Here is a 127,308-nt window from a genome sequence, read left to right on the forward strand (position 1 = left end):
TACGCCACTAAGCGAGATAGCAGAGCTTTAAACTGGATAAGAGATAGCTTGTCACTAAAAAAGGACTGAATCTGGGTTGATTTCAGCTTTTGGATGTAAATCTGGCTTAAGAGCAAAGTTTGTATATTTGTTTGTTTGATTGGTTGAGTATCCTTGTCTCTAGGGTCTCTTCCTCATTTTATAAGCAAATTAGCCCAACTGCTGTAACTTTATTCTTGCCTGAAAGCACTTGAAGGGTAGTGAGTCATCAATTTTTTAATTGGAATGCCACTAGAAAGTGTTCTTTGGATGGTAATAGGTTAGTCTTCATCACTTATCACTTTAATGGTAAGCACATAGCCTATATCTTGGCTAAGAAGGCTTCAATCTGCCATTGGGCTTGATGCTAGGCTTCGGGAAGATCCCCTTTAATTAGGCACTCTTAGGGTTTTCTTCATCTAAGCCCAATGTTCAAATATTAACCCAAACAGTGCCCTCTTTAATCATTGTTGAGTCTGCAACCCAAGACGCTAATGATTAAATAGTCGTCGCATGCCTTTACTCGGGACTTGCTAAAACAGCCATGATGAACTAAACCTTTGCACTAACCCACGAATTCCATTGTCAATTAACTGCTCACTATATAATTCTCACTTAGACCCTTTGGCTAAATACCTTAGTAACTTCAAACTTTCGAATTCCCAAAACTTCCCAGAATTCTCAGAGCCTTCAGACTTTCCAAAAACTTCTCTCATTCTTTCTCAGTCTTTACTTCTAATTCCAACTTTTCTTCCCATCTTCTCCTTAAAATCATCCAATGGCACCCAAAGTTGCTCGAACTCAATCTTCCTGCGAATCTGGTGCAGGCATTTCCACCATCCGCCGTTTACTCAATGGTCTGCATCGCCATCAGGTAAGCTTGCACACTGAACTTTTCTTCAAGGAAGGATGAGTACACTCCTTGGGACCTGCATGGACTTATCCAATCCTAATTTCGATTAAAAACAACATGACTAGGGAGAATTGGTATACCCCTAACCCATTTCAGGCTAAGTCGGGCATTTCTTCTTCTAAATGGTCAAACCACCATCGCGGCTTCCCACTTATGAAGGATGAGGCATGGACATAATCGATAAACGAGCTCAAGCCCATCTTTAAAAGGAAATGGATGAACAGCAAAACTTATGAGCTGATAATGTTGTCCAAGTCAATTGTGATTGCTAAGCCCGAGTTGCTGACAACTGTACTCATTTTCTGTAACTCGAGCGCCAATACCTTTGACTTTAGGATGGGTCCAATGACCTTGATTATCCTAGATATGGTGCAGGTTTTCGGGCTTGGGCTCTCGGGCAGGGTTATAAGCGTCACTCATGATTGGGCACCTCATTCTCTCCTAACTGCTGAGAGCTCAGGCAACTTTGGTCCTATAATTCAATTGGAGTATAACTCTACGACATTCAAGAGTTATGGCACTTTTTTCACGGGTTTTATCCCGTTTGTGAAAAAAGAATTTGGCCCCTCATCCTCCAACACCAACAAAGATCAGAAGCATATGTATTTTCTACTATACTGGCTCAACAAGCATGTTTTCCCCAACAAGTTCAATGGAGTAAAAGTCCAGTAGATCCTTTTAGTAAATGTTCTGCATAATTTTGATGATATGGCAATGGGCCCCTTCCTCCTTACTCATCTCTATCATCTCCTGTATGAGATTACTAAGGGTGAACTATTTGAAACCAACTTTAATGGTCCTACTTGGACGATTCAGCTTTGGCTTCAATGGTATTTCCTCGAGCTTCGGGCTCCCAACTTTGAATTCCCCAAAGGAGTTGCTCTTGCCCAAATTATAACTGAAGGTTCTCCAACCAATCACTGTACATTCGCTCGTCTCTATTTCTTTAGAGTTTACAGGACTCGGGCAGACTTGGTGTGGAGAGCTTCAGTTCTTATAAGGTATCCTTGGTTTTCTGACTAAGCTTTTCAAGACGGATTTGGAGAAGACACCAGCCCCTTATGTAGGGAGAAATTTATCAGCTGCATCCAGTCGAGGGACCTGGCTTAGGGTGTGAGAAGCGACCTTTACGAGCGCGGGCTAGAAGTTTATCATCCAAACTTCTGTAACAGGTTGCTGGGCTTCAGACAAGCTATTCCAATCCCATTCTTTGACTCTGTTCAATGTGGCACCTCATATCGTCTTCACTCCCCACCAAAAGTCATTTTCTAAGCTGCCTGACACAGCCTTGAGGTCATGAGCAAGGTTGCCAGAAAACCTATAGCCCTCAATTTCGAATGTACTTCAAGCTTCGCTTCTTGGTGGGCAGCAAGGTGGACTAAGAAGTATGGAGGAAACTTACGCGAAGCACATAACTGCATTTTCAAGCATCTGTCCATCAAGTCTTATCCTAAGCCGAGTGAGCTTAAAAGTTGGAAGGAAATGATTCATCAGAAGAACCAACTCCTTATGATAGGTACCTCTTACATTTTTAACTTGTAATTTTATGAAATTTTATAAATCTACCTTCTTCTAATACTTTTCTTGGTTTCTGTACACTTGCAGCTCAAGGCAACCTCGCCGAGATGGATGTCGGGCAAGATGAAGAGGTTGGGGATGCCTTTGTTCTTCAAAAAGCCATGGCTGAAGCAGAAAGACAAAATGATGGAGCAAGTGGGGATGTTTCAGAGTTACTTGGAGACTCTGAGGGTAAGACAGAACTTGTAGTGGAGCATCAGGCAATGCGTCGGACTCGGGCAACAGTAGTAGAAACTTCTGAGTCTGAGCCTAAAGAGCGATATTGAGCTCAACTCTCCACCCCTAGTCAGCGGGAAACCCCTTTAAAGAAAAGAGCAAGGGCACAGGCCGTTAAATCCTCCAAGTCTTCTGCTTCTATGGTTGAGGCGGGCGTGGGTAAGAAGAAACAGAAAGCTTCCAGTAAGTGAATTTTGTTTCAACCTTCCCTTCTTACTTGCATTTTTGTGTTTAAGAGCTAATAACTTCATTTTCGTCGAATCTAGGGCCTCAAGTAACCAAGAAGCCTAACATTATTTCAAGGGAGGATCCACTAGGGGCCGAGATGTATCAAAAGGCCAAGGATATGCAAGATTCCACCCTTGCAGCACTAGAGGTATGGCTTGCTTCTCAAGATTATTCCCTTAATCTCTTTCTTTTCTTAACTCTTTGCCCGAACACCTGAAATAAGCCATGGGAAGAAATGATCTCTCCACCTAAGGCCCCGAATAGTGCAAAATTCTCTTCCTCGGGCTAAGTCTTCAAAGGTATGTTTCTTTTTCATTCTTTAGACTTGTATCTTTACCAATCTTGGAGCTTTAACACTTATCTTTCACTTTTGTAGGCTAAGGTTTGAGAATCTGCTTCTCAAGTCGGGCACGGTTCTTCTTCTATTCCTTCAACTTCTCATCCCTTAGTGGTGGCTCCTACTTCTCAATTTGACCAGTCCAATGGGGAGATGTTGCACTTTGTGGAAAAGGACAGCAATCCGGTGAGTACTTCTAGTCTGAATTTTTCTATCTTAACTCTTAACCACCCCTTTTTATTTATACTTATTTTCTGTCTTATTTCTCCTAGCCATCACCTGCGCAGGAATTCCAACCAGCATCAACAACCTTCGAGGAACCCATATTCCCTAAGATCCTTGTGGTCTCAGAGGTAATTAGCTACGGGTTTCTCCTTATCAAACAACCATTACAAAAAAGCTTCCTCCTTCTACTCAAGACCCTGCTTAGGTATAAAAGTACCTTCACTTATATCTTCTTTTCCATAACTTAGTTACTGACATTTACTCTTTATCTTTGATATTCATAGGCCTTTGGTGAGGGCTTAGGCATAATTCCTCCTTCCCCAGTCAGTGGGAGTGATCCCCCCCAGCAACCAGGAGTCACTACCCCTCCTTCCAAGGCCTTGGGCTCTATTCAGGTATATTACTTCCCTCATCTTACCTTTCTTTATTTTGAATTATAGTCATTTTCCTAACTTTGTTTTTCTTGGTTTGCAATAGGGCCCTGGAGATGACTTGGGCCAATCTCTTCCATGCCTAATGTAACTTCCTCAGCCTCCTCTAGCTTCTAGGGTTACAGAGACCCCTATCCCTAAGCCTAAGAAGAAGATCAAAACTACTGCTACCACTTCCATTTCTGCTCTTGTTCTAAAAATCTTATCCTCTCTGCCAACTGAAGCTGCCCTTTCTGCTACTGCTAAAGGTGTTGGAGAAATGTCTCAACCTCTATCATCTACTCCTTTAGCAATGTCTTTATCCCAACTGGTCAAGAAGTTTGGGCAGATCAAGACCAAGCTGCAATCTCCTTCACCTTCATTTGAATCTCTTCTTCTTCAAAATATTCGTCAAATTTTCAAGGATTGGATGAAGAGGGACTTCACTGCTTCCTTCAGTCTTAAGATCCTTCATGATGCTGATAAGGCTCTCACCGAACTCTACAACGCTCAATTACTGTCAAAGGCTCAATATGAGTCATTTCTCAGTTTCTTTGAGAATCTGCAGGCCTTGAGGGATCAGTATCAAAAGGCGGAGCGAGCATTTAATAAAGTTAAATGTTTCCAAGAAAAACACACAAAGACATCAGCCACACTCTAACAGTTAGTAGAGGAAAGATCAGTGATGGAAGATAGGATCGCAGTGGTTGACGCCAAGATTCAAAGATTGGAAAATCAACTTTCTTCACTCAAGGCCGAGAAGATGAGCCTAACCAATCATCTTTCCAAGAAAGTAGAGGACATGGAGAATATCTCTCAAGAAGTGGAGGACTCAAAGAACCAACTTACCAATAACAACACGTATCTTGGAGAACCAAGCAAAATTTTATTATTATGCAGACTTACTTTTCTAGAATAGCTGCCCTGGCCGAGGATGCAAAGTTGTTAGGCTAGGATCTGTTGTAATCCTTTTTACATGAAATGAAATGTACTTCTTCTTCATCTTTACTTATCTCAATTCTTGCTTTCTTTCTTTCCCATACACCAATGGTCTCTTGATTAAGGACCTAACTGCAACCATTTGGTTCTTTCTTCTTTGTTTTGACATTACTAGTGTTCGGGAGTTGGGACAATATGGGGTCTATCCTATTCTTCCCTGGTGAGGAACAATCCTTGCTCCAAAAGCTTTTGGGCCGTCACCTTAGTCGGGCGGCCGTTCTTATCAGCTGTTAAGCACTAGAGAATCCTAATACTAGGATTATAAAAGTTGGTTTCTACCACATTGGTAATGGGGAGAAATGGCCATGACTCGGCCTCCACCATTTCCCAAAATCCTGATCCCATGACTCATTCCTCGTGGTAAACTATTACTTGTTGATGTAAGGTGGAAGGCACAAAGAGACTCTGATGAATCCAATCTCGGCCGAGTAAAGCTTTATAGGTGGAAGTACTATCCACAACAAAGAAGGCTAGCATGATTTGCTTGGAGCCCAAGTCAACCTCCAAGGGTAATATCCCATGAGTTATAGTGATGGCTCTAGAGAAACTAGAAACTGTTAGATTTGTAGGGATGGGATCTTCCTCGCTTCTACACACATTTTTCATCTGCTTATATGGTAACACATTGACCTCAGCTCCTCTATCAATTAAAACCCTTTTCAAAGGTCCTCATTCCAGATGAGCAGTTACATATATAGGTTTAAAATGGTTAGCTAGAGCCAAACTCAGGCAACTAAAGACCATTTTATCTGAGTATACTCTCTCGGGCTCTTTTTTTGTGAGCTCGGGCAAACCTGTTCTGCCCGACTCCTCTTTTCCTGCTTCTTCAACACTAACATATGCCATCATAGGTTCTGTTGCCAAGTAATCACCCTCTATTATGGTAGGTTGATCTGGCTCGGCGTAAAACATGGCAGATAAAACATATGTCATGTTTACGTGAAAGTTGCTAGGTTTAGGTAAGTCCTCCTTCTTGCCCTCAATATGGTCCATAAATTTATCTAACTAGGCATGTGCTTCTTTGGGCAGCATTAGTTCAAGCAGCGCTTCCTCTTGAGTTATACCAAAGTTTGGCATTTGTCCTGGAACTTCACAAAGAGTATCAACCAACAATGGTGAGGGTATCCCCCTCTTAGGCAAGATAGTTCCAAAACATATTAGCTCTAGGCTCCATATTGGTGTTGGCATCATTAACATGTCTTCTTGAGCTCTCCTCAAGATTCTATACTTCCCAGGATAAGGGTTTTGTGGCACATGATCTTCTTCCCTCTCTGTTTTGCTATTAGCCTTTTCTACCTCATTTTTGGTTCTCCAATGAAGTTGGTTTCTTCCCCCATGAGGCATTTTCTGAAACTTCACATTTTCAAAGGTTTCTGATGTAGCAGGGACTTTTAATGAGTCCATGTGGCCTTTGTGCTGCATCTAGACTCTCTTGATCATAAAGGCTCCTATTTCTTTGATGGGTCTCCCATCCTTTCCAACCATGTACCATTTTGGCCCGAGTTGGGCAGAATCTTTCTTGGTGAATGGGGATATAATGTTTTTTGTTCTTCCCTTCATTCGGACATCATTGGAACTTGGTTGGGGAGGCTTTACATCCACCCATTTTGGTACTTTGACTTCTCTGTCCTCCACCTCTTCAGAGGCTTCATAATTTCTGAATACCTCTAATAAACCCTTTGGTTGAGAATCTCCTCCCAACCTTTGGAAAACATCTTTGGAGGTTTCTTTCTCAGCTGCCCGCATGATACTTTTGCAGGCTTCTTGTTCCTCTTTCTCCTTTCTTCTGATCAACTTTTGATCAATAATGGCCCATGATGCTGGTCCTTTTGACTCACATTCACCCTGACATTTGATACATAACACTAACCCTTTAACTATGGTTATTTTGGGTTTCTCGGGCAGCTTGATAGTTCCTTCTGTAGACCTGTCAACTTGCCTTCTTTCTGCTTTCACTTCCCAGGTGGCTTTTCCTTTCCATTTTTCACCCCTAGTTAGGTTGATCATGTTTATTAGGACTTCCGGGAAGGGATCCGTGTGAACCATCATATTGGCCTGTGGTTTTTCTAACAGCAACTTTCCCTTCACTATTAGGTCTTGTATCCAATCCCTAAACTAGACATAGTTGGTTATGGAGTGATTGAAGGTATAGTGCAGCTTGTAATACTTCTTTCCTCTTAAGTCTTTTGGTTTAGGCATCTTTTTCATAGGGACAAATCCACCACCATTCATCACCACTTTCTAATCCTTGACTAGTTGAACTAAACCTTTCATTATTAAAGGTTTAAAGGGAGTAGTAATCTCTGCCGCACACATGTCTATCCCTTCTCTTCTATGGCCATCATTTTGTTCTGGCTCAGCTTCTTCAAACTCCACTTGGTGAATTGCAGCTTTATCTTTATAAAAAAAAAAATAAAAAAAAAAAGAGCCTTAAATGAGTGCTTCACTTACTGTTCCTCAAGTAACAACTTTTCGTACTTTATGGCAGCAATTACCAACTCTTGTAACTCATTGAATTATACATCATAAAACATTTTCCCTAAATGTAGCCTCAAAGCCTTCTGAGCAATGGATATGAGTTGGGCATGATTGATAGGGAATTGGCATCTCATTCTTGTCCTTCTAAACCTCATCACGAAGTCTTCCGCAGACTCATGTTCGTATTACTTCACCTCCACTAGGTCATTAATAAACATCTCGGGCTCCATCCTATAGAAATGTTCATGGAAAGTCATCTCCATTTGCCCCCAGTTAGCAATAGAATTGGGGGGGGGCAACAGAGAATATCATTGAGATGCTAGGCCGACCAACGAGTTCCCAAAAAATCTTAACTTATAATTAGGATTGTCTTCGAATACCACACAATGGTTGGAGAACTTAAAGATGTGATCTCTAAAGGATACATTGCTATCCTCCCCACTAAAAGTTGGAAACGCGGGCATCTTGAAGTTGAGTGGAAAAGGATTCTGCTCATCAATGTACTCCAGGTATAGCTTCTGGTAAGTAATCCTGAACAGCGGGCGAGCATGAGGTTGAGCATTCTAGGCCACCATCATTCTTAATTCAACTAACTCATCTTTGAGTTGCTAGTTAGCTGTATTGTTGTATGGGGTATGTGGGCCTCCCCATTTTGGGCTGCGATCATTGCCCGATAAGGTTTCCTTCCTTGGGTCAAGTTGTCTCCATTTAGCGTCATCTCCCTTACTGGCCAATGGTGAGGGCCTATAAGGATGAGACTTGTCTACCTTTGTAGGCTTGTATTTTCCACTATATTCTCCGATTAACTAGGGCATCCCATATTTCCTTCTTTCTTGCCCATTCCACCTCCTACTACTTAGTGAAAATAATATGGGGTTGTGCAACTTTGTTTTCAAGATCTTCAATACTGGCTGACTAGCTCCAGATCCTTCTTTATTTTTTCCTTTATCCCTCATTTCCTTAAGCAGAGGAAAAAGGGGGGTAACTGGTTCTTTCTCAGGGCTCTATTCCCTCATCATTTGCCTGACATAACCATTCTTTAGAGTAAAGTACTCCATATCTAATCTTCTTTTACAAACTCCTTATTAACGAACAGAATCTGCTTACTTCTCTTCTGGTTTCCAGAGTCATTTTCTCCATACTTTTCAGCACTTGTACCATGGTGGCTTGCAAATCTTCATTGATCACCTTCCCTCCTCACTTTTCGGATAAAATCGGGTTATCTAGAATAGCTAGTCCTTGCAAGGAAAGAAAATTCTCTAAATGATTTGTCATGCTCAATCTTGGTAGACACTAAGGTGGCCTGTATTCTGTGTTCCACCTAAAGGTTTTCTCCTTCCTTCTCTTTCTTGGCATACAAGACTATAAATGTCCCATCGAACGTGCCAAAACTATGTTCGGGCGAAGATTACTCTGGAGAATGATCCTCGGACCTCATCACAGCTCCCCAAGGGATTGGGACTTTCGAGGTGTAGTCGGGCTCTTGCTTGTTGATCTGTTACAAGAAGAGGACGAAATTAGTTCTGAAAGGTGCTTTTGTAGGGCCTTAGGTATAGGCCTTGAGGCTCGCAATCAAAACTAATTAAGTGCTAGGCGTGCCACTGCAATCTCAGTGTAGCAGATGTAGAACAAGAGTGTTTTAAGTCGATTACTTGCGTCCCAAGTTACTCGGACTTCTTGTTATTAAAGGGTTGTCAAGTCCACATTAAGTTCTTTTTCTTGCCTTGTAAAGAAGTACTTTTAGTTCATGGTATTGTATGTTCGAATGAAGGGAGTCCAAAGCCCCTTAAGTCATTTGTTTGGTCCTATATTGCTTTTAATGAAGACATATTCACTAAACTAACCAGATCCAGATACAAATAAGACTCTTAAAGTAGGAAAGCAGGTGGATATGACTTTAATACATACTGGAGAGTGCATTAAGTAATAGATTTATTAACTTAGAAAACAAACAAAGAGTTTCGGGCAAGATTTCATCGTGTATGGCAAGGTAGAATTTCTTGCAGTTACTTCTCTTTGAATTAACAGAGGTTTATATGCTAAAAAAGGATGGATGGTAAACAAGTTTACACAAGGGAATTGATACTATGCCACTAAGGGAGATAGCAGAGCTTTAAACTAGACAAGAGATAGCTTGTCACTAAAAAATGACTAAATCTGGGTTGATTTCAGCTTTTGGATGCAAATCTAGATTGAGAGCAGAGTTTGTATGTTTGTTTGTTTGATTGGTTGAGTGTCCTTGTCTCTGGGGCCTCTTCCTCCTTTTATAGGAAAATTAGCTCGACTGCTGTAACTTTGTTCTTGTCCAAAAACACTTGGAGGGTAGTGAGTCATCAGTTTTTTACTTGGAATGCCACTAGAAAGTGTTCTTTGGCTGGTCATAAGTTAGTCTCCATCACTTGTCACTTCAATGGTAAGCACGTGGCCTATATCTTGGTTGAGAAGGCTTCAATCTGCCCTTGGGTTTGATGTTGGGCTTCGGGCAAATCCCCTTTAATTAGGCACTCTTTGGCTTTCCTTCATCTAAGCCCAATGTTCAAATATTAACCCAAACATGTGCTATATATTAAAGCTTAATTGTAGCAATAGTTTTTAAACTTTCCCTTAGTTTAATTTTAGTTTCTGAACTTTTGTGTTCGTTTTTTGGAAAATTTTGATATTAATCCAATTTAATATCATATATATAAATTAGATCCAATGACTACAATTCCACATTTGTATTGTCATTCCTTATTTTATTTTTTATTTTTTTTGCGTACCCTTATTCTTATGATTAGTTATAACTGATAAGTTATGATAATCCCTTAATTTTACGAAAAAGTAACACGATACTTCTCTTAAATTTTATTAACAATATGCACGTTGATCTTCTGCCTCTTTTTTAAATCCTCATCCATTTAGACTAATAATAGATATTGAAGGGCGAATTTGAGCATTCCTCTTAATACCACTAGGGGTGGGCATAAAAACCGCCAAACCGCAAAACCGCATCGAACCGTAAGAAAAAAAACCGAAAAAAACCGTGTTGACCGGAAAAGTCAACTTTAAGTGAAAAACCGAACCGAACCGTTCAAACCGGTTCCGGTTTTGAATGACCAAGAACCGGCCGAACCGAACCAAACCGTTTTATTAATAATAAATAAATAAATTATATACACACACACATGTCATGGTATAATAGGTTGAAAAATAGGTTGAAAAATTGTGTACAGGAGCTGCTGCTTCTTGCTTGCTCTCTGAAGTCTGAAAACTTGCAATTTGTTTCATCATTTTTTTTTTTGTTGACTGATTGACCAGTGCATATGTATTTTAGTTGTCTCTTTTTGTTGACTTGATGCCACTACCAAAGACATTTGCATTAAAAAAGATGTGTTGTATGCAACTTTATGTAATCAGTTTTAGAAAATGTATTTGAATGCATAATGATTTGGTGTTCAAATAATTTATTATTAGGAACCGTAAACCGGCAAGAACCGAATCGGAACCGGTGTAGACCGAACCGTAATGTTCTAGTCATAAATTTAAGTGGAACCGCACCGAATCGAACCGTTAATATATTTCGGTTCCGGTTCCAATTTAGGGGTGAAACCGCACCGAACCGCACCGTGCCCACCCCTAAATACCACGGTTTAGTAGTATTCATTTTTCACTTGTAAGTGAGAGGTCTTAGGTTCGATTCTAGCCAAATGTGACTTTGAACTACATTATTGCTGGTCATTGTGAGACTTAGCCAACTCCCTCACTTAATGTAGATAATATTTTTTGTTCAAAAAAAAAAATCATAGATGCTCAAACAATAATAATAATAATATCTGCTCGACGAGAAGAACAATAGAATTCAAGCAAATTTTAGACTAAATTTTCCACCAATTCAGGTAGACAAAAATTAACATTAAAAAGAAGATATGTTTAAAACCAACAAATTAGCATAATTGTTGTAGCGATGGGAGCTTCTGAGTTCCGACCAAGAGGTATTATAAACCCCATTCACCCCACATAGGTAGAAAAACAATTCCACCATCACAGGTTGCATAACCCTTTCGCAAGGCACAAATACTAGAGATATACAGAGAAGAAATAAAAATGAAGACCGCAGCAAATTAACATACCTATATGACATACCCTTTCCCCAACGATGGTACATAATAACACTGTTCTAAAAATCTCTGCCTAACGCTGTCACTGTCTCAATTAATGCCTAGGCGTTAGAAAATTTAGAAAGAGTGCCTAGACCTTCTGAAGTGCCCGTCTAGACCGCCTAGGCACCCACCTAGCCTGCCCAAACACGCCTAGATACCCTGCCTAGGTTGCGACTCACCTAAACAGAAAATAGATAACTACCATTTTGCATTATTTTTTTTAATAAATTGTAAGAAACTTGTTGAATACTAAAATGAAAACAAATTATATGTTTGGTCCCCTTATTTTCATAATGTTTCAATACTTCATAATATATATGTAATTCTATTTTGTAATTTATGATGTAATTATATATATTTTAAGTATAAATAGACACTTATTTACAAGAAATATAACAAATTTACTTAAATCCGCCCACCGCCTGACTAGCGCCTAGTATCTTTTAGAACCTTACATAATAATAAATTAATTTTCCCAAATCTAATTTACGTTAATTTCTGGATGAATTGTGTTAAAATACAATGGCAATTAATGTAATTTATTTTAAAATCATGGACACTTTAGCTGCTGAGGTCTACTTGCTGATTCCACCTATAAGGATGTAATATTAGTGGATTTCATTCAAAACAGACATAAAAGTGGACCCATATTAAAAAATCCTAGTTTTTTTTTAGTTCTCAAACTTAACAATGTGATGTACTATTGGTCATTTTCACTAAGTTGTCTATTTTTCCGTTAAATTTAGGGGTATATTAAAAGCTTCAACTTAAAACTTCAAAAAACAATAGAAAAACCTAAATAAAAAAACAAATAAAAAAAATTTAATGGAAAAAAATACAGCCTTAGTGAAAATGATCAATGGTGCACCAATGTTAAGTTCAAGGACTAAATAAATTAATATGAGATTTCATGAACTAAAATTAAACTATGAGTAAAGTTCAGAGAATACTGCTACAATTAAGCCTTAATAATATCATTCTTAAACCTAAGATTATTCTTCCTCTCACAACTTCATTTCATAGTTAAAAGCAATCAAAGCGCTTTTTTGAAGAAAAATACAAAGTCATGAACAGAACCTAACAATTATTGCACTGGACACTAATAACTTATAGGTGAGAGATGCTTTGTCTCTCTCTCTCTCTCTCTCTCTCTCTCTCTCTCTCTCTCTCTCTCTCTCTCTCTCTCTCTCTCTCTCTCTTATTTTTTTTTTCCTATAGTTTGATTCATGAAGTTTGTTCTCGCAAGGATAAAATTTAAAAATTTAAACCAGAAAATTTTAAGCCAAAACCCATAAACTGCTTTTCACCTTCAACTCTTATGGCTTAAAATTTTAGCCTAGGATTATTAAATAATGATTTTAGCCTTTTTTTCTCAATAATTTTTTTTTTAAAATAAAATTTTTATGTAGATTATACTAATTTATTTTTATGAAAATTTAATCTAAAAATATTTAAATTCTGATAAGTAATTAAAAATTATTCAAATACATAGGTATTTATAAAGTTTGAAGTGAAATTTGATTTAAATTATTTTCTTAAATTATTTTAGATGTTAGATTTAATTTTGCGGCCGTTAAATCTTTTTTTTTTTTTTTTAGCATTATATTTGATCTCATTTGATCATAGTCGTTAGATTATAAATAAAAAATTTGTTTGAAATATGACATTTTGGTGGGTCTAGAATAATTTAAGCTAGGTTTAAATCCTGGGGGGAATCTAGCCCAAAGATATATTTTCTCCCCATGGCTTAATTTAGCCCAATGGTTGGAGATGGTTTGGAGGGGGGTTTTAAAGCTAATATTTTAAGGTTTATCCCATGGGTTGAAGTTGGTCTAAGCTGAATGAGTGAGGTTTAGCCTCACAATGGGCTAGCAATGTGGTTCAAATTCACCTTTAACGAGAATCAAACCTAAGACCGCTCACTTAAAAGTGAAGAGGGGATACCAATATTGTAACAACCTGTCCCTAATTTTACGATTTTATTAATTTAAAAAAAAAAGTGAATTGACAAAAATGCCCGTAGATGCGAGAATGTTGACTTTTATTGACCGTCATTTCGTGACGTGTATGAACTATTATTTTACCATATTATTGTAGTACTCATTGCTACGAATGTGTGGGTGCAAGCGAAATCGAATTTAGAGCTACGATGAAGACTATACAGAACTAAGAAGCATAAGGGCAATTTGGTAATTTCATTTTGAAGGATATTCTGTATTGTTTTGTGAGCCACGTGGGGCCTACACCCCACTTCTGCCCAATCTCATGTCCCCTCCTCTAGAAAACTCAATTTCTTTCAAACTCTCTCAAACTCTCTTAGTTATCTCTTTCTCATTCTCTGCAAACAGACCATGCCACTTCACCACCACTACTCGCCATTCCGTAGAGCACCACCTTCACAGACTCTCTCCTTGGTGATTGTTGATTGACTCATGAACCTGTGCCTAGACCGAGACCCTAGCTTACGAACTCAAACCCAAACCTCGACCTCCATATTTTTCGACAAGGCTTCATGATTTTCTTACTAAGGTAAGGGTTAGGAATCCATGGATCTCTTCCTTCTTATTGCTTAGATCTTATGCTGGAGTTTGAGTGTTAAAAATCTGTTTACTTAGTGAAGGTAATTGAAAATGCACTCGAGTAGTTTTTCCAGATTTTTTCGGCAAACCTGAGAGACTTGCAAGTGTTTTCCAGACATTTTTCAACCATGGCCGGAAACTGTAATGGTATACTTTGATTCCTCGCCCTTTGAGCTTCAATTTGGTATATTAAATAGCTAGTTTTGTTAGTGATTTAGGGTTGATCGAAGCCGGATATTTTTCGGCTTTCTCTTTCACAGAAAATGCAAACCTGCGAGTTCATCGGGTGAATCTGATCCAATATAAAAAAATAAAAGGCCTTAAAAAAAAATAAAAGGCCTTAAGCCCAAACCTGGCCCAAACTTTTGGGCCATTATTCCAGCTAGGCCCAGTTCCGAATGGGCTCAGAATATTCCTCGTGTTGACGTTTTCGTAATTTTTTTCGGAAACCCTTCTAGGCTAATTTCAATACCCCAAGTTCGTTTTTTACATCCATTTAGCGACATTCCAAAGTTTTAACATAATTGACCGTCTTGACGACTCAGTTAACTTTTAAGGGTTGACCGTTGACTTTTCGTCGACATTTTACGAAAATTGCCTAGGACACTTCTTAACGCATCTCAACACGTTGATTTCGAATCCACCGTCCATTTCTCCAAATTCAAACGTTTTAATTGAGTTTTACTAATAGGTCCCCATTATGTTTAGGTACGGTTAGCATCAACGATCCATATTTACTCATTTGAACAGCTACGACCTCACAAATATTTGTGAGTAGATCTTTTCTTTTATATATAGTGTGTGTGTGTGTGTGTGTGTGTTGGTGTGTGTGTGTGTGTGTGTGTTTGTGTATTGTAATACCCTAGAAATATTTAAAAATATATTATTATGTGGGAAAAAAAAATTTGAAAGTGAAATAATGAAAATGTCCCTAGTTGACTAAACGTAAGTTTACGAGGACCGTATTTTATCCTCATATATTTTTATGTATTTCTTAGCATATTTGGATAGAACTCGATCCCACGAACGCGTAGGTGAAAACCGTTCGTGAAACAGATTTATAACGAAAAAGTTATTAACATTTGAAGCTACGGACATTTTTGTAATTTGGTCCTCATTTAGAAGGCTCCAGAAAATCTGGAGCAAAGGTTTTGCCACATGTGTGGCTAGGATGAAAGGAAAAGAAAACAATTGAAGGAAATGGACGGCTGAGATTAAAAGAAAATAAGAGAAAGGGAGAAAGGAGGAAGGAGGGGAGGGGGACCAATCAAAAAATAAGGAAATAAGGGGAAAGGAGAGAGAGGAGAGGGAGAGAACCGAGTCCGCCCTTTGACCCGCGTGACCTGACCCATTTCCTTTGTCTTCTCCAGTGCTTTTCGTTGGTTTTTTTTGGTGAACCACATCAATCATATCTTGGGAAATCACTCCATGGCCTTCCCTCTACCTAATCCACCCCAAATTTCATACAAAATTGGCCTTGATTATGTGAAAACCGCACGGGGTGCGGCGAGTTCAAGGGTGGCGATCGGCCGATTTTGAAACCCTCACCATCAATCATCACCACCATTAGACTCCCTACGAAGCCTAGAACAAAGCCCAATTAGTTGTAGGGGTGGCGAAACACCAGAGGTGGCAAATTGACAAACACCTATTCTAGGGTTTTCCGACGAGTGTGAGCAGAATTGAAGATTTTTTCGGTCAAATTGGACTTTGCCGCAGGTATAAAGTTTGTTCTACTCTTTGAGATCTGCATTTCTGTAATTTTTGAGAATTTTTAGAAATAGTTGAAATTTCCAACGAGTCGGGGCGGCCGACCGCCACGCGCGGCGGTGCTTGGCCAGTGAGCCAATGCCGTCTTTTAAAGCCAATTTTGATATTCTGAAACCATATTTGATATGCATTGGGTGTGATTCACTTGTTTGAATCTAGTTAGTGATTGTTAGTCACTTAAATGATTTTCGGAAATGAGTTAGAAATTGAATTTGTGAACTACAAATGGCTTGATCCCTTCGTAAAGTACGTAGGCAGTCTAACAAGAAGGTTAGATGCAGCCATAATAAAATAACTGAGATTTAATCTTTTCTTGGAAATTGTCTAAGATAAGGAATTTGGTGATTATCTTCCGAAATAAATTTTGGGCCTATCTTAGTATTTGCTTCCAAATATAAATTTTCGGGGTCGTTACACACACACACACACACATATATATATATATATATATATAATATGTTAGTTTCCATTAAATATGTTATAAAGAATTTTCTACGACACGCCTAGATTAGCTTAACATTTATAAGATTTAGTGCATTGATAGAAATTATGAAATTATGCTACGTCATATGAGATGCACAGGTATGCGTATTATTATTGATGCCTTAATGGGATTTACGGTCATGAATAACATTGCATTGATTAGAATTATCAAATTATCAATTTACCGTGGCATCATATTTACATTATATGCTCATCGTTGTTGCACTGGTGTTAGTACTCGCTCGGAGCCTGGGCCAGTCTTTCACCTGTATGTTCACATTGCATCGTATGCTCACTTTGGATCCATTGTAGTTGCCAATCTTGTCCTAAATTTTTATAGGCAATTAGAACTCGTATGTGATTTGCATAGCGCCAATCTTCACGTAATTGTAGTATTCGAGTGTAAACCATTATTACACCCAGTCTTGTTCATGTCAAAATACATCGGCATGAACTCGTGTCTCAGCATATGTCAATGAGCATTCGATATGATATGTTTGTTTATTCGAGATATTGAGATTACCAGGTGTTATGTGTTTAGTTACGAAGTATTATGAAGTATTGCATCCTTGATGATTTTACTATTTACGGTAAGTATTTTCATACTATACCTAGTATGTTATATTTGGAAACTATACTTGTTTTACGGTGAGAGGTTATTACATTTCCAAAAAGGCTTTACAAACTTTATTTTTAGGCTCACTCACCCTTGTTTTTCGCCCTTCCAGGTTTTAGTAGCAGAGCTTTTGTGTCGACAAGGATTCTTGGCAAAAGTTGGTATAAAAGAGTACTCCTGATAGTATAAACCTTATCCTACTTTACTGTACTTTACTTATGCTCTAGCATCACGTGTGAAGTGAGTTCATTCCCGCTCACATGGGTACTCCTACCCTTTATGGTTTAGTCACCCTCTAGTGTCGGCCAGCACAGCTCAATTCGGAGTCCAAGTGGACATTCCGGATGGGGGTGTGTCAACTATACCATAGTACTAAGTGGTATTAAGAACTACACTAATTAAGCATACACGTAACTTTGTGACACTAGGGTAACGGTTCTCTATTAATCCTCTCAGTTTGTAATCATTTCAAATATAAATCCATACTATACGCACAAACTACATAATAAGATAATCCTTCATATACAAAATAGGCCAACAAATATCAAATCTAAGTCGCACACGACAATTATGACGTACTAAGATAATTCAGGATGTACTAGGATCTTTCAACTATCCTGAATCATCATTTGAATTAGGTGCTCATGAAAAACATGGGGATGCTTCTAAACTAGTTATTTTGTTGTATTTTGGGACCAGCCACCACAAAAAGTTACTAGATCACATCACACCAGTTAAGTATTTATAAGTTTATGCTTGTTGGTGCATACTTTCCAACATTCTCCACTAATGATCGCAAGGCTTATCTGGGCTTGGAACAAGTAGATATTCCATTATGCAATAAAAAAACAATGTTCCAACTATTACCTATCAAAATTATGGATTATATAATTTATATAAATATGTTGTGCTATCTACTAAAGCTTATGGCCTTATTTTTAAGATTAATACTTGCATCTTGGAGATGCACATATTTCGCTATTTGCAAGTATTGTATCTTAACTGAATAAAATTATTGATTGGAACTGTTCAATTTATTAATCATCATTCGAAGATAAATCCTACAAAAAAAATCATTCAAATTAGAAATCGTTTAATCATTTGAAAGTATCAAATAAATAGACGCTTCATTATGAATATATTACTTTATACCAACACCGTCAATTTGTTCTATACATATGAATGACTAAATAATCTCTGATTGAAATAATTTTTTTTATAGGGGTAATCTTCAAATGAAGGTTAAGAAAATGAATGGTTCCAATTATAAAATTTGTATGGTCAAGATACATTAGTTGCAAAAGGGAAATGAGCTCATCTCCCATAGAGGGAATGCAAGTATTATCTTATCTTTAATTTAATATTTTTCTGTTGATTATTTCTCTTTTATTGTTCCATTAAAATGTTCTTGATATGGATTGGCTTCCTACTTCAAAAACAAAAATTCTGAAATTTTATCTCTGAGTGAGAGTTTTTCTCACCATCATGTGAGTGTTTTCCTTATTATTAAAATTTGTAGTCGCCAACCTTAGTTGTGGCCATGGTCGGTATCAACCTTCCCATACTTTTTATCTTCTCTTTCTTTTCTCTTTTCGGTTTCTTCTGCTTCTTTTCCCCTTCCCTGCCATCTCCATCGCCCTTGCTCTTCAAACCCAAATTCATTTTCGATCTGCATGTCTCTCATTCTAAACCCTCAACCCCGATTTCTTATTTCCTCAAATCCTTGATGTCCATCCACTTCCATGTCTCTCATCAATCGACCTCAATATGAATCTTCCATTTCCTCCACTCCCTTTCTGTGTTAGCTCTGTCCTTCATCATTGCAACCTCAATTTTGATATGCAATCACTCTTCTTCACCGCATTTGGTTGCAGTTCTTTCGGAAGGTGAATAGAGCTTGGCTCGGGTATACACACCACCACCTTCCATTTGTTTGCATTTATTGGCACTGTCGCTAGTGAGTTGTCCACTAACTTCTTTCGATTTGTGGTTGCATTCGGCGTGGTGTGCAATGCAGGATGCTAAAGTCTCCATTTTCCTCTTATCTGGCATCTGGATTCTTGGCGGCGGTCGAAAGTGTTGAATCACGCTGATTGGGATGCTTTGTTCAGGCGGCGACAGTGTTTGCAAAAGGCTAGGTTTTTTGTTTAGTGTATTCCTATTTTTGGGCTCCAACTTGTGTTTCGGGCCCTCTGTTGTGCAGCTTTGGATATGGGGTCTATTTCTTTTGTTGTGCTTTGTATTTGAACATCTTTTGTGCAGCTTGCTTACTTAATGATTGCGCTACGGATCAAATAGCTTAGTGTGAAACGCTAAGGAAGAAAGAAATTTTGTATCACTTCTTTTCTATACTGATTGAAATTTTGTTGCTGTGTCAGAAGAGAAGAATGATAGCTATACTTATTTGGTATACTCTAAGGACACTCTCAGTACCACTATTGAAGATTCCACTTAAATTCAATCTTAGTGATCCTATCTTTTGCAGAATTGACCTTGGTAATAAAATTTACCTTTGTCCAAAAAAAATTCGTAAATATTGAAGTAATATATTTATATATATAATTATCAACAAACCTCTGGCGGGAAGAACTGTACATTAAATTAACACTGCAAGGGAAGCGCGTGGAGACCAGACCACGATTGCTATTGATCAGTCGGCCATAGCCAATCCTCAACTCATCAGCATCAAGAACTTGATTAATTATGCATATTTTATTCAAAATCTAGGCCATTACCAGAATTAATGGTCCAGCAAGGATGATTATGGCTTCTTTCGGATTAGTGCAAAACACATCCCCTAATTGGCCGATTAGCTAGAGTTAACTTTATAAACCTCATCATTAAGCTCTAGATTGATAAAATAGTATATAATTATATGTATATGTATATATGGAATGGACTTGATCAAATGGTTTCGAGGAAACCTATGTTTTGCAATTAACTAGCCAATGGCAGCAGAACACAGCTTCCTGCATTCTCCATCAATCGCCATTGGTAGATAATACGTGTCCAGTCTACATTGTGGCAGACATTGCTTGCACCAAAGTTTTTGGAGAAGAGATATAGTTAATAATTCGGGAAGGAATTAACTAAAGGAAAATGATTGTTAATCATACATATTAGCTTGGGTCTTGTTGTAAAATTTGGCTTATATAGCATGCTTTTCCACCATGAGGACTCATACTGATGGTACACTATGCTCATTATATATAAAAGTGGAAAAGAGTTTTATTTTTTAAGTTAGTAATTTTTTTAACATAAATATCTCATCACTTGTATAGCAACACATGATATACTAATCCATATTCCGACATCCTGAAAAATCTCTCGTTTATGTGAACGATTTCCATGCACTCACCACTCATGAGTATTATATTGACTGACTATAATAATTAATAAAAAACAAATTTTACCGGATTGCAAACTATAATGTGCATCAATCAAATATATAACTATCATATTGAGAATATCCCATATCAAATAAAGTCTAACATAAGTATTTATTAAGTGATCATAATTATCATGTTGAGGAATGCTAATAACCTTTTCATTTCGATCTTTTTATTTTGCTTTCTTTACTCTCTTTCTCACCCTGCTATGCTACTTGATAATCGAAACTGTTTATGTATTAGATTACCCTTTGGAGATCATTTATGCAAAAGATTAACATTGTATAGACCACGTATGTATTTGCTATCCCAAAATTCGTGTCTCATTCGCAACTCTTCTCTGATATACCAATACGTGTCATAATACTTAACTTTATTCTTACTCCGTTTAGGTTTTAATAAATTAAAATATGAATAGTGAAAAAAAATTAGCGCAACAGCAGTCACCAAAGTCCCGCTGCCACTCAACAATGCTATCCATGTAATTTTTTATGCTATTGCTATAAGAGCAAACAAGCGACATCCACATCTACCGTTATGGACATGATTCACGTGTTTGGCTCGTGCTGAAATTGCGTGCTGAAATTATAGGGCATTCTTGCCAATTGGTTTTACATTTTGTATTCTCTTGACCGGCCAAAAATAAAAAATAAAAATAAATAATGGATGATCTATCTTACCTCAAGTATTTATGTAGCTGCTCTTTCATTTGCTGTTTGGATTTCTTCTATACACCTTCACTAGGGATGATATAATCTTGTCTGCTGATAAATCAAAATAAAAACGTGTTCTATCTCACATCTGTAGAAGATAACACCACCTTAATTTGATTATTATTCAACCATCAGTAGTTGCAGAATACTTTCGCTTCTTTCGTATTGACTTGCATGAGTTTCAAAGGCTGTTAGGTTTTTACTTTGCATACTTAATGCAACCTTATCTCGGGGGCCCTTCTGCTACGTTTTTCTCACCTTATTTTCTTGACTAAAATTAGTACAAAACAAAATAAACAGAGAAATTCATCATTTCCGTCCTGCTTTTAATAATGAAAATAGATTTCTAGCAAAGATTTTCTCTCGTTTTGTCTAATGAATAGGTAATGAATAGTTTCATATGCAGTTAAATTTACACATTTGGGCATATATATAGATGTGACTTCTTTGTACGCAAAACAAGGAATAATAATGCTTTTGAATCACATATATGGAAAGAGTCCATAGCATTTATATATACATATGCGTGGTTTTTGCTTACAACTGTACGTAGGAATTTCGTCAGCCCAATTATTCCATGACAACGCGCATGCAATGCATGCCTAATGCTTTACGATTGCTAAACCCTCTATTATTTGAGAGGTACGCAGTCAAAGAAAAAGACTGGCCTTTTTATTGGACCCTAAATCATTAATGGTGGTTTTGAGGAGGAGGAGGAGAAGAAGAAGAGATCTAAAAGCAACCACAATGCATGCTCGAATGAAAGCCACATATCATTCCCAAGTTCTTTCCTTTCCTTTCCTTTAGGTCAGATCTCATTCCCAAATTCGACAAAGAAAAGCTTATTTTGGTTATGCTTATGCATATACGTGTAATAATTAAGTTGGATAGTTTTTGTTTTATTTTGAGCTATGTTTTGGTGAGATTATTGAAGAGATTGACGCCAAATTAGTGAGAAATGAACTGTAAAATGTTGTATATTGGAAATTAGAAGTGCAATTCATGAATAATACAAAGATACGTGAGAAAAATTATAAATAATTACTTGAAAATAGACATTTGTAAGTCTCTTATATGTCGTTGCAAAATTCATAGACTGTGTTTCTAATCACAAACTTAATTAATTTGACTTGATTGGAAATTGTTCATCCAAACATTACTTTAGCAATAGTATTACTGATATATCAAAGATACAAAAAACATAATGTTAATTACAGAAACGGAATAACTTTTTTGTTTTTCTTTTTGGACGGAACGTTATTGTTATCCTCCCCTCGTCCTTAATATGCTGCCTCTTTTATTATTGTTTATTCCTATTTGACTCTACAAGATAAAAATCTTTGAGGAACGTGATATGTATAAAAAGAAGAACAACCTTGTTTAGTGGACTTGGACAAATATTCAAATAAAAAAATAAAGAAAGAGAGAGAGAATGATTAGAGAGTGCAGGAGTAGACCACGTACCGACAAGTGCCGATTCTCCACCGAACCTCGGAGGAAACTGTTTTGTGGTTGTTGACCTGTGCAAAGACAAACGGGCTATTGTCTAATGCTTCCACCGAAAGTGAGAGACCCTAACGTGGAGTCGTGGATCACTTGTACTGCATGCGCGCAAGCACAACTCCCCCATAAATATGCTTGCTACCAAACCTCGTTACCTCTCTCCCTAAAAGTCTGTTGTTCAGTTAACTACGAGTATTTTATTATTTTACTAAAAATTTCGGTTCGATTCTTCTTCTTCACTATCTCTTGTATAAGAAAGAAAAAAAAAAAAAAAAAAACAACGTCCTTGCATTGCAAATACATAGGCATTTAGTTATGCAAGTGTAAATATTTGACTATATGTAACAGAAAATAATTCCTCATTGTATTAGACATTTTGAAGATTAAAATGGAAACCAGTTGTGACTTTGTCATGATAATCCACTCTTTTAGGGTCAAGAAAGTTCATAGATGTATTTCAGTCTCTCATTGACCACTATTATGTGTTTAGTTAGCGCCAGGAATCAAACTTAAGACATGTTGTGTAAATACAGGCTTGAATTTGTCCCAACTATTGGCCCTCCCAGTGGTAATTGTATCTAGACAATTTTTTTAACAAATGATATTATTCATACTAACCAGAGGGGGTAGCCTTAACCTCATAATGAACTCGCAATATTGTGATTCAAATTCGCTTAATAGAACTTAAGACCTCTTACTTACAAGTGAAAAAGAATATCACTAGATCGTAGTACTAAATGGATGTATCTAAATAATTAAGATGGTGAAATTTTGTAAATGTTTAACGGTAAGAACTTGTGTGACAATTGGACGAAATCACAAGTGAGCATTTCATGTAATTTAACCTGAATACTTTAATCACTGCACATAATTAACAGTGGCCTTGATTGGTTTAGTGTTGAGGTTGACTTTCCTGTATTGGATTTGTTCCATGGATAAATCATAAAATGCTGACTAAATCTTCTTTCAATAAAAAAAAAAAAATATAAGAATATAGACCAAAAACATATATCTAAATTAAAAAAAAAAAGTATTACGTTATGTAATTTAATTTTAATAAATCATGCATGGCCGGCTGGGGTTGGAATTTTGGTGACGTATCTTTGTTCGAAATAGTTGCTTGTTTGACCTTTTTGCCACCCCAAAAATTTGCTTTACTCCTTCAGGGGTTTCTTATGCACATCCGATAAACATCCAATGAATTCTAAAGTAGCAATAACCTAATATATTAAGAGAGCAATAAGTCTAGTCAAAATCAAAGATTAGTTACAGTTTCAAAGGTGCTATAGTTTTCTTAACTGAGAATAAACGATGGCGAGTTCTATTAATAATTGAAAAGAATAATAGTAATAGGGTATTGTGGATAATATTTGGGAGAACTTCAAACCCAAACGACTTGTGATCAGAGAATAAGGAATGACTGCGGTAAGAAATGTTTATTCACTCAATACAATTACCAAATTCTAAACGAAATGTTGTGAATGTTGATGATTAGATTATTACTGAACGAGCTTATTTCATATTAGTGACACATCATATAAGGATGGTAATTCCTTTAAGCCAGGAGAATCCTTGAGGGAATCAAGGAAATAATTTTGTTCCTTTTAGGATTATGATTATTTGCGATGCAAACTAATTCCTTGATTACAGAGATTCCCAGGATACTATCCTAATTGGAATACCATTAGGAGTCGATTACTTAAGGGATAAACAGGTCTTTCTCGACAGAACAAACCCCACCTTCCAATCCAAGAGATTCAGAATCTCTAATCCCAAGGTCTATTTGAGAACCTTGGCCTGATCTGAGCCACTAGGTTCGATGACCTATAGCCACTTCGGCCACTACACAGTTGTTTAGACCCAAAATGACATGTTTGGCTGAGGATAATTATGGGCTTGACCCAGTATATAGGACATAATGTATCTCAGAATATTCTCAAGAAAAGCCCAGCCCAGTGAGGTTCGATCGAATGCTATCATAACATAGTTTTATCCGAATAGAAGGGTTGGTCGAGTCCTAGTATAACAAGGAGTCCTCAAAGGCCAATTATGCTTCGAATAAGAAAAGATGCCAAGAATCAAGGGTTGAACCTGGAGGATAATAGGGTTGAATTTAGAATCCTACATGAACTAAGGTTGGCCGAAACCTATTTGGATTTTATCAACGAATTATAGTCCGAATGGGACTCTACTTCAGCCATGCGGAACTGCTACTATAAATAGAGAAGGGAGGGCATCATTCAAGGCTCTTCAAATCAACACACAAATATGCCTTGTGCAAATTCTCGCTCTATGCGAAACGTCTCAAGCACCTTGTGATATTTTTATTTTACCTTTTTTCCATCAACACATCTTCATTTTGGATAAACAACATTGTGTTGGCAACCGGCAACATCTTCAGTTTGGATAAACAACACTGGAGTTGTAAAATTAGCCGACCGAAGAGCACCTTCAGTTTGGATAAATAGCACTGTTTTGAGACCGACTGATTATCTATCCAAGTCTCAATCAACAAGGAAACAAGGAATCTTTGAGTCCTTGTTGGAAGAGGTCGTCTCATTAGCCTTATCGACAAAGTGTGGTGTTACCAGGTTACGTAACATTCGGCATACTGAAAGCCAAATTTGATATTTTATGATTGGATACTCAAACATGCATTTCAGAGTTCGGCATTTAGACGACCGAACCATATTTACAATCAAGACACACATCTCTTTTGAGTACTTATGTCCCTACAATTTGGTACTAATTCGGCGCTCTTATATTCTCATGAATATAATTACAGTCACTGAACCTGACTCCAACGATTTGTGAACTTCGCAGAACTAACAACCTTATCTTTAGGCTCTCGAACTCGAAGGCCGAGACATGTTCCTTCCTCAGTCGCAATCACGAGATCAAGAAGTTAGTAGCACACCAAACGCCACACCAACATTCATTCACTCCCCAGTTGAGCTCGGCCGACGAGTTGGCACGTCCTGCATTCAACCTAATGACGTAGTTAGCTTATTAACTATTCGGTTTGTGTCCCACGTAGGCTACGTAGTTTTGAAAGTCAACAGCAGTCGAGGCCCAAACTCATGGTCCCACAACTTTTCGCGTCGATCTTTTGTCTATACAAATTGGTTGGCGCTGTTGATAGATCTAAACCAATGCCTTCTCAATTTCTTTCTAATCCTTTTGAAAGATTGACCACTATTCCAAATCCGGCTTTCAATGTTTTGTACGAGAAGGATCAGAACATAATAATCTAGATCAATTCAATTTTCTCCGATGACCTAATTCTTTTCACCGTTGGTGTTTTTCTAGATCATTTCAATTTTCTCCAATGACCTAATTCTTTTCACTGTTGGTGTTCAATCTTCATGCAAATTATGACTTCAATCTTTAAAAATGATTTCTTCAATTTCTTGGTCACATATTTACCCACCGCTCTTTTTTACAATTTGTGTAGAAAGGAAATTTCCTCAATTTCATATTATCATCAACAAATTAAGCAGTATTTTAATGCTCCAATTGCTACTGATGTGGTGGTTGATGATCCAAATTAGTTCGTCAATATAAGAATATTATTTCAAGGTGAAGAATATGAATTTTTAGGGTGCGAGTAACTATTTTGATCCATTAATTTTCTAGTTGAGTAATCATCTTCAATACGAGTTTAGCCAAAGTATCATTTTTTTTTTCATACACAACGATGTATTTTAGCAATGTTTGTATCCTAAAAGAATACGTCACTTAACCGTCCATAAGCCAATAAAATATATTTCTTGATTTGTTTAATTAGAGTGACATACTTGCATCGCAATTTCTGCTTTTGTGATCATTTCTTGTTTTTGGTCATTGATTTTTTTTTTTTAATTTATTAGGAGTAGCCACAATTTGGTTGGTGTGGTTTTAGTGTAAAACTGAAATTTATTTCAGTTTAGTTCGGAGCAGTTTGGGGTAAGAACCGTAATTTTTGTTTGGTTCGGTTTCAAACAATTTTGGTTTCGGCTTGTGCCTCACTTGTAGCAAGTCACTACTTTGGTTTTGATTTCATGCAATTCAACAAAAAAGTTTTGGTGTGTTTCTTTGTTTTTCTCTTAGCGGGTTTTGGCTCCGTCCCTCCGCTTGTATTCTTTTATTTTCACTTTCTTTATTTAATAAATTCAGAGATAGGGGACCCCCGGGGGGGGTGTGGTGGGGGAGAGGGGGGGTTCATTTTTTCAGGGAGTTAGCCATTTCTAATCGCTCTGAGTAGGAATGAAGTAGCCTACTTGTAGTTGATGACTAATCCTAGTGTATTGGTTCTTTCTTCCAACATTGTATGGGTTTAGAGAGTAAGGTTTCTACTTTTGTAGTCTGACAACCAAGTCTTATGCGTAGCTCGACTCGCCAAATCCATTATCATTCTTTCGGAAAAAAAAAAAGTCGCTACTTTGAAATTTTGAATCATCCAACCCTTTTCCTGTCCTTTTTTGGACACTTATTCTTTGAAGGTTTAGGAGGCCATTGAGCTTGTGAACTGGCTTGAGAAGATATATGAACTTGAGAATGCAATATTTGGAAAGACCCTAGACATTGTGAAAGCAAAAGCAATTGATGAGAAGTCATGGACTCTTGTGAACTAAAAGCTTGAGATTGTCTTGGAGAAGTAAGAAAGGTGATGCTTGAATTCGAATTGGTCAACTCTACACAATACTAAAACATAAAAATATAACTTCCATTAGTTGTTATAAACTTTAAAAAGTCCAAAATTATTTTTTTATATAGATGTTCGATTCAATTTCTGTTCGATTTTAGATTATTAGTAGTCGTCTGATATTGTTCAGTTCGGTTTGAGTTTTGGTTTTGGTTTTTAGCTCAAGTGCCCATCCTAGAATTTCTCTCAATAGAAGAAAAAAGAAAGAGTTCAAAGAAAACACGGAAGTTCAAAGTCGGAAAGCTTCTTATTATTTCTAGAAATAAAATAATGTATTAGCTTTTAAAAGAAGTGTTATTATCACTCTTAAAATTTTATTTTACACTATTTACAAATGTATTTTTCTTTCAAATTTTAAAATATCAATAATAATTTCCGCTTTTAATGCAGTTAAAAAGACAGGTAAAGTGATGTAGATGTGCCTTCCCTTTTGGGGAAGGTGGGAGAGAGAAATTGGAGTGGAAGCAAGGAAACCCAGAAATACCAAGCCGTGTGGGTCCCAAACAAAGACAACCAATCCCGAGCATTCTACAAATTCTCTCTCTTTTCTAAAAAAGTCCCAATTCAAATCTTTTATCCCGAGCCTTATAAACCCATCTTCCTCCTCTGCCTCTCCTCACAAAAGTCCTCTGTCCTAGCTCCCCTGCTTCTTCTTCTTCTGCCACCCAAGAACTTCATATCCGCACGCAAACAATACACCCTACACTTCGTCGGCGCGGATATTCGTTACTTGCCGTCCCCTGCTCGCTCTCTTTGTTGATTTCAAGTTTCTGGATTCAGATAATTCAGATGGGTTCTTCAAGGATCTGCGCTTTCGGCATCCGATTCTGTTTTTTGTTCGATCGGATCGGCTATTGAAATCGAAACCGAGACTCCAAAATTCAATCTTTATTATTATTTTTTGTTTATTTATTCCATAGGCCAAAACTTTCATCTGGGTACTTTAATTTTCATCTCTTCTGTTTTTTCTGATTTGAATTCTCGAATCATCGGATTCGATTTTCCCTTTTTCTTGCGTGACCCATCTCAATTTGTTTCTTGAATTTCCTATATTTGAGAGTTTCAAAGAGAAAGCGAGCAGGTAAAGCAAGCAAGCGAGCAACAATGTCTTCACCAAAAAAGAGTGGTAAGTCTAAGATGGAAACAAGCGGAGAATGGGAGGTGAACAAAGACAAGGAGCTTGATTTTTCCTTCGAGAGGCCGCCATGGAAGCCCGGTTTTAGTGAGGCTTCAACGGCGTCGAATAGGCCTCTCAAGAAAGTCAAGAGCCCTGAAAGGCAAGACCCAATTCAAGCTTCACCTTCTTTAGCTCATCATCAAACACCTTCGCCAATCATCGCTCCCCATCCATCTTCTTCCTCTTCAAAAATAGTTTTTCCTTTTTCTTTCGACGGGTCTCAACAGCCTATGATGCAATTCCCCCACCCGTTCAACCCCACAAATTTGCCTATGTTTCCCTCACCAATTCAACAGCAACAGAACCAAAATCCGCAGCAAATGATTTCTTTTGAATCCCACCAGCAGCAGCAGCAGGGGATGAGTTATCCATCGCCTTTTGTCGGAGAGTCGGTGAGTTGGCAGCAGCACCAGAAAATGCTTCAGCATTGGAGTGACGCTTTGAATTTGAGTCCAAGAGGGAGGGTGATGATGATGAACAGGTTGGGACCAGATGGCAGGCCAATGTTTCGACCCCTGGCAATGCCTTATAATACTACAAAACTTTACAGGGGAGTGAGGCAACGGCATTGGGGCAAATGGGTAGCTGAAATCCGCCTTCCTCGAAACAGGACTCGCCTCTGGCTTGGCACCTTTGACACAGCTGAAGATGCTGCCATGGCTTACGACCGCGAGGCCTTCAAGTTGAGAGGAGAGAATGCCAGGCTCAATTTCCCTGAGCTTTTTCTCAATAAAGACAAATCAGATGTTTCAGTTTCATCAGCTCCAAGTTCAGCCACTATTTCGCCTCCAAGGCATGAAGGTTCAAAACCAACCAGGCACCGCAAGCAACCTCAAAAAATCAAGGGAAGCGCTTCGAATATAGAGGCAATGCCGCCGCCACCAATTCCACACACCCAAGAAGAGAATAGTACTGACAATGATTCGGGACTGGAGTCAAGCGAGGCTAAAGCGATTGACGAAGTTGAGGCGAATACGGATGGTGCTGGAGGAGGGAGTTCACAGCAAAAGGAAATTGTTTGGGGGGATATGGCAGAAGATTGGCTTAATGCAATTCCTGCAGGTTGGGGTCCAGGTAGTCCTGTGTGGGATGATTTGGACACCAACAACAGTCTTTTGCTGCAATCAGATCTCCCTTTTACCAATCCAAATCAGCAGGACTATAACATTAACATTAATCCTCAACAAGCGATTCAGAATTCAGGTTCGGGTTCGGGATCTGGTTCCTCTTCTTCCTCTTCATATCCCATGAAGAACCTCTTTTGGAAGGACCAGGATTGAAAAGTTCATTTATTTTAAATTTGAGCTCTGCACTTCACACTCACACGGTCACACCTCTAGGTTGTAGAACTAGTTTTAGCCCATTTCCCTCCCTCATCATTTCTCACTCGTTCCATTTTTCCGGAACCCTGTCAGAAATTGCATTTCAAACTCCTCCGTTATGCTTCTTAGACATCAGTTTAGTCGTCATCGCCCCTCCTACTTTGTCATCACAGCTGGTTGCCGATTTTCAAAAAGCAACCTATGATCCTAGAAGCCTTGTGACTTTTTATTACAAGGGATCTTTGAAGCTTCAAGTTTCGTACCAATCTGCTGCACAAAGGCTGCTTTTTTTGTCTTGTTTTTTTTTCAGGCCTTTCAGCAGTGGTGGCAATCTGGTTCATGCTTTTATTTGGGCCATGCCTTAGTTTTTGTTGCTAGAGAGTAGAACTATAGTCAATTATCTTGTAAAGTAAATAATATAGTCTGCGTGGGTAGGAAGGGTCGCCGCTGTGTATTGTTCACGAGCATGATTTTAGTTTTCATTTTGGCTGTGTCGATGTAGTAGATTAGTAAGGGCTGGACCGCAGTAGAGAGAGACGGTTTTGTGATCTCCTTCTCAATCGGTCAAACCATCACGAGCTGTCGTCTTTCAGCTCCTGGGATGGAAAAGCCAAATTATATATAGGATTTGTACATTTTGGATGTGATCATCCTTTGTCATATTACGTATTTGTAGATGTATCTCCTTTATGCATTATTATCGTGTGTGAGCCTTCAGTTTCTACTGCTTCTCTTGATTTATCTTGTTCTTTCTCTGTTTATTTTTAGTAATAAGTTTCTTGTCATTGAGAATGCAATGTTATCGTGTGTGAGCCTTCAGTTTCTACTGCTTCTCTTAATTTATCTTGTTCTTTCTCTGTTTATTTTTAGTATTGAGTTTCTTGCCATTGAGAATGCATGTGTGTGCAGGCTTCAAAAAGAAATGTGTGGATGAGTGCTGGTAATCTTTTAACTTGACAATGTCAACACACTAGAAATATTAGTTTAAAATTCAAAGTGGAGTTTCCTCAACAAAATATAAGTAAACCAAATTAAAAAAAAAAAAAAAAAAAAAAAAACATTCGAATTCTAGTGAATTAAGACTATGAATAATAGATTTGTATGGTAAATATGATAGCTGATGAAGTTCTATTAAATGATTGAAAATGTTTTTAGAAAAAAAAAATTGTATTCCAAAAATACTCAAAGTATTTTTTTGGAAGAAGCAGCAGTTTTTTCCAATTAGCAACCGGACAAGACATTGTGGCACTAGCTTGCATCTATCTTTTTCTACCCACAAGCAGCTACTTTTGGATTTTCTCCTCCATTTCACCCAAATTCATCACTTTAGTCATATTTCTTCATCCAACTTCCCTCCTCAATTTCTTGACGCCACATCGCTAAGGCCCACCTACCAACAAGGAAACTTAGGTAAGAACTAAGAACACCTCACAGAGTTTATATACCACATACACCTAAATTAAAATTCTGAATTCGCCACTACTAATGACACAACTAGCAAGGATCTGTCCCAAAATTTCCTTAAAACTCCTCCTTTGCAATGAATGTGACCAATTCTTCCTTTCAAAAAAGAATAGGGCCTACTCTTCACCAACACCGTTTTTCAATTAAATGACAATAATTTTTATTGAAAATCCGCAGAAGGACAAGAGGACCACATAACCACAAAGACTTTTTAAAGTACTTTGAAGTACCCAACAACACTCTACGTATATTAACCGTTAATTTTTTGTTTAAAAAAAATATACAAATCAAAACCTAACAGTTAAAAATCAAAACAATACTTTATAGCACCCAAATTTTTTGCATAATTGCAGATGCACTTGATATTTTGGGAGTTCGTCTAACATTTTAACTTTAAGCACAATGAACAAAAGGACCTAGTCACCACCCGCACCTGCACGATGGTCGTCCAATCACCTACCTAATTTATTTCGAATACATTTGTAACTTTCAGCTTTTATTCAAAAAAAATTTGATATGTTTTAGATTTGGATTTTTAGTCGTTGAATCTTCTCATTGGATCCTTATCGAAAATTGGAGGACAAAATGTATAAGACATCTCATAACATTTCATTGACTTTTTTATTAATTCGTAATTTGAATGGGATAAGTTGAATTGAGGAATAATTGAAATGAGGAAGAGTGGGAATCAATTTCTTATTAAAGTTGTTCACGAAAGCATGATAACGAATGAAATTAATTTTATATAAGGTGTTTACTATTTTTTTTTTTAACAAATGATATTATTTACATTAAGAAAGTGAGAGAGTAAGTTAAGCTTTACAATTATCTTGTCATACTAATGTGGTTCAATTTCGCATTTGGTGAGAATTGAATATAAAACATCTCACTTACAAATAAAAAAAATATTACTAAATCGTAATACTAAATGACTAATGATTAATTTGAATGAACACCAAAATAAGCCGATTGATAAAAATATTAGAAAACTCCATAAAAAATAATAAAAAAATGTTAGAAAATGAAGAGCACTTTCGACATTAATTATTTTGATGGTTTTGATAGGAGTGACTGAGTGAACGATGGTGAGAGGTGGGGCCGGTCGTCGCCGTCCCATGAGATGAATCAAAATTTCTTACTTGTGACGGCACGATAACGATCAAGTAGTGACAAAAAACATGATTTAATTACAAATCATAGAGCTATTTCCCTATTTAAATCAATGATTTAGGTTCAAGTTATCGGATCTAAGGATTCCGTTGAAATTTAATCTAACGGTTACAAATAGGAAGTCATACTAAAAGTTATAATAATTGTAACCGCTAGATTAAATTTCAACGGGTCGGATCAATTGATTTGTAAGCTCAAAATTCTTAGATCCAGAAAGGATCTGAATCCCAAGTTACCCTTAAATTAATATGAAGAATTCAAAATATCCGAAATAGTGGTGAGCCTGAGCCAGAGCCAGCCATAACCTAAATATTTTAATTTAATTATGTCACAGGGACTGCTACAAGATAATGATGATTATGTTGCCCATGAGTTGTGTAGCTTACATATGTCTTTGAAACTTTTTAATTCCAAAATTATGCACTTCTCCAAATGTTTTTGGAAGATCGACAAAGACAGAGAATTGAATTAAGATCTAGGAAACATTTTGAAAACAAAATTAAGTGTTGACACTTTAAAATTTTCTTCGTGCTTTTCTCATAAGTGAAATTTTTTTAGCTAAATATAATATGTCTGAAGTGCCAATGATAAGTTTCTTGCACCATCTCTCTTCTCATGCATCCCAAAGGAAAACTCTACAACTTTTTCTCCTCCAACAATCGGCCCCTTGATATGGCTTCGGGTCAGCAGTAGACTCCTTTTCTATGTTTTTTTTTTTTCTTTCTCTTTCATGCCTTATCCAGGGCCTCCCCCTTGGAAAGCGATCATCTCCGGATCCCTTTCACCAAATCCTCTCAATCCATCAATTCAAGTCATTGAAATTTGATCTAACGGCTAAAGTTATTATAACATTTAAAAGGGTCCCTGTTTGTAGTCGTTGAATCAAATTTCAAGGGCTCGGATTAATGGATTGAGAGGATTTGGTGGAACGGATCCGGAGATGATCTTTTTCCCTCCCCCTTCCCCATGTCTTCACTTTATGTTTTGGAGCAACCCTCCATAGTTTAATAGAGCTCCATCCCAAGACCTCCTCTACATTCTCTTTCTGATTTTATATCTTATGGTGGGTCGAAGCACCTTCTTCCGTTATGTTAACGCTCAAAATTTATAGGTTAAAAACTAAAACAATTAACCCTCGATCAGCTCGGGAGCAGCTGATTGCTTCACCGATGCAAGGTTGGTCAGTGTGTATTGTCAAGGAAAATTATGGGTTATGGTTATTTGGGACAATGCTTTAAACTATTAGTAGATTACCAAAGTTTAGTGGGAGATCCAACATTGTATAATTGTGTACGTTAAGATCAATTATGGGTTATAGTTGTTTGGGACAATGCTTTAAACTATTAATATATGAACTAGAATATTTCTCTAAAGTTATTCAGGACAATACTTTTAATTTTTAGAGTTCATTTCACGTCTTTGAGTTTGCGAGTATTACATGTATTACTTTGTCAACATGGACTCGTCCTTGTTGAAGGAAAAAATGTTTGTAGTTTCTCAAGCATGTGTACAACTTAATGGCATGAAATTTTGGTATCCAACTTGATTACCTTTACATGATAGACTTTAGCATAAAATTAAAGATTAATGGTAGCAAGTGATTAAGTTCAGTAGTTCTTCATATAAAACTAGTGATTCTAAAGATATAATCATTAAGTTATATATTTAACTGCACATCTTTTCTGTAATAACCGCCTTATAGTGATAAAATTGATTTAGTCCTAACTTTATGACTACATAGGATGTTTATTTTTTATTTTTTTAAGGGAGATAATTGGTGACAAGTTACGATTATCCATCTCTTCCGGGAGCTGGAAAGACTCACAGAAGTATTTCAGCCTCCTCTGACTACAAGTCTGGTTTCCACAGCTTCCTTCCGCCGCTAGTTAATCTAAAATTGTTAAATACAAAAGGGACGTTAGGCCAAGTTTTGTTGGTGGTCCATGTGGTGAAAACAAAATTAATTAATTAAACACATGTGGTTAAAATTGCCATTTCAAATAATCAACTTAGGAGCTATACATGGGTGTTTGGACCCAATTTTGCACCATCGATCCTAGCAATCGAGGCAGTTGAGTGAGCAGAATTCTAGACCAATGGTTGAGATGATTTTAATTATTATGGAGGGATAATATTGTGTTTTAATCATAGTATTTATCTTTTAGTAATATATTGAATTATTTCAACTTAGTGTTGCCTAATTCCCCAATTGATTGGAATAATGATGAAATATGGGGAATATGGATGTGCATTAAGGCACGGCATCAGATAACAGCATGCAAAGATATTGGGGATATGTTTTGCATTTGTGGTATTGTTTTGGCCCCGTGAGTCATGCATCATTAGGTCTCCTGTGCAAAGTGGTATTTGATGGAAGATGGCATCTCAAGTGAGTAGCTGATATTGCTATTAAATTGCAATTCACTTTGCATGCATGGTTGCACCTGGACAAATGTCGTGGGAAAAAAAAAAGAAAAAAAGAAGCTTTATAGTTTGCATTAGGAGTCTTGGCTATGAGTGACGGCTTAATAGGATAAAGCAGAAATGGATCCTCTCTAAGGCAACCCCTCGGGATCCTCCTGACCAGTGTTAGTGGGCCGTTGGATTTTTATCCAACGGCTTTAAACAGGAAGGCCCTCTAAAAGTTATAATAATTGTAGCCGTTGGATAAAAATCCAATGGCCCATTAACACTGGTCAGGAGGATCTCACGGGGTTGCCTCGGAGAGGATCCATTTCCGGATAAAGCAAGGCTACTAATGGAGTTTTGATGATGAGATAAGAAGCCTAGGTGGGCTAGGCTTCCGATGTGATGTGATAAGCCTAGATAGGCTTTTATTTTGTTTAAAAAGTCAGCCATCTAGAAGATTGGCTATGCCATGAATTAGTCTTTGATTCTAATAGTTTGACTTTCAGTTGGTTTCTACGAAATTATCAAGTTGTGCCAAGCAAAAAAGTATGGATGTTATAAATACAAAGTTGCAGGCAACATTTAAAGCCCCTTAAAATCAACACATAAATTGCCCTACGCAAATCTTTTCAACAACCTTTGAGATTTTTTCCTCTTTCCCTTTCTTCCGGCCAACACATCTTCAGTTTGGATAAACAGTACTATGAAGGCAATTGGTGACATCTTCAGTTTGGATAAACAGCACTGGAGCCGTAGAATCAGCCGACCGAGGAGCATCTTCAGTTTGGATAAACAATACTGCTTCGAGACCTACTGGTTATTTATCCAAGTCTCTGTCAAGAAAGATTTTTTAGTCCTTATTGGTAAAGATCATCTTGAAGAATTCAAAATATCTGAAATAGTGGTGAGCCTGAGCCAAAGCCAGCCATAACCTAAATATTTTAATTTAATTATGTCACAGGGATTGCTACAAGATAATGATGATTATGTTGCCCATGAGTGTGTAGCTTACATATGTCTTTGAAACTTTTTTATTCCAAAATTATGTACTTCTCCAAATGTTATTGGAAGATCGACAATGACAGAGAATTGAATTAAGATTTAGGAAACTTTTTGAAAACAAAACTAATTGTTGACACTTTAAAATTTTCTTCGTGCTTTTCTCATAAGTGAAATTTTTAGCTAAATATAATATGTTTGAAGTGCCAATGATAAGTTTCTTACCCCGTCTCTCTTCTCATGCATCCCAAAGGAAAACTCTACAACTTTTTCTCCTCCAACAGTCGGCCCCTAGATATGGCTTCGACTTAACAGTAGACTCCTTTTCTACGTTTTTTTTTTCTTTCTCTTTCATGCCTTATCCAGGGCCTCCCCATTGGAAAGCGATCCTCTTCGAATCCCTTCCACCAAATCCTCTCAATCCATCAATCCAAGTTCTTGAAATTTGATCCAACGGCTAAAGTTATTATAACATTTAAAGGGGGCCATGTTTGTAACCGTTTAATCAAATTTCAAGGGCTCGGATTAATGGATTGAGAGGATTTGGTGGAATGGATCCGGAAATGATCTTTTTTCCCTCCCCCTTCCCCATATCTTCACCTTATGTTTTGGAGCAACCCTCCATAGTTTAATAGAGCTCCATCCCAAGTCCTCCTCTACATTCTCTTTCTGAGTTTATATCTTATGGTGGGTCGAAGCACCTTCTTCCGTTATGTTAACGCTCAAAATTTATAGGTTGAAAACTAAAACAATTAACCCTCGATCGGCTCGAGAGTAGATGATTGCTTCACCGATGCAAGGTTGGTCAATGTGTATTGTCAAGGAAAATTATGGGTTATGGTTATTTGGGACAATGCTTTAAACTATTAATAGATTACTAAAGTTTAGTGGGACATCCAACATTGTATAATTATGTACGTTAAGATCAATTATGGGTTATGGTTGTTTGGGACAATGCTTTAAAGTATTAATATATGAACTAGAATATTTCTCTAAAGTTATTCAGGACAATACTTTTAATTTTTAGAGTTCATTTCATGTCTTTGAGTTTGCAAGTATTACACATAATACTTTGTCAACATGGACTCGTCTTTGTTGAAGGAAAAAATGTTTGTAGTTTCTCAAGCATGTGTACAACTTAATGGCATGGAATTTTGGTATCCAACTTGATTACCTTTACATGATAGACTTTAGCATAAAATTAAAGAGTAATGTAGCAAGTGATTTCTTCTTATAAAACTACTGATTCTAAAGATATAATAATATGGGGAAGACAAAATTGTTTCAAACAGAAAGAGCAAGATTAGGTGTATCTCAGTTTCTAACGTTAAATACCGAAAATTGGAATGCTCCACCACTATTATTGTTTTTCGTATTAGTATGACCTTCATTAAGTTATATTTAAATGCACATCTGTTTTGTAATAACCGCCTTACAGTGATAAAATTGATTTAGTCCTAACTTTATGACTATATAGGATTTTTTTTTTCTTTTTTTCGGGGGGAGGCCAAGTTTTGTTGGTGGTCCATGTGGTGAAAAAAATATATTAATTAAACACAAGTGGTTAAAATTGCCATTTCAAACAATCGACTTAGGAGCCATACATAGGTGTTTGGACCCAATTTTGCACCATCAGTCCTAGCAATCGAGGCAGTTGAGTGAGCAGAATTCTAGACCAATGGTTGAGATGATTTTAATTATTATGGAGGGATAATATTGTGTTTTAATTATAATATTTATCTTTTAGTAATATATTGAATTATTTCAACTTAGTGTTGCCTAATTCCCCAATTGATTTGAATAATGATGGAATATGGGGAATATGGATGTGCATTAAGGCATGTCATCAGGTAACAACATGCAAAGATATTGGGGATATGTTTTGCATTTGTGGCATTGTTTTGGCCACGTGAGTCGTGCATCATTAGGTCTCCTGTGCAAAGTGGTATTTGATGGAAGATGGCATCTTAAGTGAGTAGCTAATATTGCAATTATTAGTTTGCATTGGGAGTCTTGGCTATGAGTGACGGCTTAATAGGATAAAGCAGAAATGGATCCTCTCTGAGGCAACCCCTCGGGGATCCTCCTGACCAGTGTTAATGAGCCATTGGATTTTTATCCAACGGCTACAAATAGAGATGCATTCTAAAAGTTATAATAATTGTAGCCGTTGGATAAAAATCCAACGGCCCATTAACACTGGTCAGGAGGATCTCGCGGGGTTGCCTCGGAGAGGATCCATTTCCGGATAAAGCAAGGCTACTGATGGAGTTTTGATGATGAGATAAGAAGCCTAGGTGGGCTAGGCTTCCGATGTGATGTGATAAGCCTAGATAGGCTTTTATTTTGTTTAAAAAGTCAGTCATCTGGAAGATAGGCTATGCCACGAATCAGTCTTTCATTCTAATAGTTTGAGTTTCAGTTGGTTTCTACAAAATTATCAAGCTGTGCCAAGCAAAAAAGTATGGATGCTATAAATACAGAGTTGTAGGCAACATTTAAAGCCCCTTAAAATCAACACATAAATTGCCCTGCGCAAATCTTTTCAACAACCTTTGAGATTTTTTCCTCTTCCCCTTTCTTCCGGCCAACACATCTCAGTTTGGATAAACAACACTGTGAATGCAACCAGCGACATCTTCAGTTTGGATAAACAGCACTGGAGTCGTAGAATCAGTCGACCGAGGAGCATCTTCAGTTTGGATAAACAACATTGCTTCGAGACCCACTGGTTATTTATCCAAGTCTCTATCAAGAAGGATTTTTTTAGTCCTTGTTGGTAGAGGTCATCTCATCAGCCTTCTCGGCGAAATGAGGTGTTACCAGGTTACTACATTCAGCACGTTGAAAGTCGTATTTGATATTAAACTTCGCAGAACTAGCAACCTTGTCTTCAGGTTCTAGAACCCGAAGGCCAAGAAGTGTTCCTTCTTTGACGGCAATCGCAAGATCGAGAAGTCAGCAATGTGCCCAACATGACATCAACGTATTTTACTCCCCGGCCGACGAGTTGGCACACCCTGCACACAATCGAAGGACATAGGTAGCTTATTAATTGCTCGAGTTGTGCACCACGTAGGTTTGATAGTTTTTGGGGTCAACAATAGGATACAAGTGAATAAATATGTTCCCCTTGCATACTTGCATCATTTCTTCCACCCTCTAATCTGTAATCTTGAGATTGAGCAGAGAAAATCGAAAACCATATGAGACAGAAGATTCACTGAAATAGTTTCTTACTTGGCATACAAAACGTAACAAGGAATTCGAGAACCATACTGCTCGATCTAGGGCAAAACAGCAAGCAAGCAATGTACTCTTCTTATGCTCACAATGCTTCATGATCAACACAGAGAGAGAGAGAGAGAGAGAGAGAGAGAGAGAGAGAGAGAGAGAGAGAGAGAGAGAGAGAGAGAGAGAGAGAGAGAGAGAGAGAGAGCGAAAACTAACGACAAAAGTACAAATAAGCAAATTGATCGAAAACCAACATCGAGAACCAGACTTGATGAAGAAGGATGCATCATCCACCAGGGACCACCATACCGACCGTTACCACAAAGTAAATGAAGCCCGCCACAAGAAAGCAAGCAACATCGCCACCAAGGGAAAACATTAGGGAAGGCCAACAAGGATGGTGGTGCGAACACCCGAGTTGAAGCTCTACACATCTTCTCGTAAATCTGTGCAGTATCGCGGTGAATATATGCGGAAGATGATTGGAATCGAGTCAAACTGATGAAAAAGATGAAAGGAGATGGATGGAAGGGAGATGGAGAGAGGGGAGTGGAAGGGGATGGATCAAGGAGATGGAAGAATCGGATGATTGGGAATTAGATTTAGAGATGGTGTGATCAAAAGCAAGGGAAGACTCCACATGAGGAAATTGAGAATTGCAGGGATGGGGAAAAGTGCAGACAACAGAGAGAGAAAAGAGAAAGGGAAAAGAAAGGAAAACCATGAGATTACAACCGACCCTAGCCACAGCTAGGGCCAGCGGTGATGCGAATTTAACGAAATGAAGAACACCCACACAAAGGTAAGAAAGATTCTCACAAGAGGAGAAAAGATCTCTCACGGGAGGAGAGAAAAGAGCTTGTTCTTTCCTGGATTTTTTACCAGATAAAGATATTGGTAACAAAACAATCTACAAGAGTTTACCAAAGAACAAAATGTACAAGGGACTCTGTTCCGTAGGATTACCATTATATATATGTCCACATCCAATGGAATACACAATATACGATCGAGGGATATATGTACAGGAATATGAAACGTGGCACGACTGAAGAATTCATCAGTTCCTCCTTCCATACTCTCTCCCTATTTCTATTAGCCCTTGAGGAAACCCCTTTTATAAAACTCAAACCACAAACCAGACAGAGTGAGGACACGACGGAAAATGCTTATTTACTACAGAAAATGTCCAACACCATATAAATTTGAAATCTCGGCATCACTAGTAGTATTCATATTCTTAAGATCAGTAAGGGTACCCTTTCGACTCCGGTTCCTGTCCTGCCTTGTTTGAAAGCGCAGCGGCCACCACCAGAAAGCTCTTGAATGTCTTCTTCTTGTTCCTCAACCGTCAACCCAGAAACAGAATCTGTAAACTTTGAATGGTATTTGTTATTGAACGACTGGATATGAACATTACGAGGATACATATTACGTATGTGTATATATTGCAACTGTGTCAGAATGAGAAATTTGGTACGACACACTTCACTCGGCATATATTCAAACGGTGAGAAAGGGAAAGGGAGGAGGGGTGAGCTGCAAAACACAATGGAGGGGCAAAACAGCAGTTTAACCTTTCAGAAAACCCCTACCAGAGGGAACTGGGAACCCCCTTCTATAAACTCAAACCAAAAACCAAACAATAAGACAAAACCTTAGTACGTCAAAGACAGTTATTTCCCGACAACGGAAGAAGCTCCTGTTAATTGGCATGGCAGTAATACAGAAATAAAAGTAGCAGTAGGTATAGTCATTCATTTCAGTGCCAAATCCAGGGTTAAATAACGAGGTGATCCGATATGAGAAATACATTCTTACAAGCAACTGTTCAATTCGCATACAAAATTCAGGTAAGGAATCAAAGAAGCACAGTACCAACTGGATCTTGGATTACACGGTTTAAGTCAATCAATGCACAAGTAGATTCAACATAAACTAGCAAAAGAGCGGAAAATGAAGGTAAGACAGAACGCAGCGTGATACCGTTGGATACAACCACAGAGGGAAAACCATAAGAGCTGCTGTAGTCAGAAAATAAAAAATGCAACATAACGTACAACGCTTGAATTGAAACGAGAAAAGTGATCGAAAAAAATCTACAGGGGAACCTGAACATACAATGGAAGAAAAACGCATAACCATTGTAATTCAAACAATAAATAAAAATATGTTGCCACATACCATTGTAAATCGAACAACAAATATAGACATGCTACGTCATTGTTGATACTGAGAATTTATGCAGTGAACTATCAATAAAAGGAGCAAAACTAGAATTACAGCGAAGCATGCTTCCACATTACAAAGTTTTACAGCAGAACCTGGAACAGAACAGCTTGAACTACTGTTTATTATGTTCAGCTGCACTCTCTTCCTTCCCAAGAGCAACCACCACTTTCTTCAAGATGGCTTCAGTTGGTTGGTGGGAGTTCTCCACGGCCTTTGAAATAGGTTGCCATTTCTCACCATGCTTTGGTTCCGCAGCTATGCACCTTTTAAGTACATCTTTCTGGTTCTCATCGGTTCCATGTTGAAGTTCAAATTTGTAGTATAAAGCCCAGAAATCCCCAATATCTGGCGCTAGTGTCACTGCCCTGTTAAGCCAAGTCCTAGCTTTGTCAACCTTCCTGTCATGCCAAAATAACTTAGACACAGCAGCAATGACATGGGGATCATGATCACATTTCTTCAGGGCATCCATACTCTTCGTCTTCCGTTGTGGACGGGGTACCATCTCAATGGACGCAGCCCACAATATACCACTATTGGGACACTCCTGCAAAGCCTTTGCCATCAAGATATCAGCTTCCTTCTTATTTCCATGCCTTAATTCAGCTCGAACAGCAGCAAGCCACAATTCAGGGTTCTGAGGATTCTTCTTTCGGGCCATCGTCAGAATTGCACGAGCTTTACTCAGACCAGTCATCTTCTCTTCAAGATTAGCAAGAGAAAGCCACAGTGGAATAGAACTGGAGCAGTACTTCAGACCCGAATCATAGGCCTCCTTGGCTTTCTCCAAATGACCAAGGCGTTCCTCTAGCTGTCCAAGCATCAACCATAATTTATAAAAGGAAGGGAAGCGCTTCAACCCATCATCAAGCAACTTCCTCTCCGCATTAATGTTCCCTAATTCTCTCTCAACAATTGCTGATTTCATCCACACTCTTTCAGTGCCTCCCTTTTCTCGGGCTTTGGCAAGAAGCATTCTAGCTCTCTCTGGTTCATGGTTCTCAAATTCAAGTTTAAATGCAGCAAGCCAAATTTCTTCAGAATTGGGAATGGCAGCATAAGCTTCTTGAAGGATGGCACGAGCAGCAGGCACATCCCCAGCAAGCCACTTCTCCTTAGCTCCCATAAGCCACAAGACTTCAGCCTGTGGTCGGTATGTCACCGCTTTACGAAGTAAGGCATCAAGAGATTCCCTAGTCCCATGGCTCTTTTCAAGCTGTGCGGCTTTGAGCCATATGCTCTTCTTGGTTAGAAAGACAGTAAGTGCGTGTGCATAAATAGCTCTGGCTGTTTCAATGGAACCCCTTTTCTTGCATTCCTCAGCATCAGCAACCCATGTCCTCTTTCTATCCTCTTCCTCCACACCAATCCCAATTGTGTTCCGAATGATTGCTTGGCAAGTTGCAACAGACCCTGCACGCTCAGCAGCTTCAGCCTCCTTCATCCATGCCTCTCTATCAATCGCCAACCCTTCTCTTTGCAAAGCCCTTATACCCCTTTCAATAATCTTCCCAACCATGGCCGTGTTCCCATTAGCTTCCTCCAACTTCGCTGCTGTGATCCAAATGGCAGGCTCTTTTGATAACTTCTCTCTTGCCCTATTAAGGACCTTCCTCGCATTATCATAAGTTTCCAATCTTGCAAGTGCAAGCCATAACTCAATGTGCAAGGGACAACACTCCACAGCCCTATGAAGCAGAAGTCTCGCATCCTCCTCATTGGCAAGCTCCACCACTGACTTCCATAGCCTAACAGAATCGGGAATGTGTTCCAAACCTTTCCTCAATACCCTGCTCCTATTCAAATCATCACGCTCCAATTTCGCAGCCTGCATCCACAACTTCACCGAATTGGGAATCGACTTCACTCCCTTAGAAATCACGGACTTAGCTTCATCAGGGCTTGAAAGCCTACACGCCTCTAACCACACATCCTCACTCTTAGGACATTCTTCACACCCTTTCTGAATCAATTGTCTAGCTGCCTGAATCTTCCCAGCCACCTCCTCCAGCCTTGCAGCTGCAATCCAACCAGGTGGGTGCTTTGGATTCGTCTGTATAACACTCTTAAGCAACAACCTAGCCTTTTTAATATCCGAAATCTCGGCATCACTAGTAATCTTCATACTCTTAAGATCAGTAAGGTACCCTTTCGGGTCCACAACCGTCAATCCAGAAACAGAATCAGAAAGCCTATCTAATTTCAATGACAAAACAGTACCTCTACCCTCACCTACAGCAGTCAAATCCGTAACCGGAGTTTGAGACCACGGAGTCTCCGTACCACCAGCTCCCCTACTCTTGGGGTCCAATGCCGTAACATGCTCCTTTTCCTGTCTTGCTTTCTCTAAAAGTGTATCGGGCACCGGCACAAAGCTCTCAAATCTCTTCTTCTTGTTCCTCGACGAATAGTCTCCAATTTCTGGTATGCTCTCCCATTCCTGAGCAGACACAGTGTACAACTTCCTCTTCAGAGTAGCGAACTGCTCTGTGATCTTTGGGTTCGAAGCTCTGTACTTTTCAATCTCTTCTTTCAACCGTGCTTCTCTCCTGTCCTTCCTCCGCGAGTCCATTCTTTGCTCAATGGCTTCCCACACCGCATCAGCCTCCTTGTCCTCATCATCATATTCCGCCGATGCAAACAACCCAACATCATTCCCTTCGAATTCATCAAACTTCTGATTCTCATCGTACCCTTTATCCTCCCCTTCATCCTCCTCCTCTTCGTCGGGCTTCCCGCGCCCTCGGCCGACCCCAGGCGGCGCAGCAGGAGCAGCAGCGCCTCCGATTGTGGTGGCCGACCTATCAGGCAGGTCGGGCGCGGCACGTGCGGGCCCGATATCAGACCTGGTGGTAAAGCCAGTGGCCCCACGGCCGAGCCCGGCGACATAATTCGGGGGAGGCTTGGAGTTCAGGAACTCGAGGCGGGGTTTAGGGACGGCGGGAGGTTGGGTGCCGCCGAATACGGGGATGTGAAGAGTTAGGGTTGAGAGGGGTCGGATTCCGAGGTCGGAGAGGAGGGCGGAGTCGGATTGGGTGAGCAATTGGAGGCTCTGGGAGATGAATAGGCGCTGCAGAGGAATGGGTATGTGGGAATTTTGCTCGATTTGGAGCTTTAGGGCTTGGAGAGTGGTGGTCTTAGGGTTTAGATTTAGGGTTAGGGTTTTGTGATTGGGGGATGTGATGAACACCATGGCGAGATCGAGAGAGACGATTACGATTTGGGAGAAGTTGGAAGAATATGAATACGGGTCAAAAGAGATGCCGAGTCGGTTAAATATGGGCGGGCTACAAAGCGGGTTCAGGTCGGATGGGACGAGATTTTTAAGAAGAGTCGGTTTAGTCTAATAAATAATTTTTTATTTTGGAATAGGTGAATCATCATTTTATTTGTAACATGTCTACTCTTCAACTATGGTTAACAAAGAATTTAAATATTAACCTATGCCTAATCCTAGAGTTCCGATTGTTTCACTCTTTTCGGAGGGACTTGGCCGCCTAGAAGAATTTCTCGTCTTTCTTTTGTTTAGGTGCACAAGCGTGCCACTATTCGGCTTAGATTTGTTAAAAAAGATGTGAGTGTGATTTGTGTTTACGCCCAAGGCTAGGCCGGCTAATTACCCATTTTTGTTTAAGTTGTCATACATCTTAAGTTCAATGGAGCAAATGACGGGCAGCCATTTAGTGGAGCAAATGAGATGGGGAGACTTGAAAATGAAGGATAGGTGTCCCGAGAAATAGGGAGTCTCGGAGTGGTGAGGGAATGGGGCGTGGGCCCCACATGTCTCACAAACAACACAAAATATTCCTAAACATGAAATTGCCAATTTGCCTTCGGTATTCGATGTTTTGTAAAATTTTAACCGTAACTCCGATTTCTATTCTAATTGCGCCTATGCGTTCATACCGTCTAGTACTTCGAGAATATGACACAAATAGTAACTCGTACGCGTCATGAAAATACGGTCAACGGAAGTCAAAATCCTTGCCTCTAGGGCATTCTCGTCAATTCACTCTTTTAAAATTAATAAAATCGTAAAATTAGGGACGAGTTATCACATAGACTAACAGAAATATGATTTTGGGAGTAAATCGTAATTTTAGGTATGAAAGTGAGATAAAAAAAATAAATAAATAAATAAAAAACTTAGAGTAGCAAAGTGAAAATTTCACAATTTTTTAGTATAATAAAGTGAGAATTACCTAAGAAATAATTTAGATTGGGCTACATTATGCTAGGATATGAATTGAAAATAATATAGATTGACAAGTTGTGTATTTGATCGGGGGTCCTTTCTCTTGTACAAAGCTTGTATTTATAGGTTATGATACATCCTAACACATTTGACTTACGCTAATTAATGAAAATCTTCCTTAATTAGTAATAGTTAATATTAGGTAGGTTTGATTGTGTAAATCATCTAAATTCTGACCTTTTAGAGCAACTTTCTAATATGGTGGCAGATGACGTATCAATATTTTTGATTTTTTATTTGGTTTTGTATTATTCCAATCCTAATAATTTTTAAATTAAAATTTAACTTGTTTTTATTTTTATTTTTATCAAACGATAAATTGTTAAATTAATCACCGACGAAATTTGAACCGTCGACGAGATTAGATATTTTGTAATGTCTTATTTCAAATGAATAATGAAAAACACTTGGAAATCTTTACCCAATAGAGGTGCATGCCACTAATCCACATAATAATGAGTGCAAACTATGAATATTGCATTGGCCTTTATTTTCTTCCCAGGAGGATCATCACCGGATTCTCTTTGTGAGGATCTCGCCGGATCTTTCAATCACATATTTTCATCATATATCATGCGGTCAGAAATCATTGTAAATTTTTTTATTTAAAATTGAATATAAATAGTACCTGATAAAAACTGGTTGCACGATATACGATTAATATATGTGATTGAAGGATATGCAGAATCCTCACAAAAAAGATGCGACGAGGATCCTTTCCCCTTTTCTTTGAATGAATATTGTCTTGTCGATTATTGCGGTGCTTGTCTTGTAAATGCGTCACAAAGAAATTCCTTAGGGAAAAAAAAAAAATCAAATTTCCAACTTACTTTTGACTAATTTTCCATTTGTCTCCTCTCCCACAACCTTTTTTCCACTTCTCATCTCATTAGTCTTTTGACAAGCTTAGCACTTTCTTAGGGCACAACTTTTCTTTCAACACAATCTTACATGAAAAGCACATAACTATTCTTTCTCATAAGAAGGGAAATATTAATACCAAATTAATTAAATATATCAAACAAATTTGTTTCTTATGCTTGATGATCATCTGATCTAACAATATAAGATCAAGTGGTTGTAAATTTGTTTCATATGGCTTGCACTTAACCAACAAAAATCTAGTAATGCGTAGTGGCATAGTGCTATTCACAAACCCCTTCTAACTTTTCACACAATTTTGTCCATTGATATTTTTAATTCAGTCAATTCGATTGTCGAAAATTAAAAAAAGTGTGCGAGAAATAAAAATATGTGATTATCATCATCTTCTTTAATAATTTAGAACACAAAAATACAGACAATCTCCACAGCTGTCACATAGAAAGCGCCGTTTGAGCCTAAGCAAGCAAGAGTTCGAGGTCCTGTGACGTTAAACCGGTTGCACATGTAAAACTGTCACAAGTGGGTTTTCTTTCTTGCATTGCATTGCAGAAAGGTCTCATCTTTGCCTGCATCTCAATTTGTATTTTTCTAATTATTTCTCTGCCTTTTTTTTAATTAATTATTGTTTCAGATCTAAAACTCAAGCAAAACCCATGGTTCTCCTCCAATAGACTCCAAGTATTGGGCAGTCAAACAAAAACCAAACCAAACCCCCCAAAAAACCAACATCTGGGTGTTGTGCTCTGTTCGTCCAGTTTTATGATTGGAAACGAACAGAGATATTCAGAAAGAAAATCGAGATGGGGTTGGTTGGTGTTCCAGAAATTGGAAATGGAGAAATCGGTTTGTCTGGGATTCCATTGGGGACCAAGAACAAGTACAAGAGGATGGATTCTGAGTCCGAGGTCGAGCTCACAGAGGAATACGAGGATGCTGCTTCTCGCCACCATCTTCAACAAATTCGGAGCAAACAAACCAGGAAATATGTCCTCGCTTGCGCCATTTTTGCTTCTCTCAACCATGTTCTTCTTGGCTATGGTAAATAACTACTTACTTTAACTTTTACGTATGCATGTGTATCTATATAGATGTATCTATAAAAATGTGTATTCGTTTGTACGTAATCATGTATTTGTGTATGTACATCTGTTCGTGTGTACGATAATGTCTGCTCTGTGTTTTTCTATACGAGTGATATTCTAATTACTTAATCTAAAACTACGGGAGGGGAATTTGAACATGTCTTGAGAGGCGGTGAGTTCTGTTTGTTATTGTTATAGGAAGCTGCTGCTGTCGGCAGACATTATTAGTTGGCGTGTATGTTCTGTTATCATCTGCTTTATTTGGTTAACTGTTGTGCTTAATTGCTTTAAGAATCTTCTGTTCCATTTTATGAATAACTCCAAAACTTATCATACATGACAGCAGAACGATTCGATCTATTTCTGGGGTTTTTCATTCTTCGTGCTCGACTATAATTTGTCCAAATTTAGTCCCTAAATTAATTTTTTGGGTCTAATAAGTACTGCATTAAAACTTTGTTGGAAAAATTTTCACGTCTTATTGGCAATTTTGTGTACATCTCCTCATTATTTATGTGGGAAAATATTACGGGATTCTCTCCCCTCCTCTCACACTGTTTGCAGCTAACTCCTTCTTGCAACACATTAGTAAACGAAAGAGATGATGGTCATACCTGTTCTCAACGTACCCCATTTTTTAAGTGTTTGAACAAGGTGACTCTGAAGATATGTGTTTGAATATATATATATTTTTTTAATCGGCAGATGTAGGTGTCATGAGTGGAGCTATCATATTCATTCGGGAAGATTTAAAGATAACCGAGGTACAAGAAGAAGTTCTTGTTGGGATTTTGAGCATTGTTTCGCTTTTCGGTAGTTTAGGTGGTGGTAAAACATCAGATATCATTGGTAGGAAGTGGACCATGGCCTTGGCTGCTGTTGTCTTTCAAACAGGTGCAGCTATAATGACCCTTGCACCTTCATTTGAAATATTGATGGTCGGAAGACTCTTGGCGGGCATTGGAATTGGCTTCGGTGGCATGGTTGCCCCTGTTTATATTGCTGAGATATCACCCACTATTGACAGAGGCTCACTGACCTCATTCCCGGAAATATTTATAAATCTGGGAATTTTACTCGGCTACGTCTCAAACTATGCATTTTCTGGTCTCCCAACACATATAAACTGGAGGATAATGCTTGCAGTAGGAATTACGCCTTCAATTTTCATTGGTTTTGCACTTTTCGTGGTCCCTGAGTCTCCAAGGTGGTTGGTCCTTCAGAACCGTGTTGATGAGGCAAGATCAGTGTTGATGAAAACAAATGAGAATGAAAGTGAGGTGGAGGACAGACTGAATGAAATATTAGCAGCCGCCGACAATTCCAGTGCGGAGAAGTATGAGGAGAAAAGTGTGACGAGCGAACTAATGAGTCCATCTCCTTCACTTCGTTGGATGCTTATCACAGGTTTTGGAATTCAATGTTTTCAACAGATAACAGGAATAGATGCGACAGTGTATTACAGCCCTGAAATCTTCCAAGAAGCAGGAGTTAAAGATAAACAAAATGTACTTGCTGCAACTGTTGCGGTGGGTGTTACAAAGACTGTTTTTATAATGGTCGCTATTCTCCTTATAGACAAGCTCGGAAGAAAGCCCTTGCTCTATATAAGCACTATTGGAATGACGATTTGTTTGTTCAGTTTAGCATTTACTCTATCTGTTCTTGGGAAAGGACAGTTTGGTGTTGTGATGGCAATTCTATTAGTTTGCGGAAACGTAGCTTTCTTCTCTGTTGGAATTGGACCTGTTTGCTGGGTTTTGACATCCGAAATCTTCCCTCTAAGGTTGCGTGCACAAGCAGCAGCACTTGGAGCAGTGGGTAATAGGGTGTGCAGTGGCCTAGTTGCCATGTCTTTTCTCTCAGTTTCCAATGCAATTTCATTTGGTGGAACATTCTTTATCTTTTCTGCATTTTCCTCTCTTTCTGTTGCATTCGTCTACACCTTTGTTCCAGAAACCAAAGGAAAGTCATTGGAGCAGATTGAGTTGCTTTTTCAAACTGAACACGATCGGAAAGGAGGTCAAGTGGAACTAGGAGATGTCGAGCACCTTGTGCAGAAAGGATGATTGATCGGGAAAGCTCATTCGATGAACAGATATATCTTCCACGTCTTACCGTCCTCCAACCGGTTTGAAAAGGGGTACAGCGTTCACACCACTAATGGAACTATTGTGAGTATGAAGTTGCTGGATGTGAATTTCGAAATAGAACCTTGCGCTTGTATAAATTAATAAGATAGCTACCAGAGGGAGGCACATTACATGTTTGAGTTTTATTAGGGTTTACAACTATTAGACTTTTCGGAATCAAATTCGTTCACGGTAGTATTCTTACTGTTCTTACTTATCTTTGCATGCAATTTTACATCAATGAAAAATATTAACATTTGAAAGTTTAGCAGAAATATTTTATATGTTTTTAGTGCTTTTGAATTATGAACATCCTTGTTGATGCTAAAGCAAATTACAAAACCTACGTGGCACGTAGATTGAGTAACTATACGTTCTTTTATGGTTTGCTAATGTTGGCGTGCCAACTCGCTCGTTATTGAGCTAGGTTGGGCAAGTGAGGTGGATGTGATGGTGTGGCGATGAAACACGCTACTGACTTCTACACCGAGCAACTTCGGCTCAGGAAGAAACACTCTCAACCTAATTCTGCTAACCCGAGGACAAGGTTATGCCTTTGCTATGAAGTTTAATAATGATTCAGCTTTCAATGTTCAGTGTGCTGAACACTAAAAGTAACTTGGGTAACATCTTGCTTCGTCAAGAAAGCTAATCAATTGACCTTGTTTAGCAAAAGGTCAAATATCCGACTAATTCTACGGCTCCAATGATGTTTAACCAAATGAAATGTGTCGTCGGTTGTTAACACATAGATGTATCCAAACTGAATATGTGTTGACGAATGTTAGAGCAGTTAATGTATTCTCAAAGTGTTAAGAAAGTTTCGTGTAGAGTGTTGTGGGTTGAAGGTCCTTTTCATGTTGCACAGGGCTTTGTATTTGTATGACTAAATCCGCACTAACCTTTGTCTGTTTGTATTAATAATGCTCTAGCGTTGCAAAGGCCCCATTAGGGCAACTCACTATTGAATCCATCATGTAAACAGTAACTGCCTTTAATGAACAGTTACTGCCTTTTGCATCTCTACCCCTAAACTAAATAATCATGGCAATAGGCAATAAAATATTAGTGTTTTTTCCTCACCCAATCCATCAGACATCCCCATCACCCTTTTCCTTTTTCCCCTCATTTGACCGGTTCTTCCTCTCTCTCTCTCTCTCTCTCTCTCTCTCTCTCTCTCTCTCTCTCTCTCTCTCTCTCTCTCTATCTCTCTCTTCCTTTTTCTTTCTTTCTCTCCCTCTTTTCCAGCTCACTCTTGTGAGCTCTCTTCCTCCTTCCTCTTCAAACCTTCAACAAATCAAGCTCAAAAATAATATTTTTGGAATCCCTGGATCTCAAGGAACCCAACCATGGCCTTGCATGCGGCATCAGTGCATGGTGCGAGGTCCTACCATTGAAGCCAAGAGCTTGAGCTCTCAATCTCGAACCCAGGTGATGTTTCTATCACTATCTTGTGTTCTTGAGCTTTAAATCCTGTTGTGCTACAATTCTTGTGGTTTAATTCGAGGGCTTAATTCCCTGCATGCATCCCATTCTTTTTCCAGATTCCGACAAAGGAAAATGGACAAATTGGGTCACCCTGATGTCAGCCACACATCACACAGCCCTCAGGCTCTCGGACCACCAATTCCAGCTGGACCTCTCGCTCAAGCCCCCCCTTAGCCCACACACCCACATGGGCTGGAGCTCGTAGCTGGGGCTATTGGGATGGGGAAGTCATCGGTCCATCGGGCTAATGGTCCCGATGGATTTGCTCTCTTATTGGAAGACTTATCGACTAGCCTTATCATGATAAAGCCATCACACCTGCCCATCAACCTTGAGATACCGTCTTGCTTTCCAATGCCATCTTGCTTTTTCAAATAGCATATGTGGCGTGTGAACGTCCCCATCAGGCTTGCTTTTTCAAATATGAGGATGGAAAGAGATTCTTTCCGAATCTCTTCTACCAAAGTTCGCAGATCAAGTAATCCGGATATTTGAAATTTAATTTAACGGTTAAAATTATTATAACTTTTAAAAGATCAAGATAAACTTTAACAAAATCTTGGAGATAACTACCGAGGCTATAAATAACGCAACAGTACCCACGAAAATTATCTTGAAATTTTTTCAGTCCAACGGTGTAAAACACATGAGCCGATGGCGGAAAAGCAGGTTGAAACAATCCTTTATATGCTTGTTGGACCTCCTATTGTACCACCCATTGCCATCGCCACTGCTACCCCCTGCCAAGACGGAAATAAGGCCAACAGAGGGGAGATAAGGAAGGTGTAGCGTCTCTTCCTTCCCTCCTCCCACTTCCACTTTTCTTCCTTTTTTTTTATTTTTTTTATTTATTGATGTTACTGAATCTAGTTCTATCCCGCATTTGAAGGAGCGCGATGCAATCTTCTCATCAATTTTGTGTGGTCATTGTTGTTAGATGCTTTGTTTTGAGGTCATTGAGATGCCACACTCTAGATAGATAGACAACGAAATATCCCTTCTAAATTTAACACTTTGATAAAACATAACGTAAAACACTTTGATAGACAATTAGCTAACCCTTTAATGTTGCCAACGTGATTTTATCCAGCTCCTTCCATTCCAGCTACTGTAAAGCGGGATCCCCTTAAGGGTTGGTTTGGTATTGCCATGCTTCGAAAAAAAACTGCTTTTGCTGTGCTGTAAGAATAAACTCACTTTTGCTACTTCACATTTTCAACTCTTTTTTTTTCATCCAAAACTGTGAAAATAAGCTATTTTTAAGTATTTACCAAACACTTTTTTGAGCTCAGTTTTTTTTTTATACTACTTTTTATAAAAGTAACTCAGTACCAAACCAATACTGAGAAGTGTCTCGTACCAAATAGTTTTTAACTTTGTTTTATTTATTATTATTTTTCTTCGTGTGATTAGGTTAGGTTCACTCAATGTAAAGACAGCACAACAAATGGTCTAAGCACTGACATCATCTAACGACTTATTATCCTCTCTCCAAGTCTCTCTATCTTGTTCAATTTTCTCCTCACTCAAGAGTCCACAGTCTCTTTCTCCATCTCTCTCGGTAATGGAAAATATCCAGCACAAACATGTGGAAGTAAGAGGACTCAAGCTTCACGTAGCCGAAATCGGAAGTGGTACATATGATCCTTCCAGAAGTTGTGATTTGATCTTAACATGACATCGGACGCTTTTGCGAACTTAGGACATAAGTATAATCATTCTTGTATTTGGTTTTATAATTTTTCCGGACGAGGTCATACCTAGGGTTAGTTTTGATTTGTACGGTTTAAAAATTCGTCGAGGATCTTCTTTGTAGTATTCATTTTGTTGTCAAAAGAAAAAAGAAAAAAAAAAAAAACAATGAAATGATGATGAATTTGTGCAGGTCCAAAGGCTGTGGTGTTCCTTCATGGATTTCCAGAAATATGGTACACATGGAGGCATCAAATGGTTGCGATGGCGAAAAGAAGCTACCGGGCAATAGCCATTGATTTCAGGGGCTATGGACTTTCCGAGCAGCCGGCTGAACCTGAGAAGGACACCTTCATTGACCTTGTCCACGATATCGTTGCCCTTTTGGATTCTTTGGCAATTAACAAGGTAATACTATTAACTATTCAGCTACTTGTTTGATAGAATATATACCATTAACGAGGTAATACTATTACCAGTAATTATTTCTGTTGATCTAACTTAAGTAAACACATGAGTATCCCGTAATCGGAATTCAACTTAGTACTTTGATTCCTCTTATGGATAAGTAAACAAGCCATCAGTACAGATCTGCTCTCATTTCTCTGCGGTATATGTTGTTACACTATTTTAGACAATACTTGCATCCACTTCGTAAGCGCACCTGCAAAGTGTCATGTATATAGTAGATCTACCATACACAAGTCTAACACATCCTTGAAGTTAATTATATGCACACATCCTAAAAGAATTTGATTATTGGTACGTACAGACTTTTCTTATTGGGAAAGATTTTGGAGCATTGCCTGCATACTTAGTAGCTGCTCTCCACCCGGATCGGGTATCTGGCGTCGTTACACTTGGTGTTCCTTTTATGCTACCAGGTCCCTCTGCTATCCAAAATCATCTCCTCCCTGAAGGCTTCTACATATCAAGGTGGCAGGTACCTTCGATTTTTGGCTGATAATTCACACTGTCATGTTCCAATCATTCATAAACTTAATTATTCATCTATGACATAAATCACAATGGTACTACTTAAGTTCTTATTACCTAATTTCAGGAGCCAGGGCGGGCAGAAGCAGATTTTGGCCGCTTTGATGTGAAGACGGTGATTAGGAACATCTACATTCTCTTCTCTAGAAGCGACATCCCAATAGCTGCCCCTGATCAAGAAATCATGGACCTGTTTGACCCTGCAACTCCTCTACCGCCAGGGTTTTCGGAAGAAGATCTTGATGTCTATGCATCTTTGTACAAGAAATCTGGATTCCGTTATCCACTGCGAGTTCCATACAGGTAGTAACAAAAAATGATTCTATTCTCACAAGAAATGATTTCCTTTCTTTACTCTAGCAGTTAACTAAGATGTGAGTATGTGGTGTGAAGTACTAAAGTCATACTCTTCTCGTCAAACATACGATGCTTATTGATCGAATGACATAGCAGTATCTGATTGATCCATTATCGCCCCACTTTAACCTTATTTATTAGTAACAAGATGCACGTTGCCGCACCATTTGGTGATTAAGTTTGACGACTCTAGCGTTACGATGGAGGCATATATGATCTAGTTTTGTCTAAAAATGAAACTCTGGCGAAATATCATTTCACATATAGATTGCCCTTATTGACGCAGAACCTTAGCCGTGGATTGCGGTATAACTGATCCCAAAGTCTCGGCTCCATCTCTGCTGATCGTGGGCGAGAAGGATTACGTCTTAAAGTTTCCGGGGATGGAGGACTACATCCGCACTGGGGCAGTGAAACATTTTGTGCCGGACCTGGAGATTACATTCATCGAAGAAGGGAGCCATTTTGTGCACGAACAACTTGCGGAGAAAGTGAACCAGCTGATCCTCACATTCCTTGACAAACATGCTGTCTGATGAGTGGATGCTCAATGTTGCCAATGTGCCTGAGGAATGAGGACCAATTATCATATGATGTAGTGATAAATGCTTCTTCAACCAGAAAATATATGTTACACGAGTACTATGTGTTGCAGTTATATTTAGAATAAGAATGTGATTTTGTAAATCCTAGTAGATATGAGAATGTAACTTATATTCCTATTAGGAGTTGATTACCTATTAAATATTGTAATCCTAAAAGGAAGGGTTCTTATCTATCCTACTACTATAAATAAAGGCACAATGGGGTGATACAAACACACCTCACAATTAAATCACTCTCTCCTCTCTCTAATTGCTACCGGCCCCCTCTTTCTCTAAACCCAAAAGATCGTTCAATCAAATAGGCCTACAACACGTTATCAGTACGTTCTTGCCAAAAGCTGAGGAATTGACGGATCGTAGGAGGAGGCTATCATCCACAAAATTCAAAGGCTTATAATTGTTTTCTGCTAATCAGGTACGCTTAAAATAAAAGAAGATATTGGAAACATCCACGAAGCATGAAAACATTCTCCATGATGCATAAACCCCTCTATGTTTATATTTTCATTATGATATATATATATATATATATATATATATATATATTGTATATGTTCATATATTTGTTTCATGCATTACACAATTATTTTTGCTATGTGGAATTTGTGAGTCAATGTATATAAAATAAATTAGAAGCAAATCTAGGGTTTCCTATGTCGAAATTTTTTTAAAAATTCTTGGGCACCATGTGGCACCACCACTGCAACACGCACCGTGACACCATGAACCACCGCTAGCCTGAAACTCAGACAAGTGGACCACACGGCAGCACCCTTTGGGTTTGCTACACAGACCTAGACAACCCAGGCCTTCGGCCTACTTAGATCTCTAGGGCCCAAAGACCATTAAACCCATCCAAGAAAACCTGCGGCCTTTTCTTGGCCCGTTGTCCCATGGTTTGAGCCTGCTTGTAGCAACCCGTAGCCCATTGGGCTGTGTCACTCGCCCCGCAGCTTTGTCTGCTGGGTTGAAGCCTGCCCCGACCCAGACCTAGCCTTGGCTGGGCTCCCCATGTAAACCCCAGGCCAGCATTTTGCTGGGCCTACTCCCGTGCCTAACTTCCTAGCCCAAACGCCAGTAGCCGTTGCTATTAGGCTCCCAGACTTGTCCCGTGGCCTGAAAACCACCCCAAGGGTTGCTTTTGTAGCTGTACCCAACCCGAGCTCTTTTGCTCACAGCACCCAACCCAAATTTTTGGGCCATGGTATTTTCTACCCAATGCTATTGTTTTAGTCTTATTTTGCTTCTACGATCAACCCTGTTTGGTCCCGATCTATTAAATTAATTAAAAGTGACCTACAGTCCATTAATCTGATAATGAATCCAAAATTATTGACCTGAAGATCACTTTTGGACATTAACGATTCAATAATTTATTTTTATACTTTGAATCGTTGACATACTTTCATAGTAATGAAGCTCTCACACTTGAGTTCCCAACGAAACTCAAACCCATTATATTTAAATTAGTATATTGCATTCTGTGTTTCTTGCATGAACATCTCCTTATGAACTAATTGTTCATAAAAACTAAATTGAACCTATAGTTTCAAATTTAGTGCATTTGAAACCTGAAGTTTTCATTCAAAACATACCACATGAAACTTGTAGTTTTCATGCATAAATTAAACCAAGACATGTCTGTAGAACTTGTATGTTCTACGATATATGTCTATGGCTTACCATATGACTAATCATGTTTTTTTTCCCTCCGTTTTAGGGACATGTCAAACTTGAACAAGCTTGATTTCTTCGCTCTAGAAGTCTTCGAAAGAAACTATCTGAAGTGGGTTCAAGACGTGAAGCTCCATCTGACTACAAAGGGTATTAGAGCCATCATTGAAGCACATATTGACAACAAACCTATTAACGAAGCTCAGAAGGCTACTGCAATGATCTTCATTTGAAGACATATCCATGATGCACTACAGACCGAGTACCTTGCTGAGGAGGACACATGCACCCTCTGGCTTGCTTTAGCCAACCGTTTCGATTACCAAAAAGACATATACTTGCATGAAGCAAGATACGACAGACAGCACCTTCGCTTCCAGGACTTTAAGTCCGTGAATAAATATAACTCTGAAATTTGTAGAATCCATTCACTATCGAAATTCTATAAAGTGGAACTAACCGAATCAGATCTACTGGAGAAGACCTATTCGACCTTCCATGCCACAAATATTGTCCTGCAGTAACAATATAAGGCACTGAAATTCACCAAGTTTTCAGATTTGATCTTTGTTTTACTTCTTGCTAAAAAGCAGAACCATCTTTTGATGAAAAATCATCAAGCTCGACCCACCGATTCAAACGCCGCGCTTGAAGCGCATACGACCAATTCTAGCAGCCACAAACGACGAAAGAACTGTCGTGGCTATAGCAATGGGTGGCAAACTCAACCACGGGCCCAAGGTCAGCAGAATGCCGTACCTAAGGGAGGAAATGTGACCCAGCAGCGTCCACTACTTGCCCTTAAGGCCCCAAACTTCAAGAATAAGGGCAAAGCTTCGGTTCATCCTGCTTCTACTGAACTGGACATGTGCTACCGTTATGGATCAAGTAATCATTGGTTATGTGTATGCCGAGCTTCCCTCGAGGCTATTGCCAAGTATCATTCCTGTTGTGAGTCTGACTTTGCACTTGTAAATCATCCGGAAGATGCTACTACATCAATGGAGATATCAGATTTTTAGGAGGCGTCAGCTCCTATGGATGAATAAATTAGACATGTTTTTAGGGTGTTTATCCCTAGTGGTCGAACCCACTAGGAGTGACCAGCCTTTCCCCCCTCTTATTTTTCTAGGGTTATGGTTTAATTTTGAACAATTTTTCTAAGTATTTGGAATAATTTGTTTGGTTTTGGTTTGTTTTGAATTATGGATTGTTATTTTGGATGGATATTATTTTCTTGAATTTCTTAATTGAATGAATGGACTTATATTTATGCATGTGACCAATTCAATCAATTTATTTCTAGGTATGTTTAGTAGGAAAGTTAATTGTCTGGCAGACAGTACAACCATGCACACCATCTTGCGTGAACGACACTATTTTACTAACTTAATACCCAAGAAAGCTCTTTGACAACTCTCTCAGGCCCATCCAACCTGATTGAAGGATACGGAAAGGCCCGTATCATGTTGTCCAATGGTACTATCTTAACCATTAAAGAGGCACTCTATTCTCCACATTCCGGAAGAACGTTGCTGAGTTTTAGAGATATTCGAGATAATCAATATCATATTAAAACCACTAAAGATAATGATTCTAAATTTCTTTGTATCACTTTGTACGAATATGGCCATAAGCGTATTCACGAGAAGTTGGAACATTTGCCAAATGGGTTATACATCACAACCATTCGCGACATAAAAGCCCACAGTATGGCCGACCCTATGCCTGAGTTCCAGGACACTTTGTTGCTTTGGCATAACCGTTTGGGACATCTTGGACGTGACATGATGCGTCGTATCCTGAAATCATCTCATGGGCATGGGTTACCTCCCTATGTTGGACTCCCGCCATGCAAAGCGTGTTCTTTAGGGAAGTTGAATACTCAACCCTCACATACAAAGATCATTCACGACCCCCCTAAGTTTCTTCAAAGGATTCAAGGAGACATTTGTGGACTATCTAACCAACATGCGGACCATTTAGATACTTTATGGTGTTGGTTGATGCATCAACATGATGGTCACATGTTTACTTGTTGTCCACACGCAACGCTGCGTTTACTAAACTCCTAGCTCAAATCATTAAGTTAAGGGACCACCACCCTGATTATCCAATTAAGTCGATACAACTGGATAACACTGGAGAGTTTATGTCATAGACTTTTGATGATTATTGCATGTCAGTAAGGATTGATATGGAACATCCTGTACCCCATGTTCACACCCAAAATGGCCTGACAGAAGCTTTCATAAAGCGTCTTCAATTGATAGTTTGGACTTTGGTTATGAGAACCAAACTACCGGTATCTACCTGGGGCTATGCAATATTGCACACAACTATGTTGGTTAGCCTAAGGCCCACTACTATTCAGCCACATTCACCATTACAGTTGGTCATTGGATACGAGCCTGACGTCTCGCATTTACGGGTGTTTAGGTGCACCATTTATGTGCCAATAGCGCCGTTACTACGTACCAAAATGGGTCCTCAAAGAAAAATGGGAATGTATGTTGGTTATGATTCATCATCAATTGTTCACTACTTAGAACCCTTGACAGAAGATCTTTTTAATGCACATTTTGCGGATTGTTACTTTGATGAGATAATCTTCCTATCGTTAGGAGGAGATAAGCATGCTAACGTTCTCGTAGAACGCCACGAATTTGTCGTGGTATGCTCCCACTATGTCTCATTTAAATTCCCGCACTGCCCAGTCTAAAACTGAGGTGCGACGAATTATAGATTTTCAGAACATTGCTCAAAGCATGCTGGATACTTTTAATGATCTAGCAAAGGTAACAAGATCATATATACCCGCTGCAAACGCACCTGCAAGGATAGATGTACCCCGCGTACGTCCACAACCCGCCTGGGAAGGCCGGACTGTCCTCGAAGGTAGGGAGGTTGCACCTTCCACGCGACATGGTACATTGACGGCTAGCCAATCGTCTGCTCCGACTTTGAAGCGTGGCAGACCCCTTGGTTTAAAGGATTCACAACCCCGGAAGAGGAAAATGGCACCAACTAGTGACCTTAGTTTGAATCCGACCATCGCTCACTCACCCGTTCCAACGCATAAGGTTATTTTAAATTATTGTGATGTTTCAGATGAAACATGCCTGCCTCCCGAGAATCGTGAGATATCGGTCCACTACGCAGTATTGGATAAGGTTTGGAATAGGAATGAGATGATTATCAATGATGCATTTGCGTAGTCAGTAGCTACTGACATCATGCTTAATGATGACATTAAACCATGTTTCGTCGATGAATGCCGTCGTAGAACCGATTGGTCAAACTGGAAACAAGCAATCGAGGTCGAACTTGATTCACTCGTGAAACATAAAGTGTTAGGACTTATCATTCCTACACCATCATGTGTGAAACCCATTAGCTACAAATGGGTTTTCGTGATGAAGCGTAATGAGAAGAATGAAATAGTGGGATACAAAGCACGCCTCATAACGCAAGGCTTATAGCACCCTGGGATTGATTACGAGGAGACGTATTCCCCCTTAATGGACGTTATAACGTTCTGCTAACTAATCAGTTTGGTAGTTTCCTAAAAAACTGAATATGTAGCTTATGGACGTGGCAACCATGTATCTCTATGGGGATATAGATAGAGAAATATACATGAAAGTTCTAGATGGACTTCCATTGACTGGTTCAAATAGTTCTATACCACGAAACACTCTCTCAATTAAGTTGAGGAGGTCACTATGTGGATTAAAACAATCTGGGCGGATGTGGTATAACCGTCTGAGTGAATATTTGACAAGTCAGGGTTATGTGAACAACGAATTATGTCCATGCGTGTTCATAAAGAAGTCATATTCCAAATTTGCAATCGTTGCAGTTTATGTCAATGACATGAACCTCATCGGGACTCCCGCAGAGCTTGAGGAAATTGTTAGACACTTGAAATCGGAATTTGAGATAAAGGATCTTGGGAAAACTCGATATTGTCTTGGCTTTGAGATCTAGCATTGTTCGGATGGAATCCTAGTACATCAATCGAACTACACCCAAAAGGTGTTGTACGTTTTAATGAGGATAAAGCAAAGCTTTGGAGTACACCCATGGTCGTTCAGACTCTAAATGCTAAACGAGATCCCTTCTATCCAAAGGAGGATGAGGAGGAGATTGGAACCTGAAGTTCCTTACCTAAGTGCAATTGAGCTTTATTGTACTTTGCTCAATGCACTAGACCCGACATCTCCTTTGATGTTAATCTTTTGGCAAGATACAGCAATGAGCCCACATGCAGGCACTGGAATGGTATTAAAGACATTTTCCGCTACCTCAAGGGTACGATAGATTTGGGCTTGTTCTATACCCACAAATCTTCAAGTGTTGCCACTAGGGCTGGGCACGGGCCGGGCCGGGCCCAATTTGATCGGGGGTCCTTTCTCTTGTACAAAGCTTGTATTTATAGGTTATGATACATCCTAACACATTTGACTTACGCTAATTAATGAAAATCTTCCTTAATTAGTAATAGTTAATATTAGGTAGGTTTGATTGTGTAAATCATCTAAATTCTGACCTTTTAGAGCAACTTTCTAATATGGTGGCAGATGACGTATCAATATTTTTGATTTTTTATTTGGTTTTGTATTATTCCAATCCTAATAATTTTTAAATTAAAATTTAACTTGTTTTTATTTTTATTTTTATCAAACGATAAATTGTTAAATTAATCACCGACGAAATTTGAACCGTCGACGAGATTAGATATTTTGTAATGTCTTATTTCAAATGAATAATGAAAAACACTTGGAAATCTTTACCCAATAGAGGTGCATGCCACTAATCCACATAATAATGAGTGCAAACTATGAATATTGCATTGGCCTTTATTTTCTTCCCAGGAGGATCATCACCGGATTCTCTTTGTGAGGATCTCGCCGGATCTTTCAATCACATATTTTCATCATATATCATGCGGTCAGAAATCATTGTAAATTTTTTTATTTAAAATTGAATATAAATAGTACCTGATAAAAACTGGTTGCACGATATACGATTAATATATGTGATTGAAGGATATGCAGAATCCTCACAAAAAAGATGCGACGAGGATCCTTTCCCCTTTTCTTTGAATGAATATTGTCTTGTCGATTATTGCGGTGCTTGTCTTGTAAATGCGTCACAAAGAAATTCCTTAGGGAAAAAAAAAAAAATCAAATTTCCAACTTACTTTTGACTAATTTTCCATTTGTCTCCTCTCCCACAACCTTTTTTCCACTTCTCATCTCATTAGTCTTTTGACAAGCTTAGCACTTTCTTAGGGCACAACTTTTCTTTCAACACAATCTTACATGAAAAGCACATAACTATTCTTTCTCATAAGAAGGGAAATATTAATACCAAATTAATTAAATATATCAAACAAATTTGTTTCTTATGCTTGATGATCATCTGATCTAACAATATAAGATCAAGTGGTTGTAAATTTGTTTCATATGGCTTGCACTTAACCAACAAAAATCTAGTAATGCGTAGTGGCATAGTGCTATTCACAAACCCCTTCTAACTTTTCACACAATTTTGTCCATTGATATTTTTAATTCAGTCAATTCGATTGTCGAAAATTAAAAAAAGTGTGCGAGAAATAAAAATATGTGATTATCATCATCTTCTTTAATAATTTAGAACACAAAAATACAGACAATCTCCACAGCTGTCACATAGAAAGCGCCGTTTGAGCCTAAGCAAGCAAGAGTTCGAGGTCCTGTGACGTTAAACCGGTTGCACATGTAAAACTGTCACAAGTGGGTTTTCTTTCTTGCATTGCATTGCAGAAAGGTCTCATCTTTGCCTGCATCTCAATTTGTATTTTTCTAATTATTTCTCTGCCTTTTTTTTAATTAATTATTGTTTCAGATCTAAAACTCAAGCAAAACCCATGGTTCTCCTCCAATAGACTCCAAGTATTGGGCAGTCAAACAAAAACCAAACCAAACCCCCCAAAAAACCAACATCTGGGTGTTGTGCTCTGTTCGTCCAGTTTTATGATTGGAAACGAACAGAGATATTCAGAAAGAAAATCGAGATGGGGTTGGTTGGTGTTCCAGAAATTGGAAATGGAGAAATCGGTTTGTCTGGGATTCCATTGGGGACCAAGAACAAGTACAAGAGGATGGATTCTGAGTCCGAGGTCGAGCTCACAGAGGAATACGAGGATGCTGCTTCTCGCCACCATCTTCAACAAATTCGGAGCAAACAAACCAGGAAATATGTCCTCGCTTGCGCCATTTTTGCTTCTCTCAACCATGTTCTTCTTGGCTATGGTAAATAACTACTTACTTTAACTTTTACGTATGCATGTGTATCTATATAGATGTATCTATAAAAATGTGTATTCGTTTGTACGTAATCATGTATTTGTGTATGTACATCTGTTCGTGTGTACGATAATGTCTGCTCTGTGTTTTTCTATACGAGTGATATTCTAATTACTTAATCTAAAACTACGGGAGGGGAATTTGAACATGTCTTGAGAGGCGGTGAGTTCTGTTTGTTATTGTTATAGGAAGCTGCTGCTGTCGGCAGACATTATTAGTTGGCGTGTATGTTCTGTTATCATCTGCTTTATTTGGTTAACTGTTGTGCTTAATTGCTTTAAGAATCTTCTGTTCCATTTTATGAATAACTCCAAAACTTATCATACATGACAGCAGAACGATTCGATCTATTTCTGGGGTTTTTTCATTCTTCGTGCTCGACTATAATTTGTCCAAATTTAGTCCCTAAATTAATTTTTTGGGTCTAATAAGTACTGCATTAAAACTTTGTTGGAAAAATTTTCACGTCTTATTGGCAATTTTGTGTACATCTCCTCATTATTTATGTGGGAAAATATTACGGGATTCTCTCCCCTCCTCTCACACTGTTTGCAGCTAACTCCTTCTTGCAACACATTAGTAAACGAAAGAGATGATGGTCATACCTGTTCTCAACGTACCCCATTTTTTAAGTGTTTGAACAAGGTGACTCTGAAGATATGTGTTTGAATATATATATTTTTTTTAATCGGCAGATGTAGGTGTCATGAGTGGAGCTATCATATTCATTCGGGAAGATTTAAAGATAACCGAGGTACAAGAAGAAGTTCTTGTTGGGATTTTGAGCATTGTTTCGCTTTTCGGTAGTTTAGGTGGTGGTAAAACATCAGATATCATTGGTAGGAAGTGGACCATGGCCTTGGCTGCTGTTGTCTTTCAAACAGGTGCAGCTATAATGACCCTTGCACCTTCATTTGAAATATTGATGGTCGGAAGACTCTTGGCGGGCATTGGAATTGGCTTCGGTGGCATGGTTGCCCCTGTTTATATTGCTGAGATATCACCCACTATTGACAGAGGCTCACTGACCTCATTCCCGGAAATATTTATAAATCTGGGAATTTTACTCGGCTACGTCTCAAACTATGCATTTTCTGGTCTCCCAACACATATAAACTGGAGGATAATGCTTGCAGTAGGAATTACGCCTTCAATTTTCATTGGTTTTGCACTTTTCGTGGTCCCTGAGTCTCCAAGGTGGTTGGTCCTTCAGAACCGTGTTGATGAGGCAAGATCAGTGTTGATGAAAACAAATGAGAATGAAAGTGAGGTGGAGGACAGACTGAATGAAATATTAGCAGCCGCCGACAATTCCAGTGCGGAGAAGTATGAGGAGAAAAGTGTGACGAGCGAACTAATGAGTCCATCTCCTTCACTTCGTTGGATGCTTATCACAGGTTTTGGAATTCAATGTTTTCAACAGATAACAGGAATAGATGCGACTGTGTATTACAGCCCTGAAATCTTCCAAGAAGCAGGAGTTAAAGATAAACAAAATGTACTTGCTGCAACTGTTGCGGTGGGTGTTACAAAGACTGTTTTTATAATGGTCGCTATTCTCCTTATAGACAAGCTCGGAAGAAAGCCCTTGCTCTATATAAGCACTATTGGAATGACGATTTGTTTGTTCAGTTTAGCATTTACTCTATCTGTTCTTGGGAAAGGACAGTTTGGTGTTGTGATGGCAATTCTATTAGTTTGCGGAAACGTAGCTTTCTTCTCTGTTGGAATTGGACCTGTTTGCTGGGTTTTGACATCCGAAATCTTCCCTCTAAGGTTGCGTGCACAAGCAGCAGCACTTGGAGCAGTGGGTAATAGGGTGTGCAGTGGCCTAGTTGCCATGTCTTTTCTCTCAGTTTCCAATGCAATTTCATTTGGTGGAACATTCTTTATCTTTTCTGCATTTTCCTCTCTTTCTGTTGCATTCGTCTACACCTTTGTTCCAGAAACCAAAGGAAAGTCATTGGAGCAGATTGAGTTGCTTTTTCAAACTGAACACGATCGGAAAGGAGGTCAAGTGGAACTAGGAGATGTCGAGCACCTTGTGCAGAAAGGATGATTGATCGGGAAAGCTCATTCGATGAACAGATATATCTTCCACGTCTTACCGTCCTCCAACCGGTTTGAAAAGGGGTACAGCGTTCACACCACTAATGGAACTATTGTGAGTATGAAGTTGCTGGATGTGAATTTCGAAATAGAACCTTGCGCTTGTATAAATTAATAAGATAGCTACCAGAGGGAGGCACATTACATGTTTGAGTTTTATTAGGGTTTACAACTATTAGACTTTTCGGAATCAAATTCGTTCACGGTAGTATTCTTACTGTTCTTACTTATCTTTGCATGCAATTTTACATCAATGAAAAATATTAACATTTGAAAGTTTAGCAGAAATATTTTATATGTTTTTAGTGCTTTTGAATTATGAACATCCTTGTTGATGCTAAAGCAAATTACAAAACCTACGTGGCACGTAGATTGAGTAACTATACGTTCTTTTATGGTTTGCTAATGTTGGCGTGCCAACTCGCTCGTTATTGAGCTAGGTTGGGCAAGTGAGGTGGATGTGATGGTGTGGCGATGAAACACGCTACTGACTTCTACACCGAGCAACTTCGGCTCAGGAAGAAACACTCTCAACCTAATTCTGCTAACCCGAGGACAAGGTTATGCCTTTGCTATGAAGTTTAATAATGATTCAGCTTTCAATGTTCAGTGTGCTGAACACTAAAAGTAACTTGGGTAACATCTTGCTTCGTCAAGAAAGCTAATCAATTGACCTTGTTTAGCAAAAGGTCAAATATCCGACTAATTCTACGGCTCCAATGATGTTTAACCAAATGAAATGTGTCGTCGGTTGTTAACACATAGATGTATCCAAACTGAATATGTGTTGACGAATGTTAGAGCAGTTAATGTATTCTCAAAGTGTTAAGAAAGTTTCGTGTAGAGTGTTGTGGGTTGAAGGTCCTTTTCATGTTGCACAGGGCTTTGTATTTGTATGACTAAATCCGCACTAACCTTTGTCTGTTTGTATTAATAATGCTCTAGCGTTGCAAAGGCCCCATTAGGGCAACTCACTATTGAATCCATCATGTAAACAGTAACTGCCTTTAATGAACAGTTACTGCCTTTTGCATCTCTACCCCTAAACTAAATAATCATGGCAATAGGCAATAAAATATTAGTGTTTTTTCCTCACCCAATCCATCAGACATCCCCATCACCCTTTTCCTTTTTCCCCTCATTTGACCGGTTCTTCCTCTCTCTCTCTCTCTCTCTCTCTCTCTCTCTCTCTCTCTCTCTCTCTCTCTCTCTCTCTCTCTCTCTCTCTCTCTCTCTCTCTCTCTCTCTCTCTTCTTTCTATCTCTCTCTTCCTTTTTCTTTCTTTCTCTCCCTCTTTTCCAGCTCACTCTTGTGAGCTCTCTTCCTCCTTCCTCTTCAAACCTTCAACAAATCAAGCTCAAAAATAATATTTTTGGAATCCCTGGATCTCAAGGAACCCAACCATGGCCTTGCATGCGGCATCAGTGCATGGTGCGAGGTCCTACCATTGAAGCCAAGAGCTTGAGCTCTCAATCTCGAACCCAGGTGATGTTTCTATCACTATCTTGTGTTCTTGAGCTTTAAATCCTGTTGTGCTACAATTCTTGTGGTTTAATTCGAGGGCTTAATTCCCTGCATGCATCCCATTCTTTTTCCAGATTCCGACAAAGGAAAATGGACAAATTGGGTCACCCTGATGTCAGCCACACATCACACAGCCCTCAGGCTCTCGGACCACCAATTCCAGCTGGACCTCTCGCTCAAGCCCCCCCTTAGCCCACACACCCACATGGGCTGGAGCTCGTAGCTGGGGCTATTGGGATGGGGAAGTCATCGGTCCATCGGGCTAATGGTCCCGATGGATTTGCTCTCTTATTGGAAGACTTATCGACTAGCCTTATCATGATAAAGCCATCACACCTGCCCATCAACCTTGAGATACCGTCTTGCTTTCCAATGCCATCTTGCTTTTTCAAATAGCATATGTGGCGTGTGAACGTCCCCATCAGGCTTGCTTTTTCAAATATGAGGATGGAAAGAGATTCTTTCCGAATCTCTTCTACCAAAGTTCGCAGATCAAGTAATCCGGATATTTGAAATTTAATTTAACGGTTAAAATTATTATAACTTTTAAAAGATCAAGATAAACTTTAACAAAATCTTGGAGATAACTACCGAGGCTATAAATAACGCAACAGTACCCACGAAAATTATCTTGAAATTTTTTCAGTCCAACGGTGTAAAACACATGAGCCGATGGCGGAAAAGCAGGTTGAAACAATCCTTTATATGCTTGTTGGACCTCCTATTGTACCACCCATTGCCATCGCCACTGCTACCCCCTGCCAAGACGGAAATAAGGCCAACAGAGGGGAGATAAGGAAGGTGTAGCGTCTCTTCCTTCCCTCCTCCCACTTCCACTTTTCTTCCTTTTTTTTTATTTTTTTTATTTATTGATGTTACTGAATCTAGTTCTATCCCGCATTTGAAGGAGCGCGATGCAATCTTCTCATCAATTTTGTGTGGTCATTGTTGTTAGATGCTTTGTTTTGAGGTCATTGAGATGCCACACTCTAGATAGATAGACAACGAAATATCCCTTCTAAATTTAACACTTTGATAAAACATAACGTAAAACACTTTGATAGACAATTAGCTAACCCTTTAATGTTGCCAACGTGATTTTATCCAGCTCCTTCCATTCCAGCTACTGTAAAGCGGGATCCCCTTAAGGGTTGGTTTGGTATTGCCATGCTTCGAAAAAAAACTGCTTTTGCTGTGCTGTAAGAATAAACTCACTTTTGCTACTTCACATTTTCAACTCTTTTTTTTTCATCCAAAACTGTGAAAATAAGCTATTTTTAAGTATTTACCAAACACTTTTTTGAGCTCAGTTTTTTTTTTATACTACTTTTTATAAAAGTAACTCAGTACCAAACCAATACTGAGAAGTGTCTCGTACCAAATAGTTTTTAACTTTGTTTTATTTATTATTATTTTTCTTCGTGTGATTAGGTTAGGTTCACTCAATGTAAAGACAGCACAACAAATGGTCTAAGCACTGACATCATCTAACGACTTATTATCCTCTCTCCAAGTCTCTCTATCTTGTTCAATTTTCTCCTCACTCAAGAGTCCACAGTCTCTTTCTCCATCTCTCTCGGTAATGGAAAATATCCAGCACAAACATGTGGAAGTAAGAGGACTCAAGCTTCACGTAGCCGAAATCGGAAGTGGTACATATGATCCTTCCAGAAGTTGTGATTTGATCTTAACATGACATCGGACGCTTTTGCGAACTTAGGACATAAGTATAATCATTCTTGTATTTGGTTTTATAATTTTTCCGGACGAGGTCATACCTAGGGTTAGTTTTGATTTGTACGGTTTAAAAATTCGTCGAGGATCTTCTTTGTAGTATTCATTTTGTTGTCAAAAGAAAAAAGAAAAAAAAAAAAAACAATGAAATGATGATGAATTTGTGCAGGTCCAAAGGCTGTGGTGTTCCTTCATGGATTTCCAGAAATATGGTACACATGGAGGCATCAAATGGTTGCGATGGCGAAAAGAAGCTACCGGGCAATAGCCATTGATTTCAGGGGCTATGGACTTTCCGAGCAGCCGGCTGAACCTGAGAAGGACACCTTCATTGACCTTGTCCACGATATCGTTGCCCTTTTGGATTCTTTGGCAATTAACAAGGTAATACTATTAACTATTCAGCTACTTGTTTGATAGAATATATACCATTAACGAGGTAATACTATTACCAGTAATTATTTCTGTTGATCTAACTTAAGTAAACACATGAGTATCCCGTAATCGGAATTCAACTTAGTACTTTGATTCCTCTTATGGATAAGTAAACAAGCCATCAGTACAGATCTGCTCTCATTTCTCTGCGGTATATGTTGTTACACTATTTTAGACAATACTTGCATCCACTTCGTAAGCGCACCTGCAAAGTGTCATGTATATAGTAGATCTACCATACACAAGTCTAACACATCCTTGAAGTTAATTATATGCACACATCCTAAAAGAATTTGATTATTGGTACGTACAGACTTTTCTTATTGGGAAAGATTTTGGAGCATTGCCTGCATACTTAGTAGCTGCTCTCCACCCGGATCGGGTATCTGGCGTCGTTACACTTGGTGTTCCTTTTATGCTACCAGGTCCCTCTGCTATCCAAAATCATCTCCTCCCTGAAGGCTTCTACATATCAAGGTGGCAGGTACCTTCGATTTTTGGCTGATAATTCACACTGTCATGTTCCAATCATTCATAAACTTAATTATTCATCTATGACATAAATCACAATGGTACTACTTAAGTTCTTATTACCTAATTTCAGGAGCCAGGGCGGGCAGAAGCAGATTTTGGCCGCTTTGATGTGAAGACGGTGATTAGGAACATCTACATTCTCTTCTCTAGAAGCGACATCCCAATAGCTGCCCCTGATCAAGAAATCATGGACCTGTTTGACCCTGCAACTCCTCTACCGCCAGGGTTTTCGGAAGAAGATCTTGATGTCTATGCATCTTTGTACAAGAAATCTGGATTCCGTTATCCACTGCGAGTTCCATACAGGTAGTAACAAAAAATGATTCTATTCTCACAAGAAATGATTTCCTTTCTTTACTCTAGCAGTTAACTAAGATGTGAGTATGTGGTGTGAAGTACTAAAGTCATACTCTTCTCGTCAAACATACGATGCTTATTGATCGAATGACATAGCAGTATCTGATTGATCCATTATCGCCCCACTTTAACCTTATTTATTAGTAACAAGATGCACGTTGCCGCACCATTTGGTGATTAAGTTTGACGACTCTAGCGTTACGATGGAGGCATATATGATCTAGTTTTGTCTAAAAATGAAACTCTGGCGAAATATCATTTCACATATAGATTGCCCTTATTGACGCAGAACCTTAGCCGTGGATTGCGGTATAACTGATCCCAAAGTCTCGGCTCCATCTCTGCTGATCGTGGGCGAGAAGGATTACGTCTTAAAGTTTCCGGGGATGGAGGACTACATCCGCACTGGGGCAGTGAAACATTTTGTGCCGGACCTGGAGATTACATTCATCGAAGAAGGGAGCCATTTTGTGCACGAACAACTTGCGGAGAAAGTGAACCAGCTGATCCTCACATTCCTTGACAAACATGCTGTCTGATGAGTGGATGCTCAATGTTGCCAATGTGCCTGAGGAATGAGGACCAATTATCATATGATGTAGTGATAAATGCTTCTTCAACCAGAAAATATATGTTACACGAGTACTATGTGTTGCAGTTATATTTAGAATAAGAATGTGATTTTGTAAATCCTAGTAGATATGAGAATGTAACTTATATTCCTATTAGGAGTTGATTACCTATTAAATATTGTAATCCTAAAAGGAAGGGTTCTTATCTATCCTACTACTATAAATAAAGGCACAATGGGGTGATACAAACACACCTCACAATTAAATCACTCTCTCCTCTCTCTAATTGCTACCGGCCCCCTCTTTCTCTAAACCCAAAAGATCGTTCAATCAAATAGGCCTACAACACGTTATCAGTACGTTCTTGCCAAAAGCTGAGGAATTGACGGATCGTAGGAGGAGGCTATCATCCACAAAATTCAAAGGCTTATAATTGTTTTCTGCTAATCAGGTACGCTTAAAATAAAAGAAGATATTGGAAACATCCACGAAGCATGAAAACATTCTCCATGATGCATAAACCCCTCTATGTTTATATTTTCATTATGATATATATATATATATATATATATATATATATATATATATATATATTGTATATGTTCATATATTTGTTTCATGCATTACACAATTATTTTTGCTATGTGGAATTTGTGAGTCAATGTATATAAAATAAATTAGAAGCAAATCTAGGGTTTCCTATGTCGAAATTTTTTTAAAAATTCTTGGGCACCATGTGGCACCACCACTGCAACACGCACCATGACACCATGAACCACCGCTAGCCTGAAACTCAGACAAGTGGACCACACGGCAGCACCCTTTGGGTTTGCTACACAGACCTAGACAACCCAGGCCTTCGGCCTACTTAGATCTCTAGGGCCCAAAGACCATTAAACCCATCCAAGAAAACCTGCGGCCTTTTCTTGGCCCGTTGTCCCATGGTTTGAGCCTGCTTGTAGCAACCCGTAGCCCATTGGGCTGTGTCACTCGCCCCGCAGCTTTGTCTGCTGGGTTGAAGCCTGCCCCGACCCAGACCTAGCCTTGGCTGGGCTCCCCATGTAAACCCCAGGCCAGCATTTTGCTGGGCCTACTCCCGTGCCTAACTTCCTAGCCCAAACGCCAGTAGCCGTTGCTATTAGGCTCCCAGACTTGTCCCGTGGCCTGAAAACCACCCCAAGGGTTGCTTTTGTAGCTGTACCCAACCCGAGCTCTTTTGCTCACAGCACCCAACCCAAATTTTTGGGCCATGGTATTTTCTACCCAATGCTATTGTTTTAGTCTTATTTTGCTTCTACGATCAACCCTGTTTGGTCCCGATCTATTAAATTAATTAAAAGTGACCTACAGTCCATTAATCTGATAATGAATCCAAAATTATTGACCTGAAGATCACTTTTGGACATTAACGATTCAATAATTTATTTTTATACTTTGAATCGTTGACATACTTTCATAGTAATGAAGCTCTCACACTTGAGTTCCCAACGAAACTCAAACCCATTATATTTAAATTAGTATATTGCATTCTGTGTTTCTTGCATGAACATCTCCTTATGAACTAATTGTTCATAAAAACTAAATTGAACCTATAGTTTCAAATTTAGTGCATTTGAAACCTGAAGTTTTCATTCAAAACATACCACATGAAACTTGTAGTTTTCATGCATAAATTAAACCAAGACATGTCTGTAGAACTTGTATGTTCTACGATATATGTCTATGGCTTACCATATGACTAATCATGTTTTTTTTCCCTCCGTTTTAGGGACATGTCAAACTTGAACAAGCTTGATTTCTTCGCTCTAGAAGTCTTCGAAAGAAACTATCTGAAGTGGGTTCAAGACGTGAAGCTCCATCTGACTACAAAGGGTATTAGAGCCATCATTGAAGCACATATTGACAACAAACCTATTAACGAAGCTCAGAAGGCTACTGCAATGATCTTCATTTGAAGACATATCCATGATGCACTACAGACCGAGTACCTTGCTGAGGAGGACACATGCACCCTCTGGCTTGCTTTAGCCAACCGTTTCGATTACCAAAAAGACATATACTTGCATGAAGCAAGATACGACAGACAGCACCTTCGCTTCCAGGACTTTAAGTCCGTGAATAAATATAACTCTGAAATTTGTAGAATCCATTCACTATCGAAATTCTATAAAGTGGAACTAACCGAATCAGATCTACTGGAGAAGACCTATTCGACCTTCCATGCCACAAATATTGTCCTGCAGTAACAATATAAGGCACTGAAATTCACCAAGTTTTCAGATTTGATCTTTGTTTTACTTCTTGCTAAAAAGCAGAACCATCTTTTGATGAAAAATCATCAAGCTCGACCCACCGATTCAAACGCCGCGCTTGAAGCGCATACGACCAATTCTAGCAGCCACAAACGACGAAAGAACTGTCGTGGCTATAGCAATGGGTGGCAAACTCAACCACGGGCCCAAGGTCAGCAGAATGCCGTACCTAAGGGAGGAAATGTGACCCAGCAGCGTCCACTACTTGCCCTTAAGGCCCCAAACTTCAAGAATAAGGGCAAAGCTTCGGTTCATCCTGCTTCTACTGAACTGGACATGTGCTACCGTTATGGATCAAGTAATCATTGGTTATGTGTATGCCGAGCTTCCCTCGAGGCTATTGCCAAGTATCATTCCTGTTGTGAGTCTGACTTTGCACTTGTAAATCATCCGGAAGATGCTACTACATCAATGGAGATATCAGATTTTTAGGAGGCGTCAGCTCCTATGGATGAATAAATTAGACATGTTTTTAGGGTGTTTATCCCTAGTGGTCGAACCCACTAGGAGTGACCAGCCTTTCCCCCCTCTTATTTTTCTAGGGTTATGGTTTAATTTTGAACAATTTTTCTAAGTATTTGGAATAATTTGTTTGGTTTTGGTTTGTTTTGAATTATGGATTGTTATTTTGGATGGATATTATTTTCTTGAATTTCTTAATTGAATGAATGGACTTATATTTATGCATGTGACCAATTCAATCAATTTATTTCTAGGTATGTTTAGTAGGAAAGTTAATTGTCTGGCAGACAGTACAACCATGCACACCATCTTGCGTGAACGACACTATTTTACTAACTTAATACCCAAGAAAGCTCTTTGACAACTCTCTCAGGCCCATCCAACCTGATTGAAGGATACGGAAAGGCCCGTATCATGTTGTCCAATGGTACTATCTTAACCATTAAAGAGGCACTCTATTCTCCACATTCCGGAAGAACGTTGCTGAGTTTTAGAGATATTCGAGATAATCAATATCATATTAAAACCACTAAAGATAATGATTCTAAATTTCTTTGTATCACTTTGTACGAATATGGCCATAAGCGTATTCACGAGAAGTTGGAACATTTGCCAAATGGGTTATACATCACAACCATTCGCGACATAAAAGCCCACAGTATGGCCGACCCTATGCCTGAGTTCCAGGACACTTTGTTGCTTTGGCATAACCGTTTGGGACATCTTGGACGTGACATGATGCGTCGTATCCTGAAATCATCTCATGGGCATGGGTTACCTCCCTATGTTGGACTCCCGCCATGCAAAGCGTGTTCTTTAGGGAAGTTGAATACTCAACCCTCACATACAAAGATCATTCACGACCCCCCTAAGTTTCTTCAAAGGATTCAAGGAGACATTTGTGGACTATCTAACCAACATGCGGACCATTTAGATACTTTATGGTGTTGGTTGATGCATCAACATGATGGTCACATGTTTACTTGTTGTCCACACGCAACGCTGCGTTTACTAAACTCCTAGCTCAAATCATTAAGTTAAGGGACCACCACCCTGATTATCCAATTAAGTCGATACAACTGGATAACACTGGAGAGTTTATGTCATAGACTTTTGATGATTATTGCATGTCAGTAAGGATTGATATGGAACATCCTGTACCCCATGTTCACACCCAAAATGGCCTGACAGAAGCTTTCATAAAGCGTCTTCAATTGATAGTTTGGACTTTGGTTATGAGAACCAAACTACCGGTATCTACCTGGGGCTATGCAATATTGCACACAACTATGTTGGTTAGCCTAAGGCCCACTACTATTCAGCCACATTCACCATTACAGTTGGTCATTGGATACGAGCCTGACGTCTCGCATTTACGGGTGTTTAGGTGCACCATTTATGTGCCAATAGCGCCGTTACTACGTACCAAAATGGGTCCTCAAAGAAAAATGGGAATGTATGTTGGTTATGATTCATCATCAATTGTTCACTACTTAGAACCCTTGACAGAAGATCTTTTTAATGCACATTTTGCGGATTGTTACTTTGATGAGATAATCTTCCTATCGTTAGGAGGAGATAAGCATGCTAACGTTCTCGTAGAACGCCACGAATTTGTCGTGGTATGCTCCCACTATGTCTCATTTAAATTCCCGCACTGCCCAGTCTAAAACTGAGGTGCGACGAATTATAGATTTTCAGAACATTGCTCAAAGCATGCTGGATACTTTTAATGATCTAGCAAAGGTAACAAGATCATATATACCCGCTGCAAACGCACCTGCAAGGATAGATGTACCCCGCGTACGTCCACAACCCGCCTGGGAAGGCCGGACTGTCCTCGAAGGTAGGGAGGTTGCACCTTCCACGCGACATGGTACATTGACGGCTAGCCAATCGTCTGCTCCGACTTTGAAGCGTGGCAGACCCCTTGGTTTAAAGGATTCACAACCCCGGAAGAGGAAAATGGCACCAACTAGTGACCTTAGTTTGAATCCGACCATCGCTCACTCACCCGTTCCAACGCATAAGGTTATTTTAAATTATTGTGATGTTTCAGATGAAACATGCCTGCCTCCCGAGAATCGTGAGATATCGGTCCACTACGCAGTATTGGATAAGGTTTGGAATAGGAATGAGATGATTATCAATGATGCATTTGCGTAGTCAGTAGCTACTGACATCATGCTTAATGATGACATTAAACCATGTTTCGTCGATGAATGCCGTCGTAGAACCGATTGGTCAAACTGGAAACAAGCAATCGAGGTCGAACTTGATTCACTCGTGAAACATAAAGTGTTAGGACTTATCATTCCTACACCATCATGTGTGAAACCCATTAGCTACAAATGGGTTTTCGTGATGAAGCGTAATGAGAAGAATGAAATAGTGGGATACAAAGCACGCCTCATAACGCAAGGCTTATAGCACCCTGGGATTGATTACGAGGAGACGTATTCCCCCTTAATGGACGTTATAACGTTCTGCTAACTAATCAGTTTGGTAGTTTCCTAAAAAACTGAATATGTAGCTTATGGACGTGGCAACCATGTATCTCTATGGGGATATAGATAGAGAAATATACATGAAAGTTCTAGATGGACTTCCATTGACTGGTTCAAATAGTTCTATACCACGAAACACTCTCTCAATTAAGTTGAGGAGGTCACTATGTGGATTAAAACAATCTGGGCGGATGTGGTATAACCGTCTGAGTGAATATTTGACAAGTCAGGGTTATGTGAACAACGAATTATGTCCATGCGTGTTCATAAAGAAGTCATATTCCAAATTTGCAATCGTTGCAGTTTATGTCAATGACATGAACCTCATCGGGACTCCCGCAGAGCTTGAGGAAATTGTTAGACACTTGAAATCGGAATTTGAGATAAAGGATCTTGGGAAAACTCGATATTGTCTTGGCTTTGAGATCTAGCATTGTTCGGATGGAATCCTAGTACATCAATCGAACTACACCCAAAAGGTGTTGTACGTTTTAATGAGGATAAAGCAAAGCTTTGGAGTACACCCATGGTCGTTCAGACTCTAAATGCTAAACGAGATCCCTTCTATCCAAAGGAGGATGAGGAGGAGATTGGAACCTGAAGTTCCTTACCTAAGTGCAATTGAGCTTTATTGTACTTTGCTCAATGCACTAGACCCGACATCTCCTTTGATGTTAATCTTTTGGCAAGATACAGCAATGAGCCCACATGCAGGCACTGGAATGGTATTAAAGACATTTTCCGCTACCTCAAGGGTACGATAGATTTGGGCTTGTTCTATACCCACAAATCTTCAAGTGTTGCCACTAGGGCTGGGCACGGGCCGGGCCGGGCCCAATTTTGAAGGGACCGGACCGGACCTAGGTTCAAAGGGAACGGGGCGGGCCGGGCCGGGGATTACATTTTTTAATATAAGAACCGGACATTACCCGGCGCGGTTGAAACGGGCCGGTTCGGGCCGGGTCCACGGGTCCTTTTTTTTTTTTGGTTGTTTGAAAGAAAAAAAAATTGTACATATTCACAGATTGCAAACTGCACAGATTGCAATCTGCACAAAAAACTGCACAGATTGCAATCTGCACAAAACTGCATAGATTGCAAACTGCACAGATTGCAATCTGCACAAAACATAAGAGGCAACCAAATTGATATATCAAAATAAACGCAGCTTTTAATTTGGAGAACCTAAAATTTAATCGAACTACTATATCAGAACCATCATAAACATAAGAGCCAACCAAACTGATATATGAGAATACAACATAGCTTATAATTTGGACAACCTAAAATTTAATCCAATTAAAACATGACAAATGAACAGATAAAGATGCTCCCACGTAACAAACTAAACCTCACCCTCGACTGAAAACAGACGATGCACCAGCCAAGTTACCGTCTCCTCTATACAAACAAAACCTGCAAAACCAATCATGAACCAAAAAAATAAAATAAAAAAACAAAGTATATACCATAAGCCTGAAAAACGCTGAGAAAGGAAATTCCAGAAAGAGAAAACAGATGGAAGGCAAAGGCTCTTCAATTTTAAACAAAAAAAAAACAACATATCAGTTTCATTGTCTCTTGTTCAATATGTAGACAAATCGCTGGCTTCAACAGCACAAAATTAGCAAAACCAAACAAAACCCCAAATTGATTTAAAAAAAATAATAATAATAGAAAACATTCCACCCTGTTCATATCCTGCATCTCTTCTATAAGACTATAACTGTTTCCATCTGAGACCACATAAAAACCTCCAAATTCAATTTAACCACCCATGAAAATCCATAAGCGAAACTGGGTTTAAAAATTCACCCAAATAAAGATTCAACTTTTGTATACTTTCAAATCTATCAAAATCAAACTTTTCAGTTTAAAACAAAAGAAAAATCAAAAGTTGAAAACCCTTACACTGATTCGGTGTTGAGTGAATAAACGAAGAGCTGAAAAGGACACAAAGTGAGACTTGAAAGGGGACGACCGGATGCGAGAATGGAAGAAGAAAAGCAAAACGCACAACTTGCAAAACGATAGAGATGCAGAATTTGGTATGGGAAACTGAACAAAAAGCAAAGTGCGTATAAACTAAAAACCAAACCTCATGATCGCGACGGCGGTGATGTCGTCGGGAAAGAGTGAACAAGAATCGGGAAGATGGGTTGTGCGGGTGCCTAGGTCTAGGATGAGATGTCGAGGAGAACAATCAAGAAGAAGATCGAGGTCGAGGTCGAGAGAGAGTAAAGACGGAGAGGTCGAGGTCGAGGTGAGGTCGGACTTCAAAGACGAAGAGGTGATGTCGGACTTCAGAGACGGTGAGGTGATGTCGGACTTCAAGAAGAAAATCGAGGATGAGAGACGGAAAGGTCGAGGTCGATCGAGAGAGAGCAAAGACTCTATTAGGGCAAAACCTAAAACCAACGGTCATGATTGGAAGGTATGTTTATTTTCAATCTGGGCCGTCCATTTCAATTACAAACGGGCCGGTTCGGGGCCCCGTTTTTCTATAAATCTGGAACCGGCCCGACCCTAAAATGCCATTACCTAGGCCCGCCCCGCCCCGTTTCCCCTATTTAAAAACAGGACCCGCCCCGTACCCGCCCCGACCCGCGGGCCCAAGACCCGTTTGCCCAACCCTAGTTGCCACCCCCTATAGTCCTAGGATTGATTCTCACCTTATTAGTTAAACAGATGTTAGATATCTGTCTAACCTACATAGGGCATGTTCTCAAATGGGCTATGTCTTTACCGTTGGAGACACCACTATATCTTGGAGGTCTACCAAGCAAACCTAGTTGCGACTTCGCCGAACCATGCTGAGATTCTCGCCCTGCATGAAGCATCGCGTGAATACTTTTGGCTGAGAGAAATTATGAAACATATTTGAAGCACTAGTGGTCTTACATCAGTCGTTGACCTTCATACGACGATCTTTGAAGACAATGCAACATGTATCGAGTAGTTAAAGAAGGGATACATCAAGGGAGACAACGCCAAACACATAGCGCCGAAGTTCTTTTACTCACACTAGCAGTAGTGGCATCAGAACATTGAAGTCAAGCAAATTCGTTCCCAGGACAACCTGGTCGATCTCTTCGCCAAGTCATTGCCCAAGTCTACATTTCAGAAGCTCATCCAAGGAATTGGTATGCATAAATTATCTGAGTTGAATCGCTTGTAGTTCTCTTATTTAGAAGTTATGTCTAACTCAGGAGGGGTATCTAGAAGCATACTCACTTGATCTTAATGTACTCTTTTTCCTACAATTAGGAGCATTTTTCCTACTCGGTTTTTGCTACCTAACGGGGTTTTAATGAGGCACCCATCCTGGGATGATCATACTTCATTGAGTTCACTACTTTCGTCCTGTTTGACGTTTGTTTTAGACATTACGCATACTTCTCGCTTTTCTCCTTAGTCTATGGTTTTCCCCATACCCTTAGGTTTTACCATAGCGAGGTTTTGTGAGTTTTACTACAAATGCATACTTTCTTAAATTTGAGACTCGCGTTCATCCATTATGCCAATGACTTCATCAACTATTCTACCTTATATGCTGAAGATCTAATGCGATGGCTTGTTGAGTATTTACACACTCAAGGGGGAGTATTGCAGTCATATTTAGAATATGTATGTGATTGTGTAAATCCTAGTAGATATGAGAATGTATCTTATATTCCTATTAGGAGTTTATTAAATGTTGTAATCCTAAGGGGAAAGGTTTTTACCTATTCTACTACTATAAATAAAGGCACAATGGGGTGATACAAACACACCTCACAATTAAATCACTCTCCTCTCTCTAATTGTTGTTGGCCCTCTCTCTCTCTCTAAACCCTAAAGATCGTTCAATCAAATAAGCCTACAACACTCCTATTTTCAAGAGGTGTAAGGTTTATGTCTCTTCATTTTATTTTATATATATATATATATGTATTTTTTTTTTTTAAAGAAAGATAAGGTTTATTTATCCCTTCTTCTCTTGTATTTGTTTTTCTTGCTTTATGAAGGGTACTACTTATATCTCCTTGACTAGGTGTGACTTTTGTTTTTATATATAAATAAAATTTCCTAGTGCCGAGGTTCTAAAAAAGTTAAACAATAAAATAAAAAAAATAAAAAAAGAAGAAGAAGAAGAATTAATTAGATTTTAGAAACAAATGTGCTTCACAAGTTACTTGGCTATTTATTTATTCTCGTTGATTATCATATATAATAGAGAAGGTATTCGAGTTTATTAATTACATTGAATAATTTGAGAAATGAAGGGAAACGAAGAAGAAAAGAGGAAAGAAATCTCTTCGACTCCTTAACATACCACCCACTTTGTAGAATAGAGTTTGTTATATATATATATATATATATATATAAAGAGTGCTCAAAGTTGCAATGAAAGTTACCAAAAAACCAAAGTTATAGGGCACTATATATGCTATAACAAAACCACTAACCAACCTATGAGCTAGACTAATCCAAATCACTTAAAAGCTTACTCACAAGCTAACACCTATCAAAAGTATTCAAGACCTATGATGTAGTGATGATTGCTTTAAACTCGAGTAACAAAACTCCACATTTATGATGCAATTTTAAGATTGAGAATTCCCTTCTGCACATTTTTTTTTTCACTAGTAAATGGTTGAAATCCAAGCCGTTCTTTTTTTTTTTTTTTTTTTTTGCCCTTTAATGAGCAGGAGAGCAAAGCTTCATGTTAGATACGACGGATCAATTTTAGAAGTTGGAGAAATATTTGAAATTCAGTCAATCCTACATCATTAGTAGTTTGCATCAATTTTTTTAATGTAATACTAATGTTGATTTATTTTGTGAACAAATGATATGATAATTACACTAAATTAATCTAAACTATGAAAATAGGGATTCGAACTTGAGTGTTGAAGATGTAACATACTGCTTTACTCGGCTAAACGTCTGCCTAATACTGACGTAGTTTCAAAATATAATGATAATATATGAAAAACATGTTAGTATCTATGACTAAGGCATCGACTTAAAATTGTCCGAAGTAAAATACTTTTGTTCTTTTTTAATAAATCACATTTGTCAAAAGAATAAAGGGAAAGAAAAGGAGAAAATAAATCAAAAACAGGGACGCAGCACCAGAATTTTCCATGTAGGAAGATAATGTTGTGGTGACTAAATTGTTAATATTCCTCTATTCCAGGAAACAAATAAAAGAAAAGCAAAGGGTTTATTTGTTAATATTCCCCTATAAAACAAATAAAAGAAAATTAAATTTTTTATTTGTTAATATTCCTCTATTTTAGGAAACAAATAAAAGAAAAGCAAATTGTTCATTTGTGTTAGGGCTGGTTTGGTATTGCTGTACTTTGAAAAAAAATCTGATTTTGCTGTGCTGTGAGAATAAGCAGCTGTGAAATAAAGTAGCAGAGTGTTTGGTAAACTTTTTTGTAAAAGTGCTTTTGAAAAAAAAAAAAAAAAACAGTATTATAGTGTTTGGTAAACTTTTATGTAAAACAGATGTGAAAAAAAGTCGATTTTTTAAAGCTGGGTTTTGCAGCTTCTTGTTTTTGGCTTTTTTCACCCAAACTGTGAAAAAAAGCTGAAGCTGAATGTTTACCAAACACAAAAACAGCTCCCAGCTTTTTTTTATACCAATTTTTTTTAGAATCACCTCAGTATTAAACTAGGCCTTAATATGGTATTAGAGTCATAATGTCCATGTGAGAAGCATTAATAAGATATTTTCTAACTGGAGGACCATTTTTTAAACTTCTACTCCCCATTCAAAAAACAAAAAAAAAAAAAAAAAAAAAAAAAAAAAGAAAGGGGGAACTCCGGATTGAGCCGAAGAGACTGGAGAGAACTTCATCTGTCACTAATTTCTCAATTGGCAGTGGCGGGTGAAGAAGCTTGGTTGTTGAGTACAGAGCCATAAGTAATGGGGTTAACCGATAACTAATAGGAATTTTGTTTTGGGCATGCATCCTAACTTACTCACCACAAGGGTGCAAATTTGAATTTTTTCATCACGAAAGCTATTTTTCAACTATTCTATTACCACATGGACCATTTATTCAATTAGACCAATAAAAATATGTAACCGGACAGTAATACAAATCACTTGTATTACATGTTTGGAGTGATACTAATTAAAATAAGTTAATACAAATCACTTGTTTGGAGTAAATCCGCAACATTTTTGAAGAGTAGGGTATTCAATTTTTTTTTTTTTAAACAAATAATATCATCTACACACAGACTAAGGGGGTGAATTCCTCACAATGAGCTAACAATAATGTGGTTCAAAATTGTTTTTCGTGATAATCAAACCTAAGACCTCTCGCTTATAAGTGAAGAGAAATACCACTATAATATTGGCTCTTAAGAGTACGATATTCATTGAATATGAAAGAATACGTACAGACAAGTTGGATAGGGTGCTAACTATAATCAAACAAGATAATAGACAAACTTAACATTTCTTATAAACAATGAAACGGGAAAACAATTTCCTACTAATCTTTCGCAAAAGTAATCGTGGAATGATGACCTAAAAATGAAATACTCATGAGACGAGGTTGTCAGTTGGACCCAAACTAGTGACGTTATGAAGTAACATTCTCATGTCTCTTTAAAAAGAAACGTGAATGGCAGTGAGAGATGACAATACGCTAAAGCTTTCTCCTCTCGGTGCTTCTGACTGATCATCGGAGTCTTTCTCTGGCTCTCATGGAACAGATTCAGCACAGACATGTGCAGGCGAGAGGACCAAAGCTTCACCTTGCCGAAATCAGAACTGGCAAGCTCCTAAATTCTAATGCTGCCTCAAAATCCTACCGACTTTCTCCTTCAATTTGCATAACTGATTCACTGCTTGCATATTAGTATTTGTGCAGGTCCAAAAGTGGTGCTGTTCTTGCATGGATTTCCAGAAATATGGTACACATGGAGGCATCAAATGGTTGCTGTTGCAGACAAAGGCCACCGCGCAATAGCCATTGATTTCAGGGGCCTTGGACTATCCGAGCAGCCAGCTGAATCCGAAAAGGCAATCTTCAAAGACCTTGTTGACGATGTCGTTGGCCTTCTGGATTCTTTAAGCATTAACAAGGTTAACTACAAGAATTTAAACTTCATTAAGTTCAAAAATAAATAAATAAAAAACCTAATGTTTTAAGTATTTAAACCAGGTTGTTTTTGTTGGGAAGGATTTTGGAGCTCTGCCTGCATACCTAATACCTGCTCTCCACCCAGAGTGCATATCCGGCATGATAACAGTAGGTGTTCCTTTCCTCAACCCGGCTAACTCTCCTGTCCGATTTGATCTCTTACCCAAAGGCTTCTACATGTTAAGATGGAAGGTACATTTATTTTTTCCATAAAACTCTTCATCTGTAATGAATATTGAACAATACAAGGTTCATCACTTACTATGTGATGATATTGCTATTCTTACCTAATACAAGAAGCCGGGGCGGGCAGAAGCAGATATTAGCCGCTTTGATGTCAAGACAGTGATACGAAACATCTACATTCTCTTCTCCGGAAGTGAGCTCCAAGTAGCTGCTCCTGATCAAGAAATCATGGACTTGGTTGACCCTGCCACTCCTCTACCACCATGGTTTTCGGAGGATGATCTTGCAGTCTATGCATCCTTATATGAGAAATCTGGATTCCGCTATGCCATCCAAATTACATACCAGTAATTAACAAGAACGAAAACTTTTGCTTTAACTTCTGTTCTCACAGGACACGAATTCCTCATTTTCTCAATAGGTTTTAACCCATTGATTTCCTAGTATTTTTTCTGAGATACAGCATCCAAGAACAGCATAATTTCATTAGAGTTTTCCTTCTGCAGATCCACAACTAAGGTTGTTGATTACGGATTAGGCAGGGATCCAAAAGTGCCCGCTCCATCACTGCTTATCATGGGTGAGAAGGACTACATCTTAAAATTTCCAGGGATGGAGGACTACATACGGTCTGGGGCAGTGAAGCATTTTGTACCCGATTTGGACATTGCATGTATTGCAGAAGGGAGTCACTTTGTGCACGAACAATTTCCTGATCAAGTTAATCAGTTCATGATCAGTTTCCTTGAGAAACATGGTATATAATGTAGATGCTCAATGTGCTTAAGAACAGTACGAATATAGCAGAGGAAATGATGAAGCACATTTTGTAAAAATATATTTGCAAGAAACTCTAGCTTCTGTTCTTCTATACTGCTATTTCTACTGGATTGATTCGCTTATTCGTTCTGGAAGTATGTCTATATGAACCTTCAATTCAGTAAACAAGACCTTACTACTGTTAATTCTGTACTGATTCAGTAAAGCTTCATCGGTCATTCAAAGGGAAGATCCCAGTATTTACACGGGACAATTACACTAGGAAAGATAAATTAGCAAAATCAAAAGCTACAGTTATTTATTTATTTATTTATTTTTAGTATATCGATATATTTTTTTTAGTATATCCATATATTTTTACACTAGGGGGAGGGGGAGTTCGGCTAAGCCACACAATGGGCAACCTAATTTGGTATCGAACTCACGATCCACGAGATTCAAACCTAAGACCTCTCAATTCCAAGTGAAGAGGAATACCACTAGACCGTAGTACTGAATCACAAATAACACACAGGGTGTCAAACCCGGGAAAAGCTACAGATAACAGAGAGAATAATGGAATTAATCAGTAATATCAAAGAAATATGAGTAGTGATGTAGAAAATCAAAGGGATCTAACAATTACAATTTACAAGCACGTAAGATAACAAATAGACAACTAGACAGTGCTGCGTAATGTAAGTTATGCTGAAACAATTCACAATTTACTCGTTTTCTTTTTTATCAAACAACGATAGAGAACAAGTGCCTTATATTCATAGTATATTTGAATAATAAAGTATGAAATGGATGTCTAAGTTGTCAAGCATCAGGCAGTACCTTTTGCTACGGAACAATTTCTGGATTCCTCATGGACCATGCTCCCTTCATTTTCCAGAGAAAATTTCTATATGCTTTCTTCTGATTCAGGTAAACGAAATTAATTAAAAGGAATGACGCCTATAAATCCAAACAAGAGAACACGCGAGCAAAGTCCCAAATATCCAGATCAAATTGATAATATGGTATCAATGTATCATGGAAAAATCTTCAAATGAAAAGCATAAATTCTGGTGTAATCCGGCATAATTTATAAATAATAATATGGTACATATGGAGGCATCAAATGGTTGCCGTCGAAAGGCTACCCTTGTGATAGCCATTGATTTCAGGGGCTATGGGCTGTCCGAGCAGCTAGCTGAGCCGGAAAAGTCAACCTTCAAAGACCTTGTTGAAAATTGATTGCCTTTTGAATACTTGGGTATTGACAAGGTAATATTTTCATTAGGTAAGAAAAACACAGCATCAGTGCACACGTAGTCCACTTCTGAAAAATACTTCAAAGCTTCACCAACACCTTAATCCTTAGAGGAAACAACAAAACAAAACAGAAAACCCACATTTGCAAGGCAGAAAACGGCCATCATAGCACATCTCCCCAGCGCTAACCAATCCCTCCGCCCCGCCCCCCACCCCGCCGGGGTTTCTTTCCGCCACAAAACTTAAGCTTTTCCCATAATAATTTTGAACTTCATTATATGCATACAGCCTAAATTGTCGCTGCAAAATTTGGTGTTATGACACTAGGTATTCCTTTCATTCTGACACCTGCTCTGCCTGCATACCTGACACCCGCTCTCCACCCAGAGCGCGTATCAGGTGTTATAACACTAGGGATTCCTTTCATTCAACCAGGCCCCTCTGCCATCCAAAATCATCTCCTCCCTGAAGGTTTGTACATATCAAGATGGCAGGTACATTCATTTTTCCATCAGCATCTTCATTTTCTTCACAAAAAATTTCACCTCACCGTTTCTACTCATTACAAGGGTTGACTATGTTATCTTACCTATTCCAGGAGCCAGGGTGGGCAGAAGCTGATTTTGGTAGCTTTGATGTTGAGTCAGGGATAAGGAACGTCTACACTTTCTTCTCCAGAAGTGAGATCCCAAAAGCATCTACTGATCAAGAAATCATGGACTTGTTTGACCCCGCAACTCCTCTACCACCAGGGTTTACGGAAGAAGATCTTGAAGTCTATGCATCTTTGTATGAGAAAAATGGATTCCGCTTTCCAGTGCAAAATCCATACAGGTATGTAAGAACAAAGAATACCTTTGCATTATGAGTTCCTATAGTTCCAACCCTTTTCCTAGTATGTTCCTGCACTTCACTTACATGGGAATAAAAAGAGACGAGGAAATAAAGAGTGGTAGAATTATAAACAACCAAATCCGTATTGTCCTAGTTTGACATATGATGCTTATTCTCCTCAAAGTACCTAACAAACCAAATAACACAATTCCATTCAGACTTAAACATCTCCTAATAGATAATAATTTCATTAGAATTCCCTTACATTGATGCAGAACTATAGGCCTGGAGTACGGTTGACTGATCCAAAAGTGTCAGCTCCATCCCTGCTTAAGACTACCTCTTAAATTTTCCGGGAATAGAGGACTACATCCGGACTGATGCAGTGAAGCAAATTGTGCCAAATTTGGACATTATATTTATTACAGAAGGGAATCATTCTGTGCAGGAAGAACTTCCAGAACAAATTAATCAGCTTCTTTGACAAACATGGTATCTAATATAGACGCTCAATGTTCAAGAGAACAATATATTCAAAAAGGGAAATATTGTACTGCATGTGGCATATGCTATAGAGGTTGGACGCTACATCACTTGTTTGGGGAATAAACAAACTCTTGCTCCTGTTCTTCTATCTTTATTTCGATATGATTAACTTTTCCTTCTGGAAATATATTTTTATGACCTTTGATTTCCTGTACCCCAAGCATTTCGTTGGCTGGATATGTATGCTCAGAATATGGATTCACTACTTATAGTTTGTGTTCAGATCCTATCCAATAGAAGATAAAAAATAATCAGTTTGCAATATATAAGGTTTGACAACATTATCAAGAAAAAAACCAACTTTTGAGCATTATTTATGGTTTGATAGACTCCTAAAATGAGTTGTAACACAAAACAAGGTCGAGAAGAACTTATAGTGGCTCGTATCAAAAACGAGAATTAAACCATACCCCCTTATTGGCTGAATTACCAGTGGAAGAAATTTAAATCAGCAGTGGTACATACTTACCAAAAGAGAAACGTTGAGCATGTCTGACACTAATTTCAGTTCATTGATTTACTTGACAATCAATGCCAGACGCTTCAGGATTTTGGCATTATATTTCTATGCATGGGTTTCATGCTACCAAGATTCCATGTTATTCATCGTCATCTACTTTCAGAGGCTGCTATGTTTTAAGAAGGCAGGTGCAAAGATTTAGTCATTATCACCGTCACGTCATTTTCATTTTTTTCATTATGAGGAAACCTTTTCCACTAAATTCGATTGTCGAAGGCTCCAAGGATTGTGCATTATTTGTTATCTGTAGTTCATAGTACAATCTCATATCAAGTATTCATAAATACAAAGTCAATATAGAAAAGAAACAGAAGGGATGTCCATACGCATCACGTACCTGTGAACAATACTGCAACAAAAAAATTGCACCAACGATGAACCACCAATCTTTGAAGTGCTGACCTGTTTGTCCATAAGAACTAACAGCATGGTGAATTTGCACAATCCTGGACGTCCCAAGGGCAAAGTTTTTACATATATTTCATTTCTTCATAGGTAACTAAGGCCGGTCCTCCTTCAGAATTCCAGACACTTAAATAATACGACTGCATGTGTATAGGGTTGGTCATGTACAGTGCTTACATCAACGCGTGCATAATTTAAAAAGAAAAGAAAAGAAACGAAATTCATGTCACTGTCCTAGCAATGCAAGCACATTACACCAACCCATACATTAAGAATATTTTCTAAAGTAGACAATAAGAGAAAAAGGTGCCAACATGGTACAATCATCCTGCTTTCATTTTGGTATAGATTGTCCTTTCAAGCTGATTAGTACTTAGCAATATAGACCTTCAACCAGGTTACAACATTGAACCTGAGGCCTTTCATCCTATATCTGGATTCTCTAGGATGCATAAACCAGTAAGCGACTGTATTCAAATTAGGCAGCACATTAGGTCATGCACAACCATCAATTTAAAGAAAGCTAGATAGAAGGATAGTAACAAATTAAGGGATTAAAAAGAACCTAGACCATAACGGATATATAATGTACATGACTTCATTGACATTTGGTGAAAGAGATTGAAACAACCTGCAATTGATCAAGCTAATAAATTTTATTGCTAATGATGTAACATTTAAACATACAGATTATAGAGAGCTGACTGAACTAAATGGAACCGTATCTTCGGGTTCCGGTTTGCACATATTACATATACTCAGTAGTAAATTACAATGAGTGATGGTAATTTCTACACCTTCCCCTTGTACAAACACCTTTTAGTGTTCGTAAGCAGGAAACTTCGCCTGAGAAGGTTCAACCATGTCCAATAAAAGGTAAGCCATACCTCCAACTCCTTCAAACAAGGAGTAGGGGCTATCGCCTCTATGCATCTCGCCCTGCGATATAAGCTTGTGAGCTCTATCGAGTAGGAAACAAGCAAAAGCTTTGGCTCTGTATAAGAACACTACATTTCCGGTCAGTTGGTAGAGCGAGAGGAACACATATGCATTTCCACTAATGCCATGGCAAATCCCCACTCGCTTTAGCAGTCCACGTTTCCAGACAACCTCTGCTGCATCAGCAGCTGCTTCCAGAAATTCTTTATCTCCAAAAACCTGAGATTTGCCATATCTTTAATAGTAGACAGACTAAAAGAGGAGACGCCATACAAGTCAACAGTGAATAATTTGAAGATTCGGACAATTAAAGCCGCTTGCTCATGTCAGCGTGAGGTTTATAATGCAACTTCTATGGAAGAATGTCACAAATTCTATACTTCCACCACACAATGTGTGCTTTAAGGAGAAGTTTCTTTGGGAAAAAAACTTCGAATATAGCTCATTAATGTTAATGAAATGTATTCACGGTCAATACTAATAAACGGCGTTTGATAAATGTCTAGTGAACAAATTATAAAAGAATCTTAAACGTTTAAATCCAAAACCAGTTTGGACAAGAAATCCACATGAAATTTATTAGCAAACAATTGAAAAGAAGCCCATGAAATTCTATGCATGAAAAGAGCATTCAAATTCTTACCTTAGCAGCTTTGGCAAGTGTGAGGGCAATCCCAGGAGCCCCATGACACCAGTGTACTAGAACATCTCGATGTCTATCTTCTTCACTTGCAGGGTAGTTACCACTAGGAAAACGATTGTTAATCATGTACTTGAGAGTGCCCTTGACATCTTCAACCTCATCAGGCTTCAATTCCATGTCCATCAAAACATGCATAATCCCTGCCAATCCATGTGCAGCCCCCCAATACTTCTCCCCATACCACTCAAACATCAATGGACATCTTCCTCCCTTACCCAATGCTCGACCGTTCTTGATAATTTCATCCACAACTGCTCTCTGCACACACAAATCCAAAATACAAGCCGGCCATACACCCATTAATAAATTAATGCACTACATACATACACACACAATTTGATCTTTTTTTTCTTCGTTTGAGCGATATTTTAATGTAATCCAAACTACGGGAGGGGAATTCCAACTTAGGTGCAAAGGGTAGTACACCGCTCTAGCCAACTTTGACTCTTCTAATAGTGTACTTAACCAAAAGGACCAAAATTTAAACTCAATTGGGTTCAATAAAAGTTATAAAACTATTGCAATGATGAAAATCAAGTAGAACAAAACCCAAATTAATACAATAAATTGGAGCACCAATCTTACCATGTAAGCTGAAGAAATTGTACCACCCTCCAAATGTTTGTTCAGAAACAAGCAAGCCCACAAAAACCCAACTTTCCCATACAACAATTCATCAGGGAGATTTCTGGAAAGCTTAATCTCTCTAAATTGTGCCAAATAATAACTCAGAGAAGCAGAGTCGCCGCAGTGCTTCGCCGCAACCGCCCCAAGAGCACAAACACCCGCCCTCCCGCACATAAATGTGACAACATCCCTCGAACCCAGAGAGGCGGAGTCGCAGGCCTTGACGATCTGAGCACAGATAGTGACATCGTTCGCGTCGCCTGTGACTTGGTACGATTTGAAGAGGAGAAAGGCGGTGCCCAGAGCACCGGAATAGAGAGTGAAGTCGTGAAGGCTTTGTGCGGCGGCGGCTCCGGCCCACGTCTCAGTAAGGATGGTTTGTATGAGGTCCGAGGCGGCGCGTTTGAGAAGGTGTGAGAGAGATGGGCAGGGCGTGGAGAGGAGGTTCATAAGCGAGTCATTTCCGTGTTCTGCTTGTGGAGGTGATGGAGTTGGTGCTTCGGCTACCATGTCTGGCATTATATTTGGGAAGAATCGGTCTGCCATTGTCGACTGCGACTGCTGAGTGCTGAGCTTGTTGGGTGGAAAGTTTACTGAGGAAGAGTAGCTCAGGAAGGTGAAGAAGCGTCTGAAAGCGTAAGCGGATACGGATAGCTGTGCTTATTACACGCCGAAAGCGGCGGGGTAAAAGTTTTGGCCCAAAATTAACGTCGAAAGCGGCGGGGTAAAACGTGTCATAGTATAATTTAAAGACAATTGAAAAACTTATCTCCAACCTTAGGCTAAAACTTAAAATTTTTAGTCCAAAAACAAATTTTTTGGTCCCACCTTTTTTGTTTAAAATTTTAGTTTTAAATTATTAAAGAATGAATTTAGGCTAATTTTTTTTCTTAAATTAATTTTTTTTAATTATGTAAACTATCGTCAATTAATTTTATGAATATTTTAATCTAAAAATATTTAAATTCCAATAAATATTGAAAAATCACATATAGAAGGCATCTAAATTAATAGAAACATTAATTAATAAGCCACAAATTTAATACACACGACAATTAATAAACTACATAAACTTAATAATGATATCCACTATCTTGACTTGGTGGTGGACTTGGGATATAGCCTTGAGATGAATCATCATCTTGAAATATACTCATTGTGGCATATTTTTGTAAAATTTTCTTTTGCTTACCACGTAAGAACTTTTTCCTCTTTGGAGTGTATTTGTTGAGGTTCCTCATCATAAAATTAATTTCGAACCTCTCTTGCTCCCTATCCCCTACTCCCTATCACCTCAGACAATCCTTGAGGACGTCCCAAGCATGATGCAACTTAAAAGGTTGATTTTTTGGTGTTACTCTTGTCTTGCAAATTGCCATTGTTTTGTTGCCCTATGCAAAAAAATACATAAGAACAATTAGTTGCAAACCAATAACGCGATGTCTTGTAGTAATATTGAAATATAGGATGACAAGTGACAACATATTATTAGCATTAGCAGTAGCAGTGATGGATGCATTAAGGGACTTGGGTGGTCCTGAGACCACTTAGAAGCCCAAATAAGTGACTACGAGAACCTCTCAGACCAGGTAAATTAGGGCATGTAGTGAAGGAGAAGAGTGTAACGGCGGACCGATAGTTGCAGATTTTGCAAATAATTAACAAAGGAGAAGAAGATTATTCTATTTTTTTTAAAAGACTTTGCCAAACAACGCCATTTTGAGCCAAGCCATTAAAACAAAGTAATTGAAAGCACGTCTTCTTATTAAACCACATGAGAGAGACCGTTTTTAATTAAAAAAAATAAAAAGAGTCTATTATCTTTCCTCCTATCTGAGATATCCACCCAATTTATTTGGCATTCAGTTTCTCCAATTGGGTGATCCCCAAATTTTCCCTCTAACCTCACCTAACTGATTCCCAAGCCACCACCAGCTGCTTTACGCCTTCACCTGTCTCTTCTTCACGACCACCACCTGGTTCACTTCTCTCCAGCCTCCATGGCCACTTAACCCTCTAATTTCTAAATTTAAGTAAACTTTTTATTATTTTAGCCTAAATTAATCATATAGAATGTTAATAATGATGTGTATTGGATGAAGAATTTAAATTCATAATAGATTATAGTTCATGTTAATTTTTTTTAAATTCATAATTGATGTGGTGAACAAATTTGTAGTTCGTAATGTTGTTGGTACAATAATTATAAATGAAAAAAATTGATAGTTTATTTTAATTTTTTCAATTTTATTTTCATCTAATTTATTTTTAAAACTTTTACATTACGATCACTCGATGTTAGAGTCTTTATACGATTAATGGACAAAAGGAAGCCTAAAGCAATTTCAACTAGATTTTGTATGTAAGTTGGAGGTGCGTGTTGTTGCTCCATTAGACAAATTGATGGGGATTGCATACGGGCCTGTAAATTGGGTCGGGCCGGCCGGGGCCTGAGGAGTAACGACCCAAGCCAATTTTTTGTGTACTGCAAGCTTTTCACGTTAAAAATGTGATATTCACACCATCTTTTTAACTTTTTTCACATGTTTTATTAATTTTCAGTGTTTGATTTTTTTTTAAGTTATTTAATCTGATGATTGCAAGTTAAAAAAGTAGTAAGAAGTAAAAAAATGATGATTACCGCATGATAATTCCCTATTGACCGGGTGATGAAAGTTCAGACACACGCACAAAATTAAAAAAAAAAAAAAACAAAATAATAATAAAACTGAGAGAGATCGCTTGAAGTACAGGCATTTCTCTAATATCCTTCCCGTTCTCTCCCAAATCTGACGCCGACACTGCCAATCCGGGGCAGAAATCGACGCTGCCTCAACCTCCAGCCTCCCATCTCATCCGTCGTGACACACCCGAGGCTTCCGTCTCCTCTGTAGACTCTTTCTCTTGGTCCAGCGTCGCCACCGCCTCAACCTCCAGATTCAGGTATTATACAAATCTTACCAAGCACCATATATTTCGTCCAAGTAGTGTGAGTCAGAATTAGTAACGCCGTCGGGTGACTTCAATTAAATCTAATCATCTCCAATGAATTTTCATCCCCCCCCCTTTCTGTGTGTGTTTAACTGCAGAAATGTACAGTAATGTGGGAGGCCAGCCTGGGGCGGCAATGCCGACGGCATCCCCGCCGATGAATCCGTTTGGGAATTCGTTGTACGGTGCTAGTTCCGGATTAATCCGTGGTGGATTGGGTGCATATGGAGAGAAGATTTTAGGATCAAGCTCTGAGTATGTACAAAGCAATGTAAGTAGCCCCCAACTATTCCATTATGGATTTATGATCTTGCTTAACTCTAAAAGATGAAGATTTTAGGATCAAATTGTAAAGTTTTTGAATCAAGTGTTAACTTTTGTAAATTATATCAAAGTTTGGATGATTTTAATGTTAGCAAATAGCATGTTTAAGGGGCTTCATGAATCATTTTCCCCCTAAGGTTTATTAATTGTTATCAAATTAGCATGCTTTTAATTGTTTGTGATTTTTTTGGAAAATTTGGTTTCAGTGACGCTTGATATAAATGAAGTTTGACATTTCTGGTTGTGCAACTTCTTTGTCTTTTTGTTAGTCCTCTGGTGCTCTTCATCAAGCGAAGGGTTGCGGATCTATTAATTAGATCGGTGTATTGTATTTGTACACATGGTCTGATGCACACAAATTAGATTTGTTTTTTTTTTTTTTTTTTTTGTACTTCAATTCCATAGATGCCTTCATCTTATTATGCTACCTAAAACATTTTGCATTGATCTCTAACTCAGTTAAACTATATAAACTGCTTTGAACACAGTAATCGCCTTGTAAGATTGTCTTCAATTTCAAATGACTAGATTTTCCCTTTTAACTTCTAGTACTCTTTAGATGTTAGACGTGCCTATCAGTTTGTACTTAATTCAAGGTAATTGAGTTCTATTCTGATATTTTTTTTGGTTGAAATGAGTAGATCAGTAGGTATTTCTCTGATCCGCAATACTACTTCCAAGTGAATGACCAGTATGTGAGGAACAAATTGAAGGTTGTTCTATTTCCTTTTCTCCACAGGGTAAGTGCTAACATTTTGGTTTTTGCTTGTGGAATGAAATTATCCTGCTACAGAACTTACTCTTGCCCTTCCCTCTCGTGTTTCAGGGTCATTGGACCAGAATAACGGAGCCAGTAGGAGGCAGGCTTTCTTATAAACCCCCAATCTATGACATAAATGCACCAGACCTATACATTCCATTTATGGCATTTGGTACCTATGTGGTTCTGGCTGGCTTCTCATTGGGTCTTCAAGGAAAGTAAGTTGATGAAATTTCTACATGTAATCTGAGCAGTTTTCTCTTTTGTTCGGGTTGTGCTGTATGGGAAACCATTTGATATAAGAATGAAGATTGTGTTTTCTTTTAACCGTAGAAGTGAGCTATGCATCCTTTTCTTTTGCAGTTATTTCCTCTTTTTCTAATTCTGTGTCCTACTATTTGTTTTCTACTTTCGTCTCCCTGTTTGAAAAAAAAAAGGTTCTATTTAGTACAAATATATTTGGTCCTTCTGTTTATATAGTCTAGCCATTTAGCTTTTCTCTAGTTGAGGATCTTCCTTCATCTCAGAATTATATCCATGCCAACGGTTACTATAACGATAACGATAGTACAATTGTTTTAACCTCTTAAATAGGTTCTGGGAGGCCATTACCAAACAAAAAAGTAAAAGTAGATAACAATAATATCTCTTTATTAAATGTTTCCTGGGGCTTGGTACAATATAACTCCTAAATAAGTTAGGTCAAGACTGAAATGTGAAGCTCTGAACACATTGTCTTTTAGTTTCTTAACCCTAAACCCTGATTTCTAGATTATAGCTGTGACTTGTAAGTTGGAGTACTACATATGACCAAAAAGTATGCTGCAGATGAGACCACTCTTTTAGCTGGCCGTACTGTTCTTTTACTGGTTAATCTGTGGCCAACTTTAACTGTTGTGTTAGAGAAAGCAGGACCCCTCTCAATGCTTTAGTTTCCTGTTTCCTTCGTCTTTCTTTTTCATTTTCTTGCTGTAGCAAATGTGTATTGATTTGAAGGAGTATTCTAGGTTTTTTAACTCTCGAAGTAAAAGAAATATCTTTCACTTGGGCATCAATGTGAAACAATTAGCTTTTGGATCTTTTCTCAACCTCAAAAAATATAATCAGTCTTTTTTTTTTTTTTTTTAAATTGTTGATTGGTCGCTCCCTCAGCTCTTCATGAACTGCATCACAGTTCCATTTTGAGATTTTCTTTAAGGGGCGTGGTTTTTGTTTTGTATTTATTATTTATGATTTTGGTAATTCAGTCTGTTAACGTCAGAGACTCGTTTATCTCTTGGCACTTGTGATATCTTAAAACTGTATTTGTTAATTTCCTACCAGGTTTAGCCCTGAAGCTCTAAACTGGTTGTTTATCAAGGGCTTGCTTGGCTGGTTTATACAAGTTGCACTACTGAAAGTATCATTGCTTTCATTGGGCGGTGGTGAGGCACCGTTGCTGGACATGGTGGCATATGCTGGGTATGCTTTCACGGGGTTGTGCTTTGCTGTACTTGGACGGATTATGTTGAGCTACTCATACTACTTTTTGATGCCTTGGACGTGTTTATGCATGGGAGTCTTCTTGGTGAAGACAATGAAGAGAGTTCTATTCGCCGAGGTGAGGAGTTATGATTCAAGCAAGCAGCATTACCTGTTGCTGTTTATTGCTTTGGCTCAGTTACCTCTGTTTACGTGGCTTGGCAACGTTACTGTTAATTGGCTCATATAAGTCAGCTTATTTTGTACGAGTTAGCACCACTTCTTGTTTATAGGCGAAATATTGTATACAGTTTCTTTGTATTAATTTCGGGCCACGACTTTTGCTCCCAGATTTAAGAATTGTTAGATATTTCTGTTGAGTGCTTTTAGTGCTGGGATTATCAAGTAATTGTAATCAAAAGCAGTAATCTGACTTGAAAATTTGTCACCGAAAAATTATTATTTAAAGTTAACCCTTGTCTGTTCTTGTTGGTAGACCTGTAAACAGGTTGGGTTTACTGGGTTTGGGTTGGGTTCAACCCGACCTGTTGACTTAACGGGTCATCCGAACTCAACCCGCGAAGAGAAAACTTCCAACAAGGAATGAAAAATGTCTGACTAGAAAGGAATGAAATTTCGTGAACTTCGCGTGAAAGGGTTAATCGAATGCTATGTTGAATCGTTTTCGAGGGAAAGCCTGTTATTGCTCATCGAGCAACTTCAGGTGTCTGAGCCTGTTCAATGGTTAAATATTGCCTCAGTATTAGTGTTGGCAAACTTAAGTGGAACATTTGGTGAGCCCCAGTAGTCCTAGTCAAGGACTCTGCTGGTGAATCCATCGCTGGACATGCTTCGGAAGGTCAAGCTTCGGAATCCACCGATGCTTGGAGGAATTCTGCCGAAAGTCATCCAATCCTCTGGTAATGTCGCCAAGAACTTCGAGCAACTGAACTCGTTTCTTTAGTTTGCCCGGAATACCGGCAAGTAATGCAACGTACACAACAGTTTCACCTTGCATAGAAATGAAGTAAAATAACAGGCATGTCCCTGTGGATTGTCTTATCGCCAAGTAGGCGACATTACATGCTTTAATGTATCAAATAAAACGGTAAATCCTGAAAATGTTTTATACGTTCTTATATAAATCCATAAATACGTACAGGTAGGTACTTAGTATGAACATGTATATAATTCAACCTATCAACTAATACCATGAAGTTGATACATGTCTAAAATCAGCCAAGATCAGGGACGGTGAAGTGATCTTCGTCGTCCTCCAACATTTCGATCCTAGGCTTCTTGTACGGATTGTTCAATTTGGCGGGACTATACGAGGTGAAATTGGTTGACTGTGACACCGGAAGCTTAGGAACTTCAGCTACTGCTCCCATGGCTTTTTGAGGAAACTGCTCTTCGCGGAAAACACCCATGTCGCCTATCCATTCAAGTTCACCAAACTCAAACGACTCTTTCTGCTGAAAGAAAATGCAAATGACATCTCTGTTAGAATGTGAGCATCCTTACGCGTGGGCGCTTTTTGCGCGTGTACAACTAGATAACAAGCAAATACACAGAGGGATATTTCTAACCTTGTCGGAAGATTCAAATTCTGATAACTGCAGCAAGTCATCAACACCCCAAGGGGATGAGATACCAGAAGCCTGTGGTGTTGGAATTTTTGTTGAAACGATCTTGTGTGTGTTAGACCAAGTCCGAGTCTGGTGGTGGCTTCCTCAAATTCAAGAGGTTGTGATTGTTAGACCAAGTCCGAGTGTTAGACGAGATCAGTATGCTAAGTGCCTGCCATCATTACAACTAGAGTCATCATTGCCATAAAGGAATGACAGCAAGAGGACATGTGATTGCTGACTCATGGACAGCAGGGAGGACATTTTATTATTGCTGTGCTATTGCTCCGAGTGCTGTGGTGTGCTGTTGCTGTGCTGCTGCATGTGTGGAGTGCAGTCCTTGTATTTTAAATTGTAAAGTTTGTATGTTGTAGTGTATATAACAAAGCCTTCCCGTAAGGCCTAAATAAGGGAATTATTTATTCAGATCAGAAATTCTTTCATGGTATACGAGCCCTAGCAGTCTAACGACTTAGATCCTATTTCTTTTTTTTTTTTTTTTTTCTCCATGGCTGATACCACAAACGGCGCTGCAACTTCCAACCCTACTATGAATCCTTTCTCCTCCATGACTACGCTTGTCAACATAAAACTAGATCGAACCAACTATCCTTTGTGGTTGGCTCAGATCCTTCCAATCCTCAAGAGTCGTAACTTGATGGGATATGTTGATGGGTCCATCGTCTGTCCACCCAAACATCTTCCTGGTGCTACTGCTGTCAACCCTGCCTACACAACCTGGGTGCAGCATGATCAACTGATACTAAGCTGGATCAATGGCTCTCTCACACCCTCTGTGTTGTCCGTTGTCGCGAGCAAGAGGTCCTCTCATGATACCTGGGAGGCTCTAGAGCAACGGTATGCTTCTACGTCCCAAAATCGTATTTTGTTTCTTCGCAATGAACTGATGCAAACTAAGAAAGGTGACATGTCTATTGCTGATTATCTTGATTGAATGAACTCGATTCCTGATAACCTTGCCCTAGCTGGCAACCCCGTGACTGATGATGAACTGGTCCAGATTATCTTGAACAATTTGGGCCCTGCCTATGAAATGACAGTGAGTGCTGCACAAGCACGTGATACTCCAATCGCGTATCCTACACTTGAGGCCCTCCTTCTGACTACCGAGAGACGCATGGCTGCACAGAATGCTCCGTCTGTGGAGGCTGCTCCGGTGAATGCTTTTGTCACTACCAGAGGTCGTGGTGGACGACTTCGTGGAACTGGACGTGGTGCTTTTCAGACCGCACGTGGTGGTGGTGCGATCAATCCGCGAGGGTTCTTTCCTCGCACCAATAATCAAAAGGCAAACTCGGCATGCAATGGTGAGAAAATCACTCCCATAGGAGAACGACTCACATGCCAGATATGTGGAAAACAAGGGCATCCTGCCCTAGATTGCTATCAAAGAATGAATGCAGCCTATGAAGGGAGAATTCCAGCAAAACAGCTTACTGCCATGGCAACATCTTCGGTTCCTCTCAATCGGCAGAATAATGGATAGTGGCTTTTGGACACCGGTGCTAATGCTCATGTGACTCCAGACATCCAGAATCTGGTAAACCCACAAGAGTATAATGGTAATCAGAATGTGGGTGGTGTAGGTAATGATACTGGCATTTCTATCTCTCACATGGGTTCGAATCAACTACAAACACAATCTTGCTCATTTAAATTGCAAAATATTTTACGCTGCCCCACTGCCTCTACAAACATTATTTCTGCACACCGTTTTACCCTAGACAATAATTGCTATTTACTCATCTTTCCTCATTTTTTTCTTGTTAAGGACCTCAAGACCCGGAGGACGCTTTTCCGCGGGCGATGTGAGAATGGCTTATACCCATTTTTTGGTGGCAGTGGACAGTTCCATAACCCTATTTCAGTGTGTCTAGGCATTCGAGTCTCGGCTAAAAAATGGCATTCACGTCTTGGTCATCCTGCGTCGTCTGTTATCAAGTTTTTAATTTCCAATAAACAAGTACCAATTCATGGTACTGCGGATGTAACGTTTTGTCATTCGTGTCCTTTAGGAAAAAGTACTAAGTTACCGTTTAGTACTTCTGAGTCTGTTTCCCAATTTCCCTAACAACTTTTACATTCCGATGTTTGGTGTTCTCCAGTTATTTCCATTGAAGGTTTTCGATATTATGTTTTGTTTGTGGATGATTATCCCAGGTACTCTTGGATTTTTCCCATGAAAAATAAGTCTGAAGTGTTTGAAATATTTGTTCAATTTAAAGCTAAGGTCGAAAATTTGTTTAATACTTCACTAAAAACCCTTCAATGTGACGAAGGAGGTGAGTACAAAAGTCGAAGTTTTCAATAGTTTCTTGCAACAAATGGCATTTCTCAACGGTTTTCGTGTCCAAAACACCCCGAGCAAAATGGCCTAGCAGAAAGAAAACATCGACATATTGTCGAAACGAGTATTGTCTTGCTTTCTCACTCTTCCCTTCCAAACAAATATTGGTTTGATGCATGTTCAACATCAACTTATTTAATTAATCGATTGCCAACTCGAGTTCTGTCTCATAACTCGCCCTATGAGACATTATTTGAAAAACCTCCAAACTATGAGACCTTAAAGGTGTTTGGTTGTAAGTGTTTTCCGTGGCTTGTACCTTATGCACAAACTAAACTTCAACCCAAGTCCAAACCGTGTGTATTTTTAGGCTACTCACTGAATCATCAAGGGTATAAATGTTTGGACCTGTCCACGAGACGAATATATTTGTCTCGCCATGTTCTATTCGATGAGGACTCATTTCCATTTAAGGAACTCACATCCTTGTGGGAAAACGTTGATGACACAGGTAGTTTTGCTTCTCCTGATCTTTTGTTCACATTTCCTATACTTTCGCCAGATACTTCTCCCTCTTTGCTGAATCCTATCCCTCCTTTAGCGTCCCCATCCCAGCCAAACATCACCACGACCAACCCGCAAAATCCTGAACACCCTACCCTTCCTCACCCTCCCATGTTATCCGCTCCTTCCAATCCTCAAACCACCTTATCTCCCCCTGACCCTAGTTCCACGAACCAAACTTTAAATGAGCAAGTCCCAGTTGTTGTGTCACTCCTGCCTCATTCTCTGCCACCTTTAGACCATGATAGTGCTTCCATAAGGCCGCGCATGATGACTCGCTCACAGTCTGGAATACAAAAACCTAATCCTAAATATGCTGTGCATGTCTCTACTGATCTTTCTTTAGTTGAACCAACCTGTTTTAGTCAGGCAGTCAAGCACCACAAATGGAGGGAGGCCATGGTTCACGAATTTAATGCACTGCAGCGCTGTGGCACGTGGGAGCTTGTTCCTTATCATTCAAAAATGAATGTGCTGCCAAACAAATGGGTCTTTAAGATCAAACGACGGGCGGATGGCTCTGTAGAAAGGCACAAGGCGGGGTTAGTCGCAAATGGGTTTCATCAACAGCCTGGACTTGATTACACCGAGACCTTTAGTCCTGTGGTCAAGCACAGCACCATACGCCTGGTTCTTAGTTTGGCAGTTTCGAAAAAATGGCATATCAGGCAATTGGATGTACAAAATGCTTTCTTGCATGGATTTCTGAAGGAGGAAGTCTATATGCGACAACCTGCAGGTTTCATTGATGAGCAGCATCCAACACATGTCTGCAAATTGCAAAGGAGTATATACGGGTTGAAACAAGCTCCGAGAGCCTGGTTTCAACGTTTTTCAGAGTTTTTGCTTCAATTAGGGTTTCAGGCATCCACGTGTGATTACAGTTTATTTGTTTTCAATAACTCTGGTGTCTACTTGATTTTATTGATCTACGTCTATGATATATTGTTGACAGGGAACAGTACTCGCCACATGTCTAGCTTGATATGTAAACTGGGCACTTTGTTTTCAATGAAGGACTTGGGGCCTCTTCATTATTTTCTGGGTGTCGAAGTAACCTATTGTGGTGATCAAATGCATTTGAATCAGGCCAAGTATGTTGTGGACTTGCTTCAGCGTACAAAGTTTTTGGATGCTAAACCAATATCCACTCCTGTTTCCTGCGGACAGAAACTCAGTGCTTACACTGGTGAGCCACATGACAATTCCGAGATGTATCGAACTGTTGTCGGAGCACTTCAGTATTTAACTATCACGCGACCAGATCTCTCCTATGCCGTAAACCAGGTTTGTCAGTTCATGCACTCTCCAAAGACTACTCACTGGATGGCAGTTAAGCGGATCCTTCGATATGTTAAAGCCACATACAATCATGGTCTTGTGTATAAACCTGGTACTGCACAACTTACAGCATATTCTGATGCTGATTACGCTGGGAATCCTGATACACGGCATTCCACAGGTGGTTTTTGCATTTACTTAGGGTCTAATCTCGTGTCTTGGAGTTCGAAAAAGCAGAAAACTGTCAGTAGGTCAAGTTCCGAAGCTAAATATCGGCAGCTTGCTTATACTGCTGCAGAAGTATCATGGTTCCGCTCTTTATTTCGTGACTTACACTTGCATCTTGATCGACCAACAATCTGGTGTGACAATGTTTCCTCCATTGCCCTTGCTTCAAATCCAGTTTTTCACTCCCGTACCAAACACTTGGAGGTGGATTATCATTATGTTCGTGAGAAAGTGGTTCGTCAAGAGTTATTTGTGAATTTCATATGTTCTCAAGACCAGATTGATGATCTGTTTACAAAAGGATTGTCCTCTTCACGGTTCAAGCATCTTGTTTCCAAGCTTCCAGTTGTTTCTCCTCCTGTCAGCTTGCGGGGGGCTGTTAGACCAAGTCCGAGTCTGGTGGTGGCTTCCTCAAATTCAAGAGGTTGTGATTGTTAGACCAAGTCCGAGTGTTAAGACGAGATCAGTATGCTAAGTGCCTGCCATCATTACAACTAGAGTCATCATTGCCATAAAGGAATGACAGCAAGAGGACATGTGATTGCTGACTCATGGACAGCAGGGAGGACATTTTATTATTGCTGTGCTATTGCTCCGAGTGCTGTGGTGTGCTGTTGCTGTGCTGCTGCATGTGTGGAGTGCAGTCCTTGTATTTTAAATTGTAAAGTTTGTATGTTGTAGTGTATATAACAAAGCCTTCCCGTAAGGCCTAAATAAGGGAATTATTTATTCAGATCAGAAATTCTTTCAGTGTGAGCTGTGACTACTGGATGGCTCCAAGCTACTCGGTTCTGTGTCATTACGGGCTGGTTTGGTATTGCTGTGCTTTGAAAAAAAGCTGCTTCTGTTGTGCTGTGAGAATAAGCAGCTGTGAAATAAAGCAGCAGAGTGTTTGATAAACTTTTTTGTAAAAGTGCTTTTGAAAAAAAAAAGCAGTATTAGAGTGTTTGGTAAACTTTTATGTAAAACAGATGTGAAAAAAAGCCGGTTTTTCAAAGCTAGGTTTTGCAGCTTCTTGTTTTTGGCTTTTTTTCATCCAAAACTGTGAAAAAAAGCTGAAGCTGAGTGTTTACCAAACACAAAAACAGCTCCCAGCTTTTTTTGATAGCAGCTTTTTTCAGAATCATCTCAGTACCAAACCAGGTCTACAACAGCCGTTGCTCAATGCCACTCGGATTCCAGTGGCGAGGAACCTCTGGTGGTTCGCAGAGCGGCTATTTGCCGAATGAATCGATTCATCGCAATCCTGACAAACGAGGGCTCTGTCTTCGACGCAGAATATAAAAGCTGCCTTGTCCTGGGAATCACAAGATGTTTGTGAGAAAGAAACAAAGAAACGAAGCGAGATTGAAATCTGAGGCACTATAAGAGAACTTGTCAAACTTGTGAGATCATTTAGTGCCGTTAATTAACACAGATATTGAAACCTCTCTCGCATATCCGATGCTAGCTACAACTATAACATAGTATCAAAGCGCAGAATTCATTCATGCTAGACTCAACTTCGAATCATGCGTTCAACGTCACTCAATATAATTGATCTACATTGGACATCTCAGTATACTAATTAAATCTTGACACTGACACCCAGTACTTGTGCCTCTCTATTGATTTTTTAACTTGGTTTTGGGTCAGATTTGCTTTTGAAAACCCTAATCTGAGACTACTAGCACTACTACAATTTTTTTAATTAATTTTTTTTGTTACAAACCATGAGATAATTTACGATAAATTCATATAAACTAAAGAAAAAAGGATTTGGACTTGCATGCAGAGGATAAAGCACATTACTTTAATCAATTTAACTCCACCTATATTAGTGAAAATTATTACAATTGAGTACATAGAAACAATATATATACCTGAATGAATGAATTTGGAAAGGTAAACAAAATCCAACAGAAAAGGAAAAATCCTAATCGGAAGTTGGAATATGCTTACTCAATATACATGCTACATGCATACATAGTTACATACATACATACATACATACTTACATACATAAGAAAAGAAAGTGGGGAATTAGGTGAAAGAAAAGAAATTACTTGGCATATATCACATGTAGGGAGTTTGTTTGACTTTGAGACGCACTCAAGGAGAAGCCTCTGGTGCTTGCTTGCAAGCTTATTCGCTGCATGTACTTCCACGTCACATTTGGCGCACAGCGCTGCCTCGTCGGCACAACAAATCACCTTCGCCGGAGCCTTCTCGCACGCATCACACTGAATTTTCATCGCCAATATATTAATCCTCCTCCTCCTCCTTTTCTCCACTTGAATATTTCAGAAAACCTCCTAAAACCCTCACCAAAGATTAATGGAGAAGAACAAAAAAAGTCAAATTATTGGATTGGAACGGGGACCTCCAGGTTATGCCACCAAAGATTAATGAAGAAGAACAAAAAAAGTCAAATTATTGGATTGGAACGGGGACCTCCAGGTTATGTCTTGTGGCTGTAGAGACACTGGAGTGGCTGTAGAGACACTGGAGTGTCTGCATTGTTAGCACGCAACAATGCGTGCATGATCTAGTGGCTACCAATATTTCTGACTGCTTAAATTTTTTTTTATATAGCTTTGTAACAGTTTTAAAATGATAACTGGTCAACGACTTGATTAATACCTAAGCGTTTGAAAATTAAGAAATATCATCTAGATCTGCCTAGGCGCCCGGCTAGACCCGTCTAGCTGCAACTCTCATTTAGACAGAAAATAAATAGTTTTTATTTTTCATTTTATTTATTCAAGAAAAAGTGAGTTATTTAATACTTGGATAAACATTCGTTATATGTTTGTTCATTATGTTTTTAATATGTTCTAATACTTTATAATCTACATGACATTCTATTTTGTAATTTATGTTTATAATTATGTATTTTTTTAGTATAAGTAGACATTTATTTATTTGTTATATAACAAATTTTATTAAAATTAAAAAAAGGGCGCAAGCTCCCACTTAAACGCCTAAGCATCCATGCCCGCCAAACCAGCACCTACCGCCTTTTAGAACTATTATTGCATTAATTCGTATGATTTAGCTACAGCGGTGTTAACTATTAGATATGATATATCTTTGTTTACATGTCTCCACGATGGAAAGATAAACGTGAATTGGACACTGTATCTTTCTTGGTGCAAGTGGGGAAGAGATCATCTCCGGATCTCTGTCACCAAAAACACACAATCAATTAATCCGGATCCTTGAAATTTGATGCAACGACTAAAATTATTATAACTTTTAAAGGGACCCCCTGTTTGTAGTCGTTTGATCAAATTTCAAGGGCCCATATTAATTGATTGTGTGACTTTGGTGGGAGAGATTCGGAGAGGACCTCTTTGTGTGCAAGTGTATATATGATATCACATAATTTACAAGAAAAATAAGACAAACTTATGATTTTATTAGTTTACCTTGGTTAGGGCAAGTTGCTTTTGCATCTTTATATGTAGTTTAAATTGTTGCGATGTAATTGTTTGTCTTTGAGGAGAAATTTTTCATTATGATCCGAATACGGGTGGTACACCATGTATTTTTATACAAGTGATGAGAAATTTTATTTTTTAAATTATTAAATTTTTAACACACATATCCCATCATTTGTATAGTGACATATGGTGTACCACTCTATGTTCTGATCATACTGAAAAATCTCTTGTGTTTGAGCGTCAATTCTCTTATACTTGCTTGTACTTATAAGGCTCATAAATGAATGAGGATTCTCTCCGGATCCTCTTTGTGAGGATTCTAGGGATCCTCATATCATGATCGTTCATCCTATATCGTGCGGTCAATTTTCGTTAGATACTCTGTATGTTAATTTTAAATAAATAAATTCAAAATGATTTCTAACAGCACGATGTACAATAAACAAATAGGATATGAGGGTCCCTATAATCTCAAAGGATGGCCTATGATTTGGCTGAGCGCGAAGCTCTGTTCGTCTGTGCCCAGTACCACATTCAAGCAGCAAGTGAATGAAGAGGAGACCTATACCTGAAATCTCAAAGGATGGCCTGTGATTTGGCTGAGCACGAAGCTTTGTTTTTCTGTGTCGCAAGGAAGAGGAAAGAACCAGAAAAGCCAAGCTCTGTTCTTCTCTATGTCGCAAGGAAGATGAAAGGACCCACAAAAAAAAAAAGGGAAAAGTAAAAAAGAGAAGGAAAAAATGGGACAAAAAAAGATTTTTTGAGCTATTTAATCTCAACCACCCAATTTTATTAAAGTCAATCCAATGGTTTAGAGAGTGTTCCACATTTTTTTTCAAAAAATAGGGATCCCTTCCCTTAAAGGGATTGTATATATATACATATATGCGCGCGCGCGCGCGCGCACACACATATATATATATATATATATATATATATATATATATATTCTAAATGGAATTAGTTAAGAAACTTTAGAGGTCGAACAAGGAATTAGACATTTATGCTTCCCTTGCTCGAGTCTATTTCCTTTGCTTTATTCTATTGCTAATTTGTCCGGGTATACGTGTTGAGAATAAATTCTATATTGATGGATAGAGAGATCTTGCATGTGCTTTCGAATTAACATTAGAATATGTTAGAGTCTTCTTCAATTTTCTTTTTTGGATGAATCCAGGGTATCCCCCGCACATAGGTGAAGACTAATCCCTCGAGCCAGGTAGGACCCCATTCGGGGAGGGGGGGGCAAACTCTCCCAATGTTGGTGGGAGCGAATCAATGTTCTTGGACTCGTTCCCGCTAAAGAATTTGTGTGGATCCTTAGAACAATTCTCGACGATTGTTCTATCGACGACCTTCTTGCTTACTCCAACGACAAAGTCAAGTTCCCTAACCATTGGCAGTTAGCTTCACACCAAATTGTTTGAACGTTGACTTCCTTTACATTAAATACTTCCATAGGAGACTCTTCGGTAGCAGACGTTATTCTTATCAATTTCCAAAAAAGGGTTGCGACCATTGAAAATTGAAATTCCTCACAAGAGTTGTGAAATTTCCAAGTATCCTTGGTTTTGTACTCTAGTTTTGATGGACTTGTTTTGACCCTCAAATTCTTGAGTGTTCTTTTAGACTTTTCGACATGGTTTCTCGCTCAATCAGTGAGGAATTCACGATCGATCGATTCGGCAGAAGTGTGCGCCCAGTTCATATCATTTTGAACAGGAATGTTTAGAGCATAACCTTCTCAGGAGCTTACTAGACTTACCAAGAAAAGTTTCATGTGAGTGTGAGGTTTGAACCGTCTGTTAGTAAGACATTGATGAAGGTTGTAGTGCAAATGGTCAGTGGATGACATCACCATTCACTATCTTCACACAGAAATGAATAGTCACATCTTATTATCTTGCTACAATTTATAAACATCATATTAAACTCTAGCAGTTCCTTCCCAAGACCTTGGAGGACACGTTGTGTTCACTAGTCTTGTAGCTTTAACACATTTAGAATTTGCACTCCTCCCGAAAGGTGTGTACTCTCATAGGGTTTTTAGGTTGATCACTTGTGAGTCCTTCTTCTTTCCACCAACATTGACCTTGTTTGACTAGAAATCTGCAACTAAGCAAAAATGGAGAGGTGGATTGAGCACTACAATAGCTCCCTAGAGATACTGCTTATTGGGGAAGGTGACTTCTTGTTTTTGACTTACTTGGCTTGAGCTTTTGGGCTTACTAGTAACATGGTAGCGACTTCTCTTGAATCCCAAGGTACAATCTTCAATGGGTTCTTTGTTGGAAAAACACTGGTTGACAGAGGAGTTTTGCGAACTTGTATTCGGAGGATTGAATTTATGAGATGTGAAATTGTGCACCCTCAGGAAATCACTACTTGCTTATCGAGACAACAATGTGTGATCGATATCACGGGTGGCTGACTGTCGATAGCTTATTCGTTTGGTTCGTTAAGTAAGTGGGCAAATAGACCTGTCTACGGCAGTTGTTGCGGATTTGTTATTGTTGGGGCTCGACCCAAAGACAACTTTTCTCGTAGTACATAATGTTACATATGTTTGGGTGAGACCCACTTTCAATTTCGGTTTTGACTTTCAGTACGAATTTTCGACCTATATCTTAGTACATATCTATTTTGATGTTCTTGTATTATACATACATATTTTTGACCTTACGTTATTATATGTTTTCAACTTTATATCCTTAGAAAGTATGTTTCTACTTTTACATTGATGGAGGAAGAAGGTATGAGCTTGGAGGCATGAAAAGATGGAATCATTGCAACCCAATTGCGACAGTGTGGCATTTTCCCTTTCGTGCAAACACTCTGACTTGATTTCTTCATTACACATATATTATTCTTCTTCCTATTTTCGAGTATTTCAGTGTACCAAGTTATTTTAAATTTTGGGACGAAATTTTATTTAACGGGGGTATATTGTGACAACCCATCCAGAATTTTATAGATCAAAAGGGTAAATTGGGAATTTTACTTTGGTTTTGAGATTTTTGTTTAAATGATTAATTTGGATTTGCTTTTGGGATTGGTTGGTGTGCCCAAGGGGGCCCACCTTTGATTCTTGTCCCCCGGCCCAAATCCCTCACCTCTCATTGTTCTCTCTTTCCTTCTCCTTCTCCTTGTGTCTTTCACAATCCTCTCTCCCCTTGTTTCTATTTTCTCTATCTCGGAGCTTCCCTCCCTAAAACACACACACATACACATCCATACACACTAACATGGATGCACCAAGTCACCATCTCAGTGGAGGAAGGAACAGATACCAACCTTCGAACCCGTAAACTCAAGGAACAACAATTTCCTTCTCCGGTGAACCCTCAACCTTGGTAAGCTTCATGATTCTCTCTAATCTTCCTTAGATCAATCAACTTTAGTTAGGACTTAGGTATTTTGGTGAAGGTTTGTAGTGAAAAAACAACTCAGGAAGCTTTCCCCATATTTTTTAGCGAAAACCCGAAACTTGCCAACCGTTTTTCTGCCAACTCCGACGGTGATAGGCCACGAGATAGGTATGGTTCAATTCCTGGCTTTAAGGGTTTCATTTTGGTAGTTTGTACGATGTTCTTTAGTGGAGATTCAATCTCTATAGGAGCTCGGAAATTCCAACTGAAATCTGACCTTTTTCCTCAGCGAGAAGTGAGCTTCCAAGCCCAAGGCCAATCGACCAAACCCAGGGCCTCGGCCCGTTAAGCTTTAAACCCAACCCAAACCCTTTTTATTTTATTTATTTTGTATCTTTTAAAAACCCAAAAATGATTAGGCCAGGCTTCAAGCCCAGCCCATTTGAAAACCTTTAAGAACCTAAACCAGGGCCTAGGCCCAGTTATATAACCCAGCCACCCTTAGGACCCCAAACCCAGGCCTTGGGACAAGGAAACCAGCCCAACCTCTTGGTCCAGCCTTTTGGCCCAAACCCACCAGCTTATATCTGGTTGGAATATTCCAAGGAATATTTTGGGAACATTCCGACGAATATTCCTAGAATATTGTCTGGAATATTCCCGTATTGATTTTTGTTGACCTTTTCGAAATTTACTTGGGGCCCTTTTTAGGATAATTCGATGTCCTGAAACCATTTTTGAAGTCCATTTTCCCAAATTCGTTTTAATAGAATTTTATTAATTTGACCCTTTATGTGCTTAGGGGCAACTATTTGTGGCGTTCCGTCTTCGCTAGTTTACATGGCTTTTCGTCGGCGAAGTATCTGTGAGTGGACCACTTCTAAAATGCATGTTTTAATAGTAGAAATGCAAACATGAAAAACATGATTTTATGAATACGTTTTAGGAAACATTTTATGAGATATTATGCTTGTTACAAATATTTTGGAACTTTGTATTTTATCGAACTCATGTTCTTGTAGTATAGATGATGGATGACTTTATACTGCTTATGAACATGCTTTTGCCGAGAGTTACTGATATTGTTATCACTAGCTAGCACACTATATACGAGCTATGTTTTATGAAAGGTTTTATGGCATGTTAGGGTTTTCGGAAAACCTACTACATATTACGCTATTGAGTTTTTATAAAACTTTGGGGGTTAGTATGTTGATAACTGTTTCATTATTATACATACATATATATATATATCAACTTGGTCTACTCATATTTGTTTTGCGCCCCTTCAGGACTTAGAATTGAGGCGTATAATCCCGGCATCAAGGCACTTCCACATCGGCATCTTCGAGTCCTCTCAGTGCAGGACCAATTCCTTTGCTCATTCAATTTTACATTATTTCTTTTTAGTGTTCTAGATTAGTTGTATGCTCTGAACAAGTTCCTCATTTGCATATTAATTATATTTAAATTTATAAGTCTTATTTATTTTCTTTCTAGTTCTCATGCACTATAATATGGCTTCGTCACCTTCGGGTGTCAGCCAACACATACCTACCCAGGTGTTCGAGGAATATCGGGGTTGGCCGTGTCATCTAGTCACACCAAGTACTGCTAAACTCACCCTTAAAACAACACTTGAAAATATTCGTTTTACCCTTTAAACTATTTAGAGATATTAGAAAACCAAAAAATAAATTCAAAGTGCCATGGATGAGATAGTCTATCTGGCGTAAAGGTATATAAACCTTGCCATCACTAGTACAAAAAACACTTTGTGCAACGCAGGTCATTCGTTGCGCAAAGTCAAAAAACATCGCGCAAAAATTAGGCCAACGAACCTTCGTTGCGCGCCAACCGTTATGCCAAGGCAGTGACAATAGGGTTTGCGTGATGAAGAAGTAACCTACATCGCACAAAACTACTTTGCACGATGTAGATTACGTCTTCGTCGAGCAAACCCTTTTTTTTTTTTTTTGCAAAATATTTTTATTTAATTTTTAATAAATATTATAATTAAATTCTAAATAATAATTAATAAACCAAGAAAAAGTATTTAATTCTAAAATATATGAAAATGTACATAAAAGATGTCCGAACAAAAGAGAAAAAACTACAAGAAGTAGTCTTCTAGGTTTGATGCTTAATGTTTTCTTCTATTACAAATTCTCTCCAGATAAGATTAATTGGTTAAACTGAATTATCAATTAAAATGTACTTTTATTGATAATTTCATGGATGTAACACGATCATCGGCAAGCCATGCATGAGTTAATTTAGCCTTAAGCTCATGCAACCGAGAAACATATTGATAGGAGCATATTCATGCGACTTAAATGGCTTGTTCTCGTACATTTACGTTATGTTTCTTTAGTTATTTTAGTCCTTTATGCTTCTTTCGTGTGTTTTTAGGTTTATATGGCTAAGGAGGCAAAAAGATGCATTTTGGAGCATTTTGGAGCAAAATCGGACTTGGAATGGATAGCTTATGTTTGGAGCAAAAGGAATGGACGAAATTGAAGACCAAATTATCATAACAACATATCATTCACTTATCACTTAACATATCATTCACTTATCACTTATCATAACCATACACTTATCACTTTTCATACTCATAATCATCTACACATTTCAACCATTTAAACACATGCATTTCAACTCACATGCACACCCACCTCTTTCCACCTAATCCACATGCTTTCACAACCTAAAACACATGCACATTCACCCTAAATCAATCACATACACAACCTGCCATCATTACTACACCTTGCCGTGCATCCCATTCCACATTCCAGCTTTCCTTCTCTTTGCAGCCACACTTCCACATGCATTCCCTCTTTTCCTAGCTGTTTTTCCATCATTATTTCAACCTAACATTCACCCACATGCACCCTTTAAACAAACCCAAACATGCAGCCACAAAAACTACACACTTTGCCGTGGCTTTCCCATCCCATTGCCAGCCACTCCACATGCATTTCCAACCTAGCAATCCCTTTAATCATTCACTAACATTGCAGCCACATTTCCATCCACTTCCTAGCTGTCATGTTCCCTCTTATTTACCTATAAATAAGCATGCATTGCAGCCACAATTCATTCATTCCATTCACAACACAACACACAACACAAACACTTCTTGCCGTGCACATTACCTTCCATTTCTGCACCATTTCTTCTCCTCCATTGCAGCCACTCCAACCATTCCCCACTCCATTCCACATACATCTAAAGCCCTAAACATTTCCTTAGACCTTGTGCTACAACAACGAGGAAGAGAAGAGGACCTAAACGTTCATACAATTCAAGTTTGAGTTGTTGGAATGTTTAGGTGTTTCTTTGATTTCAATGTTTAATTTCAATACTCTTTGTTTTGTACGAATGAGGAATGGAAGAGAAGAGTGCCTAAACGTTCATACAATTCAAGTTTGAGTTGTTGGAATGTTTAGGTGTTTCTTTGATTTCAAAGTTATGAGGAACTAAACCCCCTTTAGCTAGGGGGTGATTCGAAACTATGTTTATATTTGCAATATGAATTGATTAACTTTCGTTGGAATTTCATAAGTTGTGGATTCAATTTGTTTAACCGTTTGATTGATAAATTATTTATGTATGTTTATTGAGAATGCGCGCTTAATTTTCATGCATGAATATGACGCTAGAATATAAGTGAGTTTCACCTAATCGTTATGAACTTATATTCACAAGTAGTGGAGGTTGCTTATAAACAATCGCGTTAAATGAATTCTTGGCACGAGTTTCATGCTCATCATAGTAACGAATGCCTCGTCAACACTTATAGTTTTCATAATGCTTAATGATCTTTGATTGTATCTTTATTGTGCTGTTCACGTAAAGGACTTTTGGAGAATGTTGTGAATTGCGTTGCGCAAACCCATCCAATTCATTAACTTAAGGAAAACTTGACGGTTAATTTAAGCGGACCTAATTAACCCGGAGTGTTGAGTTTCATAATTTATCGAAAGACCAACTGAGAATCAATCTTGTATGCAAGTTTAACATGTGTGGAGAAGAACCCCTTGGCTATTCCATCATCCATATTTTCATCACATTCATATTTACGTTTTGCCTTTAATTACAATTTGTGCATTTTAGTTAATGTCGTCAAATCAAACTCCCCCCCCCCCCCCAAGATTTTGTTAAGTCGTAGTCATTTGATTTGTTTTAAGTATTTTACGTTTGTTTAGTTTTGCATTCTTTGAGTTTAGTTTAATGTTGTAAACTTTATTTTACGTTGTTTAGTTTTGCATTCTTTGAGTCTAGTATAGTGTTTTATATTGTGTTTTTACGTTTTTGAGTCAAATCCAAGTGATTAACAATCCCTCCTAATCCCCGGTCCAGAACGATCCCTACTTACATCATTACTACAATTGTCAAAAAGAGGGTTTAATTTGTGTGCGTATAAATCTCGCATCAAATTTGATTAACTTTCGTTGGAATTTCATAAGTTGTGGATTCAATTTGTTTAACCGTTTGATTGATAACTTATTTATGTATGTTTATTGAGAATGCGCGCTTAATTTTCATGCATGAATATGACGCTAGAATATAAGTGAGTTTCACCTAATCGTTATGAACTTATATTCACAAGTAGTGGAGGTTGCTTATAAACAATCGCATTAAATGAATTCTTGGCACGAGTTTCATGCTCATCATAGTAACGAATGCCTCGTCAACACTTATAGTTTTCATAATGCTTAATGATCTTTGATTGTATCTTTATTGTACTGTTCACGTAAAGGACTTTTGGAGAATGTTGTGAATTGCATTGCGCAAACCCATCCAATTCATTAACTTAAGGAAAACTTGACGGTTAATTTAAGCGGACCTAATTAACCCGGAGTGTTGAGTTTCATAATTTATCGAAAGACCAACTGAGAATCAATCTTGTATGCAAGTGTAACATGTGTGGAGAAGAACCCCTTGGCTATTCCATCATCCATATTTTCATCACATTCATATTTACGTTTTGCCGTTAATTACAATTTGTGCATTTTAGTTAATGTCGTCAAATCAAACTCCCCCCCCCCCCCAAGATTTTGTTAAGTCGTAGTCATTTGATTTGTTTTAAGTATTTTACGTTTGTTTAGTTTTGCATTCTTTGAGTTTAGTTTAATGTTGTAAACTTTATTTTACGTTGTTTAGTTTTGCATTCTTTGAGTCTAGTATAGTGTTTTATATTGTGTTTTTACGTTTTTGAGTCAAATCCAAGTGATTAACAATCCCTCCTAATCCCCGGTCCAGAACGATCCCTACTTACATCATTACTACAATTGTCAAAAAGAGGGTTTAATTTGTGTGCGTATAAATCTCGCATCAAATTTTGGCGCCGTTGCCGGGGATTAGCAACTTTGCTAATCCCTTGGATTGTTTTATTTTCGTTTGTTTTTATTTTATTCCAGATTCTTAATCTTGTTTTGTTTCTTGTTTTAGGTACTAGTTTATGACTCGGAGTTCTCATCCGATTCGTGAACATATCCTGGAGTGATTGGGTTCTTCGTCCGGCTGCAAGACCTAAAAGAAACCGCTACTTGGGAGGCAACCCAATGCACTGAATAAAACAAAGCATGTAAAAAAAAAAAAAAAATTTAATAATATCAACAACAACGAGAAAGATGGAGCCTTCACAAAGGTTGTTTACGTGAAGACCCACTACGTGGCAAAACCATCGGAGCGGAAGACATTGGGGCGGAAGGCATCGGGGCGGAAGGCATCGGAGATAGAGCATTCGAGGCCTCAATACTTGGCCAAACGCTGGAAGACCCAGGAAAAAGGTGCCTCTGGAGGAAAGACGAAAGCCTTTGACGGTCACTTTGAATCCGACCTTCAGACTCTTGCAGTTCATCAAGCTTCCTCTTCATGCCCGTCGAATAGTTGTTTGCAAGCACGTGCAAACTTCTATTCTCATACTTCAGCTGCTTGATCTCTTGCTTGAGACTTTCCACCTCTGCCATCAACGATTCAACCTGACGGGAGCGAGCAAGTAGGCGTTGGCCCATGTTGGACACAGAGCCTGCACACTGAACGCTGAGAGCGAGGGACTCTTGAACGGCCAACTCATCGGACCGTCCTGAAAGCAGCCTACTATCCTTAGGAGTGAGGAGGTTTCTAGCTACTATCGTAGCTGTTGTTGCATCCGTCATCATGGACTCTTCACCTGTAAGAGGACCATTAGAAGATAAAAAAGAAGGGCGCCATACATTACCTTGACGGGGTGCAACCGGATCGCTGCTGAGACTCAAATCTAAGCAAAGGTTCGATGAGTTAGTCATTTTTCAAAGGTGTTTAGAGAGAAGGGGTGGATGGAGTTAATTCTCAAAGGGCCGGAGTCGATTTTCAAGAATGGGAAATCTTCAGAGTGTGTATGCTGGAGGTGATCAATACCTCTATAAAAAGCCAAGGCGCCGCGACCACCGATTCAAAAATCCGGATTTTCCTGCGTGAAGTTCGGCGACGCGTTCGCAGCTTTTCAGAAAACGCGTTCAACTTTGTCAAAAGATATCTGACAAAGTCGAAAACACGTGGAGGCCATCATCGCAACTACACATCTTTAGCCGACAAGCGCAAAGATCGGCGACGCTTTCTCTGCTTTTCAGAAAACGCGTGCAACTTTGTCAAAAGTGGCGCTCGTTCAGAAATCGAAGAGGCGTCGTTCAGATATCGAAGAGACGTTTGTCGACAAGGGTAAAAGAACAGTACCACCACTTGCTATTGAGAAATCCCTATATATGTCGACCTTCATCTCTTATGGCAAGGCAGACCTGAAGAAAATGCCCAACTCTTCCTCACCTCTGAGGGCGCACTCCCAGCAAAGCCTCTTGAAATACTCAATTTTTTCTCCCCGAAAGAAGATACCAGATACCTGGAGTATAGATGACCCAGGAGGAAACGGTAGATTGAAGCATGTGCTGATTCGTTCACCGCTTCTTCAAAAGCAAAGGTATCTCATATCATCAAGGTCAAAAGCAAAAGTATCTCATATCATGCTATTTCCCTGTCCTTTTCTTTGTCCTTGTTCTTACTCGCATGGCAAAGTGAAAGAAGCAATCAACCGGCACTTGGAGTCAGTCTTCCGATCTGGTTCCGACTGCCTGGAATCTATTCCTGGTTGCTTACCTAGCGTTGCTCTCGAGTAGTCATCTTCAACGGTTGATACACTTCCAGAGAAGAGACCGCTTCTGCAAAAGGGGAGCAAGTAAGGCAAGTGAAAATGATACATTGAAGCATGTGGAGACAACCAACAACTGCATATGCTGAGCTATCCTCTAACCCTCTTCAATACGAATTGGAGAGATTGAACAAAGAAACAGATAAGAGGAGTAAGCTCAGACCTTCGGGGGAGAACAAAAGAATCCTGCTGCCCAGTTCAAGAGTAGCACAAAGGAAAATCAACGATGGGAGGAAACCAGTTCAAGATTAAGCCTGTGGAATCACCAAGATCAACCCATGCATTCAACAGAGGAAGGCCGAGAAAGCACTCCAATTCCAGATTTGCGTTCCTAAACTCTTCTCTTTGTTGTTGATTTTGTTTCTGCTATGTTAGATGTTGTTTTGTTTGTTTGTTTGTTATTTGTGCGAGTCTATGCTTGAAACATTGAGGACAATGTTTGATTTAAGTGTGGGGGGGGGGGGGTAACTAATGTTGTTAATGCAAATTCGTGGGATTTTATCACCCATAACTTCAAATGTTGTTCCTTACTGTTTTAAGGTGTTTTTAAGTTGTTTTAGAGTGTTTTAGTATGTTTTGTTTTTATAACTCCGAAAATCACATAAAAATTTGAAAAACATGTTTTGAAAAGCCTAAAAAGAGTGTTTTGAGTCGTTTTTGTGTGTTTGTGTCTTAGGGTACCTTCCAACACAATGATGGGGATTTGGTTTATAATTGCATGACTGTTAAAAAGAGTTATAAACATGGAGAAAAGTTTGATTTACTCTTGGTATATGCTTGGTTATGGTTATAATGTATGACTTCACATGCAATCATAAAAGAAAAATTCGTTTTTGTAACATGCTTGAAGGAAAGAACTCATACAAACGCTACAACCTTGTGAGACTTGAGCCTAAACGTTCTTTGGAGAGTTATAATCTGTGATTCTTTGTTTTCTAAAGTTGTTGCATGATCTCATTATTCCTTGCTTGGTTGCTACTTAGAATGCAATTGTATCATGATAGAACTAAATGCTAGAACTTATATCTGTTTCATTCAAAGCATGACATTGAATTGCATAACATATATCAAGATGAAGTTGTGTAGTTGCCACCATAGCCAAATAGCCTTACTTCCCATATTTCGTATATGTTGTAAGATTTAACCCCGTTGAGCCTTGTTTAGCCCATGTTCTTTGTTAACCCATATCATTCTCACCTAGCCTAGATTAGGACCATCCGTACCCTTGTTCTTGAAGCATAGTAAGCATGACGGAAAATGAATTCCTTTTGAGTTACATTATGCAAGAAAATGAGTGTGGGGGAGTAAAAGTTTGTTCTTAAGTTTATATGTATGTTTTGAGATTCAAAAGAAAAAGAAGAAGAAAAGAAAGAAAAGGAGTGAAAATAAGTAAGAATGAACTCACAAGCGTTGATGGTTGAAGAAAGGGTCCAAAAAAGTTGAATATGGCCCTAAGTTTTGTGTGATTCCCCCTTGGATGTTCAAAGTTGATTTTTGCGTTCTAAAGGGAATTCTAAATGTCTAATTCATTACTTTGCTCACTATTGCTTAAAGAACCTTTGTTTTCCATACTCCTTTTTTGTTATCCAAACACACCAACCCCCAGTATAACCCGTGACTTCAATCTTGAGTGTTATGTGTTTCAATTTGTGGAGTTTGAACTTGGTATGAGCATTTGGTGTCACTGGTTCTCGCATCTAAGTAGTAGCATTCCATTCATGAGATCATACCTAAACATGCTTATTAACTCCAGAAATTGCTCTCTTTATGATACATATATGTGAGTGTTCGTTTTCATGTTTACATCAATCTTCTCACATGTAACTAGATTAGGGTGTGTAGTCAGAAAATCTGAGTGAAAATTGAGTGCATATCTTGTAAGGAATTGAGCAAATTCTCTAAGGCATGTTACTACATTCAAAACATGGTTTTAAATGCTTAATTGTGAATTAGTATGTGGTGACTATGATTAAGTATGTACTTAAGTGTCAAGATAACCAAAATCTGTGGGAATGATGATTTTTCACATGTCATGTGCATTGGAAATCCCTGAGGCAAAGTTGGAAGGTTTAAGATTGTCTTTGGTTTGTTTTGTTTTGTTTTGTTTTGTTTTTCTGTTTTGCTCGAGGACTAGCAAAAGCTAAGTGTGGGGGAATTTGATAGGAGCATATTCATGCGACTTAAATGGCTTGTTCTCGTACATTTACGTTATGTTTCTTTAGTTATTTTAGTCCTTTATGCTTCTTTCGTGTGTTTTTAGGTTTACATGGCTAAGGAGGCAAAAAGATGCATTTTGGAGCATTTTGGAGCAAAATCGGACTTGGAATGGATAGCTTATGTTTGGAGCAAAAGGAATGGACGAAATTGAAGACCAAATTATCATAACAACATATCATTCACTTATCACTTAACATATCATTCACTTATCACTTAACATATCATTCACTTATCACTTATCATATCATTCACTTATCACTTATCATAATCATTCACTTATCACTTATCATAACCATACACTTATAACTTTTCATACTCATAATCATCTACACATTTCAACCATTTAAACACATGCATTTCAACTCACATGCACACCCACCTCTTTCCACCTAATCCACATGCTTTCACAACCTAAAACACATGCACATTCACCCTAAATCAATCACATACACAACCTGCCATCATTACTACACCTTGCCGTGCATCCCATTCCACATTCCAGCTTTCCTTCTCTTTGCAGCCACACTTCCACATGCATTCCCTCTTTTCCTAGCTGTTTTTCCATCATTATTTCAACATAACATTCACCCACATGCACCCTTTAAACAAACCCAAACATGCAGCCACAAAAACTGCACACTTTGCCGTGGCTTTCCCATCCCATTTCCAGCCACTCCACATGCATTTCCAACCTAGCAATCCCTTTAATCATTCACTAACATTGCAGCCACATTTCCATCCACTTCCTAGCTGTCATGTTCCCTCTTATTTACCTATAAATAAGCATGCATTGCAGCCACAATTCATTCATTCCATTCACAACACAACACACAACACAAACACTTCTTGCCGTGCACATTACCTTCCATTTCTGCACCATTTCTTCTCCTCCATTGCAGCCACTCCAACCATTCCCCACTCCATTCCACATACATCTAAAGCCCTAAACATTTCCTTAGACCTTGTGCTACAACAACGAGGAAGAGAAGAGGACCTAAACGTTCATACAATTCAAGTTTGAGTTGTTGGAATGTTTAGGTGTTTCTTTGATTTCAATGTTTAATTTCAATACTCTTTGTTTTGTACGAATGAGGAATGGAAGAGAAGAGTGCCTAAACGTTCATACAATTCAAGTTTGAGTTGTTGGAATGTTTAGGTGTTTCTTTGATTTCAAAGTTATGAGGAACTAAACCCCCTTTAGCTAGGGGGTGATTCGAAACTATGTTTATATTTGCAATATGAATTGATTAACTTTCGTTGGAATTTCATAAGTTGTGGATTCAATTTGTTTAACCGTTTGATTGATAACTTATTTATGTATGTTTATTGAGAATGCGCGCTTAATTTTCATGCATGAATATGACGCTAGAATATAAGTGAGTTTCACCTAATCGTTATGAACTTATATTCACAAGTAGTGGAGGTTGCTTATAAACAATCGCGTTAAATGAATTCTTGGCACGAGTTTCATGCTCATTATAGTAACGAATGCCTCGTCAACACTTATAGTTTTCATAATGCTTAATGATCTTTGATTGTATCTTTATTGTGCTGTTCACGTAAAGGACTTTTGGAGAATGTTGTGAATTGCGTTGCGCAAACCCATCCAATTCATTAACTTAAGGAAAACTTGACGGTTAATTTAAGCGGACCTAATTAACCCGGAGTGTTGAGTTTCATAATTTATCGAAAGACCAACTGAGAATCAATCTTGTATGCAAGTGTAACATGTGTGGAGAAGAACCCCTTGGCTATTCCATCATCCATATTTTCATCACATTCATATTTACGTTTTGCCTTTAATTACAATTTGTGCATTTTAGTTAATGTCGTCAAATCAAACTCCCCCCCCCCCCCCAAGATTTTGTTAAGTCGTAGTCATTTGATTTGTTTTAAGTATTTTACGTTTGTTTAGTTTTGCATTCTTTGAGTTTAGTTTAATGTTGTAAACTTTATTTTACGTTGTTTAGTTTTGCATTCTTTGAGTCTAGTATAGTGTTTTATATTGTGTTTTTACGTTTTTGAGTCAAATCCAAGTGATTAACAATCCCTCCTAATCCCCGGTCCAGAACGATCCCTACTTACATCATTACTACAATTGTCAAAAAGAGGGTTTAATTTGTGTGCGTATAAATCTCGCATCACATATTCCTGGCCCATGATGACCTTACCCCTCTCTTCTGCAAATTTTTTTGGATCTTCTAGTTCCTCCAAATGCAAACTTGTCGAAGATTTCTCATGTGTTGTAAATTCATATTAGTAAAACAAATCAAAGCGACTATCATAGCTGCTCTAGTTGGGCAACAAAAATACTTGTGAAAAGAATACTTGTTCCAAAAAATTATAGGAACAAAGCAAAGGAGGCTGACATATTTTTCCTGCCTATCGTCATATCGGACATCTGTAAGTAATAAGAAAAAGGAAAATAAAAAGTTAGAAGATAGGTTACAACTTTCAGTGAGAAACTGAAGGAAGTAAATAGCTGGATGAGAATAGAAGGTGTGGAAAACCAAAATTTCCTTTCGAAAACCTAAGAAAGGAAAATGCTTATAGAAACCGATATATGACAAGAACATTCTGAATACCCATATTTCGAAAACTAGCCAACAATAATTGGAGTAACATTCATCCAGGAAACGCAAAATTCAAACTCTATTTCAATATAGAAAAACAAAACAGAATATGAAAGTGAGGTCAAAACACAAGCCCTACTAACTAAGATGCTTAACGGTTGTGTTTTGAAAAATAGCTAGCAACCATTGAAAAAGACTTCTTCTAGGAATCTAGACATCGAACTCTATGTCATTACAAAATACACAGAAACAAAACTGATGTCACAAATAGGCTCCACCATCTAAGATACGACCAAACATGCTCGCTAGCTTTACAATTACTTAAGACGACATGAAGCCTCAGAAGATTGCATACTTTTGAATATAAAACAACGTGTGGAACTAATAAAATCAAGAAGCGTGAAATGCTTAATGAATAAGTCAAAACTGCTTTGGAGACTGGAAACCTCTGCATCAGGGATCTCTTAAAAAAGGCCCCTTTTTTAGACAGATTTTGAATAGAAGCTTCACCAGAGAGTCCTTCAGTAGAACTGGTTTCAATTTCCACCAAATCCTCTCTAGAAGCTTTGGCATTGTTATCCAACCTTCTGAGGGGGTCAAAGTATTAGTTAAATATTTCTCATTCACTTAATTAATAACTGTTACACTGTGGGTATTTATACAAGACTATTACAGCTAGCAAATAAAGATTGCTTAATCTCTAAGTATTTCCTCTTCCTGATGTAATTACATTTGTATCTTTAACATCCCCCCTCAAACGAAACGGGGAAATTCTCAGTTGAAGTTTGGAACGGAGAAACAGGAATCTGGGCTTGGACAGAGCCTTGGTGCAAATATCAGCAATCTGATCCTGGGAAGCCACAAAATGCACAGAGACTTGATTTGCCAGAACTTGTTCACGAATGTAATGGTAATCGAGCTCGACATGTTTGGTACGGGCATGGAAAATGGGATTTTTGGCTAAGGAGAGAGCTGAGATATTATCACACCATAACTGGGGAGAATGAGGAAGAGAAAAAGTAAGATCAGCAAGGATTTTGCAGAGCCATGTGAGTTCTGCAGCAGTGTCAGCAAGAGAGCGATACTCGGCTTCAGTAGAGGAGCGAGCAACAGTAGGTTGCTTCTTCGCACTCCAACTGATGAGAGAGTTGCCAAAGTAGATGCAATAACCTCCTGTGGAACGCCTGTCTAAGGAACAGCCTGCCCAATCTGCATCAGAGAAGGCATGAAGAGATGGAGCCTGAGAACACTTAGAAAACCATAGGCCCAGGTCGAGAGAACCCTTGAGATAACGCAGAATGCGCTTCACAGCCTGCATATGGGAGATCCGTGGAGTGTGCATGAACTGGCAAACCAGATTAACAGCAAAACTGAGATCAGGTCGAGTCCAGGTTAGGTACTGGAGAGCACCAACGAGAGACCGATATTCAGAAGCATTGTCAAGGAGAGGAGAAGTGTGATCAAGCTTAGTGGTACTTAGAGGAGTGGTGCAGGGCTTGGCACCTTCCATGTGTGCCTTGGTCAGAAGATCTAAGATATACTTAGTCTGATTGATGAAGATACCTGAAGAGGACCTTTTTACTTCGATACCAAGGAAGTAGTGAAGAGCTCCAAGGTCTTTGATTGGAAAGAAAGCACGAAGATGCGATATAACCTGTTGACAGGCTGCAGAGGAAGGGCTAGTCACTAAAATATCATCCACATACACAAGGATGAACACCAAAGTGGGAGATTGCTTGATAAACAACGAGTGATCACTCTGAGAACCATGGAACCCAAAAGAAGTTAAGGCCGTATGAAGTTTAGCATACCAAGCGCGAATGGCCTGTTTTAAACCATAAAGAGATCGGTGAAGATGACAAACATGATGTGGTTTAGATGGATCTTCAAAGCCAGGTGGCTGCTGCATGAACACAGATTCAGTGAGAGTGCCATGGAGAAAGGCATTGCTTACATCGAGCTGATTTAGGAACCAATCATATTGAGCAGCAAGAGTGAGAAGAAGACGAATGGTGACAGGCTTGGCGACAGGGCTGAAAGTTTCAGTGTAGTCCAAGCCCTCTTGCTGGTGAAAGCCTTTAGCCACCAAACGGGCTTTATACCGATTAATAGAGCCATTTGGTTTTCGTTTGATCCGAAAAACCCATTTACAACCCACAAGATTGGGAGACGAAGAAGATGGGACAAGGGACCAGGTACCTGTGTTGGTAAGGGCAGTAAACTCTTCCTGCATTGCCGTGCGCCAATGGGAGTATTTGGAGGCTTGGGAGTAGGTTGTAGGGATATAGTCAACAGCAAGATGGGAAGGAATAGGGTGCTTAGTGGTAGTGAGAGCTTTAGGTTTAAAGATGCCAGATTTGGATCGGGTTTGCATAGGGTGAAGGTTGGTGGGTGTTGGAGACTGTGAGGAATGGGAAGGGGAGGGATCTGCAGGAGGAGATAAGGGGGCAGGGTGGGAGGACAGAGATATGGAAGGGGAGAGAGGGGCAGGATTCACAGAAGCAGAGGGAGATGAGGGTGAGGGTGAGGAACAGGAGTTGGGGGGAGAAAGGAAAAGGTAAGAGAAGAGGGAATGGAAGAGGGAGAGGAGGAAGAAGAAAGAACAGGAGGTGATGAAGAGGAAGGCAAAGAATGAAAGGGAAAAAGGGATTCATCAAAGATAACATGGCGGGAAACATAGATTCTGTGAGAGGAAGGATGGAGACAGAGATAGCCCTTATGATTGAGGCTATACCCCAAGAAGACACACGGTTTGCTTTTGGGATCAAGTTTGGAGGATGTGTATGGCTTTAACCAAGGAAAGCAACGACAGCCAAAGACCTTGAGAAATTTATAATCTGGGGTTTTCTTGAATAGAGACTGCCAGGGAGAAGGCGGGAGATAGTGGGTAGCCTGTTGATTAAATAGACAGATGTAGCAAAAGCCTCAACCCAATAAGTGTGGGGCACTTTAGATGCTGCCAAGAGAGTCCTAGCAGTCTCAACTATGTGCCTGTGCTTACGCTCAGCACACCCATTCTGCTCAGGAGTGTGAGGACAGGTGAGTTGATGGTGAATTCCAGAGCTGGATAAGAACTGAGAAACAGCAGTGCTAACAAACTCTCCACCAGAATATGAGCGTAAGGCAATAACCTTGGAACACAGAGAGTTTTCAACAAGTAATTTCCATTGCTTAAACACAGTAAGTACATCAGATTTACACTTCAAAGGATAGAACCAGTAATAACGAGTGTAGTCATCTAGAAAAATGACATAGTATCGAAAACTCTGATGAGAAATAGATGGTGAAGGGCCCCAAACATCCGTGTGAATGAGTTCTAGAGGTTTGCTGGAGGTACAAGTAGTTCGTGAAAATGGAAGTCTGGAACATTTCCCTAGTGCACAATCTGAGCAAAAAGTTTTATTTAAACGATCAACAACAGCAATACAGAATTGAGAGGCCAACTTATTTACAATCTTCACAGAAGGGTGGCCCAATCTTTGATGCCAGAGATGTCTTGGAGCTTTGACAGAAGCAACTAAAGCATGAGAAGAAGGAGCAGGTAATGATGCTGCGGAGAGTGGATAGAAGCCTTGTTGAACTGGACCTTTAAAAAGCATCCTCCCCGAAGAAAGATCCTTCACAGTGAAGTGAGAGGGATAAAGATGCATAGAACATGAGTTGTCAAGTAGAAATTGATTCGCAGAGAGAAGATTATGCTTTAAGGCAGGAACATGTAAAACATTCTTTAACAAAAAAGAATGAGTAGAGGTATGTAAAGATGATGCACCAGAGTGGAGAATGGGCAAACCTTTGCCATCTCCAATATACACTTGTTCTGGACCAGTATATGCTTCTGAATTCTGAAGATGGGCAATCGAATTCGTCATGTGCGAGCTAGCACCAGAATCGACGATCCAGGTAGGATTAGAAGGGGAAGTATTAGCAATCATGGCAGAATGAGAAGCTTTGCCAGTGTAGTGAGGATCCATGCGATGGGGACAAGCACAAGCTTCATGGTCTGGTTGGCGACAGATTTGACAGAATAACTTGCGAGGAGAAGAGTAATGTGGACGAGAACCACGAGAGAATCGTTGATTAGAATTCCGAGAGGAGTTATTCCGGCCAGTGTTGTATCTATAGTTGCCACGAGATTGAAAATTACACCGATTTGGACGGCCGTGATTGATAAACCCTTGAGAAGCATGCGAAGCAACAAAACCTTGAGGAGGAGAATTTTCAGGCAAAGGAAGAAGACCAGCAGATGAATGATACGCCTGAAAAGGGGCAGTGGAGACAGGTTTCTTCCGATTATTGAGCTGAATTTCCTTACTAAGAAGTAAGCCATGCAACTCATCAATAGTGGTAGAGCCAATACGGAACTGAATAGCATCCACAAACGAGTCAAATTCGGGAGGTAAGCCATGAAGTGTGACTAAGATGAGTTCTGAATCTTCCACGGGAGCACCAGCACTGGCAAGGGCATCTGCAATTTCTTCAATTTGCTGAAGATATTGAGCAGCAATCAAATCACCTTTGACAAGACTGCGAAGACGAGAACGAAGCTCGTGAATATGCGACTGAGAGGCAGTGGCGAGGCGCGATTCCAGTTTCGCCCAGAGTTCTCGAGCAGAGGTCACACCAACTGTATAGGGAATTAAAGATTCAGAGAGAGTGGAATTAATCCAAATGAGGATGTTCTGATCATTCTCAAACCAGGTAACATAGGTCGGATTGAGAGTTGCAGTGCGATGGCCAGAAGAATCAAGAAGATATTTGGGCGGCGCTACCAGAGATTCGTCGATGAGACCGGTAAGATTGTAACGGCGGAAGATCGGAGCAAACAAGGCACTCCAGGTGAGATAGTTTGTAGTTGTGAGCTTGATTGGAACCATAGATCCAATGTTTTGGATCGTGATGGATGAAATCGCAGAGTTAGGGTTGAGAAGGGCATCTGGAATCGGATGAACAGGAGAAGCCGATTCGGAAGATGGAGAGGCAGTAGTCACCATAGCTAAAGATTGAGGAAGAGATCGCGATGAGGAGCAAGAATCTCAAGCAAGAAGCACGATCAAGATCAAGAACCGATCGAAGAAGAAGATGAAGCGACGCAGAGAGAAGCGGGAAAAAGGATCGAAGGAAAGGTCGTGAGACTGGAGGCGAGTGATACCATATTAGGTAAATATTTCTCATTCACTTAATTAATAACTGTTACACTGTGGGTATTTATACAAGATTATTACAGCTAGCAAATAAAGATTGCTTAATCTCTAAGTATTTCCTCTTCCTGATGTAATTACATTTGTATCCTTAACACAAAGTACTCCTATTCCCATCATCCACGACCTCAACCTACATTAGGATGCTGAACTTTGTAAATTCCAAAATTTTCATGATCAAAACACCTAACAGCCAATACATACACCATTAGCATTCGAGTTTCTTAATCTGATGCTATTTGTTTCCTTTTTAATCCCACATGTTTTCATTACAAGGTACCAAACGAACACACGAACTACAACAAAGCGAAGAGATGGCTATGGTAACTGACAAAGTAGGAAAACAGGAATCTAAACTAGGATGGTGGTAAATGACACGAAGGAACACTGTGACATCAGACTGCTAATCAGCTGTATTCTAACACATTCAACATAAAGGGGAAGCAAAACTGAAAAGGATTAAGAGCTATTCATAAACGAACACATTATACTTGAAAGTCGTATACAAATCAATTCATGGCTGTGCACTGATGAGGATGACATTAACATCACTTACAAAGTTTCAAATTTTTAAAATATGTGGATACCACAGATTTCGGGTACAACTTTGTGGCGAGACAAGTTGGGAAGTTTTTGGGTTGTTCAATCCAGAGCTTGTGTGCTATGCCTCCTGCTTTGAGCTTCTCTGAAAAATTCACTATTTGGGGTTCTCCCTTCACCTCAAGGGTAACCTGCAAAAAGTTCACAAGGACATCGTAATCAAATGTTCAACAATCAGTACCAAGTGAAAATAAACAAAAACATTAATAAATACAAGTACAAAATTAACAGCTACAAGATAGAAATTAATACCAAATTGAAACCAATCAACCCCCATTTAAGATGGTTAACATACCTATCAAAGGTGGCACTTTTTCTTCTCCGGAGGCAGTTTGAAATCCAACGGCAGTCGAGTCTTAAACAGCCTCAAAAGGTTGGTTATTAGCCCAGTGGGGTGGCTCTGCCCAGTCTGCAAACGAAATTTTCCAAATCAACATCCCTTACAAAAACATCCATAACTTCACAGTATTTACAAAGTTACCAATACACACTGCCCAGATACATCAAAATTTGATAAATCAGGATAAAATTACAGAGATAAATCAAGATTTTGCATATCGAAGTTCCCAAACCGATTCCAATTTTCAATGATCTACTGATTTCACAGCTAGAGATTGAAACCACTTGAAATATTTTTCTAAAAACAATTAAATCTTTGAATCAAATAGCATCAACCCACCACCCTAAACAGGTGGGCGGAAAAAACCATACACAGAGACGAGATCCGATATAGAAATTCTTTCGAACGCTTATCACACCCAGAGATTCATGATGTCAAATTTAGCAAAGTTTACTTGGTTTTTCATTCACACTCACAACGCACAACACCATCAACATCTTTATATTCGATTTAACACTAAAACCCTAAAATTCCTAACCCCAAAATTCGATTTAACATTAAAACCCCCAATTTCTAATTTAATTTTCCAGATTGAATCTAATTACAATACCAAAATCTTCAAGTTAAGGCATTAAAGCTTGATTTTGACCTTAGAAAAAAGAAAAATTAAGAATTAAGAAAAGATAGATACATGGGTCAATCTTCAGCGTGTTGCTGCCTGCTGGCTGGGTGTAGTCGGGAAAGATGGAAAGAAGATGAGGGGAGAGACCGAGTGAGGAAAAGGGAGAGAGACCGAGTGAGAGAGAGGGAGAAAGGGAAAGATGAGAGAGAGGGAGAGAGAGGGCGAGATGAACGAGAAGGAAGAAAGAGACTGAGTGAGAGAGAGGGAAAAGAGACGCATATGTTTGGGTTAATATTTAAATTTGGACTTCAAGGGAAGAAAGCCCAAAAGAACTCAATAAAGAAGGTTTTGCCCGAGGCCCAAATCATCCATCTTGAGACAATATGACGGTCCCCCATAAATGCAAGGGCTAGGTGCTTACAAAAGAAGTGACAACCGATGGAAATCCACCTACTCTTAGCCCAAAAGCACTTTCTGAATGGCAGAACATGTAAAAAGGCTGATGACTCACTATCCTTCAATTACTTTCAAGCAAGAGCAGAAATAACATAGTCGGGTTAATTCGCCTATAAAAAGAGGAAGAGGGCCCAAAGACAAGGACACTCAACTAATCAAACGAACAAACATACAACTTGCCTTTCAGTCAAGAAAATGCCCAGAAAACTGTGCTTTGTCCAAATTTTGTACCATTTTAGCCTTAGATTCCCCTTAGAAAGACATCTTTTGTCTAGTGTAAAAGCTCTGCTACCTTTTCTAAATGTTATAGTATCGATTCTCTTATGTAAACTTGTTCACCATTCATCCTGCTTTAATACTTAACCTCCTGTAACTACAAAGAGAAGAGACCGCAAGATGTTTAAACCTTGCCCGACAAGGTGAAATCTTGCCTTACTCTCTTTGTATCGTCTTTCAATTAATAGATCTGGTGCTATAATGTATTCCCTA

General features: G+C 38.8%; 11 protein-coding genes across 12 annotated transcripts; 8 read left to right on the forward strand and 3 right to left on the reverse strand.

Annotated features, from left to right (window-relative positions):
* Positions 1 to 27,854: 27,854 nt before the first annotated feature.
* LOC125479076 (ethylene-responsive transcription factor ERF053-like) lies at positions 27,855 to 30,603 on the forward strand. The gene has a single exon (XM_048588099.1). It carries the CDS (start codon positions 28,383 to 28,385, stop codon positions 29,733 to 29,735), a length of 1,353 nt encoding a protein of 450 aa, XP_048444056.1. The 5' UTR covers positions 27,855 to 28,382; the 3' UTR covers positions 29,736 to 30,603.
* A 10,582-nt stretch (positions 30,604 to 41,185) lies between these two features.
* On the reverse strand, positions 41,186 to 44,478 carry LOC125479071 (protein STABILIZED1-like). Its single transcript, XM_048588091.1, has one exon. The coding sequence runs from the start codon at positions 44,476 to 44,478 to the stop codon at positions 41,398 to 41,400; it is 3,081 nt and encodes a 1,026-aa protein (XP_048444048.1). The 3' UTR covers positions 41,186 to 41,397.
* Positions 44,479 to 46,808: 2,330 nt separating this feature from the next.
* Positions 46,809 to 49,732, forward strand: LOC103948508 (probable polyol transporter 4). Of its 2 annotated transcripts, XM_048588093.1 has the most exons (3): positions 46,809 to 46,944; positions 47,057 to 47,463; positions 48,213 to 49,732. In XM_048588093.1, the coding sequence occupies exons 2-3, from the start codon at positions 47,226 to 47,228 to the stop codon at positions 49,574 to 49,576; spliced, it is 1,602 nt and encodes a 533-aa protein (XP_048444050.1). In that variant the 5' UTR covers positions 46,809 to 46,944; positions 47,057 to 47,225; the 3' UTR covers positions 49,577 to 49,732. The 2 variants fall into 2 exon arrangements, with proteins under 2 accessions (XP_048444050.1, XP_048444049.1); XM_048588092.1 differs by having other exon boundaries at positions 46,870 to 47,463.
* A 2,866-nt stretch (positions 49,733 to 52,598) lies between these two features.
* On the forward strand, positions 52,599 to 54,979 carry LOC125479077 (bifunctional epoxide hydrolase 2-like). Its single transcript, XM_048588105.1, has 5 exons — positions 52,599 to 52,761; positions 53,013 to 53,227; positions 53,592 to 53,762; positions 53,883 to 54,118; positions 54,459 to 54,979. The coding sequence occupies exons 1-5, from the start codon at positions 52,692 to 52,694 to the stop codon at positions 54,706 to 54,708; spliced, it is 942 nt and encodes a 313-aa protein (XP_048444062.1). The 5' UTR covers positions 52,599 to 52,691; the 3' UTR covers positions 54,709 to 54,979.
* A 7,116-nt stretch (positions 54,980 to 62,095) lies between these two features.
* Positions 62,096 to 65,019, forward strand: LOC125468085 (probable polyol transporter 4). The gene is made up of 3 exons (XM_009359547.3): positions 62,096 to 62,231; positions 62,344 to 62,750; positions 63,500 to 65,019. The coding sequence occupies exons 2-3, from the start codon at positions 62,513 to 62,515 to the stop codon at positions 64,861 to 64,863; spliced, it is 1,602 nt and encodes a 533-aa protein (XP_009357822.2). The 5' UTR covers positions 62,096 to 62,231; positions 62,344 to 62,512; the 3' UTR covers positions 64,864 to 65,019.
* Positions 65,020 to 67,926: 2,907 nt separating this feature from the next.
* LOC125479070 (bifunctional epoxide hydrolase 2-like) lies at positions 67,927 to 70,307 on the forward strand. Its single transcript, XM_048588090.1, has 5 exons — positions 67,927 to 68,089; positions 68,341 to 68,555; positions 68,920 to 69,090; positions 69,211 to 69,446; positions 69,787 to 70,307. Exons 1-5 carry the CDS (start codon positions 68,020 to 68,022, stop codon positions 70,034 to 70,036), a joined length of 942 nt encoding a protein of 313 aa, XP_048444047.1. The 5' UTR covers positions 67,927 to 68,019; the 3' UTR covers positions 70,037 to 70,307.
* Positions 70,308 to 77,469: 7,162 nt separating this feature from the next.
* LOC103948511 (epoxide hydrolase A-like) lies at positions 77,470 to 83,477 on the forward strand. The gene is made up of 5 exons (XM_048588094.1): positions 77,470 to 77,784; positions 82,071 to 82,131; positions 82,229 to 82,443; positions 82,541 to 82,693; positions 82,799 to 83,477. Exons 1-5 carry the CDS (start codon positions 77,470 to 77,472, stop codon positions 83,036 to 83,038), a joined length of 984 nt encoding a protein of 327 aa, XP_048444051.1. The 3' UTR covers positions 83,039 to 83,477.
* Positions 83,300 to 85,840, forward strand: LOC125479072 (bifunctional epoxide hydrolase 2-like). The gene is made up of 4 exons (XM_048588095.1): positions 83,300 to 83,444; positions 85,034 to 85,200; positions 85,305 to 85,540; positions 85,816 to 85,840. The coding sequence occupies exons 1-4, from the start codon at positions 83,300 to 83,302 to the stop codon at positions 85,838 to 85,840; spliced, it is 573 nt and encodes a 190-aa protein (XP_048444052.1).
* Positions 85,841 to 87,648: 1,808 nt separating this feature from the next.
* LOC125479075 (lanC-like protein GCL2) lies at positions 87,649 to 89,941 on the reverse strand. The gene is made up of 3 exons (XM_048588098.1): positions 89,239 to 89,941; positions 88,594 to 88,911; positions 87,649 to 88,169 (listed from the first exon to the last, which is right to left on the reverse strand). Exons 1-3 carry the CDS (start codon positions 89,824 to 89,826, stop codon positions 87,831 to 87,833), a joined length of 1,245 nt encoding a protein of 414 aa, XP_048444055.1. The 5' UTR covers positions 89,827 to 89,941; the 3' UTR covers positions 87,649 to 87,830.
* Positions 89,942 to 92,025: 2,084 nt separating this feature from the next.
* Positions 92,026 to 95,264, forward strand: LOC125479069 (protein YIF1B-like). The gene is made up of 5 exons (XM_048588089.1): positions 92,026 to 92,223; positions 92,370 to 92,542; positions 93,237 to 93,335; positions 93,422 to 93,573; positions 94,679 to 95,264. Exons 2-5 carry the CDS (start codon positions 92,372 to 92,374, stop codon positions 95,064 to 95,066), a joined length of 810 nt encoding a protein of 269 aa, XP_048444046.1. The 5' UTR covers positions 92,026 to 92,223; positions 92,370 to 92,371; the 3' UTR covers positions 95,067 to 95,264.
* Positions 95,265 to 95,753: 489 nt separating this feature from the next.
* Positions 95,754 to 103,181, reverse strand: LOC103948513 (B-box zinc finger protein 24-like). Its single transcript, XM_048588087.1, has 5 exons — positions 102,871 to 103,181; positions 101,975 to 102,122; positions 101,581 to 101,631; positions 96,406 to 96,515; positions 95,754 to 96,288 (listed from the first exon to the last, which is right to left on the reverse strand). Exons 1-5 carry the CDS (start codon positions 103,057 to 103,059, stop codon positions 96,052 to 96,054), a joined length of 735 nt encoding a protein of 244 aa, XP_048444044.1. The 5' UTR covers positions 103,060 to 103,181; the 3' UTR covers positions 95,754 to 96,051.
* Between the last annotated feature and the right edge of the window lie 24,127 nt (positions 103,182 to 127,308).

This window comes from the organism of the source record quoted next, unplaced genomic scaffold, assembly GCF_019419815.1.
Source record: "Pyrus x bretschneideri cultivar Hongxiangsu unplaced genomic scaffold, Pyrus_bretschneideri_v1 Contig270, whole genome shotgun sequence".
In the NCBI taxonomy this organism is placed as follows: domain Eukaryota; kingdom Viridiplantae; phylum Streptophyta; class Magnoliopsida; order Rosales; family Rosaceae; genus Pyrus; species Pyrus x bretschneideri.

Bases quoted from the DNA above. Each gene is read 5' to 3' on its own strand.
- LOC125479076 (XM_048588099.1), top strand. From the start codon at position 28,383: ATGTCTTCACCAAAAAAGAGTGGTAAGTCTAAGATGGAAACAAGCGGA.
- LOC125479071 (XM_048588091.1), bottom strand. From the start codon at position 44,478: ATGGTGTTCATCACATCCCCCAATCACAAAACCCTAACCCTAAATCTA.
- LOC103948508 (XM_048588093.1), top strand. From the start codon at position 47,226: ATGGGGTTGGTTGGTGTTCCAGAAATTGGAAATGGAGAAATCGGTTTG. The intron at 47,464-48,212 runs GTAAATAACTAC...TTTAATCGGCAG, and splicing joins CCATGTTCTTCTTGGCTATG to ATGTAGGTGTCATGAGTGGA.
- LOC125479077 (XM_048588105.1), top strand. From the start codon at position 52,692: ATGGAAAATATCCAGCACAAACATGTGGAAGTAAGAGGACTCAAGCTT. The intron at 52,762-53,012 runs GTACATATGATC...GAATTTGTGCAG, and splicing joins CGTAGCCGAAATCGGAAGTG to GTCCAAAGGCTGTGGTGTTC. The intron at 53,228-53,591 runs GTAATACTATTA...TGGTACGTACAG, and splicing joins ATTCTTTGGCAATTAACAAG to ACTTTTCTTATTGGGAAAGA.
- LOC125468085 (XM_009359547.3), top strand. From the start codon at position 62,513: ATGGGGTTGGTTGGTGTTCCAGAAATTGGAAATGGAGAAATCGGTTTG. The intron at 62,751-63,499 runs GTAAATAACTAC...TTTAATCGGCAG, and splicing joins CCATGTTCTTCTTGGCTATG to ATGTAGGTGTCATGAGTGGA.
- LOC125479070 (XM_048588090.1), top strand. From the start codon at position 68,020: ATGGAAAATATCCAGCACAAACATGTGGAAGTAAGAGGACTCAAGCTT. The intron at 68,090-68,340 runs GTACATATGATC...GAATTTGTGCAG, and splicing joins CGTAGCCGAAATCGGAAGTG to GTCCAAAGGCTGTGGTGTTC. The intron at 68,556-68,919 runs GTAATACTATTA...TGGTACGTACAG, and splicing joins ATTCTTTGGCAATTAACAAG to ACTTTTCTTATTGGGAAAGA.
- LOC103948511 (XM_048588094.1), top strand. From the start codon at position 77,470: ATGTCGTCGGGAAAGAGTGAACAAGAATCGGGAAGATGGGTTGTGCGG. The intron at 77,785-82,070 runs GTATGTTTATTT...CTCATGGAACAG, and splicing joins CCAACGGTCATGATTGGAAG to ATTCAGCACAGACATGTGCA. The intron at 82,132-82,228 runs GCAAGCTCCTAA...GTATTTGTGCAG, and splicing joins CCTTGCCGAAATCAGAACTG to GTCCAAAAGTGGTGCTGTTC.
- LOC125479072 (XM_048588095.1), top strand. From the start codon at position 83,300: ATGGAGGACTACATACGGTCTGGGGCAGTGAAGCATTTTGTACCCGAT. The intron at 83,445-85,033 runs GTATATAATGTA...TTATGACACTAG, and splicing joins CAGTTTCCTTGAGAAACATG to GTATTCCTTTCATTCTGACA. The intron at 85,201-85,304 runs GTACATTCATTT...TACCTATTCCAG, and splicing joins TGTACATATCAAGATGGCAG to GAGCCAGGGTGGGCAGAAGC.
- LOC125479075 (XM_048588098.1), bottom strand. From the start codon at position 89,826: ATGGCAGACCGATTCTTCCCAAATATAATGCCAGACATGGTAGCCGAA. The intron at 88,912-89,238 runs GTAAGATTGGTG...TTGTGTGTGCAG, and splicing joins CAATTTCTTCAGCTTACATG to AGAGCAGTTGTGGATGAAAT. The intron at 88,170-88,593 runs GTAAGAATTTGA...GGCAAATCTCAG, and splicing joins CACTTGCCAAAGCTGCTAAG to GTTTTTGGAGATAAAGAATT.
- LOC125479069 (XM_048588089.1), top strand. From the start codon at position 92,372: ATGTACAGTAATGTGGGAGGCCAGCCTGGGGCGGCAATGCCGACGGCA. The intron at 92,543-93,236 runs GTAAGTAGCCCC...TGAAATGAGTAG, and splicing joins CTGAGTATGTACAAAGCAAT to ATCAGTAGGTATTTCTCTGA. The intron at 93,336-93,421 runs GTAAGTGCTAAC...CTCGTGTTTCAG, and splicing joins TATTTCCTTTTCTCCACAGG to GGTCATTGGACCAGAATAAC.
- LOC103948513 (XM_048588087.1), bottom strand. From the start codon at position 103,059: ATGAAAATTCAGTGTGATGCGTGCGAGAAGGCTCCGGCGAAGGTGATT. The intron at 96,516-101,580 runs CACACTGAAAGA...CTTGGTCTAACA, and splicing joins GCCATCCAGTAGTCACAGCT to CACACAAGATCGTTTCAACA. The intron at 96,289-96,405 runs GTTAGAAATATC...TTCTTTCAGCAG, and splicing joins AATTTGAATCTTCCGACAAG to AAAGAGTCGTTTGAGTTTGG.